The sequence below is a fragment of the Castanea sativa genome, chromosome 12 (genome assembly GCF_040712315.1).
Source record: "Castanea sativa cultivar Marrone di Chiusa Pesio chromosome 12, ASM4071231v1".
In the NCBI taxonomy this organism is placed as follows: domain Eukaryota; kingdom Viridiplantae; phylum Streptophyta; class Magnoliopsida; order Fagales; family Fagaceae; genus Castanea; species Castanea sativa.
Window position 1 is genome coordinate 25,926,322 of NC_134024.1, and position 144,179 is coordinate 26,070,500.

The window sequence follows — 144,179 nt, forward strand, 5'->3', positions numbered from 1 at the left end:
ATAATAAACACATGATGCATGCTCTAATGCAGTGAGAATAGTCCAATTATACTTGAAAAACTAACAATTGACTTGAACATAGAGTTTTAGGACCAAAAAAAAAAATTGAAAACCCACGTTCAACAATTTAACCAAATGGAGTAATTAATCATTACACTAGATAGAAATCATCATATAATGATATAATCAATCAATCTCACAAGTCAATTTCATCAAATTTAGTTCAATTGAACAAAATCCTCAATTTCTTAAACTTTCAAGCCCTAGAATTTCAAATTATTCCAAAATCACAAAATTAATCAAGTTAATGCATGGGAATCATGTTAATAAGATGCAAGGACAAAAACCCATCAAACAAACTTGATTAAAAACAACTAATTTGAACAAAAAATCCAAAATCCTTAGGTTCGAAATTTCCAACTAAAATGCATGTAATATGTGATTTGAATAAAAAACAAAGGTTAAAAGAGACTTACAATCACTAGAAGACAAAAACCCTTGAAGATTTGAGGCAGAAAACGACAAAAATTGCTTTAGGTTGGATCGTTCGAGACAAACAGAGTGAGGAGTGTTTGAAAAATTTGAATAGGTGAAGAACATGTGAGAAACAATCCCCTTTTAAAAAAAACTCAAACCGATTTTCGATCAGTCGAAAAATACCTTCAATCGATCGATCTAGCATTAATCGAACAACGATCGAGACAGGCAGATTCAAACCTAATTTTTTATCGCATTTTCAATCGGTCAACCAACATGTTCAATTAATCGAAAATCTCAAAAATTCATTTTTTAAAAAAAAAAAAACAGAGCATTTTAATGCAGAACCACCTCAAAGCACATTGTTTTATGAATGAAATGCATGAGTATTAGCTGCAAAGTTTTTCAAAAACCCTTGAATTTAACCCAAATCTTCCAAAAACAAGATTTTCAATCAATTTATCCAAAAACACAAACTTTAAACACATTTTGCATCAAAATCAAGGTTCTTTCAATCTCGGATGGCCACAACAAGATCACACACAACATGTACCAAATTTAGCAAAGAGTAACTTGTGAAGTGTATGCAACTAGCAAGAGCTTGAGATACATGTGAGGTGATAAGTAGATAGTAATCAATCACAATTTTTAAAAAATTCATCACATAAATTTGAAAGAGACTATCACTTGAAGAGTTACATCATATAACTCCCACATCTCCTAAAATAAAAGTTTGCAATCATGTAAGTTTCTTGAATTTTCCTCATAATGTACACGCCAATTTTTAATGTTTTGAAACTTATTAAAATAGCCAAGATAATGTACACTTTAATTTTATCTGATTGTGAAGTTATTATAGCCCAATAATGTACACACCAATTTTATTATTCAAATCGAGGCTACACCTTATATTCTTTTTGTGCATGTGCTACACTTTCTCGAGCACAAAATCTTATGATATACACTAAGGTGTTCATGATTGGCTAGTAAATAGTGGTGAGATGGTTATTTATGCCTTTCTTATTAAATTCAAGTCCAACAATCAAAGACATATGACTTCAATATCAAGATCATGTGATCAAAAACTATAAACAATTCCCACACAACATGCACTACACAGTTCAAACTAGTAAAGTGCAATAAAATAAGCTCATCTAAGCTAAACAAGGTACATAAACATGTTATCTAAAGATAATTTGGCCAACCTTAATTTCAAATCCAAAAACAATGATGCAAAACACTTTTTCTTTTTCTTTTTCTTTTTCTTTTTCTTTTTCTTTTTTTTTTTAAATTTAAAAAGAAACAAAAACAACCTAGCATGAAATGCATGAATGATATGCAATGCAAATCCTAAAAACAAAAACAAACCAAAACAGCCAAAAAGGAATGGTCACAGAGGATAGAAAACACAAGGACCATGTCAGAAAGACTCAAATAGATTGAGCCTTTTACATCCAAAACTTTTTAGATGCAACTCTAGCATTGGAGTTTTTATTCTGATTAGAATGATGAGCAACTCCAAGATTGGAATAAAAGTTTAAAACATTTTCAATTCACCAATAAGTATCATAGGATCTTGTGCTTGAGGCATAGATAATTTTGGCTTATTTGCTCGCTTAACAGCTTGCAACTTGAAACAGTTTGGGCGAATGTGCCCAACCTTTCCACAAAAATGACAACCTTAAGTAGGTCTATCATGCAACTTATCCTTAGGAGGGTTAGGAGTCTTAGGTTTAGACTTTTTGAGATCAACCCTAATCTTCCAAGGAGGTATAACTTCCACTAGTTTGACAATCTCACTCACGAGTGGGTCAGAAGAAAGAACAAAATTTGTGGAATAAGTTTCAGACACAGAGATGCTTTCGACAAAACCTAGATCAGTTTTGTCTAAAGGAGACTTTTGAACATTTAACATGTGATCAAGTTTAGAACTAGCAGAACTATTTATTTGTTCTCTAGCAACAGATAATTCTAGTTCTGAGTTCTTAACTTTATCAAGCAACAACATGTTCTCAGTCTTCACCTTATCAAGCAATTCATTAGCATCAAATAATTTCAAGAGTAAATTCTTCTTATCAAGTTCAAGAGAAGCAATTTTCTGTAAGCCTAAATCAACATTCATAGCATCCTTTGCAGCAACATTGCAAAGTTTATTATAGGCTTCTTGCAAATCAAAATTCTCAAAGAGTTCCCCATCAGAAGGGTTCTCATCAACCATAACACTTTCATTAACTATAGCAGTAGCTATGAAAGTAATGGAGTTTCTATCTTCATCACTACTAGACTCATTATCAGAAACTTCATTATCACTAAGGGTTACAGCCATAGCCTTACCCTTTGATCTCAAGTATGTAGGACATTCTCATTTTACATGACCATACCCTTAACAACCAAAACATTGTTGACCCATAGAATTAATAGAGGTTTGATCTACTTTTTCTTTAAATTTTTCAGTATTGTTCACTTTAGTGGGATCATTCCTCCTAAAATTTCTAGGTTCAGCATTGTTTTACCTCTTGCCCTTCTGTTATTATTCCTAAGAAAATTTCTAAAGTTCTTGGCAAGGTAAACAATCTCTATAGCAGAGAGCTCATCATCAAATCCATTCCCTTCAACATCATCAACTGACTTAAGAGCCATTGATTTGGATTTGCTTGTCTTGGGTAGGTCCAATCCATAGGACTAAAGAGATCCTACAAGTTCATTAACAAGGATGGAGTCCACATCTTTGCTTTCAGTAATGGCAGTCACTTTGGGTCTAAAGTCTTCAGTCAAAGATCTAAGAATTTTCCTAACAATCTTAAATTGATCATAGATTTCACCCAAATTATAAGCAGAATTAACAATGTCATTAAGCTCAGCATAAAATTCATCAAAACTCTCATCATCAAACATCCTAATGCTTTCAAATCTAGATGTTAACTGTTGCAACTTATTAATCTTGACTGCCTTTGTGCCTTCATGCACAATTTGGAGAATATTCCATGCAGTATAAGCAACCTCAACATTAGAAATGCTCTTGAATTCCTCCATAGAAACAGCATTAAAAATAGCACTCATGGCTTTGCTATTAAAAGCAGCTGCTTCTTTCTGAGAAGTTTGCCACTCATTGATTGGAGTAGTGGGGTTCTCCTATCCGTACTCAACGGAATTCCAGACTCTCTCATCAATGGATTTCAGGAAAGCTTTCATCCTTACTTTCCAGTAAGTATAGTTATTCACATCAAAGTGAGGTGGGATCACAAGAGAGTGACCATGTTTCATGACAACAGAGGTCAATGATCAACTCTTAAATCAAAGGATCTAAACACTAGAGATAACCTACTCTGATACCATTTGTACGTTTTTAGACCCCTTAAAACACAAGTTGTTTAACTTAGTTATTTAGCCAAGTGATTAACTTAGGTAAATTATTCAGATCTATGTTAAAACAATAACAATTATATCATGTAAAGTAGTGCGGAAAAATAAAGAACACATGATATGATAACCTAGGAAACCAAACCGGTAAAAAACTTGAGGATGATTTAACATAACTATCCTCAAGGTAAAACAAGATCCACTATGAAAGAATTGAAGTTTTACAATAGCGACTTAAACCACTAATATTCTATTGCTACCTCGAGTAGAAAACTTACTACCACGACCACGTGACAGCTCTGAGTCCATGGATTACTTATTTCTCAGATCCACCGCATCCACAAGTACACCACTTGTATTTCTTGAAGTTCTTTATGCAGCAACTGAAACGATCACCAAGCTCTCGACATCAATCTCGATCTTGATAACCCTAAGTATATATGAAGGCAAACACCTTTAGATCTCACAAGAGATTCACACACATAGCATAAACAACAACACTAAAATGTGGCTAGAGTTTTTCCTTTTATGCTTAAGCCAAAACATAAAACCCTACACATCAAATAGGCTTAGACTGAGTTGGAAGATTCTGCAGAAAAACAATCTGCACAAGCTTCAATTGATAGAATCTAATTTTTGATCGATCGAGCCTTGCAGATTTACATAATAAATCCTGCAATACACTCAATTTCAACTAAAAAAATAAATACACTTTGAGTAGCCTAATTCTAGATTTTAAGTTTTGATCATGGTTTGTCAACATTACACAATTGAAGTTCTAATACATTTAGATCTTAAATCCTTAGAACCCAACATTTTTGAAAAAATGTAACACATTTTTTTTTTCTATATAAAACTAATTTGGTTTGGTTAGTATTAATTTATCAAGTTATGTTTTGAATTCATCTTTGTCCAAATAGATTAAGGCTATTGAGTGATTCTATTGTTAAGTGAAGTTGCAACAATGCTCTTGATAAGTTAGATTCTTTTGTTCAGTACATACTGTAATTTTATTTTGTAGATAGTGTTTATTTTATTTGTAAATGTTTTTTAATTTTAATTTTTGTTATAAAATATCATTTTGGATATGAAAATTCTTTTCGAAAATAATAATAGTATAAAAATTAAACGAATACTAATTAGGATCTTTTTATCAATTTGTTAATAGCAATAGAAAAAATCACAAATTAATAAATAAAACATGTTAGAATATAGTGAAATAATACAATAGGAAGTTAACAATGAAAGCAACTCTAATAATATTTAAATATATAATATAACAATTCTCAATTACAATTGATTTTTTTTTTTTTCTAAATGCATGCATAGATCGCACATAGTTTTATTGGTAAGAGTTGTTATATTTGTTTTTGCAAAAAATGATTTTTTATTTTTTCAAAAATAAAATTAATATATTATGACTTTAGTTCAATTGGATTTCCATATTTAGATACAAAGTCACCATCATCTTCACCATTACAGTCTTTAGAAAAAAAGTTTCATGGTCATGTGAAAAAAATTTCAAAAATAAAATAAATAAATTATGACTTTAGTTCAATTGGATTTCCATATTTAGATACAAAGCCACCATCATCTTCACCATTACAGTCTTTAGAAAAAAAGTTTCATGGTCATGTGAAAAAAATTTAAAAAACTTATCCATTACAACATTGGTCAAGGATTGCACTCAAGAAATTAATTCAATTAGAGTGTATTTATGTTCTAATACCAATTGTTTGGTTTTAAGATCTCAGTTGTGTTTATGCATTAAATCAATTAGTTATTCCAATTTTTCAATTATTTGTTAAACAATTATAGTCACATAATCAAATGGCATATGTTGTCACCAATTGCAATTCAATTTCAATTGATGTAGATAATAGACAATGATATGATGACAAAGTCAAACACCCAAGGAAAACTATCCAAGGGAAACTAATACGGGGTAAATTATGTTAGAGTGATAAGCACCATAAAGAGATTCTTTGAGTAATTAATATAATATATAGAGACACACTTTGACCCAAAAGGCCTAAACTCAATGTGTATATGCTCAATTATGTTATATTACCTACTCTTTATTCTAATCTTTATTCAAGGGACTTCACTCACACTTGCACACCTAACAATCTCCCCCTTACGTGTGAGTCTTTACTTCTTTGCGGGCTTCAAGACCTCTCTATAGGCCATGAACAAGTCATACTCGCTCCCCCTTGCCTAATGAGCATTTTCCTTCACTAGTGCATCATCCATGAGCCTTCACATGTCAACCCTGCCTGTCTTTTTATCCTCCATGGGAATCTCACATTTCATCGTTGTATAGCACCATTGGCAATAATACTTCTTTGTTGGGCATTTTCTAAGATCGTTTGTGTGGACTTTATGGGCTTGCTTTGTGCAATATACCATCCCCGCTCCAACTACGAAAGGGACCTGCCCTGCTCCATTTGTGAAAGGGCTTCAAGTACACACACCTCATTCCCGCTCTACTGCGAAAAGAACCTCGATAACCTTGCCACCTTTGCCTCACACCACTATGGGCTCTAATACCACTTGTTAGGGAGATAAACACTTTGAAGAGATTCCTTGAGTAATTAATATAACATATAAAGACACACTTTAACCCAAAAGACCTAAACCCAATGGGTGTGTGCTCAATTATGTTATATTAACTACTCATTTTTCTAATCTTTATTCAATGTGGGACTTTACTCACACGTGCACACCCAACAAATTATTCCCAAATGAACAATCCACTATAGTAAGAGAACTTTACAAATCAAGTACAAAACCTTTATCTTGTTGAGGCAGTTAGATCTACCAAATTTCTTCCTACTCACTCGTAATAGACAAACCAAAATGCAGAATTCCTAGTAGACAAACTTACTGCAGAAATATTTTATGACTATAGAACCTCTGAACTCTTCAACTATATGAACTTGCCACGGATGAAGCACTCATGATCAAACCAAAATGGATTCTAAGTTTACTGTATTGTTCTTAGCATTTTTTTTTCCAAGTGCTGACAATTTATTGCAATCCAACTTGATTTTAGGTCACTATGTTGGATGCCTCATATTTGTGTTTGACATTGTCATAAATGTTTTGTTCTCGTTATCACTGTAGTGACCATATTTCTCTAGATCAAGCAGATACCTCTAGAGTTTGACAGTGAGATGAGAAATATTCCCATGTATTTCATTAAATCTCAATCATTGCTTATTGAGGTAGTTAGGTCTACCAAATTTCTTCCTACTCACTCGTAATGAACCTCCTAAACTTGTTTGTAATGGAATGAATTAAGAGTATGAAAGGGCTATGGGATTTAACTAAATCAAGAGAGAGGAAAGAATGACTGTTTCAAGGGAGTCACCCTCCAAGAATTAGGGAGAATGACAGAGAATCAGAAAAGGGAATGACAGAATGAGAATAGAGAGAATTTGCAATATTATACATCAGTGCCAATCAATAGCTCGAGTTCAGTGACGTATAGCTTGTTACAATAGCACTAGCCAATAGAAATCAATACAACATTAGCCAATCAGATCACTGATGGTTATTAACCAGCTGAACAACCTGACTTCTATCAATAGCCACTAACAGTCCTGTCACTAACACCTTATCATATCGTACAACTGTTTATTACAGCCCACTGATCACATTACTTTTTTTTGATAAACCACTGATCACATTACTTACTACATCACATTTCTCACTTGGTCATCACACTGCTCTGCTTGCTGCGTACTCGGGCATCCCTTGCCATGCAATCAGCTATTGTGCTACTCTGGTGTGTTGGGCTGTGCTGTAGTTCCTGCTGTCTTCTAAGTCAGTCAGCTTCATGTAATCATCCCATGAGTTGGCTGGTAATTAAGCTTTTTATGTAAATATGTTCACCATGCTCAGAAATCTACTATGATTTCTTCATTTCTCTTTTTTACCTCATTGGTTGATGTTTAATTAATTTAACTAATCAACTTTTTTCTGGACATGGATTTATGGTTCTTGGTTGAATAACGATTTAATTAACCATTTTATAACAACTTAAACATTTGGGACTAGCGATACTTTATTATAATATCGGATCAAGTGGTTTTGAGTTCAAACCTCATCTCCACCCTCCCTCTCATTTAAAAATTAAAGAGTACAGTATACATCCACCTCCTATCTCTACTCTTCCTCCTAATTAAAAAGTTAAAGACTACATCCAACTCAACAATTTAAAGATAAATTGGTAGAAAATGAATGAAATCTTGATTTCAAATAAGTAGGGAAATTAATTAAAAAATTTCCTAGTCGTAGATGGAAAGCACATAAAGATATTTGTTTGCAATTTACAATATTCCATGATTGAACATTCTAAATCCGATTGTCAAGTGCTAACTACAAAGAATGTTTTTATTTATTTATTATTATTATTTTTTATCAATATGAAAATGCACTCTGACCTGATTTTTCTTGTTCATAGTTGCGCGCAAAATCCAGTGAGGATCTATGCCCTTGTGATCTGTATGAAGATGAAGGCACCAAGTTGCTCTTATGCAAAACGGAGTTATCCTGAGAACTTATTAATAAAGGGTAGCTACTGTAAGAGATAACTGACTGTTCGACGTCTTCACTATCTTGATAATCTGATGATAAGGAGGACCTGCATGAGAAGTGATCTGGACTATTTGACAATAGAACAGACTTGGACATGGAATAGCTCAGCCTGGGACGTTCAATGTCATATGTAGCAAACGTAGCATGATATCTCAAAACTTCTACAGACAAGATATCGTTTATTAACGCAACCTTGGAAGATATCCGTTTAAGGTAAAACTTTAAATCCCGTCTAAGATGCCTGTTAAGGATTGTATGTTACCATTAAATAGCAAATGGACATGCACCAAATAAATAAAACAAGTACTAATACTACTCGTCAATTATGATTGATTCCCATGTTGTTTAGGATTGATCATGAGCAGGGCACATTATTATGCAATGAATGAAAGAAAATGGAAAGTTTTAAAATTTACTTTCAGTTGTATGTACTTGTACCAATTAGTTGTTATTTGATACTTTGTTTTGCTGAGTTATGTTAAGGACTTAAAAAAAGTGTCAAAAAGTTATGCATACTCTTATTTAATATACCTTGAATATAATGCTAATTACTACACTGTGTGTTAAATTATTTGATTTATATCAATAATCAAGAATTGGTGCTCTAGCCAATGACCTTTAAGTCAAATGTCATCTTATGGTGTTTTCAACCGAAATATCAAGAGTTTGAATCCATAACCTACCTATTTAAAGCTTATCCAAAAGATATATGATAAAAATAAATAAATAAAAGAATTGGAGCTCTAAAATTGAAGTTTCCTTACAATTTCTCTCTATGCGATCTAAATTATCAAGATTCAAGTGAAAACTCAACTAGTTTGAAAATTAACAATGGAGCAGCGAATTGAGGGGAAGGATTAAAGAATTATTATATATCTAGGTATATAGAAGTGTAGTAGGTTGTCATAGAAATGATTGATCTTACATTTGAAGTAACAAAAAGAAGAAGAAAAATCAAATAAAATAGAAGGTTTTAGGGCTTGCTCAGGCCCATCAAGCAGAGGCTAGTGCAACATGAGTATAATTGGGAAACCAAATGGATAGATCATAAAATGCTAAGTGCCGATCGACATGTGGTTGAACATGCTTGACTGAGGAGAAACAGGAGTAAAAGTGGGGATCAAGCTGGTATGAGAGAGCTCAACTGCTCAAGTAAGGGCTCACTTGACAGCCACTCAAGCGAGTTCATTACGTTCTCAAACGAGATAGTTATAATCAGTGTAGAATTTTGAAGAAAAGAAAAGAAAAAAAAAAAAAAAAAAAAGAAGATAATATGAAACTATGTTTTGTCTTTATTAACTAGTAATAACTACGAAACGATTTTTAGGGCTTGTACCAACCAAAGTGACTTTCGAATGTGCCTTTCAAAGGCTACTCTCTTTCTCTCTCTTTCTCTCTCTTTATATATATCTCTATATTCAATATTTTACAATATTTTTACACCATTAAAGAGAAATTTGAAGGATTATCCAAGTGTGCTACTTAAAGAGTTTTGACTTAGTTGTATCTTGGACACAATTTTTCTTGTAACTCTTTTGTAAACGCTTTAAATGAGGGAAAATATTGCCTTAAAGATAGCAAAATTCATTAATTAGTTCCTCCAAGCCATTAAAGATTCTAGTGTTTTTTTTTTTTTCAACTGCATAATCCCAATTTAAAAGAAAAAAATTAGAAAAGGAACAGTGCATAGCAGTGATAACATAAAAACTAACTGTTAAGGTTATCTAACCTAAATGATAATTTACAAATGAAGAGTGAGCTACCTATCAAGTACAACCCAACTTGCTTTATAGGCTGCTATCTTTTGTAAAATAAACTTCCTAATGGGAAAACTAGCAGTAATTTTGACTTCAATGTTGACCTGCACATCAAAGGAGAATAACAATATTTTTACTCGATAAAACTCGCTAGCGAAGTTTTAAGTTCGCATACTTTCTAACAAAGTTTACTTTATATATCAACATTCTCTCCAAAAAAAAAAACTTTATATATCAACAGTAATAAACCAGGCCTTAAATGCTTACAAATATTTTCCTTAGTTTCCTCCTAGAGATTGAATCTCTTGATTTGTGATAATTCTAAGAGATTAACTTGTAGTAAAACTCCCCTCAAAAAAAAAAAAAAAAAAAACTTGTAGTAAAACTATCATAGTGGGGATTTCAAGCAATATAAGTCTAGAATCAATAGGATTTTGAGTCTTTCTTTAATATTAATTTTAGAGAAATACAAAGTCTACAATATTTTCATAATTCTTTCACAAAAAATTCAATGTGATAAATTGTTACCGGTTTAAATTTAAAATTAACCACTTAAAATTTATTATAAAAGTGCTGTGAAAATGTCACGGATATAGAATTTCCCTTAATTTTGAGGGCTACTTATACATTTCCACTCAGATCATTCAACTTGGTTTTTCATCTTTCTTTTTATCTTTTTGTTTTGTCCTTGTTGCCAACATAATGTTTTTTTTTTTTTTTTTTGAGTTATTTGTGAAGTTGTGCTTTTACTACATTCAAGTATGGTTGTGGACTCTGTATTTTCTGTAATTAGCATGTTTGAAGCTTTAACATAGATGAGGTTTTAATATATATATATATATATATATATATATATATATATATATATATATATATATATATATATATAAAGTATAGACTCTATGTAGGAGAGTTTGAGTTTGTGACATGTGGCACATTTCTTGAATTTTTATTATTATTTAGGTTTCTATTTTAATAAAGTTTGCATTTATATAAAAATATTATTTTATTGAAATAAATGTATATATTAATTATCTATAGTTTTTAAACCTCTACATATACTTTTTAAACCTTTACATATACTTTTTAAAACTTTACCTATACTTTTTTTTTTTACATGAATCTTTACATATACCTTAAACTCTATACATTTCACTTCCTTAAATACATCTATTCCATAATGATAGTGGCTAATCAGTTTTGTCATTTTTTTTTCAAAATGGTGTTATTTTGAAAAAAAAATTGTAATTTAAGAGAATATAAATCTATTTATTATTAAGAGAGTCTTGGCCAAACAAGCATAAATCAAATGTCCACTAGCTATTGAGTTAAACAAAAATTAAATTTTTACCTCACAGTTCGCTAGCTCACCCACGGACAGACCATGGATCTTCGTCGTTTGGAAAATACAAAAGTAGTAGAGTCAGTGGTTCTTGTATTATTAAAAAAAAAAAAGGGTAAACTACGTATTTGGTCCCTATCCTATACACCATATTTCAATGTGATCCCTAACCTTTTAATTGTATCAATTTGGTCTCTAACATTTCTTTACCATGTCAATTTAATCCTTACAGTTATCTTTTGGATGAAAATTAATGACATGTCTAATGGCCAAAATAAAAAATTAGTTTCTGTTGATGTGATAATAAACTAAAATTTTATTTTGGCTATTTGCTATGTAAACAATTTTCATCTAATATATAATGACAAAGACTAAATTGACACGACATTAAAAGGTTAAGAACCAAATTGACACAATTGAAAGGTTAATGATCAAATTGAAATATGATGTAAAAGTTAGGGACTAAATATGTAATTTACCAAAAAAAAAAAAAAAAAGAAGAAGAAGATGGCGGCAGCTAAGGCTAGGCAAAAGCTTAATTGTGGAGCTGAATGAGGGAGAGAAAAGACGGGTAGACTAGGGTATCCATAAGGGGGGACTAATAAAGAAGTCTAAATGGGCTCCATGAGCTAATTTTAAACAAACTAAAGATCAAGTGGCCAGATTGGGGAAGAGCCCTATTTGGGCTTGAAGGAGAACTATGTTGAGACCACGGTAATACATGAGTCATTTAATTTAATCAAAAGGCCAGGCTTATCTAAAGGCCCAATTCAAAACTACAACGTGCCGACTTTAATTTTTACTGTTTAAACAACATACAAAAGTAACAAAACAAAATCTATATGCAACAGGGAAGCCCTTTGAGCCTTCTTAAAAAGGACAATTTTTTTTTTGAATTTTATCAATATGATATGAGCTTGGCACTTGACCTAGAGCAGCAAATCTATTAACATTCCATTTAGCTTGAAAAATCCAAGATTTACACTAGCCTCTAGGTATTAATCCCAAGTTGCCCTTTTCGGAATTTTTTTTTTTTTTTAACTTTTTATTGAAAATGTACTATGAAATTTTTTTTTTTTTAAAGTAAAATTTTTAAAAAACTGTACATAAAAGCTAAAAAGTAAAAATCTAGTTTATAAGCTCTACTCAAACACACACTTATCATAAATGCATATATATATATATATATATATATATATATATAATTGCATTATAGTAAAGTATCATGCTTGCCATGTTCATAGTTATGCATCTTCTTTCCATACAGCCAATATTATGATTATTTAAACTTATAGATACATTACCCCTTGATCTTCATACTTCTCAGCAATTTGCTCGAGTATCTTTACATAGAAATCAACTTTCTTTGAAACTGCTTCCTCCATTGCACCAATATTCGTTCCAGCAATAAAAGAATCAGGACATGCTATGACTTGGAAACCCACTGTGCCAAGCCGAAAAAGAAAAAGACTTATAGTTTTTTTTTTTTTTTTTTGATAATCGAAAATGACTTACAGTCAGTCGAGAACCAACATAATAAGAAAATATTTAGTTATTGAGTTTTGCTCATGACGATTTCATTTATGCATTTATTTACCAACTAATCGCAGTATATATATATATATATATATATATATATATATATATATATATATATATACACACAAAAAAAATATTAATGAGTTAGTGTTAAACCCAAAGGGTACCATATCTCAACCTAATCACAAGTATGCAAATGAAGCATTACCATAATTTTATGAGGGGAAAGAAGCTTACCCTTCTGAATTTTTGTGTATGAATTGTAAAAGCATTTAAGTGTACCTCAACCATGGGTTGCACACCATTGTATGATTTGCCAAGCAAGGACTTCACCAAGACTTGAGCAAAAAAAATGATTGACGTGTACCAGGAAATCTCATTACTCAAGAAAGGACAAATGAACTTAAGAGTATGAGATTGCGGCAATAACTATGGAAAGTGGTGTGAATCAACTATATATTTTCCCAAAATTGTAATGAAGAACTTTGAATGTGCATTTCGTAATGGTTCAGTATATCACTGTGAGGAAACAACATCACTAAATTTCAGATTTCTTGGTATATATATAAAAAGCTAATTTTCAAATCAAAATCACACGTCATTCTACCCAAAAGATCTCAAGAGTGCACACACTAATTCTGCTTCACACAAATTTACACCGAAGATTATGACTATTACTGCTTCTATTCGGTTGCTAATTCTTCCACTGTGCTTTCCTGCCTGTTCTTGGCTGACATGAAAACAAAGCTAGAAACCTAGAGAGGAACCATGCAGCATGCCAAAATAGATATATTTCAAAGCTTCAAGCAACAAGAACCATGATAACTATTGATTTAATTTGTACCATGCAAACATAAGCTGCACTTAAGCATGGAATTCTCTTCTTCATTTTAGTAGCCATTGAAGGCTTACTACATAGTATTTGGTATAATGAGGCCTCAAGAAAGATTTTGGTAAATCTCCATGCCTTCAATAAAAAATAAAAAACACAAGGAAAATTATGAGGTGAGCCTATGAAGAAAATTCATTGAATACTTACTGGGGTGCATGATCCTTTGAAGGATACCAAGCAAGACAAGTGTGTCACCTCCACGGAGAATGCCATCAGCCATTTGTATGCCTTTAATGGTGAGCTTAAGCTCTTCTTCAGTACAATCCTTAGTGGCATCGAATGCGAAAACAACATGAGACGACGAGATAGGGCTCATGTTCTCCATGGACACACAATAATATTAGTCTAGCAAAACCCACAAATGGGTGTTGGATAATGGATATAATATGCAGCTAGCTATCAAGCTGTAGCTCATTGTGTGAAAAGTGGAAACTATATAATGGAAACGGAAATGGGTTTGTGTGAGGAAGTTAAGAAGTATATGGTAAAAAGATTGGGACAGGTAATCCAATCACATTTAGCAATGATAGAGAATTTTATACGATATGCATCAACCTCCAACAGTAAAAGCATCAGATTCGAATGATACCAAACGACATGCTCGAGGATATGTTGTCGTCTTGATCATTGCTATGTGATTCCATCGCACTAGATGACCAGGGATCAAACTTGGTTTATGCTTCGATTTCTAACTGTTTTTCGGACATGGGAGTTTAGGGACACATAAACTGTATTATATATAACTATATTCTGACGAAGTTTTCCAGTGATTTTGAACCACGTGGCCAATATAGATTTGACGAAGTCTACTAGTGATTTTGAACCACGTGGCGATTTTCGATCAATCGAGCTTTACAATTCGATCGATCGAGCTTCACAGAAAACGTTTAGGGTTTTAGTCCAACACTCCTACATATAAAAGGAAAACCCTACCTACGTTTTGAAAACTCTTGAAAGACTTGTAAATTTCTCCTGTGAGATTTGAGAGGTTCTACACCTTCTAACTCTACAAGCATCTACCAAAACAAGATCTACAATAAAGTGCTGGTGGAATCTAGTTGCTGCAAAGATCAACAAGCCGTGATTTGAAACCTTTGAGTGAGATCTCAAAGTTACAAGCGTGGGTGCTAATGTGGTGCAAATCCAAGAGAGAAGGAATCCGTGGATTTAGAGCTTGCACATGGTCGTGTCAGTAAGTTACTACTGGAGGTAGGAATAGATTTAGGGTTAAATTTGATTCTAAAAACTTCGATTCTCTATTGTGGATTTGTTTTACCTTGAGGATAGTTAGGTCAAATCCTCCCTAGGTTTATACTTTGAAACTGTTGGTTTCATTGGTTTTCGTGGATCATCATATCGTTGTGTTCTTTATTTTTCGCTGCTGTGCAGGATATGATCTGTCCTTATTTAACCTAGATCTCATAATTAAACTAAGTAATCACTTGGCTAATTTATTAGGTTAAACAATATGTTTTAAGGGGTCTAAACAAACAAATAAGTGGTATTATAGCGGGTTAGCTCTTGTTTGGGCAGTTTACCTTGAGTTGATCCTTAACCCTTACTATCATGGAACACGGCCACTCTCTTGTGATCCCTCCCTATTTTGATGGGAATAACTATGCTTACTGAAAGGTTAGGATGGAAGCCTTTTTGAAATCCTTAGATGAGAGAGTTTGGCTTTCTATTAAGACTAGTTGGGAGAGACCAACCACTCTTGTCTGTGAATGGAACACAACACAAAAGGAAGCAGCGAGCTGTAAGAACAAGGCTATGAATGTTATATTCAATGATGTTTCTATGGAAGAATTTAAAAGGATCTCTAATGTAGAGGTTGTTCATACTGCCTGGAATATTTTGCAAACTATGCATAAAGCAGCAGTTGGCCTCTAGGTTTGAAAGCATCAGGATGTATGATGATGAGAATTTTGATGAGTTCAATGCCAAACTGAATGACATAGTGAACTTTGCTTTAATTTGGGTGAAGTATATGATCAATCTAAAGTGGTTGGAAAGATTCTTAGATCCTTAACTGAGAATTTTAGACCCAAAGTCACTGCTACAACAGAAAGTAAGGATGTTGACACCATCCTTGTTGATAAACTTGTAAGATCTCTTCAATCCTATGAATCTAACCTACCCAAAACCAACAAATCCAAATCTATGGCCTTAAAATCTGTTGATGATGTAGATGATAGTGGATTTGATGATGAAATCTCTTCTACAGAGATAGCTTCTCTTGCCAAGAACTTTAGAAACTTTTTGAGAAACAATAACAGAAGGGCAAGAAATCGAAACAATGCTGACACTAAGATTGTGAAGACGAATGAAACAACCAAAAATAACAATTCTGAAAAATCAAAAGATAAGGTTGTTCAATCCTCTAACAATTCTTTAGGTTAACAGTGTTTTGATTGTCAGGGTTATGGTCAGCTTAGGTTAGAATATCCTACTTACTTGAGATCTAAGGAAAATGCTATGGTTGTTACTCTTAGTGATGATAAGTTTCTGATCATAAGTCTAAAAGTGATCAAGAAGGAAATTCCATGGCTTTCACTGCTACTGCTGAAGTAAGTGAGCATGAAATTGTTGAGGAGAACCCTTCTGATAGGGAATTCTCTGAAAATGTTGACTTGCAAGAGGCTTACAACAAACTTTGCAAGATTGCAGCAAAGGATGCTATGAATGTTAACATAGGTTTGAAGAAGATAAAAACTCTTGAATAAGAAAAGAAAAATCCATTGGTTAAACTGTTTGATGCTAATGAACTCATAACCACTGTTAAGATTAAGAACATGTCTTTGATTGAGAAGGTTAAAAGTTTAGAATCTGAATTATCTATTGCTAGAGAACAACTTGATAGGGCTTCTACTTCTAAACTGGATAATATATTAAATGTTCAAAAATCTTTTTTTGATAAGACAGGGTTAGGGTTTGTAGAGAGTGTTTCTACATCTATTATTCATCCTCCCCTAAGTTTGTACTTGCTACATCTATTTCCACTCCTGAAGTTAAGGTACCTAAGGAAGAAACTCTAGCTACTAGGAGAATTAGGGTAGATCTAAGTGAATCAAAACCCAAGAAACTCAATCATCTTGGAAGTAAGAAACAACTCAAACCTCAATGGTTTTGTCATTTTTGTAGTGGAGCTGGGCATACATGCCCAAATTGTTTTAAGTTGAAAGTTTCAAAGCAAGCAACCAAACAAAAAGTGTCTATGCCAAAAGCACAAGATCCTATGACACTTATTCATGAATTGACAAAGGTTCTTAATATTTATGCCAATACAGGAGCTGGGTTCAAGTCTAATTCATCTAGAAACTCCAATTCCAAGTTTGTATCTAAGAGAGTGTGGATGCAAAAGACTCAGTCTCAGTGAGTCTGTCTGACATGGCTCTTATGCTAATTCTTTCAATCTCTTGTGACCAAAATATTTTTCATTAAGATTTTTTTTTTTTTTTGCATTACATTCATGCATTTCATTCTAGGCTTGTTTATGATGTTTTTAAGTTCTTTTTTAAATAAATAAAAAAAAGTTGTGTTTTACACATCTTCAAGTGTGTAATTAAGGTTGAACTATGAAATTTACATTTCATGACTATGTACTTTGTTTAGCTTAGATAAGCCTTTTTTTGCACTTTGTTAGTTTGTGTTATGTAGTGCTTATATTGTGTGGGTTGTTTATGATTTTTAAACACATGTTCTTGATTTTGAAGTCACATTCTTTTGATTGTAAGGACTAAAATTTTTTAAAAGAAATGCATAAATAACCATCTCGATAAAAGTCGCGCTCGATAAGGTGTAGCACTTGTACAGCAAGATTAAGTGAGGTATTAATTGTGAAAAGAATACGAAAATTCAAAAGAAAAAGAAAAATAAAAGCAAACAAAAAGGTATAAAAAAAAAAAAAGAATAAAAAAAAGCTTTTACACGATTGCAAGCGTGTTTTCTAGGAGATATGGGAGTTATATAATATAACTCTTTAAGTGATAGTCACTTTCAAACTTATGTGATTGATAATGTAGAAATTGTGTTTAATTTCTATTCACATATTACCTTTTATGTATCTCGTACACTTACTAGTTGTACACACCACAAGTAAATCTTTGTTAAACTCTGTAGATATGATTGAGTGTTAATTTTTGTGACCATCCAAAATTGGGCTTCTTGAAATGTTTAATACTTTTTGGGGTTTGGGGTAAAAATTGTTAAGGAAAATTTTGAATTTTGATAAAAAAAAAAAAAAGAGAAATGATTTGATTGAAGAGAAAGTGCTTTTGAAAATATTTGGAATTATTGACATGCATTTCATATCATAAAAACTGGTTTAAAAGTCTTTTTGAAAAAAATTTCCAAGTTTTCAAAACTTCCTGATTTTTCATGATTCGATCGATCGAACCTGTTTTTCGACCGATCGAAAAAATTCAGTTTTTAAGGCTAAAACTCTCGGCTTGACTCGATTCCTCCTTCGATTCTTTCCAATTAGTCAAACCTGTTTTTAAAACATTTTAGATTCCTAGCTCAATTCCTCCCAAGCGATCGAAAATTGTTTTTGCTTAAAAATAAAAAAAAAAATTAGATCACATGTTTTTCAAAACTTTGTCTTCTTCCTTCGATTCCTCTCAATTCTTGTTAGTCAAAAAAAAAATTGTTCTTTTCTGAGTCAAAGCTTCATGGATTTTCTACCCCCATACTTGGGAAGACTCTTTTGCCCTTCCTTTTTGTTTATATTACATGCATTCATGCATTTTCATCAAAATTTTCAAACTAAAGAAATTTGGGGGTTTTTAATGATTCTAGGTGTTTTGAACAAATCTGTTGAATGGGTTTTTGTTCATGCATTGTATAAACATGTTCCCTCTATTTTAATTTCAAAATTTTCATGATTTGTGCAAAATTTCTAATTTAGGGTTTATGTGTTCTTGAGGAATTTGGGGATTTTGTTCAATTGAATGAAATTGAGTAAAATTGACTTATGATATTGTTTAATTGAGTAATTATAACATGTTTTATACCTGTTGTGTTGTTCAATTGATCAAAATTGATGAAAATGCATGAATGCATGTAATATTCTTTGGAAAATTAGGGTTTCAAAATTGGGGTTTTTGCTAAATTTCTAATTTTCTTGGTCAATTTTCAAAATTAAGATAAAATTGAATTGTTTTTGTGCATTAGATCATGCATCATTTGTGTCCTTGCATCATGCATCATGCTCGACCGATCGAATTGTGAAGCTCGATTGATCGAAAATTGCATAAAAAGAATTTCTGTAGAATTTTAAACAGGCTCAAGCTTGCGAAAACGTTTAGAGTTTCAGTCTAATACTCCTACGTATAAAAGGAAAACCCTAATTACGTTTTGAAGACTCTTAGAAGATTTGTGAGTTACTCTTGTGAGATCTAAGAGGTTCTGTACCTTCTAACTCTACAAGTATCTACCGAAATAAGATCTACAATCAAGTGCTAGTGGAATCTAGTTGCTACAAAGATCAACAAGCCGTGATTTGAAACTTTTGAGTGGGATCTCAAAGTCACAAGCGTGGGTGCTTGTGGTGCAAATCCAAGAGATAAGGAGTCCGTAGATTCGGAGCTTGCATGTGATCATGTCAGTAAGTTACTATTGGAGGTAGCAATAGATTTAGGATTAAATCTGATTATAAAAACTTCAATTCTCTATAGTGGGTTTGTTTTACCTTGAGGATAATTAGGTCAAACCCTCCCCAGATTTTACCTTAAAACTGTTGGTTTCATTGGTTTTCCTAAGTCATCATATTATTGTGTTCTTTATTTTCCACTGCTGTGCATGATATGATCTGTCCTTATTTAACCTAGATCTCACAATTAACCTAAGTAATCACTTCGCTAATTTATTAGGTTAAACAATCTGCTTTAAGGGATCTAAACAAACAAACATATGTATTTATATATATATATATATATATATATATATATATATATATATATATATATATATATATATATATATTATGGCATTAGGTATCTATTATAATTAATTATGTTTATATATAGAACTATATATTTTAAAATATGATTTGCTAAAATTTTAATGAGGGTTTACCAGTTTAAACATATAAAATTCTAGGATCTTAATGTGACATAATATTATGAGGTTAACTAAAAGTTAAACGTTTTCAGTTTTATATATACATAGATACATTAAAAGTTGGCACCCAAGCAACAAATCCTAGTTCTGCCCCTCCAAACTATTCAAATTTTATGACATTCTAATCTTATTAAATTTTTACAATCCCATTAAACAAATAAAATGAACATTGAAGAATCATTGCGAGTACATAAGAACAATCTATCGACTACTTACTGCAGTTCTTGATCTTATGGAGGACACCTAGCAAGACAAGTGTGTCGCCTCCACGGAGAATGCCACCTCCCATTTTCACGCCTTCAATGGTTATCTTAAGTTCATCTTCAGCAAGATCCTTAGTGGCATCGAATGTGATAACAACATGAGATGGTGAGATAGGGCGCCTTAGGTTCGCCATGGACACAATTATATTAGTCTAGCAAAAACCACAAATGGATGTTGGATAAAGGATGTAATATGCAGCTAACTATCTAGCTGTAGCTCGTTGTGTGGGGACTATATAATAGAAACGGAATGGGTTTAAGTGTGAGAGAGTTAAGAAGGATATGGTAAAAAGATTGGGACAGGTAATCCAATCACATTTTGATTTAGACAGTTTCATATGATGCAACGATCTCCGACAGTAAGAGCATCAGATTCGAATGATACCAAACAATACTAGCAGCTAAGTGTGAGGCAGAAATGCTCGAGGAAATGTTGTCGTCTTAATCTTTGCCTTGTGATGATTCCAAGGAACTAAATGACCAGGGAATTTGGTTTATTTAGTTTATGCTTTTAACTGTTGGCTGGTGTTTGGACATGGGAGTTAGGGACAAAGAAAATGAGACATAAGGTTTTTACTCAAAATTCAGCAAATTCTATAGTTCCATACTCCTTATTGGGAAGATATTAGTGCACACTGGCTGTTACACACAACTGTACACACATTTTGAAATAAAGTCGTGAGGTTTGTGAAGATCAAGGTCATCCAAAAGATATTTCAGCCATTGGAGTTCTGAAGTGGCACGGTATTCTGCTTTAGCAGTGGAGCGGGAGACAATAGTTTGCTTCTTTGTTTTACATGAAATGGGATTAGTACCGAGTAAAACTGACACAAAATATATAGATGCTATTACAATGAACCTAGACAAATTATTGACAGCCTAATCCCATAATTGCAGCTAGTCAAAATATTAACATCTACCAAATCCCACAATTACAGTTGATTGGAAATCTCTTAGTAGAGCTGGTTTGGGAATCCCTCAATTTTCTCTAATATGGGTCCTATCCCAATCTCTGACTGGCCTCTCTGCTCAATTGGTAGATGCCATAGTTATGGTTGCTGACAACTCCCTCTTGGTATTGCTTTTGTTAAAGTTTAGTAAAATCTTTGTTCAAATGAAGAAGAAGAGCTCTTGCATTATGGTGCAAAAGTTATTTTTTATTTTATTCACTTCAGACATTATGATGCGAAGGTTACATCCAAAAAAATGGAGGAATGCTTGTTTTATATTTCTTTGAACTATTTTGAAACTTTACACATTGTCATTTGAGTTTTCATGAAGTCACATCTGTTGCTTCATATTTAGCTAATATTTTCTAAACAGGAACATCAGATGGGTAGTCTTTCGGATGTCTTCTGATGGTTTCTCTAAGTTGTTCCTCTTGCTCTTGAAGGTTTGATGGCAGATGATCATAGACATCGGAGAATAAGCCTTCAATTGAAGGTTTTTCTGTCTTCTCTGCAATTTGAATTGCTTGCAGTAGCTGTATTGTATCAGAAGAGAAAGGTAAGATAGCTTTAATATGTGGAGATCGAACAAAAGTCATATTAACATGTATTCACCTGCTTTTTAACGCTGCTTCTGTGCTCAGTTTCATCCTTGTCACTCCACCAACCATTCCTTTCTATCCATTTTCTAAATCTATTTACAGGGTTTCTAGCTGTTTTCCAGTATTCAATTTCATTCACAGATCGATACTTTGTGGAATCATCAGAGGTCGAATGGTGTCCTACTCTATATGCAAGGGCCTGAAAGTTAAAATAAACAGAGAAAATTAATCACAATCTGGAATACACAACTAGACGTGCATTGCTTTTCACTGAAAAGAAAGGTTGTGGTCATATGCTAAGAGGGACACACTTGTTTTCTTCTACAAATAAAATAGCCTGGCAAAGAATAAGGATTGTGTCAATGTACCAGCTACGGGAAAAACTTTTAACAAAAAGAAGTTTAGTCCTACCTCAACTAAAAGTGGTCTTTGTTCACTTATAGCCATTTCACGAGCAGTGCGAATTGCACTTAATACAGCAAGAGCATCACTCCCATCCACCCGGATGCTTCGAATTCCATAAGCCCGACCCCTAACAACAATTCCATCACCTACAAAACATGGATAATTAAGAAAAGAAAAAAACTAAAATATCCATGAATGAATAAAGGGCTTCAGGCTTGCCCTTTCTTCACTGGGGGAACCCAATGAACAGTAATTTAATAATTTACTGATTGTTCTAAAAGCTTAAGTCATGAGGAAATGGGAATGCAACCACCTTCTCTAATACCATGACAAATAACCATTTGTTACAAAAGCTTAAGATATTAAGAGATAATGAATTTAACCATTTTATAATAATTTTGACATAAATTTGATATGATACTAATGAGTAATGATTATCCCAATCCTTCATATAAGAGTGTAAGCTAAAAATGGAACTTATAGATTGGTGATGAAGAGTACTTCGAAATTGTTCTTCTATAGGAGTACTAATGGCCCATCCATTGTTACGACAAATAAAAATGACGGGGGCTTCCAGAACTGCTGCGAAATTCATAGCAGCATGGAAATCTCCCTGAAACATCAGTTAAGATACTAATGAGGATGTGAACATTGATAATCTGATTTTTCAGAGGGAGAGGTGGAAGGGATTATTGTGCAGTCACCTCACTAGTGCCACCATCTCCAATATAAGTAGCTACACATGCATCCTTTCCCTCCATTTTAAGAGAATAAGCAGCACCCACGGCTTGTGGAAGTTGTGTGCTGACAAGCATAAAGCGTATGCAGACATTTAGTGTTGACTATATACAAGAAGGTTAATAAATAATAAGAAATCTTTATCTGAAAAAAGACTAATAAGTAAAAATGAGGGGTAGATATCTCACGCAATAGGTGATGACACAGCGAAGTAGTTGTGTTTCTTAGAGGCATAATGGATTGGCATCTGCCTGGCTTTTCCTATGTCTTCCTTGTTTCCTAAGCACTGGTTTGCAAATTCTTGCAGTGTAAATCCACGCCACAAGAGAGCTCCAGGCTCCCGGTACTGGTATTACAAATCAGACATGCACTTGCATCAGTTTCCCATGCATAATTGTTGGGATTTCAAAAAGGTCAATTGGTAATAGATGTCAATTAACAAAACCCCTATCAACTGGATATGAGTTCTCCATTTGTATATTCCAATGTAGATCCAAGGAAAACCAAAACTAAACTAATTAAGGTGGCATGACCATTCAAGATTGACAAATCATGGATGTTACTCCTTGGTGGAAATGTTTCTATCCTTCAGCACATAAAAAATGGGACTATACATTTCAGTTAGAATTAAAGATGTTGAAAATATTGTACAAGGGAGAAGAAAAATGTAATGCTCCGGTTGGTGATAAAATAGAGGAATCCCAAGTTTGGGCATGCTTAAATGAAACCAACAGTGATGCTTGGTGAGAACTACTTAGTTAACTGAAACCTGTAGATGCTTCAATGGGAATATGAAGGCCAAAAAGTTATATTATTAGTGTGATCGATAGAAACAATTCAAAAATCATACAGGCTAAATTCCTAATGAGTTTGGATGGTTAAGCAGCCTTCACATGTCTGTTATACATATCATGCAGTCCTAGAGCAGTGATTTTTATGTACATATGAACATAGCTTATATGGATGTAATAAGTATACCTGAGGCAACACAAGATCATCTGCACTAAGTGCAGCAGCTGAGCCAATGTTAATTGCTTCTTCCCCTAATGTGGTCAAATAAAAAGAGATTCTTCCCTGCCTTTGTGCTTCATAGAATATGTTGTCCATCATTTGAAGGGTGACCATATCAATATACATCTTTACAGCCACTTCCTTGCTTACCTGTTGAATGTGACATAACCAAGGCAATTGAACAGTTAGTGATGTTAAAACTAAACCTTTAGACTCTGATGAATCTTGAAATTTTGCATATCCTTTTGGATTAATAAGTATTTCAGACCATTTTACATATCATAAATTTTGGGTTTTTGTTAATGTTTGACCTGCAAGTTCAAGATTGAATGAAAAGCTTTGTTTGACATGGCTAGAGAAGGCCAAAAACAGAACATTCAGTACTCTGCTTTATCTATAAGCTTGCCACATTGAGAACCTTATTGTCCTATTGGATTACTTGAACCAATTTGAGAGATACCTGTACGAAGTTCTTGGACACCATCAGCTCCCCATCATCATCGAGAACTCGATAACAAGGTACTCTTTTATCAGCAGACTCGGATATGAAATTCATGTCTGAAGTAAATTCAACCTTTCCTCCAGGAAAATTTAAGGCCTGCCCGTACAACAAACTCAAAGTGTGACTATTGAAATTCATATGGACTGGAAATTCAAAATCAAAGCAATTCTCAAAATAAATAAAGAACATGTAACATCCTAAAACAGGTACCGTTGTGAAACACATAACATAAAGAAAAGTATGAAGCCATCCTTAACATGATTTGAAATGAAAATGATAATGATAGGCAACAACATCTAATAATTATCGTTTTTTTTTTCCCATTTTATTTGGTATAACTTCATATATTAAAAATAAAAATAAAACTATCATTTCATACTTTATTCAAATCATTTAAATTAAAAAATGAAATTCAAATCTTTATCTTTACTTTTGTTTATCCAAACCAATCATTTGCTTTTTTTTTTTTTTTATGGGATAATAATATTTATGATAGGATCAACCACTTATATAACTTTCTTTTTTTTTTATAGGAACCACTTATATAACTGATATAGTGATATGAGTGAAAATAGTACCTCAATGTTGGTCTTTTCACACATCACACATAATAATAAATCTTATTAATTATATTTATGAATAGAAACGACTATTCATATGAATGATATGAGCGGAAAATAGTACGGCATTAGTGTCTAATTTTCCTCACATCACACATCGAGGATTTAAATTTCCAATCTCAACCACTGTTACATACTAATGGGATAACATTAACATTTCACACAAAGATCATTGGCATCGTCATTTCTAATTCACATTATAGCGAGTGGGACTAGACCCCACTCCCTAGACAGGATAATGCAGTAACGCCCAATGATAGAGCAATTAGGAATTATAAGTAAAATAATATTTTGTGGGAATTTTGGCGTTTCAAAGAATCACAAATTGTTGCCTTTTGGAGATCCAAAATGGAACGCCACTCTTGAGTGAAAAACTGTCATACCTCATATCCTTATCTTTTTTGATAATATCTCATATCCTTATCAATTAGATGGCATTTGGAGGTAGAAATTTTTGGGTTTCGAGATGCGTCATTTCCAACAGGAACATTCATTTGTTTATTCTATTTTTAATTTTTTTTCTCCCAGCAAGCGTTGTCCAAAGCTAGAGAGTAGTGTACATCCAACTCATCAACCCAATACAATTAACCCAACTCAATTGATGCTTCGAATTGATTTTTGTGGATTGATGGGTTAGAATTCTTTTTGAGTCTTGTATTAAATTGAGTTAAATTTGATAGTTTTTACAACTCATCTAACTTAACCGAACTTACTTTCATGAAAAATTAATACTTTTATAATAAAGAAATTTGTCAAAAATACGAGTTATATCCACAAAAAAAAAAATTGTCAAAGATAATAACAAAGTGAGATGCATTTTGCTTGATGCTTTAATTTGTAAACTAAACTACCTTATTGTAGATCTTTTTTTAGAAAAAACTTAATCAAATCCAATTTACTTTTATTTCATGAAGCGATCTTTAATTGCTAGTATAGTATACAACCTCTCAAGTTTCAAATCCTAGGTATACCCACAATGTCAAGAAAGTATTTTATACATTCAATATATACATCATCTTTTTCATAATATGTAGATTTCATACCGTTGTGAGATTCACATGTTATCAAAGAGATGATGTATAAATTATATATATAAAATAATTATTACTCCACATGAGATAACCATGTTTGGGTTCCTCGAGTTCCTCTTAGACATTCACCAATTTTGGATTTTCATTTTTCAAAGTTTAGCTATTTTCTTTTCTTTTATTTTTTCTATTTATTTTTTTCTTAGAAAATGAGTGAAATGGCAAAGAATATTGAAGAAGAAGAGAGAGAGAGAGAGGGAATGGCCCCATCTCTGTAATATATTGGCATGCAACATGTGCGCCCGTACACGTAACCCGAATTTGGCTTCCATTATTGTCCTATATTTTTTTATTGTCCTATATTATTTGGCATGATAGACACTGATCTAAAAGAACATGGGGAATTCATCAAAAAAACAAAAGAACATGGGGAAAAAGGTTTGGATCAATTGCTTTCTTTTTTTTAGTGAGTTTTTAGCCCCAAGGGAGAGGATAAGATAAGATAATTAACACCAAATAATTCTAAATTGTTAAAAGCCATTGATATTTCAAATGATAAAAGAGGGAAGGTCACCACTTCATGACTCATGAGGTATGCTCTGCGATCAGTTATGCTGCTTCTAAGTTTAATCGTTCAGCATATTACGTGATCCACTTTTCTTATGAAAATTCACTAAAAAAAATTATTTCTATCCCAAAAAGATTAAAGAAACATGAATAAAATGATTATCACATGTGTGTGTATTTTTTTAATGAAGTTATACTCTCTTGATGTATAATTTTAGCACTAAAAAAGGAAAAAGAGCAAGAACAGATATATATATATATATATATATATATAATCCTATATAAGAATCCTAATCATAATTAATTTAGAGTTAAACAACCTTCCCGAGAATCCTTATTCCTTAAATCAATAGCTGAAAATTTTTGGGAAAAAAAAAAAAAAAATTTTACTAAACGTGTATGATATTTTCAATGCATATAGTGTCTCTAGTCTAGAACCAACATCAAAAACATGAAAAACAAAAACAGCATTAAAAATCTAGGAAAGCAAAAATAGTAGTACCTGATCACCTCCATCCTGGTTAATGTAGTTCGTATCGAACTCTCTTTCAGCTTCGGTGGATTCGAAACGCCGAACGGAGAAATGGGTAGCTGAATCACCAAAAATTGCATGTGGTCTTCCATGGTTGTCACCAAGTGGCATTGAATGAAAGGAATTAGAAGTGCTACTCCAAGAACTAAGATTGAGAATTCCCAACAAACCCATCTTTTTGTTGAGATGATGAGCAATGGTTCTTGACCTTATCACCCAATTTGCCATTGAATAATAACAATGGAGATTTTATGAAGGCTGTGTTTCTTAAATATTGAACCTTGATGGAAGAAATGAGAAACCGAATATTCAATTTGTAGTAGAAGGATTGATGATGGGTTATGCCTGATGTTAAAGAAGGACAAAAAAACGTGGCTTGCATAGTATATAGTATGTACTTTAATAAGTTATATTTTACACAAAATTTTAAAATGAAAAAGGTGATCATTTAGCAATCCGGCCACAAAAATTAATGACATGTTCGTAGATGGTGGTGGAGAAGTTCTATTCTCACACGCCTTTTTGTCCGTAGATTCTTTGTCCATGCATGTCCAAGGATAAGGGTAGATTTAGCTATGGAGCTTTGCTGGCTGTGACTTTTAATGTCATCCTAATCCTAGTCCTAGGTGGGGCCACCTGGTCAACTAGATTGATCCCTAAAGCAATTTTGTGCCGCAAGACTTTGTTGCTTAAAATTTAGGCAACTTTGATTGCAATTCATTATGTCATAAGCTGTGTGAGTGGTAGAAGTAGCGTGAATTTATATAGCACTACCACTGCACCTCTATCACTTAATACAATTCATCACATAATAAGTTGCGTTGAAAAATAAACTTAATTTTTGTTTGGTGTGTGAAAGCTGACTGCATATGATGTATACTCATATTTATTTCTTTACTATTAAGATGGAAAAATTGCGACCGTAGAGGAAAATAAATTATTGGTGTGGGGACTGGGAAAAGATCAGAAAATGACTACTCTAGTCATTTTCTATCTTTCTTGACAATATGAGGCGGAAGATTTAAGATTCTTTGAATATATGTAATTTTGTAATTATAAATGATGCTGAATGTAAGCCACAAAAATGTAAAATGCAAAACATGTCTACTACAAGAAGATAGTCTCAAATCCATGAGAAATTTTTTAAATCTACAAGCTGATAAGGTTTAGAATCCACAAGAAAAGAGAGAAAAAAAATCTACAATTTTTTAAATGGAATCTAAATTGTCTTCAAGTCTACAATCTCATTTAAATAGTAAAAGAAATCCTAGAGCAGCTAGAAAAACGCCCTAAAAACCTTAATTTGTACTAATCACAAAATAAAGAATCAAAATCGTGATTTTTACCCCCTCCGCCACCCCCACCCAAAAAAAAAAGATAAAATTAAGATAATTGCAAAAATAAAACCAATGTCTGTAAGAGATGCCCTAAAATAGACGAAACTTTATTTGAACTTTTAAATTAAATGTTATAAAGGAAACAAAAATTACTATAATAAAAAAATAAAAAGGTAAAAAGGAGAATTTTGGAGCATAAATGGAGGAATTTGGCCAAAAAGTGAAGTTGGTCATGGCTAGAAGGCATGAGTTGTTCCCAATGTCATTTCCTTTCACGTCACCAAATTTCACACAATTCCATTATTGTCACTTTGATGATTACTCTCATTTCTCTCACAAATTTTTTTACTTATTCACTTTTTTAAAACCTATTTTTTAAGGGTTAGGATTGAAAGTCTTCTTTTTTATTTTTCAATATCAATCATTGATGGCATTTGATCTTAATCCAAAACTAAATTATTGGTGTATGTATAAGGAAATGACTACTCTATAGTAAAATGACTTTTCAAAAGCCTCTATCATCAAGAAAACTATAAATTTAACAATAAAATTTCTATCTTTTTTGTCAATATGAGGTGGTAAATTTAAGATTCATTGAATTTATGTAATTTTATAATTTTAATGTTAAAATTAATACTCTACATATTGAAATATAACATGACATACTTAAATACAATATGTATGACTTTTCCATATATGAATCAATTAAAATTTAGGGGAAATTACACTTTACCCACTTATGGTTTGCTCAAAAAACACCCTACCTACCTATGGTTTAAAAATTGGCACTTTACCTACCTCTGTTAAAAACATGGGTAAATTTGTATTTTTGTTACCATTTTATGTTTCTTTCCTCTCAAAACATCAAAAAAAAAAAAAAAACTAAAAAAATCAAGGGAAAAGAAGATCTAAAAGCTAGGTTTTGTAAAAATTAAAACCTAACTTTGTCTTCTGTTCATATATCAACTTTTATATCTTCTATTTTAAAATCTTCCCATCTTTCTATAGAACACATAAATAAACAAAGTCATTAGCAACTTTGTCTTAATCCTAGAATGAGTAAAGATCCAATGAACCAAACATAGAGGCAACATCAACCATGAGTCTAAAAAGACATAACAAACCAAAGCATTTGGCCTTGATAACAACTACCAATGGTTATAAACTCAGGTTTCCCAGCATCAAGTAAAGTCTTTGCAAACTTGGGTTTCCTAGCATCAAATAAAGGGTAACAAAATATAAATTTACCTATGTTTTTAATAGAGATGTGTAACGGGAGACAAACGAGGCTAACCTTAGATGGGTAAAGGGTAAATTTTCAAACCACAGATAGGCAAATTTTTTTTTTGGCAAACCACAATTGGGTAAAGTGTAATTTAAAACATAGGGAAATTTTCATAAATATATTCAAAGTTGAATAATAAAATAATTAATATAAACAAAAGAAAATTACATTAAGTTATATAATAGAAACCTATCGTGTAAAAAAAATTATTTAAAACTAAATATTATGGTAGATATTAATTACATTAATTTAGAAAAAATAATAACAAATTTTAAAATTATTTCAAGAACTTATATATAAATAGAATTTTAATCAAAATAGTAATTTAAACTTCTTGTAATTTAGTAAGAGAGTTACACCTAGAGTTAAATTAACTTAATAATTTCGATACTTATATTGCAGTGAGAAGTCTTTTGTTTTTTTTTTTGTTTTTTTTTTTTTTTTTGAGAATGAAGTTGAAACTTTATTGAAATGGGTTGGCCAAATTGGCTAAATCATGTTGAACAACAGAGAGTGATGGATTGGGGATTTCCTCCATCCAAACTACTTAGTCAGAGACATTTATAGTATATCTAGCGAAACTGTATGCTAATTTATTGCTTTCTCCTTTACAATAAGAGTATAGTAATTTTGAATAAAAACTGGAAAAAACAATGGCATCCTAAATTAGTGGCTCCACTAAAGCGATGGCATTGCCACCTGCCTTCAAGGACTCAATAATCAACTCGGAATCGCCTTCAAGAACCGCTACACTTATACCTATTTCATGTCCAAACCCCAAAGCCCGTGCTGCTGCAATTGCTTCGATTTTAGCTCGTTGAAGTGCTGGAGAGATTAGCTAAGCTAGTGATACGATGATGGAGCCAGTGTGGTCTCAAATAACAACTCCTATGCCGCTTCTAATTTATTTCCTGAAAATTGCTCCGTTGAAATTTATTTTGAACCAACTTGCATCAGGTGGCTTCCATTTCACCTTTGTTCTCAGCATTGTTGGTGCCTTAAGTGGGAGTGTAGCAAGAAATTCATCTAGCCTCTCTTTTGCCTGCATTGCAATCTGGTCTGAGCTATAGCAAGGTTTATGGAGGCAAACCTGGTTTCTCTGGTGCCATATTCCCCACATTATCATCGCAAATAGCTTCGGGCTGGCCTGATTTTTTAGTATCCATGATAGGAGCTCTTTGAAGTTTGTGGGGCTTGTATTTTGACGAAAGCTCCGCTCTAATGACAACCATACCAAACTAAGTCCACTGCATGACCACAATGTGTGTAATGGGCTTTCCTCGTCACTCAAGCATCATTCTCACAACGGGTTGTCCGTGATATGTCACCTCCTCAAGTTTGCTTTTGTTGGGATAGAGTCATGACAAGCTCGCCACATGAAATTTTTAATTTTGTTTGGGACTCGCAAATCCCAAATGTTGTGCCAGAAGTTTTTGTCCTCAACTTGCGTTGCCTCAGACCCTTCCCCTCAACCTCATGCTTCAATAACCGATATTCATATTTGCAGGAATATTGCCCACTTTGTGTCCACGACCAAAATAAAATATCTTCAATGGGGTGTATTGACAATGGGATTTTCTTAATGAGTTTAGCCTCCTCTAGAACAAATAGGCCATTAATTATATCTTCATTCCATGTCCGTGTGTCTCCATTAATCAGTACTTCAACTGCGGCTTCCTCCCACCCCTCCAAAATAGGTGAGGATACACGGTAGGATGCTTGATAGGCAGCCTCATATGTTGCCAGATCTGAACTTCCTACCTTCTACCTATTCTCCAACAAGCTTCATGTCTAATGACATCACGACCATGGAGTATGCTTTTCCAAGCATATGAGTCACGCCTTGATTCATTAGTCTCCATGATTGTGCAATTTGGGAAGAAGCAGGGTTTTAAGACCTTGTATAATAGTGAGTTTTTATCCTGCAGTAAACGCCAAACTTGCTTGGCTAAGAGAGAGTCATTGTGCAAAGCTAAGTCATGGAAGCCCATACTACCTTCACTTTTGGACTTTGTCATCTCACCCCATTTTAGCCAATGAATCTTCCACTTTTCCCCACGTAGTCCCCACCAAAACTTCCTTATCAGCACCCACATTTCATTGCACTACCCCAAAGGTAATTTAAAGCACCCCATTGCATATGTTGGAATGGCTTGGATAATCGCCTTAATAAGCACCGCTCTTCCGAATTAAAAAGGGAGTTTTCATTCCCAGCCCTGCAATTTCCTCCAAACTCTCTTCTTAATATAAGTAAAGCTTGCTTTTTTCCCATTCCTGTCAAAGATGGAAATCCCAAGTATTTTTCATAGTGATGGATTTCACAAACCCTAGAATCCCTTTAATGATCTGTCTGTTTGTTTCAGTAACTGATTTGCTAAAGAATAAAGTTGTCTTCCCCCTATATATTTTTGGCCAGAAACTTCTTCATAAAAGAATAGAAGATCCATCACCTTGCTGCATTCTGCGTAATTGGCTCTACAAAAAAGAAGGCTATCATTTGCCACAAAAAAAAAGGGTTAGTTTGAGTCATCTTTTGCACAATCTAAAACCATTTATATCGCCATTGCTTGCTGTCTTTTTAATTAGGCCATGTAGGCTCTCAGTGCACAAGAGGAATAGAAAAAGAGAGAGAGGGTCTCCTTGTCTAAGGCCCCTTGAGGGGTGGATCAAGCCTTTCAGTTCCCCATTCACTAGTATTAAGTAGGTGACTGTTTTCACTCACCTCAAAATAAGTCCAATCCATTGTTTGCAAAACCCCATTTTTCTCATCAAATTTTCAAAAAACACCTATTCAACCCTATCATAGGTTTTACTCATGTTGAGCTTCAAAGCCATAAAACCATTTAAGGCAGAATTATAGTTTTTCATGCAACGTAGTGTTTCAAAGGCTATAAGGATATTATCAGTTATGAGGCAACCTTTGGCAAAAGCTGATTGGTGCTCAGTAATGACAAAATTGAGGAATCTTTTGAGCTTATTAGCAAAGATTTTAGAGAAAATTTTGTAAAGAAAATTGCATAAACTAATAGGGCTATATTCCGAAACAAATTTTGGATTTTTCTTTTTTGGGAAAAGAGTTATAAAGGTATGATTCACTGGGTGTTGGAGTGTACCTGAGTTCAACCAAGATAGCACCGAGTGTGTAACATCACCCTCAATCATAGGCCAAAAATGTTGGAAGAACAAAGGGGGCATTCCACCATGTCCCATATCTTTCATTGGTGCCATTTGTTTCAAAGCTTGTGCTACTTCCCATTCCTCAAATTTGCACGTCAACTCTAACTCTTGGTTCATGTCATTCGAGATCACTTGAGGAATTCGGCCTAGGACTTCTTGGTGTAGGATTGGGTTTGAGGTGGTGAAAAGTTCATGATAAAACATGATGAGAACTCCTGCTATATCATTCGGCTCCCCTTTCCAAACTCCCTGTTGATCATTTATTCCCAAAATCACATTTTTCTTAAACCAATGAGAGGCCCAACTATGAAAAAACTTTGTGTTACCATCTCCATTTTTTAGCCAAAGAATACAAAAGTATTGATTCCACATTCTAGTTTCTCGGTCCAACAAAACATTGATCTCACATTTCAACTCTTTGATGCGAATATTGCTACTAGTCCTCAATGCCATGGCTTCCTCTTCAATTAGCATGTCCCGCTTTTTTTTTTTTAATTCTCTTCAGACATTACCAAAAAAATTATAATTCCACCATGACAAATCTTTGCCACACTTGTCTATTTTTCCAAGGATTTCCTTATCTAAATTCGTTGAAGCACATGACCTCCAACCTGATTCGACCACCTATCCACACCGACTATCTGATAGCCACATCTCCTCAAACTGGAAAAGTTTTTTATAGGATGGAGTTTCAATACTTGTTGGGTTGATAAGCAAAGGGTAATGATCCAAGGAAAGGCAAGGTAGATGGTGAACCCGAGTGCCTGGGTGCCTCAAGAACCAAGAATTTGTAGATAATCTACGATCGAGTCTCTCCAAAATTGAGTGTCCATCGATATAATGCTTACTCCATTTGAATTTCGGTCCAATGAAGCCCAAGTCCATTAATTCGCATTCATCAAGAACATCCCAGAAGGCTGGCATTTGACTGTGTGCACGAATAGCTCCTCCCACCTTCTCTTCTTGTCTTGTGATCTCGTTGAAATCCCCAGCACATAGCCAAGGAATGTGTGGTTTATCATTAAGAGTTCGAAGCTTGGTCCATGCCTAATGCCTTCTAGTTGTAACCGGTTCGCCATAGAAACCTGTGAAGCGCCACTCCTGAGGGGTATTCTTCTCAACAAGTACATCAATGCAATACTTCGATGAGTCTTCCACTGTGATTTGAATATCTTCTTTCCACAACAAAACCAAACCACCACCTCTATTACCACTGGGAACAAACCATTTATTGTTAAAATCAAAATTACGTAACATTTGATCTAGTCTTGCATCATCTGTCCATGTCTCAGCTAAAAACACGATAGAGGGATCTTTTGCCCAAATGTAATCTCCAAGCTTCCTCACCGTACATGGGTTCCCAAGCCCATGATAGTTCCAGACTAAGATACTCATTGTGATGAGCGGGGCTAATCATCAGCCTCTGCTAATGTGACCAATGCGATAGGATTAATCTCAACGGAAATGTTTTTTGCTTGGTAAACCATTGGGATAAGAAAGCTTCTCATGAACTCGTATGGTTGATAGCACTGAATCTACTGTGCTTGAAATTCTATCATTGCTTCTTGTTAAATCTGGATTGTTCAATCGTTTCCATGTTCCTTGTTTCTGTGAAAATTGTGTTTTTTGTTTCCTAGTTGCGTTTGCACATAGGGTTGCATGAATTTTGGACCCCTGAACTTGGCAGACCCTAGCCGTTTTCTTAGAATCCTCATTAATTATGTGGTTTGATTGCACGTTCGTTGAAAACTCAAAGTTGAATGAGCCCTTGATTGTGGTTGACACGACTTTTAATTTTGATAGGCCCTCGTCAATTTTGCCAAGCTTAAAAAGGAAAGAATTTTTGTGAAATGGCTGCTTTGCTTTGTTGGAGTAATAATAGGATTGGATACCTTTTAAGGAGGACTTAAAATCGAAATTACTGCTGGTGGAGGGTCAAATCGTGCCTCATTAATTGGCAAATCAGTTCTCTTTAACTCACGATCCAATTCCTCAAGTTGGTTCATCAACGGCTCCTTATGATTATGTTGCTACGCAAAATCAGGAGAGGAATTATTTTGGCCAGCTGTAACAAATCCCGATAGTGAAGTAGTTTTTTCGTTCATTTAATTTTCCTCTCGATACTTTTCCACGTCAGGCAATGCCATCGGTGGTGGTGGAGCCACCGTGGCATCCACCTGAACTCACCTCGAAGGTATCGGAGCCCTGTGCATGGAAGAGCTTCCTTTCATCTTCTTGTAGAAACCTAGTACGGAAACTACATTTTTAAGTGCTCGACTAGCAGGTGCAGCACGTAGCCAAGTCCCGAATTGTTGGTCTTCAACTTTAAGAAAGCCTTCACTGTCAAACCAAACTTCACAGTCCCTATCATCATGATTGAGACAACTGCACCAGTAGCAAATATTTGGTAGGCACTCGTATTTAAACGAGACCCATTGTTCTTTGTCTTGTCCCAAAGACACCATTCTTCCTTGACTTAGTGGACAAGTGATATCCAAACTAACACGGACTCTCATAAAACTTCCACCATCAACCTTCGTATCTGGTTTCCAAATGACCATGCCAATGGTACTACAAATCCCTTCCTCCACCTTTTCGTTCATGAATCTCACTAGTATGTCATGTAATTGCACCCAATAAGATGTTAGACTGAAAGTCCATTCCTCAATTGGCGTATCCTTGTCATAGCGTTGCAACACCATGAGGTGTTTGTCAGAGCTCCAAGGTTCATTCAAAATAATGGTGTCCACTTCAAGTTTGTTATCGAACGTGAAGGAGACTATGTGATTGCCCATACTTTAACTTTAAAACCATTTTTTGATCTCCATAATGAATTAAAGGTCGAAGCAATAGCTTCCATATTCAGAGCTCATCTTGTGAAGAATTTGCCAACAATGATGAATTCTGGCATAGCCATCTCCTCCTCAAGATCAAAGGTTGGCCCTTCTCTGTTAGAAATCGACAAACCATTGCAATGGTTTGTAAGTTCGTCCATGACTACAAGTGTTTCCAGAACCCCTGAAAGAAATAACCACAAACCTTAAGGATAAACTTGTTATCCTAAGGAACAAAGGCACCTACAAGTAGGGACAAAATATTCTACAGCCTAAGAGAAATTCAAAGGGAGAAACTTTGACTAGCGACAAAGAAACGACATACAATAACTTCCCTCTAATTGAAATCTATCTCTTTATAATTTGTGACACACTGACACATTAGTTTGTAAGTTGAGCTCAATGTAAGATTTGCAGTACACATAGTACTACTCTCTTACAAGAAGTCTTTTGTTAGTTGGATAAAAATCTTGTAGTGCATAAAATAAATGGACAAAATGATTCTTTTTTAATATAAAAACCGATCAACTGTCCTACATAAGTGAATATCATCTACTAAAAATGTGTCCTATTGTCCTCAAAAGTGCAAACTGAGGATCTATGATATAACAAAACCCTAATCATTGGGCATAATTATGGGTAGAAAATTCAATAATAATCCTCTAATATTAATTTTTTGTGTGTTTTTCTTTTTCTTTTCTTTTTTTTCGTTTTGATGAGATTTTTCTTTTCATCAATGCAAAAATTTTGATTTTTTTGGGTAAGATTTTCATGCATTATCAAAATGAATGTTGGGATGTTAGTTTTTTACACATTCATTAATGTACTTTTACCATTATTATTATTGTTGTTGTTACACATTCATTAATGTACTTTTACCATTATTATTATTGTTGTTGTTGTTGTTGTTGTTGTTATTGTTATCTTGTTGTTGTTGTTGTTATTGTTATCTTGTTGTTGTTGTTGTTATTATTGTTATTGTTGTTGTTGTTGTTGTTGTTGTTGTTGTTATCTTGTTGTTGTTGTTGTTGCTGTTGTTGTCATTCTCATCATTATTCTCATCATTATCATCATCATTATCATCATCATTATTGTCATTATTATTATTATTATTATTATTATTATTATTATTATTATTATTATTATTATTATTATTATTATTATATAACTGAGTCGCAACCTAGTTATGTACTCTAGGAATCATAAATATAGCATTCTTACGAGGAAGGACCTTTAATTTTACTACTAGAGTTTAGGTTCGGAGTTTAGATACACTCCAGGGAAGGTGTTAGACACCTAAGATTGCCCAACCCTAAGGTTGGCCTCCCTTTATTGTATCCTATATTTTAACCCTATTAAAAACTATCTATACACTTGTATTCTAGACTCACACACATATACTAACATGCATCTAACAAACAACATGGCATCTTTAACCCTAAACACATATTTATCCATCTATTCAAACAAAAGAGAGCCAAACATATTTAAGAAACCCTAATCACACATCTAACATATGAAAATACCCTATCTAAAACAAAATATGGTAGCAAGCATATCATCAAACAAAACATATCAAACACAAAACATTAACATATTAGAAACCCTTGCCTAATCATACATCTAAAAAAAAAAAACCTAACACAAATGCGTGAACATTGCTAATGCATGGCTTACCCTTTACTTACCTTTCAGAAGCACAACACCTATGACATCAATGCATGAACATGTGAATGAATGGCATTAAAACAAAGAAGCCCTAGACTAAACCCTACTTTAGACATGTGATAACAAACAAGCATGTTAAAAAGGTCAGCAGACATTTTATGAGGCTTGAAAACATGTGAAAAAGAGGCTATATAAATGAACATGTGAAGACAAAATCAAAACAAGCAAAAATTAGGGTTTTCTGGAAAACGGCATCACGCATGCTAGAACAAGTCTGCGTACGCATGAGTTCAGCCTGCGTGCATAGGCTAGATCATGCGCACGCAAATCCTTACCTAGAAACCCTAATCAACACAAAAAAAGAGCAGAAACTTAAAACGTAAAATCTAGCAACCTATCATACTTAAAGACATGAAGAAAACCTAAAATTAACCTAAAAAAATAAGTAAACATAAACTAAGCAAAAGAAATAGATTAAAATGAGGATTAAAGACAGAGAAGAGAGAGAGAAAAGTTTAAAAGAATACCTTAAAGCAAAAGCTCCTAGGCTTGATTTTTTATCATTCTCTTCAGTCAAATCTATCACAATTTAATAATTAGGTGATTAGTAATCTTAAACTTAGAGGATTAGGCTATAAAAAGTCCCAATCAAATAAAAAAAAGACTTTATGGTGTTTTGTGAAAAAGTCACTTTCGATTCACTATTTTCTAGTGAATCTTAGGTTTTTCCATGGGATATTTGTGTGTTTTGAAAATGTACCATATAAGGCTTTTTATAGTGGAACAAATGAGGTTTGGAACAGCTCCCAAACAATATGGAATTCACTCCAAACCTCAATCATTATTGAAAAAAACTTATCTTTCTTATGCTTCTGAAACCGTAGCTGCGTATGCAAGAATGTGCCTGCGTACGCATGTTTTAGCACGCGTACACAAGCCGCGACCCACATACACAGGACGAGGGCTACTTTGGTCATTTTATTTTCAAAAATAGATTTTTGCTCATTTAAAAGGTTATTTTTTCCATTTTAACACTCCTCAAGTCAATTTAACATTTGATTGAGCTCTAAATTGGCCTTGAGCCTTAGAATTCGAGCATCATTGGGAAACGGGGGCCCGAGTTATAAGGGGTACAAAATATTGTGTCTACACTAATAACAGCAAGAAGAAGTACACAATTTAATCATATAAACATGACCATAAAATTAACTCCTCATAAAATATTAACCCACAAAGGTACAAACACTAGATCCTAGTGTGAGAGACCTCGCCTGAGCAGTGCCCCTCAAAAAAGAAAGAGAGTGATTTTTGTGGTGTGCTTTTTAGGGCACCTCTCTTTTTGGATAAATGGTCTGGAGTCACCATTTATTTTTTATGTACAAAAAAATAAGAAAAACTAAATAAAAATACATGACTGAATTGTTTTGTTTCATTAATTGAATAAAAAAGATACAAATTTGAACTTTACATGGCTTTGGGTTCTAGTTACAATCTACCAAAAATACATGGCTTTTTGTCCTAGTTACAATCAACCCAAAATGAAAACAAAGATAAAGCTAGATCACTTAACTAAAAAATCTAAATTCGAAAGCTAGGTTACATAATGGAAAGGTGTTAGACACCCATTCCACCCAAACAAAATCTGGTCTTTTAGACTCTTGTGACCAATGTACCATTTTATGCATGTCATGAATGATATGTTGAACATAAGAAATAAACTAAACAACACCAAACCATTTATAAATGTATCCTTTCTTGTTTAAGAATTCAGATCTGTTTTAATGGTTAGGAAAAAATTGATTTTGATTTATTAAAAAAAAAATAGATTTGTGGCTTGTATGTGTAAAAAGAATGATTTTTGAAGAAAAAACTCAAATCTGCTTTTTATTTAATAAAAGACAAAGTTTTTTGGTTTGTTAAAAAATTCAGATCTGTTTTTTAGAGATAAAAGAAATGATTTTGAGTTTTGTAAAAAATCATATCTGTTTTTATATTTCAAAAAGATATGTTTTTTGTATAGAGGATCTCATTCACAAAATAATTTCATGCTACATGACTCAAACAAAACAAACAAAACAAACAACAAACAACAATTCATGATCTCTTTCTTTATTTCAAAAATCTGCATGCATTAAAAAAAATTAAATCTATATCTAAAAAAGATACAAAATCCACTTTTATCCTAAGAAAAATTCAAATCTACATCTAACATAGATGTAGATCCATTTTATTTTAAAGAAAAATTTCAGATCTACATCTAAGAAGATGTAGATCTAGATTATTTTAAAGAAAAAAAGTTAAGTACATGCAGATCTTTAAGACTAAGAAACAGATTATAGTGACAATAAAAGAATCAAGAACGTGTTTTGATCATCTAAATTAATAAATAAGATTATGAATATTTGAAACAAGAAAGCATGCACCATCATGTTTAGAGAAACATTAAAAAAAAAAAAAAAAAAAAAGGTTAGAAAGCAACTTCTTGCATGAGCAACCTTTTTACTTGAGATGATCCTTTAGGGTTTAAAGAAACTTATTCAATTCTCTTTGAAACCTAAAAACCCTAATTCTTATAGCAAATCTCAAAGAGGCTCAAAGAATATAAGCAACTTATAAGTCTCAAAACGTATGTCTCTCCGAGCATAAAAAAAAGTGTTGAATTATGAGACCTAAACTTTATTTATAGAGGCCAAAAATTTCTAAAAAATAGGCATGGACAATTAGGTTGTGAATCCAAACTTATCTTTTTGCGAAAAGGTCGAAAAGGGTGTGCCTTATCGGCACCCGAAGGCCGTTGGGCCAAAGCCCATATGATGGCAATTCGGCACTCCAAAAATGTCGAATCGGCTCTTGGATGCCAACCGCACTTTCGTGTTCAGGTGCCATATGGACTCTCTTTCTAGGGTTTTTTGACCGATCCTTGTATCTAGACGTGTTCTCATCCTCCGTCCATGATTTTTTTTTTTTTAATCTCTTTTCTAGATAATTCAGGCTTTTTAAGAACAATTATCTTGTAGATAAATCCCTTAAAATAAATCTTGATAAAGTTCAGATTATCCACAATTTTATTGTTATCCAATCATTCCTTTTATTCCTATGCATGCATCCCTATCTTAAACACTAATTATCAACCAATCACACAATTATTTAATTAATTTTAATTGTTCAACCAATCAGAATTAATTTAAATTAATCGTGTGTGGTCGAATCTACCTAGACACAATGCATATAGACCGTGCGAACTTGATCATGCGATATCTTTAGATCCGATGGTTCGATTTAGAAACCGAACACACTGTTACGATCGTTAGAATCTCAAGATCATTGTTATGATATGCAATGAATGAATTGATGCATGCAATGCAAGAACAAATTAATGCATGTGATGCAAAAGACAAACAATGCATGTAATGCAAGAATGATTTTTGGTACATGGATGGTCACTCCAGTCATCTTCCTTGATTAAATCATAGCTGCAAAATCAAGTGTCTTCAAAATGGCCCTCATTACCAGAGCTTGGAAAGCAAATGTCAATGTAAAACAAAGACACTGATTTTAGCGACCATGATTTAATTGAGGTTGAATTTTCAAAGATTACCTAGCCCTTGGACCTAAAACTTTGGAACATAGAACTAGTGCCTTATCTTTTTGACAAAACAATGAAAATACTCGACTTAACTGGTAATTGATGAACTTTGAAATGATTCTTGACAATTGATATGACTGAGAGACTTTTTTCATTCTGATCTTAATAATGGAATTGTCTGCGACCAATTGGCTTGATCTTGACGAAGGTAATGTCTACAACCAACAGGCTTAATCTTGACAAAAAGAGTGTCTGCGATCAACTGACTTGATCTTGACTGAAGGTAATGTCTGTGATCAACTGGCTTGATCTTAACAAAAAGGGGTGTCTGCGATCAACTAGCTTGATCTTGACAAAGAGGGGCGTTTGCGATCAATTGGCTTGATCTTGACAAAAATGAGTCTATGATCAACTGGCTTGATCTTGACGAAAAGGGTGATTATGACCAACTGGTTTGGTCTTGACGAAGGTAATGTCTGCGACCAACTAGCATGGTCATGACAAAAGGGGTCTGCAATCAACTGGCTTGATCTTGACATAAAGGATTCTGCGATCAACTGGCTTGATCTTGACTGAAGGAGCGTCTACGATCAACTGGCTTGATCATGACGAAAAGGGTGTCTACGACCAACTGTCTTATTCTTGACAAAGGTAATGTCTACGACCAACTAGCTTGGTCTTGACAAAAAGGGTTTGCGATCAACTAGCTTGATCTTTACTGAAGGAGTTTCTGCGATCAATTGGCTTGATCTTGACAAAAAGGGGTGTCTGCGATCAACTAGCTTGATCTTGACAAAGAGGGGCGTTTGCGATCAATTGGCTTGATCTTGACAAAAATGAGTCTGTGATCAACTGGCTTGATCTTGACGAAAAGGGTGATTATGACCAACTGGTTTGGTCTTGACGAAGGTAATGTTTGCGACCAACTAGCATGGTCATGACAAAAGGGGTCTGCAATCAACTGGCTTGATCTTGACATAAAGGATTCTGCGATCAACTGGCTTGATCTTGACTGAAGGAGCGTCTACGATCAACTGGCTTGATCATGACGAAAAGGGTGTCTACGACCAACTGTCTTATTCTTGACAAAGGTAATGTCTACGACCAACTAGCTTGGTCTTGACAAAAAGGGTTTGCGATCAACTAGCTTGATCTTTACTGAAGGAGTTTCTGCGATCAATTGGCTTGATCTTGACAAAAAGGGTGTTTGCAACCAACTGGCTTGGTCTTGACAAAAGGAGTGTCTGTGACCAACTACCTTGATCTTGACAAAAGGGGCGTTTGCAATCAACTGGCTTGATCTTGATGAAGGTAATGTCTACGACAAACTGGATTGGTCTTGACAAAAAGGAGTCAGTGATCAATTGGCTTGATCTTGACTAAGGGTGTCTGCGACCAACTAGTTTGGTCTTGACAAAAGGGGCATCTGCAATCAACTGGCTTGATCTTGACTAAAAGGGGTGTCTATGACTAGCTGACTTGACCTTGACTAAAAGGGGCCAAGGGCTTCTGATCCTTGAAACCAAGTTATTGCTTGCAAATATCAAAATTTGGAATTAGTCTTTAACTGATTAGGGCTTTGTGTTCCCACTACTTTTTGAGATGTGATCCCTTTATTGATTTGAACTTTATCAAGAAAAGCTTTAATTGAAAAAGATTTTATTTTTGGAAATGATTTGATTTCAAAAAAGCTTTGATTGAAAAAGATTTTATTTTTGGAAAGGATTTGATTTCTAAAACTTGAAAGTTTTGAAATTGACATTTAAAATTTTGAGATTTTGATTTAAAATTTGGAAATTGAAATCTGAAATTTTGAGATTTGGAATTTTGAAAATTAAGACTTGAGATTTTCATCATGAAATCTGGGGTTTGAATTTTTTTTTTTTTTTTTTTCTTTGAAAACTGGAGGTTTAGATTTAGAAAAAGATTTGGTATTGAAAAATGTGAGTGTTTTTTTTCTTCTCTCTTTTCTTTTCATAATTTGGAGATGAAAATTTTGAGAATTTGGAGTTCCAAAAGATATTTAAAAAACTTTGAAGAAAAATTTTTTTTTTCTAGGTTGACTGAGTCAACTTAGTTTAGCTGAGTTGACTCAGCTTTGGCTAAGTTCAAAGTGTGGGGGCCAAATTTTGGCCCCCCACTTCCCTTTGTCTCTCTCTTTTCCTTTTTTGTTTCATCCTTTTCCACCTCTCTTCCTCCATTGTCACTATTCACTCTCTCCTTCCCCTTGAATTTTCTTCTTCATCTCACCATTTCTTCTCACAAAAAACACTTTTCTAAGCACTATAATCTCATATATTTCACTTTAAGATTCAAAACTGTAATAATTTTTGAAAAAAAAATTACAAAATCAAGGAAACTCACAAGTCAAATATATGAGATTATAGTGCATAATATATGAAATTCTAGGAAAGAACGAAACAACCAAGGCAAGCAAACTATGATTAATTTTGAGGTACCTAACTTTTACAAAGTTGTGACTGCGTTTCAAGCTAAACAATTCCTTCAATCGATTCAATTTCCTCCATTGAGCTCAGAGATTAGAGTTGCAAGTTTTTATCATTTAATGGAGTCGAACCAATGCTGTGGTTTTTTTCCCCCCTTTAATAATAAGATTTAATGCCTAAATCACTAACTTCTAGGGAGTAATAATGACATTACTATGAGTGTTTTTTTACCCTTAGATCTAATAATAATCAATGGTTTATAAAAGGTGTAACTTGAACACCTCTCATATTACATATCACTGAAAGTGGTTAGAAAATTTTAAAGGTTAAGATTAATTTTAGAGAATTTACAAATATTTAATTTTTATGGTTTTTGTGTCAATTGTTGTTAAAGAAACTAAACACGAGGAAGAATATCATATTCTAAATTTATTATTATTATTCTGACTAAAATTTTATTTCTTATATAGAGTATATAAAAATAATGATATAAATTCATTTAATGTAAGTAATTAATGCACATATTTATTCTATTAGTAATCTTTCTATTTACATAGAATAAACACTACAATGTTAGTTCTCTTCCCCCCCCCCCCCTCCATGCACATAAACACATGTATTTATATATTACATATTACTAAAAGGGGTTAGGATATTTAAAAGGTTAAGATTAATTTTAGTGAATTTAAAAATATTTAATTTTTATGGATATTGTGTCAATTGTTGTTATAGATACTTTTTCGCTCCTGATGATAGCTCTTTATCATCAAACCAAGATACCAATTAGGTTTTGGTGTATGCAAGAATTGAATCTCAGATCTCTTATTCAACCATCAGAGATTTTACCAGTTAAGCTAACTAGAACTCACTGTTGTTAAAGAAGCTAAACATGAGGAAGATTGTCATATTCTAAATTTTTTATTATTATTATAAGGGCCCGAGGACCAAGGAAGAGACCTTGGAGCTGTTAGTATTGTTATTGAGGCATCATAAGCTTGAAGAGGGAATTCACCCAAGGAGAGGAGCAGAAGAGACAAAAGACTCTTGGGAGCTCCAGTTGGGAAGGATAGGGTGAGGAGAGAGAACCATGGAGGGTAGGGTTAGTTTCCAAAGAGAAGTAGCATGTTGCCTCCACATTAAATGGTTGGCAATAGCTTTATCAACTGCATTGATGAGGAAGTGACCTGAACAGTGTAGTTCATAACTAAGTAGCTTTTTCTACCACCTTCAACAGATGTTTAAGGGAACAAGTGTCATGATGAAAATTTAGTTAGGTAAAAATGGGGGGCTGAGATGTGAAGTGAAAAGGAGTATATAGTGGAAAAGAAATTTCCAAAGAAAAGGATCCAAGCACAAGTACCAAAAAGATAAGAGTTAGAGCAAGAACATTGAGAGAAGAGTGTGAGCAGTGTTTTATTCTGTGTACTATTTGCCTCCTTAAGCAAGCTTGAAATAAGCCAATTACAATAATCCATGATCCTTAGTCTTTCTTCCCTGTTTTTACCCTTGGGCTAAGCCCTCCCTTTTTGTTTGATCCACTCTCTTACAAATATATTGATTTATGCCTAGTTGAACTGTACAAACCTCACTGTTCTAAGTGGGCTTCGGCTGTTTGATTTTTGAGTCCTTACAATTACTATTATTGTTATTGTTATTTTTATTGTTATTGTTATTGTTATAAAATTAATGATATAAATTCATTTAATGTAAATAATTAATGCACAACTATATCTAATTAACTAGTAAAAGACCCGTGCGTTGCACGGTTTTATTCATAAACAAATTGCAAAGCTTTTCACACACCACGTAATTTTCTCACTATTTTTTCTAATAAGGAGAGAATAAAACCATTTTGTCAACCCATAAGGCTAAAAGAAAGAATAAGGAAGAGGATGAAGATAACAGAAAATCCATTGAACCTTAATCAAAATATACAATGGGATGAATGTAAAATCCTTTATATGTAACCAAACTCTTTGTTTATACTTTATATGAAAAGAATTCTTAGTAGAAATTTGAATTCTATTTTATTCTCTTATTCCCATTTGCTTGCAATTTTTTTTTTTTAAATTGTCAATAGTTTTCTATTCTATTTTTGGATGGCTATACTTCTACCACCTATTCATTTGTGGATTTTTTTTTTTTTTTAAATTCTGCATAGTATATTTTTGAAAATAAATTTCATATCCAAGCCACTACAAAGGAAAAATGAGTTTTGTCTACTAATAACTTTTCAATGATAATATATTAGGAAGGCCAAAAGTTTTGATCAAATACACTAAAATGAAGAGATAAATGTAGGTCTTAAAGGATTTTTTACCATCCAAATTGAAGTCTCTTTCAGTCTTGCTTGAGTTGCTAAATTTTGATTCGGTAAGAGATTTGTACCAAACGAAATTCAAGAAAATTTCAATCCTTCCAGCAATCATCCTATTGAAAGAACAATGCTAATCTTACTTTGATACTTAGTATATTTCTGCACTACAGTTTATAAAAATATTGTAAAATAATTTATGACCCTAACATTACTCATGAAACAATTCTTCTCACGTAAAAGTGAATGTGAAACAACTTAAATAATGTCATTAGGCATAACAGAAAAGTAATCGTTGTTCATGATTATCCAAAAAAAAAATCATTGTTCAGTATGTGAACATAAAAAGAGCGGCAGGAAAATATCAATTTAGTCAGAATCATTGAAGGGTGCATGTAGGAACCCCATCTTGGCAAGAGCAGACCCTTACATCAGATCTTCTTTGGCTACAGCAATAGGGGATGACCATTCACTCCATTTTTGTTCCTAGAATAATGATCTCACGTGTAAGAGCATCCATAGCAATGGAGCTAAAAATTTAGTTTTTTAGCTCTACAAAAAGTTACTTTATCTATTTTACCTACTCACTTTACAAAACATACTACAACAATAAATCTATTTTAGCTTTCAATATAATAAAATAATATAAACATCACAATAAAATAATATATCTACTACAATAAATAACAATCACAACCACCAGCAACTACTACTACTGCCACTATCGTCGCCACCATTGTCGCCACTACCGACTCTTCCACCACCCCCACCACTGCAATGATATTTTTTTACCACTTCAATTTTTTTTTTTTGGAGAAAATTAACCACTTCAATTAAATATCCTTTCTATATTATATTTTTTTATCTCTTCCTCTCTATCTCTTTCTCTTTCTCTAAACCAAGATGAACCAACAAACTTCTCAACTCAGCAAACCCAATGCCACCTAAACCCCCACATCACAACCCTGCCATAGCCACCTCCAAATACCCACCTCCAAATCGTCAAGACCCACATCTCGGCCAAGTCGCACTGCGCGGTCTACAAGGAACAGTTCCAACTCAGATTTGAGGCTCACGAAATGCCTTGCTCGGTTTGCCAGCATGAGTTGCTAAGCAAGCGAGAGCAAAGCGGAAACGAGAGCAAGGCTGAGATTGCGATTGAGGCGGAGGAGACGGGGGGATTGACGATTTGGAGGTTACCGGGAGGTGGGTTTGTGGGTTGTGCCATGGGTTTGTAATCTTTCTCTCTACTCTAACTGATCTGCCATGGGTTTGTGTTTTGTGGTGGTTGTATGGAATTTGGACCAGCGTTGCTTTGATCTTTCTCTCTACTCTATCTTTGTGGGTTTGTGTTTTGTGTTTTGTGGTGTTTTGTGATGTGGGTTTGGTGGATCGGCATTGCTGGTGGTCCGATCTGGTGTTTTTCTGGTGGCTGAGTGTCTAATTTGGTGGATTTTATATGGATTTTATAAGCACCACCGCCGGCAAGCTAGCCGGCGAAGCCGAAAGGAGATGAGGGATGCCAGAGAGAGAGAAAGAAAGAAAAAGAGAAAATATTATTTTAATGAGAGAAGAGAGAAAATATATATATATATATATATATTTTTTTTTTTAATGGATGTGTACTGTAGCAAAAAGCTAAAAAATTTTACCTTTAGCTCCACTACTGTAGTGTGAATTTTTGTGTTTTTGTGGAGCTAAAATAGCTATATAACTATTTAGCTCCGCTACTATGAGTGCTCTAATTGAGCTAGCAACTATAACTACTAGTCTACTAGTTTCCCTGTTCATTTCTGTAGACTAATCCCGAACCCATCTTAGGCCAGCTGGCCCCTTTTGTACTAATTCTTTATCTTAATATATGTTTCTATTTGGTATCAAAAAAAGAAAAAAGAAAAATAAAGAAGGGTACATATAAATTGCAAAATTAAATGTTATTTTTTGTGCGAAATTAAATGCTTGACACATGAGTTATATATAAGCGATAAATTTAACACATGTCAAGCATATATAAGGTGGACCAATTATGGTTTGCCATGTAGCATTGTTAGTCCTAATTGTCTTGAAAAATCTAGTACTGTCAAGTATTTAAAGACTCAACCATGACATGGGTCATTGTTGTGTGCATTGTTTAGTTTGTGGATCCAACTTTTATAGTATACTAGCTAAGTTCCTGCACGATGTACGGAACAACTTATTATTAATTTTTTCTAATATTTTAATAAGATTTAATTTAGCTGGTTGGCACCTCAATTTCTAATAGAGACATTCATGATTCAGATCGCTCACCCTCAACTATCAATGTATAAAAAAATTTCAATAATTTTTCTTGTAAAAAAAGGTAATCTTTAGTTATTTTATATACAAAAGAAAGACACTAAGAATAGTGTAGTAATTTGATCATGCTGTGTGTGTGTGTGTGTGTGTGTGTGTGTTTTTTTAATTGACAATTGCATGATATAGTGGCTCATATAGATAGGCATGTTTCATGCCTACTAAAAAATGCAAATATCCTTCAATTATTTTTTTTTACATTTTGGATTTTGTGTTAGTAAAGTTTTTTTCCCATTTTTGTTGGACATTGTTTCAATTATTGCAAAAACAACTAAAATTTTAGTAAAAATACCATATTAATAATATGCTATTTTTACTATTAAAAAAAAATCAATTGTTTCTCATATAAATCTTAGAAAAATAATATTAAAATTTCATTATGCTTAAAATAATTAATATAAAAAATATACATATTCATTCTATTAGTTTTCTTTCTAATTACATAGAATAAATACTATAATGTTAGTTCCACATACATACATACATACATACATACATATATGTGTGTGTGTGTGTGTGTGTGTGTGTGTGGACCGAAGAACTACTAGACCGAGGATTGACTTGCCTAATCCAGACCTAGAAGGGTAAGCAAGCTCCAAGGATGCCGCTCGCCCACTCGAGGATAGTAAGAGAATCAGGACACTAAATATCCTGTGAAGACCCGAGGGGAGGAGAAAAGATAACAATGGGAGCAAGGATGGTAGGAGGAAGTTTCCTGAAGAATATACCTCCCACCTTCGCATTCAAAGCTCTACACCAACCTTATGAGCTGCATTAATATGGAAATGACCCCTAAACAGTTATTTCACAGCTAGCAGCTTTTTCTACCACCTTCAATAGAGTTTTGATGGGACAAGTATCTTGAGAAATGCCCTGAAACATACAGGTGGAGGGCTGGGATGCATGGAAAATTGATATAAAGGGAAGAGAATCCCCTAGAAATTGGGGATGAACATTTTTAGGACCATTAGAACAAGAAAAAGAACAACGAATAACCTGGTGTAAAGCTTGAACTATACTTGTATACAAGAAAGTTGATCCTCGAACTTGCCCGAGGAGTTTATTATCCCTAATTGTTGTTTAAATCACGCCTATCTGTTTCTTTGGCTCTTCGGCCTTAAACTTGAACTTAGTTTAGAATTGCACTTGGATTAGTTTCTCATTCACTTTAAAAATTCTATTGTTTAGGCCTGATTTAAAAGACAAGGTACCGCTGATCTTAGTGGGTTTGGACCTTTATTTTTTGAGTACTTACAATATATATACATATATATATATATATATGTTAAAAATACATTAATAATTTGTGAGTCACACGATAAAAACAAATTAATTTTGCAACATGTATACATAAATATATTGAGTCACTTTGTGCACACATGGTGTGTAGTATATACATTTTATTTATTAGAACATAAAATTATGATATATAATCAAAATAAATATTTAATTTATTTTAAATTACTTGAAACATTTGGTAATATAATTTGAGGTGAGTGAAATCTTAAAATTTGAGATTAACATATCATTATGAATACTTTTATATACATACATAAAATTATATATTCAAAACAATAGTGAGAAATCTATCAAAGTTTGATAGAATTAATTAAGTAAATAAATAACATATTTCTATCATTCTAACCTCTTCTTCCATATTAGAAAGTTGCGTAGCAAGTACTTCTCTCTCTCTCTCTCTCTCTCTCTCTCTCTCTCTCTCTCTCTCTCTCTCTCTCTCTCTATTTTTATGCCTTGCATTTGATTCTTTGGCATATTTGTATGCTTATTTAGATTTGCATATTTGCAAGTTCTGCTGTGTCTCCAACTTGCATGTCCAGCAAGTATCTGAAATTTTTTTTTTCCCATTTATATCAGTTAGTATTTATACATATTCAAAGTTAACCAATACTAAATATATATTCAAAGTTAACCAATGGTAATATTAGCATTCTAACATAAATCTCAATATTAACAATTTTTTTTTCAAAACTATTCTTTTTCAATCTTTATAAAGGTCAAAATTAACAAAATGTAATGACTCAATCCTTTTCTCTTCCTCATCAAGGTTGAATTCAGGTTCTTCAAAGCTGTATTGAAATACAACATATAAAAATAGTACAAAAAGGGAACTTGTAGCTTTCGTCGCAGGCATCCTTAAAGTATTGTTTAGCTACAAAAAGTACAGTCTCCTTATCATATTTTAGAATTAATAATAATAGGGGGAAAAAAAACAAAGCTGCAAACAATGTATTTTTTTAGCTAAGAGAAAGGGTATTACTGAACGAATATTTTGGCTGAGAGCCTAAGACTAAAATTGATAAAGATTGCACTACCAATAGAGAAAAACGTACCACATCCCCATCAGGAAAAAAAAAAAAAAAAAAAACTGTACCACATCCATAATCTATTAGCACAAAAACAGTAACATAACAATAAAATCCATTAGCACAAAAACGTACTGTATTTAGGATTTAATCTCTGCCTACACCAAAAATCTATTAGTATCTTGGTTTAATGATAAAAAACATAATCATCAAAAACGGACTCAATAAGTTAAAACTCTATAAAATAATCCCAAAAACTAAAAAATTCTAGAAAATTCTAAGGAATGATTGCATATTTATGTGGGAGTTGGGGTTGTGGAACCTTGAATAAAAATTTCACAGGGATAAACAATGCTATCTTGATTACGTGACTTTTTGATCAGTTGGTATAATATCATTGATATGTCCACCTGCCATCGCAAGCATAAACTTAATACAAACATCCTCTTAGACATTGTTTTTTAAGTGTAACATAATAGAATTAATTTAATTTAAAAAATAACATATTTCTATCATTTTTACCTCTTCGTCCATATTGATAGTTGTGTAGCTAGAACTTGTAAATATGTAAATTCAAAGTTAACCAATAGTAAATATATAGAATTACGGCCTAATTTTTGGACATTTATATTTGTATGCTTATCGGTGAAGTATTTAGTTCACAAAATACTAATTTAAAAAATACAGATTGAACTATCATAAATTAGGAGTTCTAAAATTGTACTAATCCTTTTCTTTTTGTTAGCAATAATCTAACACCAAATTAATGTCAAGATTAATATATATATATATATATATAATGTGTATGTAAAAGAACATAATAATTAATAAATTATAGCAAATACATGCTTAATAATAAGCCAAAAAGGAGATTGTCCTTGAAATCAAAATTGAGGAGATGGAAACAACATATCATCATTGAAACCATTGTCATAAACGTGTAATTATTCATATATGACATACAAAATAATAGACCTTCCAAAAGGAGAATAAGAAACTTGTAAAAATTAATATATCAATTCTCGTGGAAGATACACCACTATGAAAGCATGTCTAACAATATTTAATAATTGATTCTCAAACCATAAGCATAAAAAATATATCAAAATTAAGGAAATTAGCTAAAACAAAAGCAACAAATACATCAGACCTATTCAATTTGATTATAATAAAAAAAATTAGTGTAAAAAAATACATACTTGTAAGGTTGTAAGTGCTTTAGATAGGAGAAGGAAAGATTAAATAAATAAATAAAAAACCATACAATTGGTTGGAGAATGAAAAAAATACACCAAATCAATTACTGTGTGTGAGTATAAATATACTCCACCTAAAAAGAGTCCACTTACAAATTAAATACCCTAAACTTCTTGGAGAGGATATAAAAAAATAAAAATAAAAACCATGAGGTGTATATAAATAAAAAAGGGGACGTTCTCAAGAAGTTTTTTTTTTTTTTTTAAAGGAAAAAAAAAAGTCCATGAGGTGTATGTAAAATAAAAAAGGAGACGTTCTCAAGAAAGAGTTTTATTTTATTTTAAGAAGGACGTTTTGATCGAAGTTGTTATGTACAAAATAAAAAATAAAAATAAAAATAAAAGAAAAGAGTCCATGGTCGTCGGATTATATAGTATATGTTACTGATTATAATTTATAAATTGATTGATTTGGGCTGAGGCTAATTATATTAGCATGGTCGTCGGATTATATAATTGAGCAATCATAAATTCATAATGCTACGCAAAAATGAAAGTGAAAAAAAAAAAAAAGGTTATGAAAAAATTGCGATCGGAAATCATAATTGGTGATAGCAACCTATATCACCCTGAAGGACTTATGATCTCTACTACATTCCAAAATCGAAATAGTAATATTTACACAAATATTAGGAAACATTAAACAAACGCTCTGTCAAAGTATACACATAACACAGGCTCCACCCCCATTCGATCTGCACCGGCCGCCACATATCTTGACAGACTTTTTAAATAATTCTCTAGTATATATAGCTTTATTCTAAAGGAGTGAAGTTCCATATTGAATAAAGATAAAAAGAATTAATAGTTTATATAACATAATTGGGCAAATACCCATTGAACTTAGGCATTTTGGGTTAAAATGTGCATCCCCAAAAGGCCTAAGCCTTTTGAGCTTAATTATCTTTATCTAAAACTTCTTCTTTTTTTTTTTTTTTTTTTTTTACTCGTTAAATTCTAATATCCTGATTGTGTCTTTCTTGGTGGCGCTCTCTCATCGACTATGTTGTATTCTTTCCTTACCGCATACAGGGGATGGGCCACATACTGCCATGTTTCTCATGTAGATAGTTATTCATTTATTGATAATATTTGGAACCTAGCTTGTTGATAACTTGGTTTTCTTTTTATCCATTTTAGCTGTTGTTTGGACATTTCATTACCCTAATACATACAAATTTGTGCCTCTAATTATGATTGTTTCTTCATGCTGGTGATAAATGATCACCTCATTTGTTGTGAGATTTCTTGTATTCAAAAATGATTTAGGGCCTACTATGAAATTTTAATCCTTTTGCATCAAGAACCACTCTATCCATATTTTTAGTTAAGTATCACATGAGTTTGCCACACATGTATAGTTTATCCAAAAAAATGATACCACATCATTTTTGTAGCCTAAATAAATAGAAATAATTAAAATGACACATTGCATAATAAAAATGATATGCCATTATTTTATTGGATTAATTAAACACATGCGACAAGCTTATGTGTCACTTAACGGAAAATATGGATAGAAGAGCTGTTGATGCAAATGGAACTTCAGAGGATAAAATTATATTATAAAATTTCAATATTTAAAATCCAAAAACCTCCAGAACTTTAACTAGGAGAGTAATTTGCAGTTTAGCCAAAAAAAAAAATTGATAACTTCAATTAACACTCTATGAGCTGGAAGTGTGAGGAAATGCTTTGTTTAATTTGATTTTTGTTTTCATTTCAATCTCATTACCCCGCCGGCAAGCTCTATTTAAGTCCATTGTTATAGAACAAAAAAAAAAAAAATGCACGCATACACACAATCAAACAATTAGAATAAGCAGCCTAGTTGTTTGAATTGGTTTTCGTTATGGCAACATTAAGCATTGAAGTAATCTTTAAAAAGAGATCATTAACCTTCTTCTCCAACACCTGACCACCTTAACCACTACAAACTCTCCTTTAATGATCAACTATCTCCTCCAGTCTATAATCTTGTGGTCCTCTTCTATGCTCCAGATCATTCTGACATCGAATTCAACATCGATGATACATCCAATTGCCTTAAGAACTCTCTCTCGGGGGTCTTAACCAAATAGTACTACCCACTAGCTGGACGCTTGAAAGAGAACCGTTTCATACATTGCAACGATGAAGGGATTGCTTACGTGAAAGCACAAGTTAAGTGCAAACCTTCTGATGTTATCAACTGTCCAATTCCTGGTGAACTCAACAAGTTAGTCCCTTTTCAACTCGATGCTCTCACTGATGTAACTCAACGTGTTTGAGTGCGGTGCAATTGTTATTGGAGCTTGCATGTCCCATAAGATTGCAGGCGCGTTATCATTCTTCTGTTCCTCAAGATTTGGGCAGCTACAACCTTTGGAGATGACAACATTGAGTCTCCGTGGTTTGAAGCGGCTACACTCATCCTACCAAAGGACTTATCCGGATATGTTCCTGGTTTTGGTTTCACAATGGAGAATATAATAACAAAGAGGTATGTGTTTGATGCTTCCATGATAGAAACTCTTAAGAGAAAAATATGCTGACAATGAAGGCCTTGAGAATCAGAAACAACCTTCAAGCGTTGAAACCTTATCAACCTTCATACGGACACGCTTTGTTGCTGTAACGAAGGATGAATCAGGACCAGAAAAAGCTATACACAGTGAATCTGCATCCAAGAACCAACCCACCACAACCACAAACATCTTTCAGAAATCTTTTTTCCATTGCCATAACAATACCGATTTTGAAAGATGGGGACAAAGGTCAAGGTTTCGTGCACCTGGTTCAAGAGGGAATAAGTAAAATCAACAAAGATTCCGTGAAGAAACTCAAAGAAGGAAGCCAACACTTGAGTAATTCAATAGAGTAATGCTACACTTGGCTTCTTTACATATGAGAAAGAAGTTCCACATTGGATAATAATGAAAATAATTAATAGTTTATATAACATAATTTAATACATACTAATTGAGCTTAGGCCTTTTGGGAATTGGGTTACCCAAAAGGCCTAAGCCTTTTTGGGCTTAGCTTTTAATTATTTAAAACTTTTTTTTTTAATATCGTATACATACATCTTGGTTAAACAATATATTATTAAGTCTAGATAGATTTAGTGAAATTCAAGTTTTACCAGAGCTGCAAATAAAACAAAGAAAACTAATCAATGATTATTATTTCTTCAGGTAACAAAATTATTATGAAAAAGACAGGTTCCTAACTTCTAGGCTATTGCTACCAATTTTTCAACTTCTTTACTCCCACCCCCAATAAGTGCCTTCTTTACTTCTTTACTTCTTTACTTGAAATCCTTTGCTAGCATAGAGCTGGTTTTTTATTTTTTTTATTTTTGAGAAAAGCATAGAGCTTAATAAGTATATTTTGGTTTAACTGTTAAATAACATAAATAGTTTTTTATGTCCACCGTGAAGAAGTCAAGCCATTCAGAACTCACTATCCTCTTAATTTTAAGCGAATGCTAAAACATTTCAAGTTTAAAATTTTAATATTTCCTTTGTTAAAAAAAACTTAATGCATATATAATAAGATTTCAAAACCAGAAGTAAACTACTTCACATATTAAAATGCGGACAAAATGAAATTATAACAATAAATCCACCAGCACCCGTCTCAATTAGGGTTTCATAATGCCAAAAATTATCCTAGTTGTATTGAGTGCTTCAGGAATCAAATTTAAAACTTTGATCATGCAAGTACTACTTGAAGTATTATTTGATAGAGCAAGTTAATCTTAGATGGATCAAATAATCCATCTATCTAACTTAATTCTTATGTTAAAATTGCCTTCTCTACACGATATACAAGGCCGTTCAATACTTACATTCTAGATATTCTCATATCAAAAACTCTTCTTCTTTTTTTGATAAGTAATAAAAATATATTATTAAAAGAAGGAAAGAGTCACTAGCATTTACAGGAAGTATACATTAGGGAAAACGTACAAATCAGGAGCATAAAGAGCAAAAGTCCAAAAACCCATGAACAGAAAATAAATCACGAACTGAAGTGAAAGAATGACATCCTAACAATGCAGCCCAATCCAGAAGAGTCTTGAAGAAGAAAATTTTGAAATCTGAAACTGTTTTCTCCAAGTCGTCAAAATGCAAGTTATTCCACTCCTGCCAAATGCACCACATCAAACAATGAGGGACAAAAACTCTAATTCATGATACTTAGATCATCTGTACAAAGAATATTTGTGAGATTGAATATCATATTATGTCATTTGCTAAAATTCAGAATATCAAATAATCTTATTGATAATGGTGACAAAAACTTTTATGGCAAGACCCAAATGGGAGAAATTATGAAAGAATGAAAGCTTCAAAATCTATAACAACAAATGACAAGTATAATACAGGAAAATTTGGCGATAGCTAATGAAGCACTAACCCATATTGTTTGTTCCATTTTTTTTGGGGGTAAGACAAACTGCAACATGAAAGACAAAGCTACAAATTCCGTAGATAACTTATCATGACCGGAGTTTAACAGATTCATAAGGAACCGAATCTTCACATCAATAGCAATTACTAGAATGGTTCATACCCACCAGACTGATAACAAAATCTGTGGTAAATTGGTTTTACATGTTTATTGTTTGAAGTAGAACACTTGATATTTTCCTTGAGAATACTAGCTCTTATCATGCTTAGCATAAATGAATTAGGGGCTTCAGTAGAAAGTATCCATCAACCCGAAGCTATCATCTGATAGAGCAAGAAAATCAAATGGAAGATACCATATGCAGTAAATTCAAATGTAAGTACCTCATCTGTTGTGAGATTTCTTGTATTCAAGAATGATTTATGGCCTACTATGAAGGCCAGAATCAGCTGGATTTATACAAAAAGTATCAAATCATTTAAAGTCCAATGTTCATTGCCTTTCTTGCCTCTATGGAATGATTACCAACTTCCAAATATTGCAAGTCCTGTCCCAACTGGGCAAAGGAGCCCAGAACATGAACATTTTATGGATCTTCGGTTAATAATCCACAAGAAGGAATTTCAATGATGTTTAGAAGATTGACCTAGGCATCAGTCCGAAACTTTAGTGCCCCACCTTGAAGTGAATTGATTCTTTCAAGTTTCAACTATAAATCCATCCGTCTCTTCATTCCTTTTCTGACTACTGTTGTTACTATTCATTCAAGGCATAGACTCGCTTGCAACTTCTTTGTATCCTGAGAAACATAAGAACTTAAGATAGGTCTAGACCAGAGTCATGCCTCCTTTAGAATTTTTTTCATTTCAGGTGAGTACTTTCAAACTATAGCTTGATTTCAAGCATTTTAGAAATCAATTACCAGAAGTTCAAGGCATGATGCCAAAAATGACTTTTTTTCTTATATTTTATCTCTATCAACCAAAGTCATTTGGATGACAAAATAAGATGTTAATGTATTAGTGTATACAGAAACAGAAGCAATTTCAACTGCTAAGACAATTTTAAAAACTGAACGTTTGGTTAGTTTATATGATGCCAGAAAAACAATTCCACAATGATTGCTGTACACATTGATCTTCTAAAACCTAGCATTCAACAAATATGGCAACATTAAGGTAAAATGAACTCAAACAGGATTATATCAATAACTATATCAGTTAATGTATACATGAAGATCAGAATAATCTTTATCCTCCATCTCCCCAATCAATAATCTCAACACCAAATAAATGTCTTCACCTCCATGATGCAGTACTTGGTCTGCGTTAAACATATATATATGGTTTTTTATCCCAATCCAACTGCAGCCAGTGACCTTCTTGACAAGTTTATGTTTCATGGAATTTCTTACTCGAACTATACTCTCCCATCTGCCCCTCATCTCATATGCCAGAGACAATACCAAGTAAGGTAGAGATGACTGTGGCTCCAACTCCATCATCCTCTCTGCAACTCTTTCAGTGAGTTTCAAGTCTCCATGAATCAAGCTAGTGTGAAGAATTGATCCCCATATGACAAAACTAGGTTCATAAGGCATTGCATCTATAACATCTATTGCTTCTTTAATTTTACCAGCTCGACTCAATAACTCCACTATGCAAGCATAATGCTCATCCCCAGGTACAACTCCATATTCCTTCTCCATTGAAGAAAAAATAATCATTCCTTCATCAACAAAACTCCCATAATTGCAAGCCATAAGCACTCCAGCCAGAGTTGTTCGATCTGGTTTAGGACCTCCCTGAACTAGTTCCTTAAAAATTTCTAGTGCCTCATACACTCTACCATTGTTAGTCAAACCCAAAATCATAGTGTTCCAAGATATCAGGTCTCGTACGCCCATATTGGTAAAAATTTTCATAGCATAATCAATCAAGCCAACCTTAGAATAGTTTTCCACAAGTGCATTAGCAACAACTGCATCTGACTCAAAACCCAATTTAACAACCAAAGCATGAATTTGACTCCCCTGCTCTGTTGGTAACAAAGTGGAAACAGTACTTAGAACACTGCTTAGTGTGAACTCAGTTGGCCTGAGGTTCTCCCTCATTGTCAGCAGAAAGAGTTGCATGGCATCCTCCACAAAACTGTGTGCTGCATGGCTTGAAATTATGGAATTGCTAAGGGCTGAATCCCATTGATCTAGTTCTTTAAAGGGCTGGATTAAATCCTCCAATCTGTTGCATTTAGAAAACAGATCAATAACAGCACTTAATACAATGCTATTAGAAATAAATCCCATCTTGACGCAGAGAGCGAAAATTTGCTTACCCTTTTCCAAATTTTGCAACTTCGAACAGACACTAATGACTGTCGACATAGTAAACTGATCGGGCGAATGCCCTGTGGTTCTCATCAAACAGAACTGGTCTAGTGCCAATTCTCTGTACCCAGACCTATGACAACTCAAAATCAAAGTGTTCCAAGAGATTAAATCCAACTCCTCCATGGTAGAAAACACACCAAAAGCATAATCAAGAAGTTTAAGCTTCCCATACATATCAATTAATGAATTCCCAAGCACCACATTTGATAAATTCAGACCACTACGAACTATGTAACCATGGATCTGCTTACCATGATGAGCACACGACACAAGCAACATTACAATCGACAACGTGAACCCACTTGGTCTAACACCAGCCTTTTGCATCTCCATAAAAATTCCCAACGCATAATCAACAAACCCGCGCGAAACATAACCCGAAATCATGGTGTTCCAGCTAACGACGTCTCTCACAGGCATTTCATCAAACAAACAACCTGCCCTTTCAACGTGGCCATATCTAAACAAACCCTTAAGACAAATATTCCAAGATATACAATTCTTGTCAGAAATACCATCAAACACTTTCAAGGCATCATTGACTGTGCCATGCTGAGAGTATAAGTCAAGACAGCGATTACCCAGAAAAGTATGGCTATCAAACCCAACTTTTATCAACTGGGCATGAATGGTTTTGGCAAAAGTTAAAGACTTTAGTGAAAAACAGTGGTCTATGAGGTTAGAGTAATAGGAGAGCGAAGTTCTGTGAGGACCTTGAACTTGCTTTAGAAATGGGTACATGCAAATGCTGTTTGTTGGTACTAAAAACCATTGAATGAAAAGAATAAACCATACCCATGAACTAAGCGTATAAACGTACACATAATATAAGATTTTGGCTTTGGTTCTTCTTCTTCTTCTTCTTCTTCTAGTACCATATGGCACAGAAACAAATTTTAACTGTCAATATATAAACAGTGGTTTTATGTGAACTCCTTCTTCAACGGTAATTCCCCCCACCGCAAGCAAATGGATTGGTACCTCCAGTTGCTTATTATCAGTATGGTCAAGTGACCAATACATAGTCACCACGTCAGCACAAATATTGTTTTTCTTTTCTTTTCCTTTTGCCCTTTTGCTTTAAATTTCTTCTTTCACACACACACACATATATATCTTTTCTGTTTTTTTTTTCTTCCCCAAACCATCCATGTCAATCTCTTCTCTATGTAATTGAAATAGAATATTTTTTATTTCAAATTTTCACTTTTTGTCTTTAAATGCTTCTTTTAGATGTTTGATCTTTTTTCTTGAAAATGTTATGGAAAACATTATGAAAATTTTGGGTAAGATGGAAAACTTTAATGACAATAGATTTGGTTTCAATTTTCCTATGTATTATTGTAAGAGTTAGCTAATATATTATGGTCATTTTTGTTAAATAATACTTTATAAAAACATTTGAAAAAATAGTAATTGAAAGAGCACAAAATTAGGCGGTCCAAGCCCACTAAAAATAGTGATATTGGAATTCCTAAACCCGACCTAAAACAATAGAGATTTGTATAGAGAGTGGGATGAACAAGCATGAGCTTTGCCTAGAGGACACAAGTAGAAAAAGAAAGATTAAAGGCTCAAGGTTTTAATAGATAAAGGGTTCTTTCCATTATTGCCCAATGTCAATGTTCTTAATAGTTACAAGTATTGTTCACTCTTTCTCTCAGTTACAATGCTCTTTGTGAGTTCTTTTCTTTAATTCTTGTTGCCCCACCCCCCCCCCCCACCTTTATCTAGGAGCCTTTTTCATTTATATATTCCATGGCTTCTTGAATCCCAACCCTCCATCTGTAATTTTCCCAAACCTTCTTAAGGCACCTGTCCCTTTATACTTCTTGTAAAGGTGGTGGCAGGAGCTGTTGAGTTATGGATCCACTATTCAGGTCATTTCTTCATTAATGCAGCTGATAAAGTTATTGCCCATTATTTAATGTGGAGGATCAGGTGAGACATTTACAAGAAACTTCCTACAAAAACTCCATTCAACCCCTGAAACACCCTTCTCCACCCCTTATATCTCCTAAGGATGCTCTGTCACTTCCCATTCCATTTTTGGACCACCTCACTCCTCAGACCACGGACGCTCCTTCCCTATGAACAACTAAAAGCTACAACTGTGCTTCACATCTTCGGTGTTTAGATCCCCACAGTATTGTTTTGAAAATTATTTTGAGAAATCACCTATTTTAAATCTCTTTTGATTCCTGCATTTAACTCATCTTTTGAAGAGATGAGTTTCAGAGTCTCAAAAGATGAGTCTCATGTTGAAAGAGTTTTAAAAAAAAATGATTATATTTCCAAATAATTTTAAAGCAGGCATAATTAATATTTAAAAAAAAAAATTGAAATAGTATTATTTAATAGAAATGGCCGATATGTTATTATACCATTTTTGCATGACAAAAATTATGTCAAATTATCATTTTATTTGTCAAATCTTTTTAGTGATTTATAAGATTCATTTATAAGATTTCATGCAATGAACTTCTCAACCAAAAGAATTAAGAGATCTTTAGGCTTGCCTTGATGAAGTGAAAATGTCTCTTAAGGCTCGCCTTGATGAAGTGAAGATGAAACTCCAATCGGCTCCAGTGCCTACCTAAAATGCTATTTGATTATACCCCTTAAGTGTTATTTACATTCTAAGGACAAGGTTGGACTACACTACAACATTTCAATTCATACCATTGTCCAATCTCCAATGTATGAGCATGAAGCCTTTGGAAAGTGGCATGGTCCTTTTTGTGTACATGTATGGATGGAACATGGAAAAAGAAATTGAGGAATCAATACGGCATAATTGGGTCTAAACCAAAATTCTTAAACTTTTGAATAAAGTGGTGTTTCTGTATATTATATTACAGCCTCAATTGGAGTCTCTCCAATATCTATTATCTCCCTAACACTGTTCTCTTAAAGCAGAACAAATGCTTATCTTTGTGATGAATTACCTTCCATGGTCAACAATAAAAATTATGCTTCTTGATTAATATCTAAAAATTTGATGTGGTGTTGTGAACTGAGAAATAAAAGATAGTGTAGTCAATTCGAGATGACTAATCTCCTGAACTTGAGAGAGGAAATAGACATTTTTTTATTAATTTTCTGCTTGCTTCATTCATAATTCCTACGTACATAAATACTAGTGAGTAAATAAGCTTCATCACAACCAAGTCCTAAAACATAGGATCCAACTCCTACTTAAATTTAAATACAAATTGAAATTAAATCTTAATCCTCATCCTAATCTACTGCATAATTTTATTAGAATTCTATTCAAATTCAAACTACTTCAACTACTTCAAAATTATTTGCCATTTGGCCTTGGGACACAACATTCCCTTCCCCTTCAGATGAATCTTGTCCTCACATTGATTAACACTGGCTCACATTGATTGGAGAATACTCGGCCTCGGATTTTGAAGTGTTGAAGGAAAATTATGACCATGGAGACTTGCACCAATTCTTTAACCATTTCTGTGAGCACTAGAAACAAGCATATCTTGCTTTTCATACCCTTGAACTTATCAGGAATGACAAATTCAATGTGTGGGATTGAGATCGGCTCATTTGAATTCATGAAAAGATCCCTTTGAACAATCTTTTCCACTTCATTGAACCTTTGATCTTCAAACTCAATTTTTGTAGAAAGTGCACCCTCCAACATATTACTTTCTTGAATTGTTGGTGGTTCTTTGATCACCAACACTTGAATTGTTGGTTCTTGAATATTTGATTCTTGAACGGGTTGGACAAGATTTTCAAATGGTTTTTCCATAGGAACCTCCATTAATACTTCATTGATTGGTATTCGAAATCGATCTTGCAGGGCACATATGAACTCCACCCAATCTGTACATAATCTCATTGCCTCTAAGGTTTGAAACCAATAATGTGCCTCTCCTTCCATGTAATATGAGGCAATGGAAACCATATCATTTGATGGTGTGTTGTTAAAAGCGAAGAATTTGTAGACCTTACAAAGCCATGAAAAAGGGTCTCCACCTTTGAATTTTGGTATCTCCATCAATTTCCTTTGAGTCAACATGATGGCTTGATAAGGTTTTTTTTTTTTTTTTTTTTTTGTGTGTGCTGCACGTGGAAACTTGTTTGAATGGCTTGATGAGTACTCTGTGAGTTGAGTTTTGGATTATGGTGGGCACAAGGATTTTTTTTTTTTGGCTTATGGTATTTAGTGGATGGCTATAGGTTGATGTACTGTGGGTTTGAAAATAATATTTTGTGTGTTGATATTGGTGTTGGCTGGATGTGGGTTTTTGTGTTGAGAAGGGTGAGTTTGGTTGCTTGTTGAGATGCGGTGATATTTCAAATGGATCAAAATGCTCTGATACCACATGTTATGAACTGGAAAATTAAAAAGATAACTTAGTCGATTCGAGGTGACTAGCCTCCTGAACTTGAGATGGATAATAGAGTTTTTGGTTTAATTTCTACTTGCTTCATTCATAATTCCTACGTACATAAATATTAGTGAGTAGATAAGCTTCACCACAACCAAGTCCTAAAACATAGGATCCAACTCCTACTTAAATTTAAATACAAATTGAAATTAAATCTTAATCCTCATCCTAATCTACTGCATAATTTTATTAGAATTCTATTCAAATTCAAACTACTTCAACTACTTCAGAATTATTTGTCATTTGGCTTGGGGACACAACATGTGGCCTATTAGCAACCCTCTCTTTGTAAGAACAAAGTGGAGTTACTGGAGGATTATGTTTGACAAAAGCTTTTGGAGCGTAGGCATTCCCATGAAAAAGCTAATAGGTGAAATTTAATCTTTATTTCTTCTTTTTTTCCCCTATGAAATGGCTAATTGGTTTGAGAGCAAGGATGGAACCTGGCTCTCCGCTTAATAACGCATCTAGCTGAGTAATGCATATAATGAAGTGCCTAAAATACATGGAAGAGCACTTTGTCAAAGTTTACATTAACAAGTTTATTCAACACGATAGTTACATATTTGGGTCTTGTTCTTCTCAAGACATGATTTTTCATAAAGTTTATGGGTCTGGTCAGAATGATTTCTATGAAAGTCAAGTTTCTAACAAAGTTTTTGTTCTTTCCTTGAATTTGGTTGGTCAGTGTCGCCATCTATATTGTGTCCTTAACAGTTTCCTCGCCTTTCTAATTGCCTCCACGGAATATCTCTCTGCCTTCATAGGATAAGACACATGAATTCTGCACCAAATCCTTGGATTCTAACCTGGACAACGCAAACATAAAATGCCTTCAGACATTCAAGTTCTACTATATCAGAATTATGGAAAAACTTCCTTCACAAAAGTATATTAAAACGCATAAAATCATCTAAAATGTACATGTTAAACAAAGGGAGCTACGAACAATAAATGTACATAAACAGAAAATTATCAATTACACCTTTTAACCTTCAAACAGGAGTAACTTTCCTACTTTTCTTTAAGATGTGGATTTATCACCATCTATAATAACAGTAAAAAAATATTAGAAGGGCACTGCCTAACCACATCCAATAAACATGTCATGTTCTCTAATCCAATTGCTTACACTGCAGGGATATTCTACATGACTATACAATCATGGTCACTGGACATAGAGGAAAACTGCTTGGGTAATTTAAGAACTAAAATAAGCCATGCACACATCCTCTTTGTAACAGATTCAATGCATCCACTGCATATACCAAACAAAAACCAGTGTAATAAGGATTTATATGTATTTCTACAACGGTTGCTGTGAACACAAGTAATGTATAGACAATGGCAATGACAATAATCATCTATTATGTGGCAGCTAAAATTAGTAAAACCACATGGTAGTTAAATATTTTATTGAGACTTTGAACAAACTTGTTATATATATATATAACAACTACAACAACAACGACAACAACAGAGTTTTAGTCATAAATATTTTGGGGTCAGCTGCATGTATTATTTCCTCCATTCTATTCTATTCTATTCTATCTGGAGCCATATTCTCTATTACTTTCCTAATTGACATGCCTTTTTTATACCTATAAAGGAAAAAAAAAAGGATAATTGGATGAAACTTATAACATTTTAAACTCCACCTCAAAAAGAATATTACCAATTTATCATACATAAGAGATATAGTTTGTAATAGGCAACTGCTCAAACCATTGTGTACACACTAAAATAAATAGCCAAGTATCTAGTGTTTTGATATAAACTCAAATTCCCACTTCCAAAACAACTAAATATTAACCCAAACTAAATCAAGCTGAAGTTGTCAAAGAGAGAGAGGACCTGTGATGGGAATTAAAACACCAAAACACATAAGCCAGAATGGATAAGTCAAAAACAGCAAAATGCATCAGCCTAAAACAGAGTTGCGACTTGCAAGAAAGAATCAGAAATCCACTGTAGACATTGCAAAAAGAATTTAAAAATCCAAGAAAAGAAGATAATTTAAGAAATAGAGAGAGTAATCACCTTTTTGAACGGGAAGGAGACATGCAATGGGAGTAATAGCTTTATGAAAAAGAAGATGAAAGAGGAAGAAGAATTAGAGCAAGAGTAATGGTAGGGTGAGCAATGATGAGGAAGGGGAAGAAGTCAAAAAAGGGAGAGGAAAGGTTGCAATGGTAAGCTGGGGAATGGAATAACCACGAATTGAAGAAGGCAAAATTTTATTTGCTAGTGGTTAGAGGCTTGGGATGAACTGTAGACCCAGACATCCTGAGTTTGAACCCCACTAGGAGTTCCCCTAGAGTGATACACAGTTCTAGTAGGCGGAGTTAAGTATCTGTAGTTTACTCCCCAAGGATGGGTCCAAAGGGCCCTGCTTTGGTGAGGTTCCACGTCATCAAAAAAAAATTTATTAGTAGTGACGTGGCACCACAAGAGCTTAGCAAATCAATTGTTAATCCTCTATAATATATTGTATAGATGTCACAATCAACTTATGCCTACATTAGAAGGAAATCACCTCTTCTAGCCTACTGGTGACCAAGTTGCTTAAAGCAAGACACACTCCAAGAGTAGCACATTTTCTCCCCTATGAAACCATGTGTCCCTTGATTCAAGGGTTATGCTGCCATTAAAGTTTCTTGTTCAACAATCAGCCCAACTGCAACCAGGATTCTTTTGTATTTGCTTGTCTCTCATCAAATTTCTAATTTGTGCTGATCTTTCCCAGTCTCCAGAGTTGGCAAATACGCTCGATAACTGCACATAAGCACCTGAGTTCTCAGGATCAAGCTTTATAATTCTCTCTGCCACCTTCTTCCCAAGAGTCTTATCCCCATGAGCCACACAGCCTCTCAACACTGATGACCACATGCTTGCATCAGCCTCAAAAGGCATATGTTCTATAAGATTCATTGCTTCCTCAAGGCGACCAGCACGAGCAAAAAGATCAACCACGCAAGAGTAATGTTCAATCCCTGGATCAATATGATAGTATGATTTCATTGCATAAAACCATTTATGTCCCTCCTCAACTAGCCCACAATGATCACAAGCAGATAGAACTGCCATAAATGTAATATCAGTGGGTCTAACACCAACTTGCCTCATCTCAGCGAACAGATTCAATGCTTCAATTCCATAACCATTTGTAGCATAACCCATCAACATTGCATTCCAAGAAATTTCATCAAATTTTATCATTCCATCAAAAAGTTTTCGCCCATCGTCAATAAAACCACACTTGCAGTAAAGATCAACAAGAGAGGTACAAATGATCTGATCAGACTCAAGCCCGATGACAGTAGCTCTAGCAAAAAGCTGTTTGCCAAGTTCAAGTGAAGAGATGCTGGCACACGCACTGATTGCACTGGCCAAGCTAAACTTGTCCATTCTCAATTTCAACCTACTCATGTCAGACAGTAGATCTAATGCTTCAATTGCACACCCATTTTGACTAAGAGCTACTATCATTGAATTCCATGATATCAGGCTTTTGTTTGGCATCATTTTGAAAATGCATTTTGCATCTTCAATTTTTCCACAATTAGAATACACTGTTATCATAGAATTAAGCAAGATTGTGTCCCAGTATTTGAGCTCACTAAATAATTTGCATGCATCATAAGGGCTTCCACACTTGGAGTATGCATCAACTAGAGCACTAGCAACTATGACATCATCAATTAACCCAACTTTATAGCCATAAGTATGCATTTGTTTACTATGTCCAAGGGTACCTAAGTTACTGCTGGCACTCAAAACACTTGCAAGTGTGGAGGAGTCTTCCTGGACTCCATTTCCCCGCATCAGATTGAAGAAAATCAACGCTTCAATTTCCTCATTATTATAAACATATCCAGAAATTATTGAATTCCATAACACAACACACGGATCACTTTTGCTATCAAATATTCTTCTTGCATCATTCATTCTACCACAATTTGCATACCCTGAAATCAATGCCGATAGAGAGAAGTCATCCGGTTCCTTCAACATATTCAGAGCATGATTTGCACTATCTGGATCACCACACTTCCCATACATATGAATTAGAGAACTACTCAAGACCGAATCACATTCCACCTCATCAATGAAAATGTGAGCATGTATTTGCTTGCCACAATCAAGAGCTTCCAAATCACTACAAGCGCCAATAACTGTTGCCAAAACAAATGTATCGCGATATGATACTTCAGAAGGGTCTGAACTCAAATCCATAAAGAGCTTCATGGCTTCTCTTGCATACCCATTTTGAGCATAACAATGAATCATCGAATTCCATGCAACCGCATTCCTCTTTGGCATATCATTAAACAAACTCCGAGCAATTTGTAGCTCACCAGCTTTTGCAAACCCTGAAACCACAACATTCCATGAGTATTCATTCTTGTGGGGCATGGAATCAAACAACTGCAGTGACCTCTTCTTGTTCCCTGATTTCATGTATCCCTCTATTATAGTATTCCAAGAGAAACAATTTCTCTCAGGCATATCCTTGAACACTTTCCACGCGTCGCTCAAGCTGCCGCAGCGCACGTACATCTGTATAAGGCGGTTTCCAAATGTGAGAGCAGAGTTTATGAGGCCCTTTTTGAGAAAGAGGAGGTGGACCTGTCTTCCCTGATGAATCCAACGGTGGGTGTTACAGGATTGGAGTAGGCTGGCCAGGGAATGCAAATCAAGATCCATTTTGTAATGAAGACTGGTTCACATACAGTGGACAGTATCCAGAACAGGGTCACATCACATTCACCCTTGAATATGCATTTCCACATCTGCAACATAGGAAATTAAAAAATCAACAAGGCAACCAAGTAAGGTTTGCAAATCCAAACACTCCACTCAGGCCACCATCATATCAGATAGAGCAATCAACAATTCTTTCAGAAAATCACCCCAATCCAAACATAGAACTTCTCCTTTGACCATCATTCCATGATCTTTTAATCCATCCTTTATATCTACCACCCAATTCCTTTTTTTCCCCCAATTAAGGGTTCAGTGGCGACGCCACTCAGTAGCCAGGGTGTTCCTAGGAACACCCTGGCTTGAATTTTTTTTTTTTATATATAATAATTTATTTATTTTTTATTTATTTACCCTTAAAAAAAAAAAAAAAAAAACACCCTCAAGCAATATTAGGAACACCCTCAAAATTTTTATGCCAAACAAATTTTGAACTAAAAGGCATGCAGAGGCAGGGGTGTGTGCACACATGAGGTGTAAGTTTACGCACAGTGGAGTGTGTGCTAGACTCCTAATAGTTAGTAAAAAAAAATGAATGAAGCAACTAAACACCAATAATTAATAATTTAATTAACTAATACATTATAAAAGACAAACAAATTAAATTATGTTAAACTAAACAAAAATTAATAATTTTATAATTTAATAATTAATGAAACAACAATACAACAAATTATAGTTTATAAAAGACAAACAAATTTATGAAACAACTAAACAACAATAATTAATAATTTGATTAATATTTCAAATGAACTTATAGTTTATTGTACCAGTACCTTTGTTCATTAATTTCTTTTCTTTTTTTTTTCTTTTTATATTTTTTTTCTTTTGAGGTTTTTCGGTGTGCAAAATGCAAATTTGTTTTGGTTTTAAGATTTTTTTTTTTAAGTATAAACTTCATGCTTGCCAAATTTTGAATTGCGGCCAATATTTACCGAAATGTCCCGAAACACCCGAAATAGACCGAAATGACCCAAAATTTTTTCAAAGTGAAATAGGATCACCCTGAACAAAATTCCTAGAGTCGCCACTGTAAGGGTTTCAAGAATTAAGAGAGCTTCTGACCCAACCTTCATATTTTCAAAATTCTCTGTTCCCAATTCTGAAGCAGTCATTTTCCAACGGACTTAAATTGTAAAATTTGTGAAAAGCACTTAAAGCTCCCAAATAACTTTAATGCGATATAACAATTATTCATCAAATGGTGATGCTTAAAAAGTTCAGCAACAGGAAGAAGAAACATATTTTGAGCTTATTAAACATACTTTCATTTCTTTAATTAATTTTCAAATTCAGTACCAAAATATTAGTTCAAGAGGACTTGACCCACTCAAGCTATTCTTCATGCTCATAACACCCACTGTGAGAAAGTGTAGGCAAACTGTTATTCCAAATTCATTAGAACTTCAAGACACCACAATGCTCATAATAAAGGAGCACATATACAAACAAGTAATCCACATGACACAATTTTCGCTATAGTATATAAACCAATGGACAAGCTTTCTTTTTCTTTTCTTTTTTTGGCATTTGAGCATGTACTTATAACTCAAATTAGTTTGTATGAAAATTATAATGCTCTTCGAAAACAAAGTTAGAACTTCATTAGATAAGATAATGCATCATATCAATCAGAGCATTTTACCAACTATAGTAGCAGAGCAGTATGATAGTTGCAACCTTTGAAATAGAAAGCACAGGGTCCTTATAAGCAACTGAATAAATAGAATTTATATGGTGAAAGTCAAACATAAGGAAAATTATGAGTCATATATATCACATGTATGCATGCATGCATCAACACAAACATGCACACACTCAAGAGTAAGACATGGTTATATAAGCTTGGATCAATGATTGCCCTATAGTTACAATGAGGTTCCACTGCCTTTCTAACTTCAATATAAGAGTCCCAAAAGTTGACTATAAAATGATTACAGATTGCATTAGCACTTAAATCTAATAAAACCTGCCATTTCACGAAGGAGAGGAGGGGAAGTAGACATCTTATCACGAAAAGAGCACTTCAGAATGGAAGCTACTAGCTTGCTATTGGACTTTCATGAACATTCATATATCAAAACTATGTCCAAAGAACAACAAATCAAAATCCAACTTATTTTCGTGTAATTTCACTATGTACGCATCATCAATGCTATAGCACTTACCTTAGATCCAATTCAAGCAAAACTGATATTACCATGACAAACTGGCTCCAGATTCTTAATACATAATTCGTCCGAGAAATATAAATTTTCATAACCCCCCAAGGCCCCAACTAACCCAATACCAAAATCAAGCAAAATTAGCATCACCATTCAAAAAAATCCAATGCCAAAGTCCATCAAAATTAACATTTTCACAACAAAGGGCACAAAACGTTAAGCCAAATTCTCAAAAATAAGCTTAGCATACATTATTACAGCAAAAAGCTCAAAATTCCAATTATTGCAAGCACCAAAAGGAGCAAAAATTAACATCACAAGAACTAAAAGGAAAAAGTTGCTAATTCCCAAAGCTCCAATTAGACACATTAACCAGAGTCAAGCAGTCGCAGAATCAACATTACTACAAAAAAAAAAAAAAAAAAAAAAAAAAACACTCAGAAATCTGGATAGTCCCAATCAACACTATACCAAAATACAAACAGAATTAATTTAAACCAAAACTAAAAGAATCTAATTTCAATGAATCAAACGAAAACCCAGTACAAAATTACTTTTTTTTTTTTTTAATAAGAAGATGGGACGAATTTATGGTAAACAGAAAGGCAAAAAAAAAAAGGTTCTACCTTCCAATCGGCGGCAAAGAACTTTGTGGAGAGCAGTTGTTGAACATAACTCGACGCTGTTTCGCGGCGCAATACTTTGGGAGCTGAGAGTGGAAGAAGGGTGTAAGACGTGAGATGGAATTGTGAACCAAAAAAGTTTGCACCAGCCGGGAATCGAACCCGGGTCTGTACCGTGGCAGGGTACTATTCTACCACTAGACCACTGGTGCTTTATTTTATGCGGTTTTGAGGTTTCTGCCGCCGATTGGAAAGTAGCACTTTTTTTTTTTTTTTTAATTTATACTCCAGTATTTCAGAAACCAAACACAGCCAGGCCAACATGAATGAATATAATGTAGGCCTAAATACACTTTTAGTCTTTATATTTTGACCGAATTTTTATTTTGGTCTTTACATTTTATTTTTATCATTTTTAGTCCCTAAACCAATTAACGCGTGATGTTTAAGTCCTTACCGTCACCCAACTAACAGAAAATGCTGACGTGGTTAACGGAAGCACTGTTTGCACAGTAAATACTGACGTGTTCATTAAAATAATATTAAAAATGCTGACGTGGCACTGACGTACTAACATGGTAATTAAAATATTATTAAAATTTAAAAAAAAAACCTTAAATCTAATTTAATTTTAAAAATAAAATTACTTATCATTAATAATTTTAATAAGAACATTACATCCTGTTCTTCTTGTTCTTCCCAATCAAACCCAGCAACAAGAACTCAAACTCAGATTACAAGAACACAAACCCAGCAATGACTCAAACCCAGATTACAACAACACAAACCAAAAAAGAAAGAAAAAAAAACAGAGATTAAACACAAACACAGACCCAAATCACAACAATACAAATGAAAAAAAAAAAATAGAGATCAAAAAATTTATTCACGTTCTTCAACTTGTTCTTCATTTAATAGCATGACCCACAAGACAAACCCCAGCAAGACCCAAACAGAATGACCGATCTGACTGATCTGAAGAAGAGCGCCGCCGCTTCGGTGGTGGAGGTGGACTCATTGGGATCTGAAGAAGAGCGCCGCCGCAAGATCCATCCCTGTCCACCAAAACCCCAAGCCGCCACTCCAAAATCACCCTAAGCCGCCATCCTTATCTTCTTTGCCTTCGCCTACTACTGTTCACCAACGCCGCCACCCTAGGCAGTAGCTCCCAAACCCACACATCCCTCTCTAATTCTCTTGCCTTCGTCCACTCTTTCTCTTTTCTGTCTAATCTAAAGGGCCAGTAAGAGAGGAAAAGAAAGCCCACTCTCTCTCTTCACGATCTAATATGAAGGGTCAATAAGAGAGGTAAAGAGAGAGGGTGAGTTAAAGAGAGAGTCTGAACTTAAACCAGTTTGGAGAGAAAGGGCTTAAGACAGTGGGTTGGGATTTTGATCTAGGTTTGTGGGGTTTCAAAAGTTTTTTTTTTTTTTTTTTTAATTTTGTGTCTAAAAACTGGTATATTTAATTTTGTGAAAAGAGAGAAGAAGGAATTGACAAAGTCGCAAAGTGGGAAGAAGAAGAAAAATAAAGAAGAAAAAGAAACTAGGGACGAACATAACATAACAGATCTAAGTTCCCCATTTTTTTTGTTTTTAATTATGTTTTTTTGTTTTTTATAATTTTTAAAATTGGTAAATTTATTTTTTAAGGTTAGATACTGATGTGGAAGCTGACGTAGATGGACACGTCAGCATTTTTAATATTATTTTAATGAACACGTCAGTATTTGCTGTGCAAATAGTGCTTCTGTTAGCCACGTCAGCATTTTCTGTTAGTTGGGTGACGGTAAGGACTTAAACGTCACGCGTTAATTGGTTTAGGAACTAAAAGTGGTAAAAATAAAATGTAGGGACCAAAATAGAAATCGGGTCAAAATGTATGGATTAAAAGTGCATTTACGCCTATAATGTAAGTAAGTATTAACATAAAGGATCTAGACTAGCTGGAAAAACCAGATTTTTTCAGGGTTTGAACCTACCACTTAAGAATCCAATCAAAACTCATGAAAATACCAAAAAAACAGCAAAATCCATGCCAAATCAACCAAACCTATACTAATATGAACAGATTGATATCCAAAAAAATTATCCCAAACTCATCAAAATCACGAAATCCAAAAATTGGAGAAATAGCAAATCATAAAAGAACAAACCTTGAGTTCGGTGCGGCGGCGCCAACTCCAGAGACCACGTGTGGAGCTCCGGTGCTAACTACTAAAAGGAGAGGAGGAATCTGATTTGGGGTTTGTTTGAGACTATCGTGTAGTTTGAGGATTGAAGGTTTATGTGAGCTGTGATTGTGTGTATTAAAATGTATTGGCTTTTCATTAAAAGGCTTATGCGGCGCTTTATTATTGGTGGCATAATAGAACAAACCATTCTATTCACAGAAAACTATTAGTCAAATGTTAACATGTTAAAGCTTGCTCAGAAACTCTGCTATTTTTTTATATATATAAAAATTAATAATTTGAATTTGTTATAAATTTGGATTACTATATTTTTCAATTACAAAATTATTTAGCAGTATGATGAGTATTATGCGAGGGAGAAAGGTTAATAATTTTAATATTTGATACAAGCACATAACATTTATCACACCCCTAACTATTTTTGTGATTAAAAAATGTAGTAATTCAAATTTTTAACATATTCAAATTATTAACTTTGTAAACAATGTCTTCTATAATGGTAAACAGTGGCATTAATTTAAAACGAATAAAACATGAAAAAAAAACCTATATATCATAATTCTTATTGAAGCTACAATGTCTTCTTTTATATTAAAAAAAATTAATGGTATAAATTATAATAAAAAAAACATTATATGATCATTTTTTTGGAGTTATTAAAAAGAAGCAAACAATGACATAATTTTTTTTTTTTTAAAGACTTAAAATTTTAGGTTGGCATACCTTCTTCATATGAATGATCATGCCAGCTTTAAGAAACTCCTTCTGTTAAAAAACTTGTAAACATGTGAGTCTCTTTACTAAAAGACGGTGTTGTTATATATATTGGAAAACAAATCTAAAAAAAAAAAAGTAATGGTATAAATTTAAAAAAAAAAAAAAAACACGTTATATGATTTTTTTAGAGTTATTAAAAAGAAGTAAACAATAACATAATTTCTTTAAAAAAAAGCTTTAAATTTTTAGGTTGACACACCTTCTTTATATGAATGATCATGCTGCTTTATAAGAAAATCCTTCTACCAAAAACTTGTAAACTTGTGAGTTTGTTTATCAAAAGACAGTGTTGTTATATATATCGGAAAAAAAATCCAAAGGAAGAAGCAAAAAAAAAAAATTCCAAAGGTGAAAAAGGACAGAGAAGTTTATTGATATCAAATGAGGATGTTAGAAAATTTTCAGATTGACATACCTAAAAATTTTAGGTTGACATACCTTTTCCTAGATGAATGGTTGTGTTGTTTCTGTCATAAAATTCTTTGATAAGGTGGTTGCTAATGGTTTTGAATTTGGATGATAACTAATGACACGGTTTAATAACTTGAGAGATAGAGTTTATAATTTTATTTTATTTTTAAAAACAACAACAACGTGAGAGGGGGAGGAAGAGAAATTAAACGTGGAGAGAAAAAAAAAAAAAAAAAAAAAAAAAAAAAAAAAAAAAAAAAACATGAGAGAGTGGGAGAAAAAAAAAATTGTAGCTAAAATTGAGGAGTTTTTAATTTGGGTGATAACTTAGAAACTTGAGATATATGTTTAACAAAAAAAAAAAAAAAGAAAAAAAAAAAAAAAGGCAACGTGATATATCATATATGTTAGAGATAGACTTTATAAAAAAAAAATTTTAAAATGAAAAAATATGAGAGGGGGAGGGAGAAAAAAAAAAGAAGAAGAAGAAGCTATTAGAGTATATTTTTTTAAACGTGGATAGGAAAAAAAAACAACTTGAGAGAGTGGAAGAAAAGAAAAAGTTGTAGCTGAAATTGAGAAGTTTTTAATTTGGATGATAACTACTTTAGAAACTGGAGATATATGTTTAACAAAAAAAAAAGGTGATAATGGGGAAATTTAAAATTGTTGGGTAGAAGTTTGGAGTTGTATGAGAGTAAAATGTGGGTGTATGTTTTTTTTTTTTTTTTTTTGTAATTATGGTAGATGTGTTTGGTTTTTTGATCGGTACATAGTATGTGTTTTTACAAAGAAATGTATGTTTTAATTTTTTTTTTTTAAATGGATAAAGTAATTTGAAAACCACAAAGAGAGTGCTCTTATTTTGTAGGCAATGTTTACGTAAGAGTTAAAGAAATATTTTTACTAAATTTTTCTCCTACTTAAACATAGGTTGTAGGGGTATTTTGGAATAAAAAAAATTCGGTCCAAATAGGAAAAGTTCCTTAAATAGTAGTATAGAAGATTTCAACTGTTTAGAAGCTGAAAATTGTAGTTTGAATATTTCTTCCTATATTATGAAGCAATTTATTATGGTAATCATATCTCAAAAGTTTAGGCTACATGAATGCAATTCATATTTAGTTAAATCCGTTACTATAAAACTACTTTAACATATATTTTGATAAATACTAATAATTTTAGAAGACAGAATAACTCTCATTCTTAATCTCCTCTTTCAAAGGCTTGTTCTAGCTACTTTATTCTTCTGGTAATGTATGCAAGATTATGTGCTCTCCTAACGAAGGGAACGATGTGGATCTCTTGTAAAATTAATAATAATAATAATAAATTAATTTTTTGATAGGTAATAATGATAATAAATTAATAATAATAATAATAATTATTATTATTATTATTATTATTATTATTATTATTTATTATAAGTAGATGGGGTGCCCCATGGATGTGTTAGATTACTAATTATTCCAAAAGTTTAAACTATTGGAATATAGTAAATTTAATAATTTAACCAATACAATTTTAACACTCCCCCTCACATGTGAGGATACGTGAGGCTCAACAATTGGGATTTTAAATGGGAGGTAAAGTGGAGGAGACATGGATCAAACTCAAAACCTCCTACTATGATACCATGTCAAATTACAAATTGTCCCAAAAGTTTAAGTTATTAGGATATGGTAAATTTGATCATTTAGCCAATACAATTTTAACCACATGTCACTGAGACCAACTACCTATTTTCCAAACAATATGAATTTTTCCTAAGCCTATGATATCTACCTAACCAATTGTGACTCCAAAAGTTCTTACATGTTGGCACATTAAGCAGTCCATTTTACGTGATTAGTGAAAAAGTTCAACCCATCATCATTATGTTTAAGAATACAGTGGTAATGATACAGAAGACATTAAGTCCTCATACCACAATAAGCAAACTAAGAGTATGATAATTGGTGAATGACAAATGAATGTCGTCGCACTCGGAAAACTAATTTATAGGTTGAAAGTTTCAGGTCTCAGATTTTCAAATAGGAGGCCATATTAAAGTCGAAAATTGCATAAGAAATTTTAAAGCAAACCTTATTTTAGGTTCTTGCACCTATTGGAACTGGTTCTCAAAACTTTTTTTTCTACACAACAGTGCTATTTAGATTCTAGAGAAGAAGATCTGTACCCCCATTTAAGATAGAGAATTGTAAGCTTAAAAAAGGTAAAGGGAAAAACAAAGTGAATATAAATAATCTTCTTAGCTAATGGCACAAAAATGAGGGAGATTATAGTATCATACTCATGAAAAAAAAAAAAACAGAGAGACACACCCCAAGAACTAATATTTCCATTTTTAAGTTTAGAGAAAAAATGATAGCAAAGCTATAGTTCATTGCTTTGTTAAATCTCTCTCTAAAACAATTATCTACCAAAACGTACAAAGTAATCCACAATTGCAAACTGAATTTATACTAAGGGTCTGTTTGGATAGAACTTATTGCTGAAAACTGAAAATACTGTAGCAAAATAATTTTAAAATGTGTGAATAGTACCATGGAACCTATTTTTAATGAAAAAGTTACTGAAAAGTGAAATTTGTAGGTCCATGAACAGTGCACGAATGCACTGTTCACGAAAGACTTGGTCAACAACTGCGGCTGAAAAAAAAAAAAAAAAGGCTGAAAACGCTGAAACGCAAAACGCAGCCCTTTTCAGTTGAATCCAAACGCCCTCTAAGAAAGAAGCTGTAAACTTAAACTAAGTATTGAAATGTTTTCTAAATTTACACAATCTTGTTGTACTCTATAAAAATTAGTAATTTTGATCAATGTTCTCCAAAAAATGAACAAACACAAAAGGCCTGATTGCACATGTTAAAGTTCAAAACCTTCAAACCTTCCATAACTAATGAAACACTCAAAGCTCCAGACTTTCAATTTTCTCAATGCCACACTCTTCACCCATGAACACCAACAACCTCAAAACCTTCAAACCTTCCAAATCCACAATTTTGCATAATAAAAAAAAAAAGCGAGGAAAAGATGGGAAAAACATGATCAAAGCACCTCACCTGTGTGAACTAGGAATGAAGCTCGATGATTGGAGCGGAGTTGTAGAGCCGCTAATAGTGTGGCTTAGTCATGGGTAGGAAAGAGAGGACGAAGTTCTAATTTCTAGGTTTTGGTTTTGGCCCTTTTAGCGAAGGGTTTAGCGTATCACATATGGCCCGAGTTTAAGAGGTAATTTTCAGGCTAGCATGCATTTGGGAGACAATAGTTTTAGTTAGCATGCATTAGAAACGATTCAGTCTAGTAACATCTCGAGTTTTATTGGCTTGAGTTCAATATGAAACTCGAATCTCAAATACTTGAGTTCCACTTGTTGATCTGGAGGTTTTTTGCCACATAGATCTCGAGTCTTATAGACTCGAGTTTTTAAAAAGTAAACCCGAGTCTATAGGACTCGATTTCTATAGATGAAGATCAAGGAGATAAAAGAAGAAGAATAAAGGAATAGAGGACCAAATTAGATCCAGAATAGAGGACCAGAAGAAGAAGAAGAAGAAGAACTGAGGACTAGATCGGGTAAGAAGATGAAGAATTAGATCTGGAAGGAAGAAGAAAAGAACTGAGGAAGAAGAAGAAGAGGTATGTTCAGGTCTATTTGTGGAATGTGGAGAATGGGGAACTTGAGTTTTAAATACTCGATTTTCAAGTGGATTTTTTTTTCCACATTAGACAACCATCACATGCAACTCAAGTCTTAAAAACTTGAGTTCAACCTTTGAACTCAAATTTTAGAGTCTCGAGATGCAAGTTTGCTACATAGTTTTGCAAACATTACAACTAATTAAAATATTTCAAAAATAATGTTAAATGCAAAAAAAATTCCTAGGTTTAAATAAAACAATTAAATAAAAATAAATAAATGTTAGGATTTGTGCCTTTAAATCCTATTGTATGATGCTATGTATGATATTATGTATAACATTATGTATGACATGATGTATGACTTAATATTGTGTTTGATAAAGTTATTTTAGGATTTGTGCCCTTAAATCCTATTGTATGATGCTATGTATGATATTATGTATGACATGATGTATGACTTAATATTGTGATTGATAAAGTTATTTTATTATTATCTAAAATAATGGTAACATGAATATGGGACATTATCATATAGTCCATAAGATGCATTGTATGTGATTTATGTGAAAAGTCACAGAAGATGTAAATCACAAGTTCTTTGTAAACTCAGAATTTATAGTTTGTAGTCGGTGATGAAATTGGGCATTTCATCTGCGAAAACTATAACGTGTCAACTAAGATGATTTGTCTTGATCATGGAAGTTGTGACTTCTAGTTGATATGTTGATATGTTTTAAGAGTTAAGACATATTGAACAGGACCGCTGTGAGATTTATTATTCTCATAATGACTGTCAAATGAATAATAAATCTCACGACTTCTATTTGCATGAACTCTTAATCCTGAGAGAATAATAGACCTGATCATGAGGTGTGGGTTGCTTTGATATATTAGGAGTGAGATCTAAAGTGACGGTCAAAACCTCAGTATGTTGGGCAGCCACATTTAGTGTTGATGAAACATATATTCTCAAGATAGAATTCATAGTCTCTTGATGGAGATATAAAATATTCCATTGAGATAAGTTTAATGGGTTCAATTATTCAGAGAGTTAGGCCTAACCACTTTAGTCAGAAATTGCTAAAGTATATATTTATGAAATTGGATTTCATAAATATATAATGAATAACTTTAAAGAATTAAACCGGGTACTCAAGGATAAGATGTAGTAATTTACAAAGTGACAGTCTATATTTATGACTTTGTGTTACTACGAATATTTTATGAAAGGGTTACGTGTATAATAAAGTCTTGGGATATAATTTATTAATAAGGCTTAGAGTGCAATTATATTTATATAATGGTATTAAATATAATTAATGGTAACTTTGGACTTGTCAAGAATTGACGGAAAAGCCTAAGGCCCATTGGAGCTAGTGTCTTATTGGTCCATTTTGGTCTCACTCCAAGCCACACACTAAAACCCAATTGGAAAGGTCCAATAGGCCAGCCCAATTAGATAATCAGTTAGTTATAAAGGGAGAAACATACAGAATTTTTTTTAAGAGATTAGAAAAGAAAAAGAAACGGTGTGTGAGAGAGTGTGAGACACATTTTCATTCTCCCTTTGAAAAACTGATTGAGAGACCACACGTCTTGGGCGTAAAGTGGAATTGGAGTGAAGATTAAAAGTGTTCCCAAGTGCTTCTAATCTTTGTTTTGAATTTCTCCACACCAAGGTACGCTATCTTGTTCTTAAATTCTGAAATTTACTTTGTGCATGTTATCAATCATGAATGAAATAGATCCTACTTCGTTGCTTCCGCTGTGGGTTTTGCATGAGATACAAAACCAGAATTTTTCCTTCAATTGGTATTAGAGGAAAAATTCTGGTTTTGTATCTCATACAAAACACACAGCGGAAGCAACAAATAAGGATCTATTTCATTCATAATTGATAACGTGCACAAAGTAAATTTCAGAATTTAAGAACAAGATAGCGTACCTTGGTGTGGAGAAATTCAAAACAAAGATTAGAAGCACTTGGGAACACTTTTAATCTTCACTCCAATTCCACTTTACGCCTAAGACGTGTGGTCTCTCAATCAGTTTTTCAAAGGGAGAATGAAAATATGTCTCACACTCTCTCACATACCGTTTCTTTTTCTTTTCTAATCTCTTAAAAAAAATTCTGTATGTTTCTCCCTTTATAACTAACTGATTATCTAATTGAGCTGGTCTATTGGGCCTTTCCAATTGGGCTTTAGTGCGTGGCTTGGAGTGGGACCAAAAGGGACCAATAAGACACTAGCTCCAATGGGCCTTGCGCTTTTCCGTTAACTCTTGACAAATCCAAAGTTACCATTAATTATATTTAATACCACTATATAAATATAATTGCACTCTAGGCCTTATTAATAAATTATATCCCAAGACTTTATTATACACGTAACCCCTTCATAAAATATTCGTAGTAACACAAAGTCATAAATGTAGACTGCCACTTTGTAAATTACTACATCTTATCCTTGAGTACCCGGTTTAATTCTTTAAAGTTATTCATTATATATATTTATGAAATCCAATTTCATAAATATATACTTTAGTAATTTCTCACTAAAGTGGTTAGGCCTAACTCTCTGAATAACTGAACTCATTAAACTTATCTCAAGGGAATATTTTATATCTCCATCAAGAGACTATGAATTCCATCTTGAGAATATATGTTCCATCAACACTAAATGTGACTGCCCAACATACTGAGGTTTTGACCGTCACTTCAGATCTCACTCCTGATATATCAAAGCAACCTACACTTCATGATCAGGTCCATTATTCTCTCAGGATTAGGAGTTCATGCAAATAGAAGTCGTAAGATTTATTATTCATTTGACAGTCGTTAGGAAAATAATAAATCTCACAGCGGTCCTGTTCAATATGTCTTAACTCTTAAAACATATCAACATATCAACTAGAAGTTTCCACTTCCATGATCAAGACAAATCATCTTAGTTGACACGTTATAGTCTTCGCAGATGAAATGCCCAATTTCATCACCGACTACGAACTATAAATTCTAAGTTTACAAAGAACTTGTGATTTACATCTTCTGTGACTTTTCACATAAATCACATACAATACATCTCATGGATTATATGATAATGTCTCATATTCATGTTACCATTATTTTAGATAATAATAAAATAACTTTATCAAACACAATATTAAGTCATACATAATGTCATGCATAATATCATACATAACATCATACAATAGGATTTAAGGGCACAAATCCTAACAATAAATAGGGCTAAAGTTTCGAATTTGAATTTTATTTTCTAAAGTTCTTTTATGTTTGCATCAATAATAATATTCCCTCCGTTCATATTTCCTGTTAAGTAAACTTGTCACGCGTGTTTGATTCATTCAATAAAATAATGAATTGTTATTTTTATTATGCCATGTTATTTTTAATTGTTTAATCATTTAATTTTTTTTAGATTACAAGAATGATATGACATTATTTTATTGGATAAACTAAATAAGTGTAACAAATGTATGGGACACTTAAAGGAAAATATGGACGAAATGGGCTACTAATGCAGATAGAATAAAACTGCAAGAGTAAAATCCAAATTATGAAATTTTAGGATGTAAAATTTAAATACTCCCAAACTTTAGGTTTACAGTTTGCAATTTTGCAAATTAATAAATGAGATGTAAAATTGTGGAAGTTTCAAAGCTTATGTGACACAATATAAGAAAGTCAATTACTGGTCAGACGTCTTCAGTTTTATATATAATTTTTTTTTTTTGGTTGTAAAAGGGATATTCATTAAACGAAAGTAAAACATGAGCATACAAGAAGTGGAACAATTATACAAAGTTCCAGTCGAGTCTAGACTAATTAACAAAGCAACATCAGCAAGGAGTTCAGGAAAGACTACAAAATCTTGTGAAAGAAGAGCTCTCCTTCTAGCAAGTGCATCAGCACACTTGTTTGCCTCCTTGTAGCAATGCTGGATTTTAGCCAGCGGAATTTTATTTAAACCTTCCCTACAATCAACTACAATAACATCATTCCCATTTGGATTCCCCCCTTCCCTCTTTAGCAAGTCTACAATCAGTTTAGCATCTAGCTCTATCTCCATAGCATAAAGATCCAAAGACAAACACAAATTTATACCATCTCTTAATGCCCACAATTCAGCTGCCACGCTAATTGTGTTCCTTATCGCTCTAGCATATCCACTCGCCCAGTCTCCATCTGCATTTTTAATAATTCTGCCTCTCCAGCACTCCCAGGATTTCCTAAAGAGGATCTATCAAAGTTCAGCTTGTACTAGCTTGCTAAGGGCTGATTCCATTTCACCTGGATGATGTGCTTTGTAGCTCCCAGCTTTCCTTCAAAGCCAAGGAATGTAAATTTTACAGCTTTAGACATAACTTCAGGCATTAGATTTCTCTTTGGATTTTCATCTCTAAACACCACTCTATTGTAGTGTAACCAGAGGCTCCACACCCCAAAGGAAAAAAAATAGTAGTTATATATAAGTATAGTTTTAAGAGAGTTACTCCTGAATCATTGTGACGTAATGGTTCATTTTCTCACATTCATAATGGGTTTTGTCAATTGAATTTATGGTAGGAGTCTACCATGAATTTGAGAGAATAGAACACCATGCCACCATACTTTGGAAGTATTTAATAATTTTCCATTTTAAGAGCATTCACATTTGATTATGCATGAAAATTCCATTTTAAACCACTAATAAGACATTTTACTGTTTCTCCAACTAAAAAAGAAAAATAAATCATTTTATCTATTTTATATAACCACTTTAACTATATATTCCATATCCCATTCTCTATATGGGTGGAGTAAAATATGCTTTTTTTTTTTAAACATATTATTGTAGTAATTATTAATGCATAATTGAATGTGGATGTGTTTTTTTTTTTTTTTTTTTACTAGAGTATAAATGCCTTTTGCATCCCTAAATGCGAATGCTCTAAAATTTTCATTAAATATATATATATATATATATATATATATATATATATATATTATAAAATGAATATATTATATTGTCTTTATTTCAAGTGAAATGGAAAGTTTCCATTTGAAAGCCATAATTTAGAGTGCAATAAATTTAGAGTCTAAATTGTGCCAAGAAAATTATGTAATCTTAGTAAAAGGGGAAAGGGTTAAAAATTAAACTGGTGTGAGATATCATATTGTTTGAGGAACCCTAAATATTGTCAAAGTAGAGGATCGTCACCAAGGCATAATTCTTAGGTATTTTCGAAGCATAAAGAATAATGCTTATTTCTTTCACATTTATGATAGAGTCTACTCATTTAATTTATAGTGAGTTCCATTAAAAAAGGTGTTCCAGTGTTTTATAGATTCTTATCCATGACACATCATTTGATGATACCCACTCTTTTAAAATAATTAAATAACTAAACATTACAAAGAGCAAAGTATAGCAAACCCTAAAGGATTCAGATCCTCTAGAGTTCCTAGGTACTCTACCAAGTAGAGTTCATTAAATCCTAACCACTCTTTAATGATTTAATGGTTTAGATTCTGTCATGTCAGCATTTCATTAATAATATTCTTAAAATAATAAAATAATGTTGCAAACAAAACAATTAAGATGATTGTTAATGAAATGCTGACATGGCAAAATCTAGACCATTAAATCATTAAAGAGTGGTTAGGATTTAATGAACTCTACTTGGTAGAGTACCCTAGGAATTCTAGAGGATCTGAATCCAACCCTAAACGGGTACCCGTCAACCTGATCATAGTCCCAATATATAATGACTTAAATATTTGAATATTTGAATTTCCAGCCAATTCTTCTTTCTTCTTCTTCATCTGTTACATGGGTGTGAGTCCCTCTTCTATACTCAACCACATTCTCTACAGCCGAACCCATAAGCCCCAAACTTAAGCCACTAGTGCTAAAGCCTTAACTAACACCATCTTCACTGACCTCAAAGTTGGTTGTCTCTAAAAAGCTGTTTCAATTCTCTTTGCTGCTCAGTACTTTTTCGTTATTCCCTCTACGCCCATCTCTTCCAAATTTTTTCTTCCAATCACGCCATTGTTGAAGCCCGGAAGGTCGAGTCTCATCTGCTCACCTTCTCCCCTACACCACCCGTCTTTCTACTGAATCGGGCGATAGAGACATATGGTAAATGTGGATGTTTAGTTGATGCAAGGGAGCTGTTTGAGGAAATGCCTCAAAGATGGGAGGGACTTGGAATGCGATGATTACAGCTTCTATGCAAGGTGGGTGTCCTGAGAAGGCCTTGTCATTGTTTTCAGACATGAATAGATCAGGAGTTTATGTGAGTGAGGTCACGTTCACCAGTGTTCTTGGGTCTTGTGGTGCAGTGTTGGCACTTTGTCTTTCGAGACTTGTTCATGGGCTTATTGTGAAATATGGGTTTGTTGCGAATGTAATTTTGGAGAGTTCAATTGTTGATGTATTTGAGAAATGCCAGGTCATTAAAGATGGGCGAAGAATGTTTGATGAGATTAAAAATCCAATTACTGTTTCTTGGAATGTGATTGTGAGGTGGTATCTGATGATGGATGCAGTCTTTATGTTTTTCCAGATTTTCCAGACTGCTGTTTGGCCCTTCAACTTTACATTCTGTAATGCACTTAATGCTTGCTCAAGTATATTTGCACTAAAGGAGGGGAAGCAAATTCATGGAGTTGCAATTAAAATGGGTCTTGAAGATGATGAAGTTGTTTCAAGTCCTCTCATGGATGTGTATATCAAGCGTGGGAAATTAGAGAATTCTGTGTTTGAACAGCTAGGTTCAAAAGATTTAATTTCTTGGACTTCAATTGTGTCAAGGTATGCAACTAGTGGGAAAACTAGGGAGGCAAAGGAGCTTTTTGATGAGAAGCTTGATGTAATGTGATCTCTTGGAATGCAATGATGGGAAGGTATACCTGTTCCCTCCAATGGAAAAAGGCTCTGGACTTCGTATTTTTATGCGCAATACAACTAAGGACATTGACTATGTCACAATTGGGTTAATTCTAAATGTGTGTGCTGGTCTTTCAGATGTTGAAGTGGGGAAACAGGTCCATGGTTTTATCTACTGAAATGGTTTCCCTTCCAATCTCGTTGTTGGCAATGCCCCTCTTGACATGTATGGTCAATGTGGGAACTTGAGAAGTGCCGGAGTTTGGTTTTAGCTAATAATAAGTCAATGGAGGGATAGTGTTTCTTGGAATGTTTTATTGACTAGCTATGCTCGTCATGGCCTTAGTGAACAAGCAATGGCAATTTTCTCAAAGATGCAATGGGAGACAAGACGAAGTAAGTTTACAATTGGAACCCTTTTGGCTGCTTGTGAAAAATACTTTTTCTCTTGAGCATGGCAAACAGATTCATGGATTTATGATTAGAAATGGTTATGAGATGGATATTGTGATCAGAGGAGCTTTAGTAGATATGTACTCAAAATGTTGTTGTCTTGAGTATGCTTTCACAGTTTTTGAAGAGGCAGCGTCACAGGATGTGATTCTTTGGAACTCCATACTTTTTGGATGTTCTCACAATCAAAGAGGTAGGGTGATACTTGAATTGTTTAGGTTGATGGAGGAGGAAGGTGTAAAAGCAGATCATGTCACCTTTTAAGGTATTTTGCTTGCTTGTATGTATGAAGGACTAGTTGAGTTGGGAACACAATATTTTAATTCAATGAGCAATAAGTACTGTGTCATGCCTCGGTTGGAGCACTATGGGTGTATGATTGAACTCTATAGTCGGTATGGGCACATAAATGAGCTGGAGGAATTCATTAAGATGCCTTTTGAACCCACTGTTCCAATGTTGACAAAAGTCTTTGATACTTGTAGAAAATATGGATGCTTGAGGTTGGGAGAGTGGGCTGCTGAACGACTTAATGAATTGAATCCTTCAATGGAACTAAAATTTCAAATCATGGTCAAGGAGAGGAAGTAATCACCATAAATGAAGATTGAAAGGAGCTATATTCCCGCATTTTGAGTTCTAAGGACACGGAGAGGCAGTAATCACCATAAATGCAGATTGAAAGGATCTATATTCCTGCATTCTGGTTTCTAAGCCCTACTTGCAATTTTCAGATGGAGATAAAAGTCATTTGATCTCCTTGAAACATAAGGATAGTATTTAAATGATTAAGCTGCACCACAATTTTTACAACCAACCTCCTCCTTACATTTGTTTGCAAATGTTAAAACCCTTTTGCAACCTCTCTTGTAATATATGTAATTGGAGTAACTTCCATTGATTTAAGGTTGTGCTTTACAGAATCCAATGTCTGGCTAAAACTGGGATGGATATTAACACTTAGAATTGGTTGGATATTAAACAGAACCTATTAAGTTCCTGATGATTCTCTTTGTCCCAGACCTTGTTGCTGTGCTTTGATAAGAGAGCATATGCATGGAATAAGAAAATGGTTAATCTATTTTTCCAGAACAGGAATATTTGCAAATTCTCTCCATGCCTCAATCAAGGTATCGAATTCTAGATCAGTGTGTGGCACTAACTTGGCTCAGTATACTGTTAAATCTTGGTACTTTCTGCATTTGGACATGAAGTTGGAAAAAAAGGGAGAATTGAGATTTTGTCACTAGAATTCAAGAACATGCAAGTTACTTGGAGATGGCCTTTTCCATAAAGCTTAATTTTTTATTTTGAAAATTGCATCCAGAATTTTCTTCTGGTCAGTAAGCAATTGGGTAGAATGCACCTCTTGCCAGTTTCACTCTCTGATTTTCTGTTGAATTGATCAGCACCGTCTAATATTCTTTTCAACATGATTCTGATATATGCTTAACCAGTCAGAAGGATGCAGCTAGCTTCATGTCAGACGATTACTTGCTATTTTTCTTCTTTGGGCCATTTGGGTTACATAGCCAGAATTTTCTTTTAGAATTAGCTCCCTCTTTCAAATTTAAGTTTCTGAAAGGCCAATAAATTATGTTGGTAGATTTTGAGTAGAAATTTTCTGCAAATCTATTAACGTTTGGTTGCTGGATGCTGCTATTACTGGAGAAAGCAGCACATGATGCTCTGCCTATTAAAGATTCTTTGGTGCAACTATGGACTTACCTTGACAAAGTTCTCCAGGCAACTGCTTTCCTGAACTATTGGTAGTTTCAATTTGACTATCAAACTTCTGGTAGAGTTTCTACTTCAATTTAAACATTAAATACTTATGACATTTTCAGATGGAATTTCCAACTAGTTGTCTTAATGCAGTTTAGTAGTAGCAAACTTAAAATTAGTGACTTCATGTAAGTCAAGATGAAAACTTGTGCTTAAAATTAATCAACTACATTCTTTTTGTTGCTTGTTAACTTTTTGTGTTATAACTTTTATAGATATCTCTCGTTGCTTAGATGGCTGATTACTTGGTACTTACAGTTTTTGTTCTTGCAACTCTTAGTACTTGTGAAGTTCCTAGGGATTTAGTACACTTGCTAATCCTATTTGGTTCTCTTTGGTGGATTTTTCTAGTTTTTTTTTTTTTTGGAGGGTTGGGGGAATTTACTTTTAATTTTTTATGATGCTTGAATTGTATTTAGATGTTAAAATAATGGGTCTCTATTGGTGTCTGCTAGGGCATTGAAACCCTAACCACCAGTGGAAAGTGGTAAATCTCTTGGATTGGCCAAGTGTTTTTTAGTCCCTTCTCTGATAAAGGCCAGTGGAGTGTGATAGTGGTAGGGGTGATAAGGAGTTGGAAGACAACCTAGTGGATATGTGGAGAAATTTTAGAGTATCAGAGGTGGAAGGGGACTGGGCAGCTATACTAGTGGAGGAGACAAAGCTTTTCACCGATAAGAGATTTAATAGGAAATCCATGAAAACAACCCTATGGAACCTGTGGAACCCTAATAGAGATGCAAAATGCAAGAAGTTAAGTGACAACCTCTTAATCTTTGCTTTCAACGATAGATATGATATGGTGAGAGTCGTAAGAATCAGCCCTTGGTAACATAGTCTGTAGTTTGTAAGTAAGTTTTTTGTTCTATTCTTATTCCTTTAATTTGGTTGTGGAATATGTTAGTAACATAGTCCATTGTCTCTCAGCTTTTAAGTGAAGTGGCATTTGATTTCTTGAGGGGTGAGATGACTCAACAAAAGATCAAAGATCTTAAACAATCATTGAACGGGTAATTGCTGGATGGCTATGTTAGGAAGTGGCACTCTAGGTTGTTGTTTCTCTGGGTTTCTATCCATGCTGCATCTACCACTTTATAAGTTGTGAGAAGGACCAATGTCTCTTGTACATGACAAGTTTTGCATATTTGGGGATGTTCTTAGAATATTTTGTAATTGAATTTTGTCAGAAATAAGTTGTTCTTATATCAGCCTGTTCTTGAATTGCCTATTGCTTCAAGTTGAGCTTTCAAAGAACTATCAATATCTCATCAAAAGACAGTATCCATTTAACAGTGTGTTATATAATAAAAAAACCCATTACATGTCAAGTTCTTGATTTCGTTGAGCCTAGCTGTTTTGTTTTTTGATATATTACCCTCGGATCTACAACTCACTTTATATGTCTATCCATCTCTTTTTGACAAATGTGATTTTGGTTGCTTACAGTGAATTTCAACTCATTCATGATTTTTGCTTACATGTTCTATCCACATCTCAAGGAACTGAGCTTATACGTGCTACATTGCCCACATTGCATGCCCTCCTTTCATGGATTCACTTGGATTATATTTTTGAGACACCATTGTTATCAATGGTATGTACCATCTTCTTGCCTAGTTGACCTTTTCCCTATGTAAGAAATTATACTGGAACTCACCTCCCATGTTGTGTCTGTGTGTCTTAGATTGAGACACCTAAAATCTCTTCCCTGTGACATCATCGTATCGAAACCTTACCCTTCATTGCTGAACCGAGGTATGTTGCTCTTCGATTCTACTCAATTAATTATAGTTTTTTATCAGGAAGTGCTGATTGATAACTGTTTATTTTGGATTCTGCAGGTTGCGGCCCTTAATTTTGGGGACTTCTACAATGTGCAGTATGTTAAGATGTATAATATCTTCATGATGCAGTTACAGGTGTGTCTGAGCATAATTACTTCTACAATTTTATCTGCAAATGAATGTCTGACGAATAAGTTTTGTAGATATATTGTTAAATTTATTTATATTCATTTTATTGTCTAGTTTTTAATTTTTAACTTCAATTCATCTTCTGTTTTCTATTTTTATTTGCTTGAATTCTTTGCTTCTTGATTACTAGATAGCCAGGAAATAAGTAGTCAAATACACAAGTAAGTTACAGATTGCAACATGCAACAATCTCTCACACATTACATCGAGCAGAACAAAAACACAAAGAACACTTCCAAATTCAGTGATGTTCATTAAAATACATTGTGTCCATTAGTAAGGGGGAAAAAAAAAAAAAACCCAATCCAATGGCCAAAACACAATGCTCCTAAACACCACGGAGGAAAAAAAAAATTTCTTTTTTGATTTTGTCATGCTAGTCAATAATTATGTTGAAAACATATTAGATTGTCTAAAATCAATTAATTTGGATGAATTACCAATTATCCCAAAACCTTAAACTATTATGAATTGGTGAATTTAATCATTAATCATGACTCTAACACTCCTCATGTGTGAGTTTAAACTCCCCCTTAATAAGTGGAGCCTAATACATAAGATTTTTAACATTTTAATGGGAGGTAGAGTAGAGATAGGGATCATACTCGGAATCTCTTACTCTAATACCATGATGAATTACCAAATGTTTCAAAACTTAAAGCTGTTAAAAAATTATGAATTTAATCATAATTCTAACAAATTTCATAAAAATACATAGTGAAACAAAGATAGAAAACACAAATAAACTAAAAGATTTGTAGCTGGGAGTTGGGTCAATAAAGATCTGGAGCTAAACTGTCATAAAACAAGATGGTTTTGTATATATATGCTAAATCACTCACAAATGGTGAAATTTGGAAAAGGGAGAAGAAGTAGACTACCCACATAGATATACTCAATCACACACAAGTTCATCTCTAGGGCTCTCTTTTCTCTCTATGTGGAGTGCACAGAATGAGAGAAAAGAAAAAGTAATACTAGAATGAGAAAAAAAAAAAAAAAAAGGTGATAGTTGTTTGTAGAGAATGAGAAGAAATAGCGTATTTTGTCTTACATGGTGTTTGAACCAAATTGCAGGTTCATTTGATCATTGTTTTCAAATTTGTTTTCTACGTGTTTCAAATTTGAAACCAAAAACAACCTTTTCATTGTTTTCACTTTTCAGTTTCTTTTATATATTGAGATTTAAAAACCGTTTTTTTTTTTTTTAAATTTTAGTTGCCAAACAAGTTTTCCAGAAAACTGTTTTAAAACCAAAAAAATAGAGAGAAAAAAACGATTACCAAACATACTAGTTATAACAGACTTTTTTTTGGAGAATCAAATTTATACCAGACTTGATGTAGCTATCTCTTGGGTAGGCTAGTGATTGCCTAAAATCATAGATTCAGGACAATACTATTGTAAAAGATGAAAAAATTTGAGCGCCTATATTAGCAAGTCGATCAAGACGTCTATATGCTTCTTGATTACGTTTGATGATAACCTAGCATTTCCTAGTGAGAAGGTTCTTGCAATTAAAAACCAAAATATTATAGTTAGGTGAAATTGGAGAGTGAGTATTGAGAAATTTATAAACCATGAGAGAATCAATTCCAAGTAATGTGTAAATCCCATATGCTGAGTTAAATATAAGCCTTCCCAACTTGCCCAAAATTCGGCCATAGTACTTAAAGTCTGTTTGGATATCGCTTATTGCAAAAAATTGAAAACACTGTAGCAAAATAATTTTTAAATATGTAAATAGTACTGTAAAACCCAGTTTTAAAATTTATTTTGTTAAAATCTATACTTGCGGGTCTCGTGAACAGTGCACATAATCCACACAAAAAAACGCAAATGCGCTGTTTGCCGCCATCCAAACCTAGCCTTGGTATTGTTTGAGAATTTGCTTATTTCCGATAACTTATTTATATAGTGTTTATTTATAAGATATAATTTTTGGTAACTTTTATGTTAAATATGTTACAAAAATTTAAAAGCTAGATTATTTTTAAAAAAAGAAAAAAGAAGCTAAAAACTAGATTATTTGCAAAAAAGCAAAGACAATAAGCATAAAGTAAAACTTTTTTCAACAATTTCTAAACACAAACTAAGAGAGTAACTAACTATTCATTTTTTAGTAACAGTAACAGTAAAGTCTCTAAAGAGACTTCTCGGATCAAGAACATTGTAACTCAATTGATTAACACCTCTTGGTGTTTCTAACAAAGACATTCAGAGTTTAAATTTTCATCTCCCAACTATCGAAAAGGGAAAACAAAATTTAAAATAAAAAAAACCTTCTCACACCTAAAAGACCAAGATTACCCCTCCAACTACCATCGGATATCAATATTTAGAGAGAGTTTAGATAGCGTTTATCACTAGCGTTTGTGCATTTTGCTGAAATAATGTGGGTCTCACGGCACTGTTTACAGACCCACAAAAGTCATCCAAACACAAATTTCAATATAAATTTGGGTCCCACAACACTATTTACATATTTAAAAATTATTTTGTTACAGTGTTTTCAGTTTTCAGCAAATAAACGGTATCCAAATACACATTTAGTTTCATAATGCCAAATGGAGATGGGGACCAAAATAGTGAAAAGTAGCAGTTGTGGGTTCGATTTTGTTGTGATTTAGTTGTGTGACATGCACAATACATAGAATTCAATAGCTTGGTGTATGCTAGTGTGAACTGCTTTTGAGATTAATTTGATGTTGATGGGTAGTGATATGTTGGAAAATAAGCTGATTGCATACTAATTAACCATAGATTCCAAGTTGTGAAAACGAAAAGTAAAAGCCATGGAAGACCTTGAGAAGACTCAATAAATGTCACGTTGTGTTGACACCAATGAAAAATGGATCGCACTTGGAAAAAATTGTGCGGGACTAGGTGGTTGTATACGCTGCCATACTTGACCTGCCCAATGACAATCTCTTGTCACTAGAATAGGTGTTTCTTTCCAATGTACAATGCATGCAAGATTTATTTGGGAATAAATGATTTTTTTTTGGAGGAGTTTGGATTTTCTAGATCCAAGTCCAGGAGATTTGGCTTATAGGTGTGAGAGCATGAGATGAGCTTGTTATTTAAAAATATATAAAAATAAAAGCATATATTTTCAATTAATTTTTCCATGAGAAAGAGAGAATATAATAGAAGTGAAAGATATTATAAAGATATTATAAAAAATTTCGTAAAGGTAAAAAATACAAATATAGATGAAAAAGAAAATTAAGGGTGCGTACTAGAATGATGATTAAGCATATTGGTCAAAATAAACTAAAATTTGAATGGTGGAACAAAGAATTAAGTGTATATTTGGATCGTTTATTTTGCTGAAAACTGAAAATAATAAAAAAAAATTTCTCATGACTGTTTATTACTGTTTAGAATTGTTCATCTGTCTATTTGCACAGTTAATGAGATACTGTTCATGTTTCATGAACAGTGCAAGAAGCACTGAGCTAAAAAAAAAGAAAAAAAAGAAGACGAATACGTGAGACGTGGACTTACAAACCAAACGTACCTTAAGTATATTGATTTAACGTTTAGAATAAAATATGTGGGCTGAATGGAACGTTGCATTTTTTATAAATATGATTTTTCTACTTTAATAATGAAAGATGATGTTGACTAGAAAGAGAACTTCTAGATTATTTCTCAAGACCAAAATCCTAGTTTTTATAATGGTAATTTTCTTTTAGGACGTTATTTTATCAAATAAAACTATAGGTTCTAACTCCCGTGTGGCAACAATATTGACACTTCTGTACCAACTACTTACACCTAAAACATATTTATCTTGACTTTCTTAGCCTCATTGTTCTTGCTGAAGCTGACACTTAATAGACTAATAAAAAATGTATTTTTGTTTTTTATTTTTTCTGGATAACAACAAAAGTAGGAGGTCGTAGACTTTAAGGACAGTGTTGCAACGCATGTTGTTTGTTGTGAAGTAGGAAATAGATATATTAATTATTATGAACTGGCATGATTTACAAGTTAAGCCCAATAAGTAAGAGAGAACTCTCTGATAATTATTTTTTTTAGAAGTTAGGAGTATTCATTTAAAATAAGCCTAACGGACGTTAGTTCCATATACTACTTGGCTTCTTACAAAGCCTTACTAAACAACTCTATAAACTCTTTTTTTTTTTAGGAAATCATATTCTCTTATTTGATGACAAAATATTTCACCAGTTGAACTAATTGAAACTCACATTTTTAATAATAATAATTATTATATGATACGTGTGAAATATGTGTTGAGAGACCAATGTTTTGTGGGGTTTGAAAGATACCCGAGTGGTTTTAGTACCTCTTATAATTTTGATTTTTTCAATAGTCACATCAATGAGAAAGACAGAACTTGAACCCTCATTCTGATCATAAATAAGAACATATAATGCCAGTTAAAATTTAACATTGATGAAATCTTAAGAATCTATAAAAGGAGAATGATAAATGAGGGGAAAAAAAATCCAAGAGAACATGATTGATCAATTTTTGTACTTGTTAACTTAGTATGGTTTAACCTTAACATTAGGAGTAATATAGTACTTAGATCGACTATTGTATTGAAAGATCGAGCGACTGTCGACTTTGTATTGTTGGAGTTAAATTGATATGGGTAATTTTTATTCCTTTGAGCGTGGATTTCCTTGCTACTTTATTGAATTCATGTGTCTTAATTTGCTCTGGAAATTGGGCTAAGTGAAGGTGACTTTTGAGGGGATGTTGAAACTATAACTCAGCTGCTGCAGCGGAATCAAGTTGCATTTAATCCCTAAGGTCATGTTCTTAATGGCCTGTTTGGGAGTTTAAAAAAAGAGGGAGAGTAGAGTAAAGAGAGAGAGTAATTCAATTAACTTGTTTGGAAGTTTTTCAATGAAGGAGGGAGAGAGATTTGAAGGAGTTTGGAGGGGATTCAACTACCTCTAACCCCTCATTTTTAATTCCTCCAAATTGGAGAGATTTGGAGAGAGAGTAAAGTAGATAAATTATTAACCAAATGAATTTCCCAATTTATCATTTTTAAATTAACAAAACTACAAACCAATTATATAAATAATCATTGCTTGTTTCCTGGAAAAATTTAAGCTGAATGAAAAAAAGAAAAGAAAAAAAGAATCTCACTATTTCCTCAGCCCTGATGAAAAAAAAAAAAAATTTTGCTATTTACCTTTGTTACTAACGAAAACTAATAACAGTGATATCTTTGCTGCTTCTCTGAATTTATAAAAGGAAAAGCTAGAAATCATGGAGGCCGAAAACAGAGAGGCTAGGTTGGCAAGCAAAGGACGTGTGATGCTGAGGATCGAAATGCAGAGGAAGTCGGCGGCGGAGACGGCAATGGTGTGCCACGATGACAGTGCGCCGCCGGTGAGAGCTCAGACAATCGATGAGCTTCATTGTCTTCAGAAGAAGAAATCGGCGCCCAACAGAACTCCCGGTCAGGGTCAGGGAACAACTTTTGTTGATATTCTGTTTGGTTCTTGAGAAAATTAGCTGAGAAAGAGAGGGAAAATGAAATTAACGTTTATTCACGTTTCTATTAATGTTAATTCTGAAATTTTCACTTTCTCAGCCTAGCTAATTAATCAGAATGCTTATTATAATTTTTTTTTGAGGTAATAAAAATTATTTTATAATAGTTAATAGTAGTTTTATATTTTTATGTGTGATATTTAATGTAATGAGAATGTTAATTAAATAATTATTTAATTTAATAAATTAATAATAGATCAATGTTCCAAGTCCATTTTCAAATAGGGGTAAATTTGTCTATTTAAATCATTTTCTCTCATTTTTATCTTAATTTTTAAAATATCCAAACAAAAAGAAGAGCTAATTACTCCCTTCCCCTTACTAATTTTAAGAACATCCAAACAAGGTGGAGGATAACCATTCCCCCCTACTCTCCTCTCCACTACTCTCCTCCCATCTACTCCCCTCTACTCTCCTCTCCACTACTCTCCTCTCCACTACTCCCCTCTACTCTCCTCTCCACTACTCTCTTCCCATCTACTCCCCTCTACTCTCCCCCTTCTCTAAACTTCCAAACAGGCCATAAAGTTATTTTAATTGAAGAAGAAGAAGAAGAAGTTATTTTAATTGAGGCAATTTCAAGCAAAAACATAATTAAAAAAATTTGGTAAACATGTTGCGAGAGAGAGTAGCTCATATTCAGAATTTCAAGTAGCACTTGTCACTAGTCTGAAGGTCTCATAGTAGGAGCGCAGCAGAGCGAGCGAATTGAAGATAAATTGGAAAATTCAATGTACCAGTTGAAGGTTTCTTTGGAGGTATTACATATATTGGGTTTATGAGTCTATGCAATACCCCAAGAGACCCAAATATATTGTAGGCTCAGCTATGGTTAACATTAGTCCCTATATACATATCCACTTAGTATAGTATAAATGTAGTCACTAAAAAAAGTAGGCCGTCAAGCTAAACCACGTAATTTCTTGTATTCTCTCTTTTGCTTCTATACAATTTCAACATGGTATCAAAGTCACCCGATCCATGCCTCTCAACCTTTGCCTACAAATTTTTTACAGCCGAAGTAAAACTTAGTCCAAACCTTAAGGTTCTTCAACCTCAACTCTGGTACAGCAGTGTGGGCATGACCATAGTCCATCTCCAAATCTTTACAAGCCATCAGACCTACACCAGCTACACCTTTTATGTCAACTTCAACCCATTGTGACAGCCTTTTCACTTTAAAGACACCACTACCAAGCTGCCGTCCTTGCAAATCTCCATCAGATTTAAAAGTAGTGAGATTGGCCTTCATAGAACCAACATATATGTTTTCCTTGGTCCTCATTTGATGTCACAAACTACTACTTTCACAAAGCCCAAGAACAAATCTACATAGCATTTCAAAAATCAATCAGAAACAAGGCTCCGTGCACTGTCAAGTTCAGCACGCGCCATCTGTGTGTCTCCTGTGCCACATGTGTTTACAAATCTTGTTGCATGTGCCTCTATTCATCCAACGTGCTTCATGCGCCAAGCGGCCTCTACTGTGTGCCATGGGTCAAGTTTGAGGTTAACCCTGTCAGCCCTACCAATGTTAGTAGTAATGCCAATATTGTGCCACGCTAGCAACCACATTAGAAGATTATGCCACATCATCGCCATGACAGCAGTCTCTACCACGTCCATAGCTTTGATTAAGCCTAACGTTAGTACTCCTCAATTGACATACCTAACTCGACCGAGACCCCACTTAATCTAAACCTCAAGTTAGATCTCTATTGAACCGCAAATTTGAATTAGTGTGTTTATGTAATAGCCTAAGCATGCCCAAATATATTATAGGCCTAGTTAGGGTTTACCCTAACCCATATATACCCTACTTAGAGTACATTATAAAAACATTTGAGCATAGTAAAAATATAGCCACTGAAGGTTTTATCTGTAGAAGTAAGTTGTCAAGTCAAACTATGGAATCTCTACGATTTTAATTGGAGGCACTATACATTAATTGTAAACCCTTTATTTATTTATTTTTTTTTTATAATGACATTTCATCACTTGCTCCACCAAATCATGTAAATCTTTTTGTTGATTTTCTCTTTTTTCTCCTTATTTTTTGTTAATATTCTAACATGATTTTTGACACATTTACTTGGGAATGGAAATAGTGCAACACATTAATTTCATAACTTTAGAGTGTCTCATATTCGTAGAAGAGAGAATTTTGTAACTCATAATCTTGCTAGACATGCAAGACATGTTAGTGATTTAGTTGTATGGATGGAGGATGTTTCTCCATACCTCAATTGTGTATTAGTAGCCTATTATGGCTGAATTTTTAATGAAAGTTGCTAGTCTTTCTTTTATAAAAAAAAAAAAAAGAATGTTTTATGCCAAAATAATTGGAGAGTAAATCGGATTGTTTAGAATCTTTCTTCTAATGGAGAAACTGAATAAACATATCTAAACAACTTGAAGCTTTCGGAATCCACTCGCCTATTCTCTTCTCCTAATGAAACAATCATGGCTACCACTTTGTTAGGTTCCAAATAACATATCAATTACAATTCATTCTGGTGCTATTCTTCGACCATTCAATGTTAGCTATATTCAGCGACCATGTCAAAGGTATAACAGTATCTTCAAAGTAGTTGACTCACATATTGTTAAGGTTTTTCTGTTCGGAAGATGGGTGTGTCATTGTCATCATTTTTGCTGCTAAAGTTGTGAACTTTGAATGGTAGTTGGAAATTTTTCCTACAATCTTGACATGTGTAATTATGAATTGTAGAAAAAAGATGATTGGTCTATGTCAAAATGATAATTCACTAATCACAATTACATAGAATCAAGTTGTAGCAAAGTCTACTGTTAGTAAAAGAACTATAGTATACAGCAAGCAGGATAAATAATAATTAGGAAATTATGTATATATATATATATATATATATATATATAAATAAATGGGCAATTGGAAAATGATATTTTAACATCATAATTGATGTGTGAAAATAGAACCACCCGAGATTAATTTTTATTTTTATTGTTTATTTTTAGAATCCACCCTAGATAATATTGGCACTCTTACCACTGGTTATTTGGTTAGTGAAATAATGGTAGATTCTTTGGTTAAGGTGAAAGCAAGTCATCAAGATTAATTGAATATGGATTTAATAGGATATGACCAGGCAGGTGTTGGGGACAAATAATATAATAAACATTGGCTCCATGCTTTTAAAAAGCTTAGCCTGAGTCAATCTGATGGGAAAGATAAAAGAAATATTGTTTGGTAGAACAAACTTTACCTGTTCATATAAAAAATTAAAATAATAAGAACAGACTTTACCCCACAACCCAACATATTATTTGAAAAAAGATTCCACTTTACAAATGCCAGTAATTGATCAATTATTAAATCACAGTTTCTAAATGAATTATAAGGATGGGAAACGCTGCCTATGATTTAGGCTTGGTATTTGTCTTTGTAAACACAATAATAATGAAAATAATACAAAGAAAAACTGAATAATACTTCTGAATATTATTTATTTAAAGAGAGAAATTACACAATACTATTTAGACTGAGGCGCGACACTCGTTTTCTCTAAGAAGATTCAAGCATTTAGTTAGTAATTATTTTGAATGGGCTATTAAGTAGGAGGACCCAAAAGGTTGATTCATTTCCATTTTTGATACCTTCACTCTTCATCTCCCCCTGCGCACGTATCTAGCCTAATATCTGAGACAATTTATGTTAGCCCATTAATCACCATAATTAAAAAGAATAAAATAATCTCTCTCATTTTCAATATAGGATTAAACATTTTCACTGACTCATCATCTTCCATATTTACTCCCACATCTTTACATTTATGTTGTAACATTTATTCATTTTAAATATTTAATATTAAAACGCTCTAACAACCCCCACTTATTTGAATATTAAATTTTAGTTCAAAAGAGATTACTAGGCAAAGATGGGTCACTATGCATCATGAAGGTTCTGCATTAAACTTTCACTTAGTAAAACAACGATCTCAACTCCAAAGTCGTAATAGTTTTCGACTTGAACTAGGATTGCTTAAGGGAAATTAAGCGTCACTGCTTACACATAACAACCCAGGTGTTGACATGAGCTTTTATAACTAGCACTTTACGATCGTGTGTTGATCCCAGTTTCATGAGTGTATTTGAGATTAAGTCAAAATCTCATAGGAAGTGGTCCCACCCCTACGCTCACATAGGTGAAATTTTGTCAAGAGTGCTCCTGTAATTCTGACACCCCACTCATACGAGCTACAAATTTCACTAAGAGTTTTTTACTCAATCTCTCCACATTACAGGATAAATGCACTTACATCATAGATATGAACAATTTAAAAATTATTTATAAAATAAATAAATAGTACATTTCTTACGACTATCGTATGTTTCATTTTTCCCATTGAACCCAATTCTCAGGATCTCTAGGCCTTGAGTTGGGTATCCTCATACATGGCTCATGATTCTATGAACTTTAGTCTCATCCCCTCAATGTATTCCAAACGCCATCTTTTGCCAAGGCCTTAGTAAATGGATTTGCAAGATTATCATTATATTTAATATAATCCACAGTTATGATACCACTACTCAAATAAGATCGCACAGTATTGTGATTTCTTATTATAGGTCCGGATTTACCATTGTAATAACAGTTTTTAACTCTACCAATTGTGGTAGTGCTATCACAATGAATTAATATAGGTGGAATTGGTTTTTCCCAAAGTAAAATTTCATATAACAAATCTCTAAGTCAATCTGCCTCTTCACTAGCTAAAGCTAATGCTATTAATTCAGCTTCCATTGTTGAATTAGCAATTATTGTTTACTTTTTACATTTCCAACAAATAGTACCATTACTTAAGGTAAAAATATAACAAGTGATAGAAAGAGAATCACCTGACAAAGTATTCCAATCGTTATCATTAAAAGCTTCAATCACAACAGGATATTTTTTTTAAAAATAAACCATAGCTTCGGTACCAATTAAATATCTCATGACTCGCTTAATAGCTAGTCAATGATCTTTACTATGCTTGCTAGTAAATCTGCTAAGCACTCCTACTGCATATGCAATGTCAGGTCTAGTACAATCAGTAGCATAACGCAAACTACCAATGATGCTAGCATAATCCTTTTGATTAAAAATCTCATCATCATTATTCACAAGAAATAAATAAATACTAGAATCAAAAGGAGTAGCTATACTTTTGTAATCATGAAAATTATATTTTCTCAACATAATGTGATTGATCAAGAAATATTCCATCACATATTTTTGTAATTTTTATGCCCAAAATAAAAGTAGCCTCACCAAGATCTTTCATATCAAAATGGCCTTTAAGCATATTTTTTGTTTCATTTATAACATGCATATTAGAACCAAAAATCAACATATCATCAACATAGAGGTTAATAATAACATGTAAATTATTCCATGATTTAGAATAAATACATGTATCACATTCATTTGATTTATAACCATTCTCAATCATGCAAGAATCAAATTTTTCATACCACTATTTTGGTGCTTGTTTTAAGCCATATAGGGATTTATTTAGCTTACATACCTTGCTTTCTTGTCCAGGCTCTACAAAGCCTTCGGGTTGATCCATATAAATCTCTTTCTCTAGGTTCTCATTTAGAAAAACTGTTTTTACATCCATTTGATGAATTTGCAGCAATAGCAATTAACAATATAATAGATGTAATTCTTGTTACCAGAGAAAAGTATCAAATAAATCAAGATCAATTTTTTGTTTAAAGCCTTTTACAACAAGTCTAGCTTTAAACTTATCTATTGATCCATCCAGTTTCAATTTTTTTCTAAGGACCCATTTACAACCTATGGTCTTACAACCCGGTGGAAGATCTACTAATTTTCAAGTTCTGTTAGAAATTAGAAATTCCATCTCACCACTAACAACCTATTTCCAAAACATAGCATCAGGTGATGTTAAAGTTTCTTTTAAATTTAGGGGATTTTCCTCAATGTTAAAAACATAATAATCAGGACCAAAATCCTTTTCAACTCTAGCTCTTTTACTCCTTCTAGGTTCCATTTCAAAATTTTCTTGATTTTGTAAATGTGAAGTTGAACTAAGTTGTGATAAAATATTTTCTTCACCCCCACTACTTTTCAATTTAAATGAAAATTTTTCTTCATGAAAAATTGCATCACCAGATTCAAAAATTATTTTGTTTTCAAGATCAAAAAATTTATAGGTTGCACTATTAATCGCATAACTAAGAAAAGCACAGGTAGTAGCTCTTATACCTAATTTAGGTATTTTAGGGTTAGTAAGCCTTATATAAGCAAGACAACCCCATACTCTCAAATATTCCAAATTTGACTTATGTCATTTCTACATCTCAAAAGGTGTGGTATGTGATTTTTTATGTGGCATCCTATTCAAAACATGACATGCAGTTAAAATAGCTTCACCCCAAAAATGTAAAGGTGCACTAGATTCAATTAACATAGCATTTGTTAACCCAATTAGAGTTCTATTTTTTCTTTCAGCCACACCATTAGAAGCAGGTGAATATGGTGCAGTAGTTTCATGGATAATTCCCAAAGACTGAACAAATGAGTTGAATGCACTTGATTCATACTCATGACCTCTATCACTTCTTATTCTTTTTATTTTTCTACCGAATTGATTTTCAACTTCTTTTAAAAAATCTTGAAATTTTTCAAAAGTATCACTTTTATTTTTCAACAAATACATAGTTGTATATTTTGAGAAATCATTAATAAAATTGATAATATATTTATTTCCCCCACGAGTTAAAATTCCCTCAAATTCACATAAATCGGAGTGAATTAACTCAAGTAATTCGATATTTCTTACAACACTTTTATGAGGACTTTTTGTAATCTTAGCTTGACTACAAGTTTCACATTTTTTAAAATCTTTTGACAGTCTTGGAATTAATCCTAAACTACTCATAATTCCCACATATCTACTACTTATACGATACAAACGAGCATGCCAAAAATTAATAGAAGAAAGCATATAAACTGAATTGGTAGATGCTTTATTATTCTCAACATTCAATTTAAACATTCCATCACAAGCATAACTCTTGCCCACAAATAATCCATTTTTAATGATTGCATAATTATCAAATTCTATAGTTTGCTTGAAGCAAGCCTTATTAAGCAAAAAACTTGACATCAAATTCTTCCTCAGTTTTTTCTTCTTCAAAATGAGTGTACAACTTGAACAAATTTTTGTCATAGCAAACGTGCCTATTAGCACCCGAATTTGCCCACCACCCTTCAACATATTGCGCCATATTGATGCTTGTAATAATAGCCACTAAAGGCTCTTCGATTACGTTAACCTGCGAGACAAATTTACGTTTCTGAAATTTGCAAAATCGAGCAATATGCCCACTCTTGCCACAGACAAAACAAGATTTATTAAATTGATCTTGTAAAGGGGATCATTGGATCTTATTGTAATTTTTATTTGGGTTTCCCCTTCCTTGAGGTCTATTAAAGGCTCTCTTTTTAGGCTTCAATTGACTATTTCTAAGAAAATGATTTTTGGGCATATTATTATTGGCTGAAATAAGGTTTACCTTTGTGGTGGTATTACCATTACTCTCTTGTGTCATGAGTGCATCCTGTCCTCTAGCCTCCTCCTCCACACGGATGCGTGTGATCAAAGTCTCCAAGGATGTCTCCTATTGTTTGTACCGCAAAGTCTTTTGGAACTCCCTCCAAGATTGTGGTAGTTTATCAATTATGCCAGCTACCACCAAATTGTCTCAAATCTTTATGCCTTCAGATCTCAATTTTGCCACAGTCATTTGGAAGTCTTATGCTTGATTCACCATCGATTTTCCATCCATCATTTGGTAACAGAAAAATCTACTAGTAGCATATTTCTTTGCATCAGTCTCCTCGGTATTATACTTGCTTTGTAAAGTTTTTTAAATTTTCTTAGCAAAATTATAAGTTGTATCTAATAATTATAGAAATGATCGGCAAGACAATTCAAAAAATAAGAGGCTCTCTTTAACGGGCCATTTACTCACCAATAGATATGCTAATTATTCTAAATGAGTTGTAAAGTAGGAGGATCCAAGAGGCTGATTCATTTCCATTTTTGATACTTCCACCATTCACCTCCCCATTGTGTACATATCTAGCCCAATATCTGAGACAATTCATGTTAGCACATTAATCATTACAATTAAAAAGAATAAAATAGTCTCTCTTCTTTTCAATGTGGGATTAAGTATTTTCACTAACTCCTCATCTTCTATATTCACTCTCACTTTTTTATATTTATGTTGTAATATTTATTCATTTTAATTATTTAATATTAAAATGCTCCAACAGTATTGAATAATGCTAATTTTGTTAGTTATAGTGTCATCCGTGAGATCAAATTTGAATTAAAAGGTTTGTAAACAACTATACATGAGCAGAACTACTTACCAAAACCAATTGTTGGAGCTACACTTCAAGGGCATGAGGAGTCTTCAGGTCACATTTGTGGATTTAGGGTTTTGCTAAATTGAAATTACATATTTATATTTTGAGAGTTTTTGAATTTTACACTACGAAATTTTAAAATTTGGGGTTGTAAAATTCAAATACTCTCATACTTTATAGGTAAAATCTAAATTTTGTAATGTTAGAGTGTAAAATTAAAACCTTCAAACTTTAAAGAGTTAAAATTTAAATTCTAAAATTTCAAAATGTAAAATTCAAACAATCTAAAGTCTAGGATGTAATCTAAGACTTACCTTTGAAAAAAGAAAAACTATAGTTTGCAAGAGAAATTGAGTCGGTAATACTGTAAACTCAATCAAAAAAATCAATCAACTCCACCTCATAAGCCATGTGGACCTCAGCTGCCTTCACTTTCACTTCAACAATGGACTTCACTTTTACTTCAGCCAAGTACAAATCAATTACCACACATTATTAGGCTTTTAGCTTTATAGGACAATTTGCTTTTCCAAAATTGGCTTTTAAAAGTATTTGTCATTATCTTCTTAAACATTATTGACACGCAACCATGATACGTAAGCCAAAGCCAACGTGTCAGTCACGGTGAATTATATTTTGTGACTTTTACGGTATAATAATTGCATTCTAATGCTTATCCCAAAAAACAAAATTAGCATTCTAATAAATCAAGATTTATATCTGATTATGCTTTTTGGATAAGTCATATTATGATTATTTTGTTTTTTCTTTTTGATAAGTCATATTATTATGGTTATGCTTATAAAACCCCACTCTATTTAATTATTTTGTTTGAGATACGCACCTAAATCTATGAAGTAATAAAGTTATTTATCTTCTCCCCCATTTGCAATAAATCTATTCTTATTCACGAAAAAAGTACTTTATTAAAAATTAACAAAAAAAATCTCTGATTCAGAAAAAAATAACAATAAAAATGAAAACTATGACCAAAGAAATACTACTTGACTATAAAAGGTCTAGAAGACAAAGAAAAGTATATATATAGAAGGAGAAAAACAAAGTGCCTTGCCTAGAAAGAAAGTCGAAACCGGTACTCAAGGCTTAATCAGACAATATAATTACTAATCAACGATCATATATTCCACAATCACATAAACTATTTTTCTGTTGTGTACGTGTGTTTGGATGGGACGATTTTCATTCTTTTAAAAAATGACCAGATATTTAAGAAATCAATTAATTAATTAAATCCTTCTCGACCGACCTTGGGGACACGTTATCAGATATTAAGCCAAAAAGTCAGCAATGTGGAGGGGTCATAGGATATGCATATCAGCATATGCTAGCCTTTTCCATCCACAAAAAAAAAGAGAGATGAAGATGAAAAGAAAGACAAAACCCAAAGCTCCTCAAAAGACACAAAAGCCTAAAAACAAAGAAAAAAAAAAAAAATTATATGGCCCTCCATCTAGAACAGCTTGACTTTACAAATCCATCCCTCCCTTTCCATCTTAATCAGCAATGACCTAAAAAGTCTAGATGCAGTAAACTGTGACAAATAATTTGAGGACCAATAAGGTAACAAGTTTTTACCTTGGTAAGTAAAAAAAGTACTATTAGTGTCGATTGAGATAAGAACTGGTAAAAGTTTTTATTAATAAGTAATGACTCTTGGCGTATGTAGGATTGCTCTTTGCTAATAAGTAATAATCCCTCAATTAAAACTTAGTTGCCAAGAAATTGACAGGAAGACTAAAGGGTCTGTGACGTTGATAATGTAATGTCCCTACACCACCAACCATCACCATTCTTTCAAACAAACCAAAATCAAACACCCTTGTAATATCTCTCTCTCTCTCTCAGTTTTCCCGGGAGAAAAATATGCTTGATCCTGGCACAAAACTACTCCAAAACCGTACACAATCCACGGATCGTATTGGAAAAGTATGTGCTGATAGTTATGACAGTTCTGAACCCCGGAACTATGGTCCCAGGGCTAGAAAAACTGCTCAAAACTACACAAAATATAATAGTTGGAATGGCATGGAAGTGAAATTTGAACCAGAAATGAAGGTGGTCGATGAGTCTGGCATTTGTTCACCGCCTTTGTGGAAAACAAGCCCACCCAGAAGTCCCCAACACAGAGCAAATCACTACAGAAGCTTATCTCCAACATCAAGAACCCAAGCCATTGCCAGAGGCCAGAGAGAGCTCATGGAAATGGTCAAGAACATGCCTGAGGCTTGCTATGAGCTTTCCTTGAAAGATATTGTGGAGCAACCAAAAGTACTTGAAGCTAGAGAACGAGAAAGTAGTGTGTCTGAAGAGAGGGATTTGAGCACTGAGGTTTTGTATAAGAGGGAGAATAGTAAGAAGAGGAATGATAAGAGGGCACAATCGCAAGTAGTGAAAAGAAGTGCAAGCATAAATAATGGAGGGTTTTATCTTAAGATGGTGTTTCCTGTATCTTTAGGGTCTAAGAAGAACATTAATAAAAAGAAGAAGAATGATCAGTCTTCTGTGACAAATACAAGTGCAAAAGTTTCTCCTAAGCCTATAGTACAAGATGGATCTTCAAAGGGTGTAGATAAGGAGTGGTGGAAGAAGAGAATTTCAGTATCTGGTGAGAGTGAAAGTGGCAGGTCGAGTACTAATAGCATGAAAAGCACTGGAAGCAGCAGCAGCAGCAGCAGTAGAAGCAGCAGAAGCGGAAGCAGAAGCAGCAACAACAGGTATGTATGTTAGAAGTTAGAACTCATATTTCGATTACTGGTTTATGTTTCATTAATATCTATTAGACATAAATCTATAGAATTCATCTGGGTTTTGAATGGATAATTGGAAAATTTGTTATGAATAAAGGTTATGAATTTGGAGATAAGTGAAAAGCAGTATGGTGTTACATGTTTGGACTTCAATGGTTTGTTTTTCATACAATTGTCTATTCAAAATTCATTTTTTTGGGAATCAAAGAATCTGTTTTCTTGTCTGTTAGGAAAGTATAGCTGGGTTTCTATGCATTTATTTTATAAATTAACCCAATTATTTTCTTGACATTTTAGAAGCTGCTCTGGTCTGAAACAGAGGAACCCTGTTTTTGATGGATCCATTGTTTAAAAAAAAAAAATATATATATATATATATATATATATATATTTTGCGTCTGTAATAAATTAATAATTATAAATCAATTGGTTATTCTTGTTCAAAAATCAGGTTTTTGTGAAAATTCAATCTAGACTCTAGAGTATTCTGATGAATGTTGAAAGGAAAATATGGCTTCAATATCCATCCTATAACAGTATTGAAGTCCAAACTTTCTGCACGTACAACTTAGCTGTCCATGTAGCTAGATCCTTCTGCTTTGGCCAAACCTCTAATTCAGGCCAAGTACAAATTAATGATGTGGATTTGCAGTTGGGAATAGTTCATTGCATAGGTTTGTTTTCATTCAATGTTCAATAAATTTGTAGGGTTGGGTGTTCTGCCAAACATATTTAATTACTATCAAAACTCAAAAGCCGTTAAAGGGATAAACAGATATTTAAGAATCAAAAAATGTTAACTAATGTTGGTTAATAATCTATTTAAATAAAATTTTTATGAAAAAAATTAATATTTTGACAATTTTTTTTATTTTCTATAAAAGTGATTTTGCTTAAGATAGATTATCAACTATTGCTTTAAAGGGCATCCGCTTCTTTACAAATATTGGCCTGCAAAATTAAGTAGTTGGTATTAAATTAATTGGAAAATTTTATTACGAAATTTGAGCAACTTTTTCAGCAATTCCTGTCATTTTATTTATTTATTTATTTATTATTAATTAGTATTTGGTAGAGATATTTAAATGTTGGAACTAATGTAATGCAGGAAAAAGAGTGGTGGTTGCTGGTCCTTCATCCGCAACAAGAAAAGGCAAATGCGGAGTGAATGAGGTCCCTAGCTCTAATAAAAATAGGAGAGAGCACAGCATAAAGCATGTAATTATTCTCCCAATAATGCTTAGGTACAGAGGCGTATAGATTATCTGAGTTTGCAAATTAGTGTGTTTATTATTATATTCTTTACAGATTTTGTAAGTTTGTTTCCTTTTTCTCCTTTTTCAATTTCCCTAAAAATTCTACTACCTTGTTTGCCAAATAGATGAGATGAGTGATTGTTTTGGTTTTACTGATCCTTTGTTCTTGTAATTTTCTTTAATAATGAGTAATTTTAAATGGTTAAAAGGGTTTATCAGGAAGAGAAAATGACTTATCTATGAGGCAGAAGACTTTAATTCAACCCAACGCAATCTTCACATTTTTTTGGGCTGGTCCTGTCACTTGTCAATGGAATGAGCCAAAAGTATTTGAATCAACTTTCTCCAGATTCTTACGCAGGCCCTCTTCTTTTTCTCCATTTCTTTTAAGTTAAAAAAATGAAGGTTAGATTTTCATAATGCCGGTGCAAAAGATTTGATCAAATGAATGACGTATATTATCTTTAGTTTCAACCCCCCTTTTTTAATACACTCTGTTTTCAATCTAATGCTTTGATGGACAAAGTTATTATACAAACCAATCTAGACTCCAGAGGTAAACTGTTTTCCGTTTTGACTTAACTAAAACCGTTCCCATAGTTGATAATGATTACCCTTTTAAATCCTCCATAACAAATACACATCCGTCGCCTTTGATTCTTGATTTTGCTTTCCATCTCAAACAAATGAAAATAGATCCAGTCCATGTAATGATCAAATAACATGAAATTAAAACTTTATAGAAAGGTTAAAGATACGTGGAACATGAATGAGGAGGTTTGGAGTGGGATATCAAAAGGAGTATTCGATGAATAGGTATTGTTAGGGTCAAATTTGGAATGACAAGTTTAAGTGAACTTGGGTCTTATCATTATCATGATCACAATGTAGCATAATGAGGAGAGAGAGAGAGAGAGAGAGAGAGTTATTTTCACTATCACTCAAACAAAAAAAACCTCTGGAGAGTTAGGTGAAGCCTAATAATGCATGACTTCAGTTTTGTTCTTATTTGGAGATTAAAATAATATGGTTTTGTACCAATTTTGAGCAATATGTTGACTTAACCAACTTTGTTATGCCCTTTCAGGACAAATGTCCTTTAAAGAATCTGCTAAATGTAGCCAAAATTGGTTGATCAAGTGCTTTTGCTTGCGTTTGTGGCCAGGACATGGGCTTGCTCATGTGTTTAGAAATTTCACAAGTGTTCTAAACTCATTTAGCTAAATCTATCTTTTGAGCCCATAGATAAGCTCAATATAAACCCACTTTTTACTCCCTACACCACACTCAGAACTTGGGTCATATCCCAAAATTTAAAGAAAAATCATAAAAATAGTGGGCCCCAAAAGATTAGACTTGTTTTGTATGGACCTTTATAAAAAAATAGGCATCAACAGGAATTTAATAAACCACTATTTTTACCCTCTCCTTAATAATGAAAGCCATCTACTCTTATTATTCTTCAATTTATTTAGTTAAAAAATACTATAAATAAATAAATAAATAAAGACCTTATCATGTACGTTTACATGTCACTATTATACCAACATTGTTGGTACGATCGATATTACTAATGCTGTGGTGACATGCTATTGTGAATGAATGTTGCTCCTGTAAATGAGGCTGCTATTGATGTTGCAATATGCTTGCCGCAGCTATGCCTGCGGTGTTTAGTGTGTTTACTGGTGGTGTGCTAATGCTAAGTATGTTGAATTTGTTGAGCTACTATAAGCTGCTATTCAGTTCCAGCATGTGATTAAATCATAGGAGTTTGCTAGAAGGATGCTATTGTTTTAGTAGTTAATTGTTAGTTAGTTCGCCAACTGTTAGGATGTTTTGGCTAGGAACTCGAGTAGCTTAGGTAATATGTTGTAGTGTGTAATATACTGATATGGAAGGCAATTAATGAAATAAAGAATTCTAGTTCTTACTTTCTTTGTACTAAATCTCACATTCTCAATCCATCTTCTCAAGGAGGCCTAGTTCCCTAATCATTACACAAACTTTAGCAGGTTTCTATCAAGGGAAAATGTTGTTATACACACTATGTTGTTGTAACTTGAAATTGAAAACATGATTTCGAGTTACGTTTTCAATTATAAAACATTGAATATAACAAACATAGCTCTTTTAAAACAAAGAGCAGGACATGTCATAATTGATAAGAATGTCAAACTCTTATATAACTTATTTTGAATAGTTATTTTCATTTTTTCTAAAACAAATATTCTTATTTATTTATTTTGGTGAGAATCTTCATTGTGGACTTAAATGTAACTTTAATACCTAGGGACAGGCTCCCCTCCTGTTTATAACTCTTCCGTTTTCTCCCATTTTAACTCTCTCGTTTTCTGCCATTTTAATTTAGATGATTGACACGTAGCACACATAAAATTCAAGGGTTAAAAAACGTCCATGACATATTAAGTTTTTTCTCTCCCTTTGTTCTCTCTCTCTCTCTCTCTCTCTCTCTCTCTCTCTCTTTGATCAACAACATCGCCCTTATCCTTCGGTGGACAACGGCAGTTTGGACTGAAGCAGTGGTGAGATTTATGGCTGAGAGCATCAAGACTCGGTTTGGTGGTGGTGTGAAACTAAACAGGGAGGTCCTCCAGCTGGGTAGATGGGTATGAGTTGGTTTCTTTGGGATTTGCAGATATTGATTGAATGAATATGGGTTGGGCACTGTGTGTGATTAATGGCTTACGAGTGACTTTTTTTTTTCTTCAACCAGTGCCAGTGGTTGTGGAAAATTAGATCGGATGTGATATGGATTTTTGGAGTGGGATTTTCGATGGGTTGTGAGTTTGGTATGAGCTGGGGTTAGGCCATTGCTAATTTGCCATTGTTGTGGCGCAGTGATACAAAGAGAGACACTGTGTTGAGATTGTGAGTTAGAGTCTTATAAGTGATTTGCTCTGATGTAGATGCAAGTGTCAGTAATAATGATGGTCGGAGAAAGAGGCATATTTGGATTTGTCTGTTAACCATTTTTTCCTTCATTGCAAACATTATTGATAGGCCAAGAATGTATTAATCCCTTGTGATAAATTAATTGATTAATTATCCAGGTGAATAACTTAATCCAATTAACATGCAAAGCGCGTGGTAGCATAAACAAATCACCAACTAAGTTAATATGCAGTGAAAAATAAAGTTGACACACGATTTGTTTACGAATAGGGAAAACCTCCAAGGCAAAAACCCCATCGAGTGAATTTAAGATCATCACTCTCGAGAATCCATTATTATCACAACAAGCGGTTACAAGTAAAGGAATCCCAGTACCTTATACCAATTTACAGTTGAACCCTTACCCCAATACACAATTGGACTTGTTCTGTAGTGACAATTTCTTTTTTTCAATGCATGGCTCCTAGTATATGACTAACCAATTGATGCGTGGATCTTAGTATGCAACTTAATCACCAATTTAAGAAAAACGTTGGCTGCAAAGTTCTTCAGTTCATCAAAATGATGAAGATCACGAAACTCCTTGGTCACAAAATCCAACGGCGTACAAACGTAGTAGCTCCTTCAAGAGAAAGATGAATTAGGGAAAATTTTGTTTTTGGTCACAATTTGCATGAATAAGACTTTGCTCTACACTTATGCAACCTTTGACGACCCTTAAAATAATCCTTATATATGTTTAGGGTTGTGAGAAAAGAAAGCCTAAACTTGTACACACGGATTAGAGTGAAATCAGATCTGAAAAACTGATTTTCATAATTCTTGATAGATAGGCTATCTATTGAGCAGTTGTCGAGCATCGGGCTAAAGCAGCCTTTTAAATCTTGAAAGATGCTATTTGTTGAGTTTTAAAATCCAGTACTTCTTCACTTGTTTCTTGGACAGATTTTCATGGTTTAAATACTTGGACTTGAACTCTTGTTCCTTGAAGTATTAAACACATCTTAGATCTACCCAATTACAAGTAAAGTGAGTTTTGTCAAAGGATTAGCCAATTCTAAATGACATATGTTCCTAACATGATTCACATATGTCCTAACAATTGTCATAGGCTAATTGATTTTTTTATTTCCTGGGAAGAAGTCATAATAATAGGAACTCAAGACATCGAAAATTGATGAGATAAAATATAAAATTCACATTCTATTTTTTTAGGGAAGGAAGTGAATCCTGCCTCAGTCCAAATTGCCATCGTCCAGAAGTCCACCAAATGTTGAGGATGGTGATCTCTGAGAACTCTCTTTCTGATAATAAGAGGTTTGGAAAATGAGAGAGCGAGCAAAAGATGTTGAGGATGATGATCTTGGTCAGAGAAAGAGGCAACGAAGAGAAAAAAAGTGAGAGAAAAAGCATAATACAAGGTGGATTTTTTTAAACCCTTGGATTTTTTGTGTGCTACGTGTCAGTCATCTAAATTAAAATAGGAGAAAACGGGAGAGTTATAAACGGAAGGGGAGCTTGTCCCTAATACCTATATTATGAAATGAATAACGAAATGGAGGTTTATGAATTGAAATTTGTGAAATTGCAACACTAAACTTTTTTTTTTTTATAATGATTCTAACCTAATATATAATTTATAAATGTGGATCGTATCATAAAAAACTTTTATATAAAATTTATATGAAAGTGATATAATAGGTTATAAATATATTCGGGCCCATTTGGTGTTACGTAACCAGACTCTTTAAAAGAGTTTAAATACCTTTAAATCTCTTTCACGTGAGAAACATAGGTGTTTGGAAATGAAAGCTCAATTAGTGTGTAAAACATTAATGAATGTTTAGACCCCCAATTTCAAATAAAACCAACACAAGCTTATACCCAAACAATAGATGTGCGGAATAATAGGTACAAGCAAAACCCAAAAAAATAAAAAACTCTACACCATAATTAATCACAACACAACAGCAATTAAAAGGTAAGAGTAAGGGTTAGAGAGATGCAAACACAAAGATAACATCGGCACGTGTTATCGAAGAGGAAACTGAAGAACCCGGCGAAAAACTTCTTTGTCGCCCTCCAAGCGGTAAAATGATCCACTAGAGAAAAAAGTTGAGTACACGAATAATAAAAGACCCTCTAAGTCTAGTCTACCCAGTGTACTGGAGCCCTTTACCAACTAGTTAAGCCTAACCGTGTCTTCTTTAGCTTTCTGGATCCCGCAATAAGCCTATTGCATCAACCAAATGAATTGGTCCTTTCAGAATTGCTTCCCAAGCACCAAATTACCTCCTCACTGATATGGATATGGTGAGATAAAGATTTTGCTAATAAACCTTTCAAGGGTATGTCAATGGAGAGGGTAAGAGTAGAGGAATTTGGAGAGTCAAAAGTCTAAGATTGTGGATGAGTCAATCTTGGTTTTCTCTAGGGTTTCTCTCTCAAAATTCTCTCTGGAAGCCCTCTACATTTTGTAGGTATAAAAGTATTTATAGTAGGGTATGTGAGGAATGTGAAAAGTCATTTTTTTGCAAAACAAGTCATTTTGGCGACTCATTCTCGTGACTGGAACGAGTCGCGAGATAACTGCCAGGTCAAATTGTACTTTTTGTCCTGTAGTGTTCTAGCTGTCGTGACCCTTCAATTTCCTGCATGCTTCACACGTGTGACATTTTGGCGAGTTGCTAGTCGTGAGTCACTCGCGAGATCCAGTCGAGAGAATACTTTAAATGCAGACACACTTGAATTTCTTCACACTCACACACACACAACCCTTACATTAATCCCACCTAAATATCAGGTATCTAATTGTTGAAATTACAAGCAAATTTGGCATGGAATAAAGCCAACAAATGGTTGAATAGATTTAACCTTACAATTTCCCATTTTGGCTATTTTGTGACAAAACCCTAAAACAGACTCTAGTCTTAAAATGTGAGTTGGGAACAGTTACCAAAACTCACTCACACCTAACTCTAGATCTAAGAAGCTTTTGAACCATACCGACAAGTTATCCTGAAAACAATAATATAAAAAGTTCATTGTAAGCAGAAATCTTGGAATGTAAATGGAGCAAGCACAATGAGATCAAGCAAATATGAATGTAACAATAAAGCATAGCTTGATCATACAAGAACAATCACTATAAATAGTGACCACAATGAACATTCATATGATGAATGAACATCCAAACATGCAAGCTAATAAGCTCAATGCAAAGTATCATTTGCATGTCTAACACTCAACCGATGCAGTACCACTAAAGCAATTGCATCAAGGATAGAAGATCTAACAAGGGCGCAAGAGTGGAGTACTAAAGAAAATGCATAACATTAAACTAAAAGTACTTAGCTATATAAGCAAAGGTACAAAACTAAATATTTTCAAATACACAACATAATCCATGAAATATGAACATAAACTAGATATAGCAGCAAAAAGTAAATAGACTAGAAAATGTTGGTTGCTTCTCTTGCTCTCTTCATTTCATTGCTCCCCCTTTGATTTAGCTCCTTCTCCACCTATCATTGCTCTCTCTCTATAACATGAACCATCTCCCCCTTTTTGTTACGGAATAGCTAGTTGTCTTCTTCTTCTAGCTTCCTTTGGATTTGATCCAATTGCGTTTGGAGAGAGGTGAACTTTATATCAAACCGGGTATGTTGAGAGTGTATGATAGATGCGAGGCTTGACACTTTGGTGCTGAGTTCTTGCATAGATGTAAATATGTAATCCAACTTCTCATAATTGGAGTGTGAGCTAAAGCTTGTATCATCTTGAGGAGCAGGACTCTCTTGCTTGACATTCTTTCGGCTATGGCCAATAATAGCATTGAGAGTGCAAATGTTGATTGGACTTTGCATTGGATGAGGGTACTCATCGTCCAATATGTGTACTCCTTTGAGTTTCAAAATATTTGAAATGAGGTACCAAAAACGAAGGCAGTTCCTTAAAGCCGTCCTCTCAGCAGTCTTGCACAAAATGTGGAAGATATGTGAACATATATCAATTTCTTCATCAGTGATCAAGTCATGAAGAAATAAAGTCCGTCCAAGATTCATGTACTCGATGCTTGAGTAAAGATAGAGATTATGAAACATTATAGTAGTGAGAAACCTCAATTTAGGAGAGGGTGATGACACACTGATTGATTTCCGATTAGGAGAGATCTCCAAGTTTTCTCTAAGAGCATCTCGAAGCATGTCAATTTCAGATCCAAATCATCATACACCGGTGGTGTGACAAACACAGGTCAGTTGATGTTTAGAATAATAGCAAGATTAGAAGGTGTGATTGTGAAGTCCTTCCCCTTACCCAATGTCTTAGCTCATTCCCATCGAAGATGGCATTTGCATAGAATTCCTTTACCAGCTCTTCATAAGCATTGTCAAGATTGGACAGAAGGTAGTTCCAATCTTTGGAGGCGAACCATCTTGGAAAGTTCGTATCAAGAAGAGAGCCTTGTTCAACAATCCTTTCAATTAACATGGGGGCATCCTTGAAGCAGTTCACATATGCTTGATATGCGACATATGATCTGAACTTATTGGCATCATAAAATTCTATCGTTGATCGAGTCTTCTTCGACTTAGGGGAGAAGCTGTTGAGATCAATTACCGTTTCTTTGCCCTTGCTACTTCCTCCTGTCACAGATGATTTCTTGAAGGGAGACATCTTCAAGCAAATATCATGTAATAACAAAGAGTAAGATGGAACACAAATAAGAACAAACTTGATTAGCAACACGTTAGGGCCAAAACAATTTTTTTTTTGAATTAAAACTCTAAAAGCTGAAATTTAAAGAGAAATTTAGAAAATGGACATGTGTAGATGCTAAACATCAGATAATGATAAATTCATTGGTATTATCCATTCAACATGTCAAAGTGTGTGTGTGTGTGTGTGTGTGTGTGCAACATATGCAAAAGTGTGCAAATTAGGGCAAAGTGTGAAAACACATAATCATTTGATGTTTGAAAATCAAAGAAACATGATTATCCCCACAATTTTTGTACTCAATGGAGTCCAAAAATACACACAAAAACATCTAAAAGACATTTTATCATAAACATGGTATTCACAACATAACACAAATCATAGTACAATGTATAAAAATGAAGAACAAACATGTAAACATGTATAAAAAGCATTATACTAGCAAAACCAACAAAACCCTAATATCATACTCAACAAAACATCAACAAAAACCATATTCAACAACCATATCTCAAAATCTCAACATATACACAGAATCCAAGAAATCTAGGGCTAGAAACTTGAAATACAGTGAAAATAAGAGAAAACCTATACATTTTCTTCAAGATTGATGAAGGATTAAAAATGAAAATGGAGGTTTTGTGAGTAAAAATGACAGTTTTGGGAGAGGAGGGGCGGAGAAGACAGAGAGTGCACATGATGCGAGGGAAAACTGAAAAGTTTTTGAAAACTGTCTTGGATTTAACCCTATTTGTGTAAAACACAATTTTTGCGACTGGAATGACTCGTGAGCAAGTTGCTAAGTCTTTTTCGCGACTAGGAGATCCACCCACGAATGAGTCTTGAGACCTTTTGTGTAAGCTCGCGACTAGAGTTTCCACTCACGACATAGTCGCAAAAATGAGTCGCTAAAGAGACCAAAACCCAGAAATTTTGAAAAATTTTCAAAGTGTTTTTCGCAACTGGGGGACTTACTCGCCAGAGAGTCGCGAAAGCTTTTGAGTAAGCTCGCGACTGGGGCCTCGTGACTGGCATGACCCGTGAGTAAATTACCAAAACAGAGTTGTAAAAATTTTTGGATTTTCTGAAATTTTTCAAAACAAAAAAACTTTCCAAAAAAAACCAAAAAAATACTCAAAAATCTTTTTGATGGTTGATCAACATATGATTGAGCATGTACAACACATTTAATCAAGTACGATCACACAAATGAATAAGGCATTCATTGAATATAGACATGTATAATGTGTGTGGGTACCAAATGTGAGATAGTTCTTAGTCTAATGTGAAGTTTCAATGATCAATTTAACCAAGACATACACAATTAGCACTAGGAAGAGTGACCAATCTCAATTATAGACATATGCATATATGACCTCTCACAAAACTTGATTACATAACATTGAAGCATTTCATTTGGCTTCTTACAATTCATAACATTTGATCATTATAGAACAATACATTTCATTTGAGATTGATGCCTGAAATTTTTGATATTTTGAAATGATGAATAAGCCTTTGGCTTTTTGGGCACCATACATTTTAATATAAGTCGCTTTCCCTTTTTTCTAGTCAAATACTAGTATGTGCGATGGCTTTTATCTATCTCTTTTCAAGATTTAATATTTGTTGAGCTATAGAGCAAAAACATAAAAGAGTGGGAAGATGCATAGGCACAAGTCTATGCATGTCTCAAGATCAACAAAACCATTGGCTAATCATCATGATAAGTTTGAAGATCTTTTTACAACAATCACATAGATGTCAAGATTTTTCCCACAATGATACGAGTGCATAAAGAACAAGCTATGCTCGTAAATGCACAAAGCTATTTGTACAGAGGTACAAGGCAAAACATGTGTGACACAAAACACGACAGTGCCGATCAAACTTTTTGGATTTTTGACACAAAGCGAGTAAAGATTGATAAAAAAGAAACAAATATTCAAAGCTTTAAAAATAGCAAAAACAGTAAAAACATGCTAAAATGACAAACATAAGCAAACAAACAACAATGTCACTACATATTGAAAGAATTGATGCATGGACATGTTCTAATGCTTATGCATGAGTACCCTTCTTCACCCACGTAGTATGTGCATTTGGTGTGATATCCTTAGAGGATTGGGTACTTGAATTGCGATTCTCAAACCTGAGGGTGAAGTTAAACACGAAGTGATGATGTCTATCATCTTCATCACCTCACCAACATCGGGATCCACATCTTGCCCTTCAGATTGCCTAGGGTTCCAATTCCCCTTCCCATGCCTTCTTTGCCTTTGAGGACTGGCATTCTTCAAAGCTTGAAGTTTATGGCAATTTGGCCTAGTATGTCTTCAGATTCCACAGTGGTGGCAAAAATGTTGAGTTTGAGGACCTCTTTGTGCCTTCAGAAGAGACTTTCCTTTTGGCTTTGGTTTGGCCATAAATGGATTTAAAGGCTTTGTCAACACCTTTTGAGCAATCACATTTGGCTTCTTGACTATATTAGGCTTCTTCTCAATCTTCACTTTCTCAATAGGTGGAGTTGTTACCATTGGTTCCTTGGCTTTCACAAACTTCATCTCCTTAGACACATTAGCGCTTGAGCTACTTTCACCGGTATATCCTAAGCTGCTTTTGTTAGAAAAGGGCTTTTGATGTGTAAGCACTTTGTCAAGTTTCTTGGAGGCAACACGCTCCACTTTGGCATTAGCTTGACTCACTTCAAGCTTAAGAAACTTGATCTTGGAATAGGCTTCGGTTAGATCTTCATTCAGGACCTCAACTTCGCATTTCGTCTCCTTATATCGCACTAGAAGAGTTTTGTAATCTTGCTCAGCTCTTTTCATTTTTCTTATGGCTGCTTTAGCCACTCTAGCATACTCTCTGGACTTCTCAAGAAGAGAATTATAAGTTTCTTATAATCCCTTTACTTCTTCATCTTCATCATCGGATTCCTCCCCAATCCCCATAGACTCCACTTCGGTGTGCTCACCGAGCTCTTCCACTAGAGTGCTCAAATCATCCGAAAAGTCCATGAGAGCAATGATCATAAAAGCATTGTAGTTTCCATCTCTGTCACAACTATCTTCCGAATCTGAGTTGGAGTTGTCCGAGTCACTAAGGGTAGTAGCAAATACTTTACCCTTTGCTTTCAAGTAAGTGGGGCATTCTTTCTTCACATGCCTATGCCCTTTGCACTCATAACACGTGACCTCTTGAGATGGAGAAGAATCTTAGAATCCTTCTTCTTGAAATCCTTTTTATCCTTCTTAAAATTTAAGAATTTTCCCTTCTCAAAAAACTTCCCATCCTTCTTAAATTTTAAGAACTTACGAAAGTTCTTAGCAAGGTACGCCCCTTCTTTTTCTACCTCATCCTCATCTGAGAAGTCTTGAGCTTCCACTCTCTCATTAATCATCTTGAGAGCAAGAGATTTGCTCTTCCTTTGTGATGGTAGAGATAACTCATAAGTTTGAAGGAAACCAATGAGTTCTTGAATTTTGATTTCATCAAGGTCTTACTCTCTTCAATTGCAGTAACCTTAGCACGGAAGTTCTCCGACAACAATCGTAGGATCTTCCTCAAAATCTTGGAGACCTTCGTCTTTTCTCCCAAGTTGAATTTGCTAATCACCTCTTCATTTAGCTTTCCATAAAAGGAGTTGAACGACTCATCTTCGCTAATCTTTAGTTCCTCGAAGCGAGTGGTGAGTATTTGTAACTTGGTGTCCTTAACCTTTTTGGTGCCTTCATATGTGGTCTCCAAGATTTTTCACGCCTCCTTGGCAGTTGTAACATGTGAGATCTTGTGGAATTCATTGGGTGAGACACCATAAAATATAGCATTTAAAGCTTTACTATTAGCATTGGCCGCTGCAAGGGCTGCCTTATTCCAAGTGGATTTGGCTGCCTCTAGTCTAGTCCATCTAGTCTCAACAGCGTCCCATACGCTCTCATCAATAGAGCACAAGAATACAAGCATACACACTTTCCAAAAGGCGTAGTTACTCCCATCAAATAAGGGAGGTGCATTTAGGGATTGGAACCTATCCATCTAAGGGTCAAGGATCACACTTAGGATATAGAAATCTAACAAAGTGTATCCGCTCTGATACCAATTAAACGCTCAATTAGTGTGTAAAATACTAATGAATGTTTAGACGCCCAATTTCAAATAAAACCAACACAAGCTTATACCCAAACAAAAGATGTGCGGAATAATAGGTACAAGCAAAAACCCAAACAAATAAACAACTCTACACCATAATTAATCACAACACAACAACAATTAAAAGGTAAGAGTAAAGGTTAGAGAGATGCAAACACAAAGATAACACCAACACGTGTTATTGAAGAGGAAACTGAAGAACTCGGCGAAAAACCTCTCCGCCGCCGTCCAAGCGGAAAAATGATTCACTAGAAAATAAAGTTGGAGTACACAAATAACAAAAGACCCTCCAAGCCTAGTCTACCCAATGTATTTGAGCCTTCCAAGTTCCTGCTACCAACTGGTTAAGCCTAACCGTGTCTTCTCTAGCATTCCGGATCCCGCAATAAGCCCATTGCATCAATCAAATGAATTGATCCTCTTAGAACTGCTTCCTAAGCACCAAAATACCTCCTCATTGATATGGGTATGGTAATATAAGGATTTGGTTAATGAACCTCTCAAGGGTATGTCAATGGAGAGGGTGAAAGTAGAGGAATTTGGAGAGTCAAAAGTCTAAAATTGTGGATGAGTCAATCTTGGTTTTCTCTAGGGTTTATCTCTCAAAATTCTCTCTGGAAGCCCTCTACATTTCATGGGTATAAAGGGTATTTATAGTAAGGTACATGAGAAATGTCAAAATCATTTTTCTGCAAAACAGGGCATTCTAGCGACTTACTCTTGCGACTAAAACAAGTCACGAGTTTGAGTCGCGATAACTGCCAGGCCAGACTATACTTTTTGTCCTATAGTGCTCCAGCTATCGTGACTCTTCAGCTTCCTGCTTACCAATTGAACTCTCAATTAGTGTGTAAAACACAAATGAATGTTTAGACCCTTAGTTCCAAATAAAACCAACACAAGCTTATACCCAAATAATAGATGTGTGGAATAATAGGTAAAAGTAAAAACCCAAACAAATAAACAATTCTACACCATTATTAATCACAACACAGTAGAAATTAAAAGTTTAGAGTAAGGGTTAAAGAGATGCAAACATAAAGATAACACTGACACATGTTATTGAAGAGGAAATGGTAGAACTCGATGAAAAATCCCTCCGCCGCCCTCCAAGCGGTAAAATGATCCACTAGAGAATAAAGTTGGAGTACAAGAATAACAAAAGACCCTTCAAGCCTAGTCAACCCAATGTACTTGAGCCCTCCAAGCTCCTGCTACCAATTGGTTAAGCCTAACTGTGTCTTCTTTAGTTTTTCGGATCCAGCAATAAGCCCATTGCATCTACCAAATGAATTGATCTTCTCAGAATTGCTTCCCTAGCACCAAAATACCTCCTCATTGATATGGGTATGGTAAGATAAAGATTTGGCTAATGAACCTCTCAAGGGTATGTCAATGGAGAGGGTGAGAGTAGAGGAATTCGGAGAGCCAAAAGTTTAAGATTGTGGATGAGTCAATCTTGGTTTTCTTTAGGGTTCCTCTCTCAAAATTCTCTCTAGAAGCCCTCTACATTTCGTGGGTATAAGGGTATTTATAGTAGGGTATGTGAGGAATGTCAATAGTCATTTTTCTGCAAAACAGAGCATTCTGGCAACTCACTCTCGCGACTGGAACGAGTCGGGAGTTTGAGTCGCGCAATAACTGCCAGGCCAGACTGTACTTTTTGCCCAATGGTGCTCCAGTTGTAATGACCTTTCAACTTCCTGCATGTTTCACATGTGTGGCATTTTGGCGAGTTGCCAGTTGCGAGTCACTCTCAAGATCCAATCACAAGAATCCTCTAAATGCACACACACTTGAATTTCTTCACACTCTCTCACACACAACCTTTACATAATCCCACCTAAATACAAGGTATCTAATTGCTGAAATTACAAGTAAATTTGGTACGGAATAAAGCCAACAAATGGTTGAATAGATTCAACCTTACAAATTTTATTTTTAAACATCCTTAAGAAATCCCCAAATACCTCAAAGAATGCATTGAGTTAAAGCTCAAATTTGGGGCTTTTCCCTTAAAATTCCTTTTAGCACTGTAGAGCTTTTAAGACTAATTAGTTAAAAATAACTTTTATATATATATAAAACCTTTGTTGTAATATCCTGTTAGAGATATATTGGACATATTAGCCCAATGTAATAGGCCCAAGACCACTCCTACTTATACTAGTACACATGTTATTGTACTACATTCTTATACAATAATAATGTAGACCTTAAGGGATTCCTTCGTGGATGTAGGCTAATAAAGCTGAACCATATAACCCTCGTGTTCTCGGTGTTCCTATTCTATGCTTCCTCTTCTGCATCCATTCTAGCATATACAACATGGTATAATACAGACTATTCGCGTTGCAAATTTATTTAACATGATATTAGAGCCAAACTTTGTTCTTGGCATAAAAAAAATGTCTCTAGCAAGTGAAGAAGATTATCATGTGCACACCACCATCTGAAGTCACACATGCTTGCCTGCTGTATCTAGACTCCACGGCATTTTGCAGCCACCATGGCTCTGTGCTGTGTCAAAATCCAACAACCAAGCAAGCCATGACTTAACTTATTAGATCTGTGCAAAACCAAGCTTCGTTTGATGAAACCAACACCACAGACCTGCTCCACGATCTCCTATGACCAAAACCAAGGAACTCGGCCCCCAACGGTAGCCTTACGCGCCACCACGTGCTGCCAACGACTTTGGCACCTCCCCACGTGCTGTTGAAATTCTCGACTCCCAGGTAGGTTTAAGGTTACAAGCAACGCTCGTCGGCCTTGCAGCCTACTGATTTGCAAAACCCGAGAAGTCCAGCCACCTACCTCGCCAACACACTCCCACACGCGCCACCTGGGTTTCTGGATTCTCCTCTATTCGCTGGTGGACATCGCACGTTCCAGCCACACATCAAAAAATCTATGATGATGTCATCCTTACGTCATTTGACGACATCATTTAGTCACTTCAGCGCCAAGCAAGCCCTAGCCACGTCAGCGCCACGTTATCAGGATGACATCATCGTCATTGTAACCCAATCCGTGACCAGACTTGGAAACTTGGAACCGACTTAAACCATGTGGCCGTTGACTGACCATTGACTTTGACCCAGATATGTTGACTTTGACCTTCGTTGAATTTGACTTTTGTGTTAATTTTTTGACCAAAAGTTAAAATTTTTGAAAGGGCCTATCTTACTCAATTTTTCGCTTAGATTTAGATTTTGGACTCTATTTCTTCATTTGAAGCTCCAAAATTGGTCAATTGGCATATTCTTCATTGTGGTTTCTTCAAAGGCTTTCTTCATGGCATCTCTAAGTGATCTTCTCATGCTTATCCAACCTCAAGCCTTCATCGAGCTTCCGCCTTGAGTTGGAGGGAGGGTGTTAGAGATATACTAAACATATTATCCTAATGTAATAGGTGCAAGACTACTCCTACTTGTATTAGTAGTCTAGGGTTTAGTCGCCTATATATGTTCATATTAGGGTTCATTGTAACACAGGTTATTGTACTACACTCTTATAAAATAAAGATGTAGTCCTTAAGGGATTCCTTCATGAATGTAGGTCGACAAGACTGAACCACATAACCCTCGTGTTTTTGATGTTCCTATTCTATGCTTCCCCTTTCGCATCTACTCTAACATATTCAACATGGTATAACACATAATATACAGACTATTCGCATTGCGAATATATTTAACATACCCAATGCCCAATTATTTGTTCCCTTCACTCTCCCCTCAATCTAAAAAGAATTAGCTTGCCCATTAGAGAGTGTTGCTATGGAATTGCAAATTCGGACAACCTAGAGGCAATGGAGAAGAATTTTATGTCCTAGGAATGAGATTCTACTGCCACAAAGAGTTTCGCAATTTTTGCACAACTTACTACATGACAAGTTGTAAGTGATGGAGAAATATTAGGATTATTTCTCCATCACACCTCCAAACCAAAAAATTTTCTTATTTGAAATATTGAGGATTATTTCGTTACTTCTTGGTTTTCTATTTATTTTAAAACTTTTAGAAAAAATTCAAAAAACTATTAAAACCCATTTAGGATATTCGAAGTTTGTTTTTTTTTTTTTTGTTTTTTGTTTTTATATAAAATATTTTAATGAATACATCAAGAAAGGCTAAACAAGACCATATTTACTACCATGTGATAAATGGGTGTCTTAATTTGATGACCATCTCTTGACAAGAACATGGAGCATATGCCACTAGGTATATGCTATTTGGGTAAGGCATGAGCGTCTATCAAGTGATCGGGGCCATTGGGCACGTGAGTGTCCATTAAGCGAATGGGCACCTTTTTATCAATTTGAGTAGGGTTTGTGCATCAAGTATTTAAGGTCACGTGTTTAAGCTTTTGAATCTTATGGTTTGGAGGTGGATTCTATCAATTTGAGGCATGTTGCCTTTTGGTGTGGGCGATTTATATTCCATTATCATTAGTAATTGACCAAGAGTTCATTCGTTGTATGCAAATTATTTCTTGGCCAACCAGCCCAAGGACTTTATACGCCTAGCTAAGTGGAGAGAGAGAGAGAGAAAGAGGGTAATTTTTATGAATTTTCTATTATTATTATTATTATTATTACTATTATTATTATTATTATTATTGTAGGGGTACAAGGTTCAGAAATGTGTATTGGGCTGTGGGTCTTATCCGAGGACGCTTAGTAGTTCGAGGACAAGTAGATGTTAGTGAAGGGGTAAGAATCAGTGGGTTACGAAAAGGTTATGACTATAAGAATTTGGGAATGTAGTTTGAGAAGGAATGCCTCCTAGGCTAATCAAAGCAGAGGTCAGAAGGTGTGGTCTGCCATCAAGAGCAACACTCCGAAGGATTCCATGGATAAGGATAAACATCAGGAAAGTATAGGACAAAGGGAAGCTAAGAAATATCTAAGAGAAAGCTGCTACCACCGCATTGAATGCTCTGTAGCTAACTCTCTGGCCATATTAATGTGGAGGTGATATCTGAACAGTGATATTTAGCCTTATAGCTACTCTCAGAGACTTCAAGAAGGTGCTGATGGGATAAGGATCAAAGCCAGCAACTTGACCTACACGTGGAGGGTGGAGATGAAGAAAGGAATATAATTTAAGAGAGAAAGAAGCCTTTTACAAGAGGATCTATCTGAGAATCTGTAGGAAAAAACACTATAGCAACAAGAGTTGAAATTGTAATCGAGTCTAAAAAAAAATATATTCAAGAACCGTTTGTCTCGGACTTTGCCGAGGAAGGATTCTTTTGCAAAAAGCTTACTTTTCTTTGTTTTCATATCATCTTTAGTCCATGTTGAACACTATTCATTTCATTAGAGCCTAGTTTTTAGCCCATTCTCTACAAATTCATTGTATTGGCTCTTTAGGTCTTAATCCTATTACCCTTTGGGCTTAGGACTCTAATCTTGTCCTTATTATTATTATTATTATTATTATTATTATTATGTGCATAGAAGGAATTTTTGTTTTTAGAAATAGATTAATTTTTAGAATTATTATGTTCATTAAAAAATAACTGTTATAGCGACTTTTTAGAGGAATAACTATTTCTCACTTTAGAGGATAACTATTTGTAACAAATACTTAAGTAAGGGAGGAGTATTCCATTCAAATATCCATTCACACGTATCAAACATGTCCTTATAATTAAGTCATAGTAAATTCCTCGTTATTGAATGGAGAAATGTTTTATTCATACTTTATTCCTCTCCAAAATTATGAATCCTTGATTCCATCCTTGGTTAGATACACATAAGTTCAAAACGAACTTCCCCAAGCTCCATTGAGCTCCACCTTAGTCCTTAGCCATACTTACGCATACTACATGTGCACCACCACCGTACTCATTACCACCACCAAGTGTTCCTAATTAACCATCATGTCCTTGGAAAAACATTGAAAACAAAATGACACCTGAGCATAACCCTTGAAAACTTGCATGGTAAAAATTATTATTTTAAAAATTGGATTGGATTTGCTAGTCAATCGGGAAACAAACCATAAGTTGGTCTGGTGAAAATCGAGAACCAAACCTAATTTCGGTTCTTTGATCATTCTAATTTTTTAAATCATGGTAAAAGTTGTACACACTCAAACCATTAAAACAACAAAATTCATACCCTTATGCCCTTTCCCATGCTTCTTAATGCACCCACCATTATTATGAGTCCTTATTGACACAACAAATTCTCCTCACAAAACCTTGAGTAAATTTTCAGTGGTAGGTTCAAATTAGAATCAATAACAACTAACCATCCATGATTTGTTGTGAAAATGTTGTGGACATGGTACCTTTCTTTTTTGTTAGAAATGATTTTTTTTCCTTGGATCCAAATTTATTATTCCAATGATTACAAACGGGGTATTATTTTAATATTTATTATGACCTCAAAGTTTTTAAGACAAGATACATAAAAAAAGGACAAAACTTATGTACAGTACCTTAGGTGCTGTGTGTTAGGTTCTTCTCTTAAGATTCTGCCATGTGGCTACTTAACTTAAAAAATACACTTCCATTAATGAGAAAAAAGCCATGTAGCAAAATCTTAAGAGAGGAACTTAAGGAATAGCACCTAAGTACTGTACCTAAGTCTTGTTCTTTATAAAAATCCTTATTTATATCATAAGATGATCATGCTCACTGTAGATATAATAGCATTGACACAAAACACCAAACACAATTTGCCTGCAAATACTACTTGCATGGCTTATTGCGCAAATAGATAATCTCTGAGGATGTACTTGATTCAGGAACCAACACCTACCTGGTCTATCAAAGTCGAACATTTTTCATGCATGACATTCCATCAATTACTTGGTACGGATTTGTTTCCAATAACTCTTTATAGGTCTTCACAAGGTGTGGTAAGCTTATCCTCCTTACTTTTTTGTTAAGAACCACTCGATGCAAGAGACTCTTATACTTCCCATTGGTTAGAATCTGTGCAACAATAAAAATAGGCAAAATTTCTCAATTTTGAGTTGCAATAAAATATAAATTTAGTTTTATAAATGACAAAAAGTAAAAATGAGGTAAATGTCGGGGGAATAACACCTTGGGGAGCTTCTTTGAGTAATTAATATTACACATAGAGACACACTTTAACCCAAAAGGCCTAAGCCCAGTAGGTATATGCTCAAATATGTTATATTAACCACTCATTCTTCTCATCTTTACTCAATGTGAGACTTCACTGACACATATAACCCAACAATCTCCCCCTCACGTGTGAGTCTGCCTCTTTATGGGCTTTAGAACCTCTCTACGGGCCATGAACAAGTCCTACTCACTCCCCCTTGCCTAATAGGCTTTTCACTTCATTAATGCGTCATCCATGAGTCTCTCGTATGCCATCCATGGGAACCACGTGTCGACCCCACATGCACATCCATGGGAACTCTACATGTCCATGTCCATGGGAACCTCGCATCACACCATTATTTAGCACCATTAGCAATATTCCTCCTTCTTTTTTTTTTTTTTTTTCCGGATCTTTGTGTGTGGGCCGTTTAGGTTTTCTTTGTCCCCGCTGAGTAGGGACCATGCACACCTCACCACCTTCGCTGCACACCACCATGGGCTCTAATACCACTTGTCGGGGGAATAACACCTTAGGGAGCTTCCTTAAGTAATTAATATTACACATAGAGACACACTTTGACCCAAAAGGCCTAAGCCCAATGGGTATGTGCTTAAATATGTTATATTAACCACTCATTCTTCTCATCTTTATTCAATATGGGACTTCACTCACACATGTAACCCAACAGTAAATAGGAAAATATATATGGCATAATTGTGCATTGAGAAGAGAGTGATTCTGAACTTATAAAATGTACCTCAATATGGTCAGCAATGATGACAACAATAGAATTAGGTTGAGGATTTACATTAATCCATTTCCCATGATGCTCTAGTTGAAGACCATTACTTTCAACAGGTAAGAGGAGGACTAGGAGTCCAGTGTCGTAATGAGGAGGCTGACCTAGTTGATTTTCATAATTCAAACGGACTAGATAATCATTTGCTGAAATAAAGTCATGGCCTGATTCTAGCTTCATTCTTTTCTTTATGTAGCATTCTTCAAATCCCAAGGTTTTTTTATATCGCTCTAAGCAATTGCATTTCAAGTTCCCTCATTCTTTTGATGCATTCTTGTAAAATCTCACTGTAGACAAGAACAAAAAGACTCATGTGGGTCAATGAGTCATAGCTAATGAAAGTGTTAGGGTTTTAGACCCCAATTGTCTCATATTTAATCAATGTTTAGCCAAATAATTAATTAAATTACTTATGAATTAGATTTGAATAAAATAAATATCAAACAAGCATAGAACATATAAACACCAAGAATGATGACTCAGGAAAACTTTTAAAATTGTGGTTTCAAAGTAAAAAATCTAGGGAGGATTTAACCTAAATAATCCTCAAGGAAATATTTCACTAATAAAATCGAAATTTATACAATAGACTTAATCCTAAATCTACTACTACCTCATGTAGTACTAATTGGCATGACATGTAACTCCGAATCCACAGACTCTTCTATTATGAAATTGTTACACACAAACACTCCTGTTTGTGACTTTGAGATCTCCACTCAAAGATTTAGATTAGCTACACAAACTCTCCAGTTTGTAACTTTGAAATGTTCACTTGAAGATTTAGATCAACAACTATAGTTGATTTAATTACATTAGTTTTGCTTTATAACTAAATATGTTGTTTGCACAAGGTCTCCAGCTGTAGCTCCAAAATGGTATGGAAAATCTCTAGATTTGTGTACATAACACTCCCCTCTTGAATGTGTAAAAATGTGTTCTAGGGTTTGTATTTATATATACTTAAGATCCATCAAAACCCTAGATCCAATGGCTGAGAAAAAAGCAAGATCTGAAATCTAGCACAAATCTCGATCGGTCGAGATAAGTAACACTTATCATGCACAAGCTTTTATGATTTCTTCGAGTCTTCATCTGTGCTGAACTTCATTTGTCTTGTTTAACTGAATATTTCTGGACTAAACAACTGCACAAACTAAGTTCTAAGGTTACAATTTTTTCATGGCTACCAACCTAAAAATATGAACTTAATAGAAAGTAATCATGTAATTGAATCATGTACTAAGTCATATTATGATTGAAAACAAAAAACAAAAAAGAAATGAAAAATAAAAAAAGAAAACACAATCACTAAATCACATGTGATTGAATCATATAATAAGAGTGAATTATTAATATATATATATATATATATATATATATATATATATATATATTTGTTACTAAAAAATTAGTCTATATTTAAACAAAGACTAATTTTTTGTGCAGTTTTACCATAGAGTGGACAAGAAACCGTATGTCAAAATGGAGCCAAATGCCACTGAGGAAACTCTTGAGGCCTCACAACATGTTGTCATTCTAAGCATGTTGTAAAGTTTTTTGTGAATAGACATGAACAAACGTTTGTATATATATTTTTGTTAACAGCCGGTTTGTGATGTTGCTGGCTGTGGCTGTGGCTTTTTGTAATGTTGGGAACTTGTTTATTTTGGCAATTTTGTGTTGGGAACTTGTGATGTAATTGGGATAAGTTGTGTTTAGTTGGGAAGTTGTGATGTTGGGATAAGTTGTGTTGTGTTGGGAACTTGTGATAGTAGGGAACAATTCTTAAGTTGTGATAGCAGGGAAAAGAAAGAAAAAAAAGAGAGAAGGGAAAAAAGAAGAAGAAGAAGCTATAGCCGCGTTTTTAACACGCGGCTATAGTTTCTAGGCTTTGGTTGGCAAACATAGCTAAAAGAGGGTCTATAGTTGCGTTTTTTATAAACGCAGGTATAGGTCTAGGTTTATAGCCCGTTTTTAAAAACGCAGCTATAGTTCGCACCCTATAACCACGGTTATAAACGCAGCTCAAAGCGGGTCTGTAGCCGTGTTTTTTAAAAACTCGGCTATAGGTCTCTAACTATAGCCGCATTTTTAAAAAACGCGGCTATAGACCCGAAGCATATAGCTGTGGTTAAAAAACGCGGCTTTAGGTTTGATCTTTAGCCGCGGTTATAAAAACGCGGCTACAGACCCGCAGGGGGCTGTTACTGCGCAGCATAGGCCTGGTTTGTAAATGCGGCTCTAGAAAACGCGGCTATACCTTATAGCCGCGTTTTTGGGGTCTATAGCCGTGTTTTTGAAACGCGGCTATAGACCCCGTTTTTTGTAGTGAGATATGAGCATTGAGAAGTCAATGATGGGAATGGGATCATCTACTACTGATAAGGAATCATCCGTGTTAGTGGAAGAGCTATTTGAGTGAACCTGTGGCATGTAACAATCGTCAATTTTCTTCTGATTAACTGCTGCATTTGTTTCAGCCATTGAGAGAGAGAGAGAGAGAGAGAGAGAGAGAGAGAGAGAGATGGCGCAAATAGGAGCTTTAGAAGTAAAGAGCTAAGAGTAAGTGAGGCAGTGCATAAAGAGAGCCATATGAGACAGAAAATTTAGGCACTTATCGTGTTCGGTAGCTTTAGCCTTGTTGCTTGGAACGCTAATAAAAACAAAATTTGTAAACGAGAAAGAGAAGTCCATACATCAGAACGTACAATATTGGCATTTCTTCTTGATGTGAAAAACTGAGGGCTTGTTTGGTAAGGGTGTTTGAGTAATGTTGTTTGTAGTTTTTTGAAATACGTGTAGGTGAAAAAGTGTGTGAAAATGTGTGTAAAGTTGTTTAAAAGCTAAAATGGTTGTTTTAATCACTCTACCAAACAAGGCCTGAATGTGTTCCACTAAAAACAAGAAACTTATGACTCCCAACCCGGTTTGACTGTTTGGTTAGGGTTATTCTCGAGAGATGAAAAATGGAGAGAAAAATAAGATAATATTGAGGGATATGAGTACAGTGGTGGCTCTAAGAATTTTTTTCAAAGTGATTATTAAAACACTTAAATTATAAAAAAATATAATAAAAGGAAAACTTCATATATTGACCCAAAAAAAAAAAAAACACGCGCACACACACATACAAACACATAAAGTTTTACAATTTTCTTCTCCAAGTTTTTTTTTTTTTTTTTTTTGTTTTGTTGAAATTGTTAGTTATATGATAGTTTCATTATCAATGCCGCAAATTATTAAGGGGACTAAAGTTTAAGGACAAAATTCGGCTATAAACTTAGCTGTAAGCTAATCTTCAACTCTTACGAAACAAATTAGCATGACTACATATTTTAAAAATCTAACCGTTGAATTGCATATTCTTTATATTCTTAAAAAACATATCAAATTTTATGTCAATCTGATGTTATTTACTATTCAATCAAAATAAAAACAATCCCCAACTTTAAGTACCAAAAGTGTACTTTAACCTTATATATTCAGAAAAATTAAAGTCAATGCCACCACATGGTTGTATTTAGTTGGACAACCTAAATAATAGCAACTTGAAGATCTATAACTAAGTTTTAAATTTTTCAATAATAGCAACTGAGGAAGTTTAAAGTTTAAACCCACTAATCACATTCATTGCCACATCAACTTGTAAACTTCATATAGGAAAACTTGTAATACCTTTATCATTTTTACTATCGGAAAGTATAGTGTTGATGTATGGTTTGAATTTACTGTATGCCAAGTGCGTGCACATGACTTGCACGTGGTATCATACTCATTTAAAATGCTGGTTAAATTGTAGCCAATTTTGAGTGGCATCAATTAATTCTTCATTTTCGTGAACGGCTTCCCCACCGATTGGCATTTTTTTTTTGTGGTTCTTTAAGAGATAGACTTACCTAAAACTTGGGCAACATTGCAACATGATTACATGGTTTCGTTTTTTGAAAAAAAGACACATGTTCATATAGAAAAACTTGCTATACCTTTATCATTTTTCTTTAAATAAACTATCCAAAAGTATAGTGTTGATGTGTGGTTTGAATTTACTATATACCAAGTGCACGCACATGACTTGCACACGGTATCATACTCATTTAAAATGTTGGTTAAATTGTAGTCAATTTTGAGTGACATCAATTGCTTCTCCATTTCCGTGAACGGCTTCCCCACCAATTGACCTTTTTTGTGGTTCTTCTTTAATAGCCTGTTTGGATGTTTAAAAAAAGAGGGGGAGTAGAGTAGAGGGAAGGGGAGTAATTCAATTACCTTGTTTGGGAGTTTTTTAAGGAAGGAGGGGGAGGGGTTTGGAGGGGTTTGAAGGGGTTTCAACTACCTCCAACCCCCTCATTTTTAATTCCCCCAAATTGGAGAGATTTGGAGGGAGAGTAGAACACATAAAATTATTGATAAAGTAAATTACCTAATTTACCCTTATTATATTTATAAAATTACAATGTTAAAAACAAGGGAAATGACTAATTACTCCCTTCCCCCTTACTAATTATAAAAACATCCAAACAAGGTGGAGGGTAATCATTCTCCTCTACTCTCCTCCCCACTACTCCCCTCTACTCTCCTCCCTCTCTAAACTCCCAAACAAGCCATAAGAGATAGACCTACCTAAAACTTGGGCAACATTGCAACACGATTACATGGTTTCGTTTTTTGAAAAAAAGACATGTTCATATGGGAAAACTTGTAATACCTTTAGCATTATTTCCTTAAATAAACTATCAGATAGTATAGTGTTGATGTGTGGTTTGATTTTAATATAGGCTCACTCTTTACTCTCCACAGCACACTCCAAATTTCGCATTAATATTACGTAGGCTTGGGCCATGTGCAATAATTAAAGGAAAAATCATAAAAATAGGAGGCCCCAAAATATAAGACTTGCTTTGTATGGACATTTAGAAAAAATAGGCATCGGTTCTCAAAAAAAGAAAAGAAAAAATAGGCATCAACGGGTATTTAATAAACCGCTATTTTTACCCTCTCCTTAATAATGCAAGTCATCTTCTATTATTCTTCTTCAATTTACTTAGTTAAAAAAAATACTAAAAATAAATATATAAAGACCTTATCATATAGGTTTATATGTCACTATTATGCCAATATTGTTGGTACGATCTTACTAATGCTGTGTTGATATGCTATTGTGAATGAATGTTGATCCTGTAAATGAGGCTGCTATATATTGATGTTGCAATATGCTTGGCGCAGCTATGCTGTGGTGTTTAGTGTGTGTACTGGTGGTGTGCTAATGCTAAATATGTTGAGTTTGTTGATCTACTATAAGCTGCTATTTAATTACTTTAATTACATAGAGTGCTAAACTAGAAGGCGTGCAGGGTTGCAGTGTATTAGGTAATACAAAATGTGCGCATATAGTTTTGGTGAAATGGGAAGTAGTATAAGCATTGAACCTGAATTTACAGGCTATAACTACTTGGCTAATTGCCATGTGCAAATTCAGTTCCAGCATGTGATTAAATCATAGGAGTTTGCTAGAAGGATGTTATTGTCTTAGTAGTTAATTATTAGTTAGTTCGCCAACTGTTAGGATGTTTTGGTTAGGAACTCGAGTAGCTTAGAGATATATAATAGGTTGTAGAGTGTAATATAGCAATATGGGAGGCAATTAATGAAATAAAGAATTCTAGTTCTTACTTTCTTAGTAATAAATCTCACCTTCTCTGATTCTCATTCCATCTTCTCAAGGAGGCCTAGTTCCCTAACCATTACACAAACTTTAGCAGGTTTCTATCAAGGGAAAATGTTGTTAGACACACGCTATGTTGTTGTAACTTGAAATCGGAAACATGATATTAAGTTACGTTTTCAATTATAAAACAATGAATATAACAAACATAGCTCTTTTAAGCCAAAGAGCTGGACATGTCATAATTGATAAGAATGACAAACTCTTATATAACTTATTTTTGAAAAGTTATTTTCATTTTTTCTATAAAAAAATCTTCTTATTTATTTATATATTGGTGAGAATCTTCATAGTGGACTTTTTTTTTTTTTTTTGAGAGAGAATTCAACCTATGGCTCTCGCTCTTGATGATAGCTCTTTATCATCAGACCAAAACACAAATCAGTTTTTGGTGTAGGCGGGGATTGAACCTCAGATCTTTTATTCAACCATCAGAGATTTTACCAGTTGAGCTAGCTGGAACCCACCATTGTGGACTTAAATGTAACTTATACCTATATTATGAAATGAATAACGAAACAGAGGTTTATGAATTGAAATTTGTGAAATTGCAACACTAAATTATTTTTTTTAATGCTTTCTAACCTAATATATAATTTACAAATGTGGATCGTATCATAAAAAAAATTATATAAAATTTATATGAAAGTGATATAATAGGTTATAAATATATTCGGGCCCATCTGGTGTTATTTAACCAGACTCCTTAAAGAGTTTTAATAGCTTTAAATCTCTTTCACGTGGGAAACATGGGTGTTTGGAAAATTTTTAAAAGATCCTTAAGACAACGCCAAATACCTCAAAAAGTGCATTGAGTTGAAGCTCAAATTTGGGGCTTTTTCCTTAAAATTCCTTTTAGCACTGTAGAGCATTTAAGAAATAATTAGTTAAAAATAACTATAAAAAAAAACCTTTGTTATAACACCCAATGCCCAATTATTTGTTCCCTTCACTCTCCCTCTTTCTAAAAAGAATTAGCTTGCCCATTAGAGAGTGGTGCTGTGGAATTACGAATTCGGACAACCTAGAGGCAACGGAGAAGAATTTTATGTCTTAGGAAAGAGATTCTATTGCCACAAAAAGTTTCACAACTTTTATTATAACTTGCCACTAATATTTCTCTATCACTTACAATTTGCCATGTGGCGAGTTATGATAAAAATTGTGAAATTTTTTGCAGCATTAGAATTATCACATGCATTATTATGTTTGAGTTGTTTCTATATTTGTGGAGTGCTTTTGTGAGGAGAGATTGTTCTCCTCCTTTTTGTCTTCTGGATTTCGTCGAATTATGGAGGTGTAACCACAATTTGAAGGAACTAGAAAATTGCCCCAGTATCGTAGTTATGACTATGTTCGATTTTCACCTTATAGGCTACGCTTGAGTGAGGTTTGTGTATGGCACCGTGTTTGGTCTTTTCCTTGGCATTCTCTGTTTAGGATATTCTTGGTTGGTTTGAATTGCGCTTGGGGTAGAGCCGTAGAGGCGCTTTGTGGCTTTTTACATTATTCAAGCTAATAACCAATCTTATATTGGAATTTTTGTTTTTTGGTTATTTTCTAGGGGTTAGCAGTGATCAAAGGATGAAAAGTCTTGCTTAGTAGGTTGTTGCAAACTTGAAAACTCATTCTTGAAATCCATTGAATTTGAATCACCTCAAAAATTTCAGGAATATTCAAAATGTTTGGAGAACCAAAAAATTTTCTTATTTGAAATATTGAGGATTATTTCATTCCTTCTTGGTTCTCTATTTATTTTAAAACTTTTAGAAAAAGCTCAAAAAACTATAAAAACCCATTTAGGATGTTGAATTTTTTTTTTAATAAATACATTAAGAAAGGCTGAACAAGATCATGTTTACTACTATGTGATTAATGGTAGATAAATATTACGGAGTGAATGAGAAATTGACTCCTAATGTGTTCACTTGAACATGATATTGAAGTAGTGAGAATCCTTGAGTCCCACATAGGAAATGATAGAGAATATGAGTTTTGGGTTGGACAGAAGGTTAGACTTTAGGCATTTGTGGACTATGCCCTCTTGTCCAATTAATAATAATATTTTATTATTTTATTTTCTGAGGTAGTAAGTTTGTATACAACAGGTATTCCTGAAACAGTGTATCCATTTAGTAATGTATATTTTCATAGTCCCTCATTCATGAAAAATAACTTTGGAGAAACTCTCCCAGAAAGAAAATATTTTTGTGCATTCATTTGAGTCAAAAAGAGAGAAAGAGATATAGTGTAGTTCGTAGAGCACGGACCTTGTGTGCTTCTTCTTCGTGCTGTAGATCATATTATCCTAGGAGGCAAATGTCCGTGAGTTTCAAAGCAGCACAAATTATGTGAGGGGCGAAATCTGCTTTAAGGAGATTGTGTCAAACACAAGACTTAATCTGAATCATTCATCCTTCATGCATTTGGTTTGTGAGTTTTTAATTATTTGCAGATTTCTTTTTGTATATATACAGTATTTATTTTTGCTTTTGCCTAGCTATCACATCTATTTGTGTTATTGCTTATATTTAGATCTGTATTTTGTTCCTTTTTGTTTAATTACAAAAGTAAATTGTTGAAATATATCCAACAATCTTAAAGCAGATCTTTATTTTCTTAATTTATTTTTGTGATTCTAGGAAAACTATGCATATAATGTGTCAAATTTCATTGCCATCTTTAACTTGTTTTTGGTGGTTTGTTGTATTGCCTATTACGGTTTGTGTTAACCGATGTTAAGTGCTAATATTGATGATGGTTATGGCCAATGCATCGGTAAGATTCCTATTATTTTGTAGTGTTGTGATTGGGTTTCGGTGTAACAACGTATTAAGTTTAAAGTTTTTAGTGTGTAAAATTCTTTGATTGCTAGATACGTGTACCGTAGTAACAATATTGCAGAAGTACAGTTACAACTGTGCGAATACTTTTAGCAAAGGTGGCTTATATATGTTTGTAGATAACTGTTATATTTGGAGTGTAGCCCGATTGAACTATAATTATTTAACTATTATAGTTGCTTTTGGTTGATTGTAATATTACACAAACTTGATTCGTTCTACCGTGTAAGATTTATTTACTATGTTTGCAATGGCCTATAGGAGGAAATGTTAAATTCTGGGCAGATTGTAACCAAGTTAATGTTTGACCATTGATTGCTGTGCAAGATTGTAATAGCACTGGTTAATGACATGTAATCTATGAGTAATACATATATATGGTCAAATGGACACAATGGTTGAAATCATTTATTGATATATTAGTTGCGTATTTGGGTATACAATATACAATGCATATGTTATGAAAGTTTGCATTGTAATGTGAACTTTAATGTTGACAGTAGTACACTAATATCTAATAATATGGTATTTATTTAATATCAAGGGTAGATGTAAATGGCAATTAAACATGTTTTTAATGCTAATAACATGTCCTCAAGTGAACTGAATTTTGGGTGTGGCTACCATCTTTTAGTTTTTGGTTAGCCTTTACTAATTCATCAAGTGATCCTCTAATTGATAATTAAAATAGCATTATGAGAGCTATTATTAATAATTTCAAAAGGGGGTATAAGCCTTTTATTTGGTTGTGTCATTTGTGAAGGTGGAAAAAAATGAGACGATATGCACACTAGTGGAGCTTGTTGTATTTGAGCATGTATAGCCTTATTTTAACATGATAGCATATTAATGTGTTTATATGTTTTGTAATATTTCTTTGTATGAAATATATGTTACATGCCTTAGTTGACATACTTGAATTGTCAAAAATTTGGAATGCACAAGAGTTTGTTATGAGTGCTTATTAAGTAAGTAAGGGTGAGACATTAGAGATGTTCATTCATTATAAGAATGAAGTTGAGAAAAAACTCAATGAATGCAATAAGTTCTTGATTATCATAGAACTTGTAGGGGGAAGCTTTTATTTCCACTATTTATTATTATTATTTTTCATTGAGATGCCTTAAAAGAAAACCACCAAGACACCTTGTGATTTATGGAAAGAGTGATTGCCTTTCTATAAATTCTTTAAATGTTGGGGTGTTTGATGAAGGTCGTGGTTCCTATTCCTTAATGATAAAGAACCATTGATTGTGTTTTATTTGGTTATGATAATAATAGTAGTGCATGGTGCTTTCTAATTTATGAATCTATTATTCTTATATGCATGAAAATTAATTAGAATATATTTCAAGTGCTAAACTTTCTTAAAAGAAAGCATAAGTCTACGTTTAGTATCTCTCATGATCAAGAGTTGATGGAAGAGAGGTTAAGCCTAAGCGTAGTAGAAGGATAAACATCATATTCGTTTGGTCCAGATTTTCTAATTTATATGTTAGAAGATGAACATAAAGCTTCAAATAAGAAATATCCTAAAGTGCCTTCTTGGAAAAGAAATTTTTAATAGTGCAATAAATTCATCTTAGAAATCTATGCATTGTAGTTGGTAGATCTACCACCTAGGAATTTAAGAGTTGATGGAATTATTGACTATTACAAGGCGAGACTTGTTGTAGAAGGCTACAAACAAAATGAAGATGTGAGTTTTCTTGATACATAATAAACCAAAGGGATTAATGATTCCTATACAAGGAAACAAAGTGTGTAGGCTTGTTAAATCTTTGTATAGATTAAAGCAAGTTCAATGCAATGACAAGATAAATTTGACAAAGAGATGATGTCAAATGAATTTAGATTTAATGCGACTAGTGTGTGGTGTGAAATATATCACATGAGGCTATGTTCTTGTGGGATATGCTTGTGTGTGTAGCAATATTAAAAGCTATGAAGATGATGTCAACTAATAAGTTCAACTCAAAAGATATAGGTGTTGTAGATGTGCTACAAGAAATGAAAATTTCTAATACATTTGATGGATTTGTCTTGTCTCAATAATTAATAATAATATGTTATTATTTTATTTTCTAAGTTAGTAAGTCTGTATACAACAGTTATTCTTGAAACAGTGTGTTTGTTTAGTAACGTATATTTTTATAGTCTCTCATTCATGAAAAATAACTTTGGAGAAACTCTCCCAGAGAGAAAATATTTTCTTACATTCATTTGAGTCAAAGAGAGAGAAAGAGATATAGTGTAGTTTGCAGAGCACGGACCTTGTATGCTTCTTTTCCGTGTTGTAGATCATTTTATCCTAAGAGGCAGACGTCCGTGAGTCTCAAAGCACCACAGATTGTGTGAGGGGTGAAATCTGCTTTAAGGAGATTGTGTCAAACATAAGACTTGATTTGAATTATTCATCCTTTACGCATTTGATCTATAAGTTTTTAATTATTTTCATATTTCTTCTTATATATATATACAGTATTTATTTTTTTGTTTTTGCCTATCACATCTATTTATGTTGTTATGTTTAGATTTGTATGTTGTTCCTTTTTTGTTGAAATATATCCAACAATTAATGGGTGTCCTCATTTGATGACCATCTCTTGTCAAGAACTTGGAGCATGCCACTAGGTATATACTATTTGGGTAAGGCATGAGCATCTATCAAGTGATTGGGGCCATTGGGCACATGAGTGTCCATTAAGGGAATGAGCACCTTTTTATCGATTTGCGTAGGGTTTGTGCATCGGGTATTTAAGGTCACGTGTTTAAGTTTTAGAATCTTATGGTTTGGAGGTGGATTCTATCATTTTGAGGCATGTTGCCTTTGGTTTGGGCGATTTATATTCCATTATCATCAATAATTAACCAAGATTTCATTCGTTATATGCAAATATGAGGTCTTGGGTTGTTAGATGTTGGAGTTGGCTCATAATTATTATTATTACTAGTTGCTAACCATGATGCACGGGAATAACTAATGAATGAGTTTCAAAAAAAAAAAAAAACTATTATTTTTGAGTTGGAGAAGTAAGCAAAAATGCATGAGATTTAAAAAAAGAAAAAAAAAAAAAAAGAAGAGAATTTATTAGTTAGGCCGAAGAAATCAATGTTGTTTTCTTTATTATTTTTTAATGAGAAAGAATAAGAGACAAAATACGTCTCTACTTTAGTTTGTGCTTTATATAAAAGTATATACATGATATGTTGTAATATATATACTTAAAGGTGCCTATTGAAAAATCATAACTCTTCAAATTAGTTATACCAAAAGTTTTCTATTGAAAGGTCATAACCCTTCATATTGGATATACTAAAAGGTGCTTATTGAAAAATCATAACTCTTCATATTAGATATATATATTAAAGATGCCTATTGAACGAAACGGTGTTTATTGACTGAAAATGTACATGTTGAATAAAAATGTATCTATTGAAGGGTCATAATCCTTTGGGTATAAATAGTGGTTCATATTCATTTGGTAACTTTTTTTTATTTTTTTTTAACTTCTCTTTCATCTTTTTTAGAAACACAAGAAACATATCTATGATTAAGTAGTGCCAAAGTCGTTGATAAGACCATCGAGAAAAAGCTTCAAGATCAAATCTGGGGTTAGAGGAAAATACTTGACATAATTTTAGGCATATGTCAACACACGGTTAAGTGTGTCTATATATATATGTGTGTGTGTGTGTGTGTGGGTGTGGGAGTGATGGGATTTTCTAACATAGAGAAATTGGTGTTGGTGAAGCATGAAGGCCTTGAAAAATCCAAGAAATGCTTTGTGCAAAACCTCTATTATGGCTTCATCTGATATTTTCCATGCCTATGGTGACAAGTTCCTCAACTCCTTCCCATCCAATGCATTTGACCAATTGGTTTGGACCCAATTATTTATATTTTAGTTTATTTTTAAAATATTTGGTGTGGGACTCTCATTGGTGTGTGTGAAACTTTAACAGATTGTACATAAGGTGACAATTGTTTTCCTTGCTTGAAGTCTGCTATTTGAAGTTTTAAACAAATTACTAATGTCACTCACTTGAAAGATAGTGAGTTGTTAAAACATTTAGAGTAAACTATTGGTAATATTGGGTAGTATAAGGATGATGTTATTGACCAATACTGATCAATGTGGGACCATATAAATGAGAGTTAGTACGTAGCCTAATTGGTACCAATATTTTGTATAGGCTATAATTTATCACCAATTGATGTAGTGTTTACTGACTGAAAATTTGTCTATTGAAAAATGAAAAGACATAACTATTCAGCATTTTTAAATGCATATATGACGTAAATTTGACCAATTGGTATGGACCCAATTATTTATATTTTAGTTTATTTTTAAATTTTTTTTGTGATGGGACTTGCATTGGTGTGTGTGAAACTTTAACAGATTACATGTAAGGTGTCGATTGTTTTCCTTGCTTGAAGCCTGCTATTTGAAGTTTTAAACAAATTACTAATGTCACTCACTTGAAAGAGAATGAATCGTTAAAAAATTTAGAGTAAACTATTGGTAATATTGGGTAGTATAAAGATGATGTTATTGACCAATATTGATCTATGTGGAACCATAGATGAGAGTTAGCATGTAGCCTAATTGGTACCAATATATTATATGGGCTATAGTTTATCACCAATCGATGTAGAGTGTTTATTGATTGAAAATGTGTCTATTGAAAAATGAAAAGACACAACTGTTCAACATTTTTAAATGTATACATGACATAAATTTATGTAACCACGTGGTGTAATAATGAGTAGTCAACAAAAAGTTAAACGTTTTGACTATTAGTTATTATATAGATATAGATTATTATTATGTGCGTAGAAGGAATTTTGTTTTAGAAATATATTAATTTTTAAAATTATTATGTTCATTAAAGAATAACTATTATAGCGAATTTTTAGAGGAATAACTATTTCTCTCTTTAGGGGATAACTATTTGTAACAAATACTTATTACTCGTAATGAAAATTCAATTAAACAACCAAATTGTTATTCTACAAGAATAGCCATTTCATTAAAATATCTATTTGTAGATATCAAACATGCCTTTATAATTAAGTAATGGAGGAATATTCCATTCAAATTCGCACATATTGAACATGTCCTTATTATTAAGTCAGAGTATATTCCTCGTTATTGAATGGGGAAATGTTTTATTCATACTTTATTCCTCTCCTAAATTATGAAACCTTGATTCCATCCTTGGTTAGATACACATAAGTTCAAAATCAACTTCCTCAAGCCCTATTGAGCTCCACCTTAGTCCTTACCGATGCTTACGCATAATACATGTACACCATCACCATACTCATTACCACCACCAAGCGTTCCAAATTAACCTTCATGCCCATGGAAAAACATTGAAAAAAAAATGACACCTGAGCATAACCCTTGAAAACTTGCATGGTAAAAACTATTATTTTAAAAATTGGACTAGATCCGCTAGTCAATCGCAAAACAAACCTTAAGTTGGTTTGGTAAAAATCAAGAACCAAACCTAATTCTGGTTCTTTGATTGTTCCGATTTTTTAAATCATGGTAAAAGTTGTACACCCCAAACCATTAAAACAACAAAATTCATACCCTTATGCTCTTTCCCACACTCTCAATCCACCCACCATTATTATGAGTCTTTATTGACACAATTTGTTAGGACATATGTGTTTTACCTGTTTAGAACATATGTCATTCATTATTTATGTAATTGGCTAATCCTTTGTCAAAACGCACTTTACTTGTAATTGGGTAGATTTAGGATGAAGTTAATGCTTCAAGAAACAAGGTTTCAAGATCAAGTGTTAAAGCCTTGCAAGTTTGTCCAAGAAACAAGTTGAGAAGTGCTCTTCATTAAAGCTCAACAGTTGCATCTATCGAGCTTTAAGAAGCTGTTCTAGCCCCGAGGCTCGACAGCTGTTCGACAACACCTCGACACCTGTAGTTGTTGAGATTTAAGAAAAACAGATTCCTAGTTCTGTTTTGAGTCTAATCCGTGGATGTGTCTTTGGGCCTTCTTTTCTCCTAACCCTAGACATATAAAAAGATTATTTTAAGGGCCGTCGAAGGGTGGCAAGTTGCACAAGCATTGAGAAATCCTTGTTCATGTAAATTGTAACTTGAGACGAAGTTCTTGCCCTAGTTCATCTCTTTTGTGAAGAAGTTGCTGTGTCTTTACACCGTAGGGTTTTGTAACCAAGCATCTTCTTGATCTTCATCGTGTGGATGAACTGAAGAACTTTGCAGACAACAATCTTCTCTAGTTGGTGATTGATGTCACGTACTAGGATCCACGCAATTGGTTAGTCATGTACTTGGGAGCCGTGCATCGAAAGAAGAAACTGTCACTACAGAACAAGTCCAAAAGGGTATTGGGGTAAAGGTTCAACTGTAGGTTGGTAAGGTACTTAGGATTCCTTTACTTGTAACCGCTTGTTGTGATAATAGTGGAGTTTCAAGAGTGGTGACCTTAAAATCACCCGGTGGGGTTTTTGCCGTGTAGGTTTTCCCCATTCGTAAACAAATCACCGTGTCATTTAATTTCCGCTGCATACTTAGTTTAATTGGTGATTTGTTTGTGCTACCACACGTTTGCATGATAATTTGATTAATTAATAAACTTGGCTGATTAATCAATTAATCCATCGCAAGGGGTCAATTCGTTTTTGGCCTATCAAGTGGTATCAAAGCAGGCACACTTTGATTAGGGTTTAATCTTTGTTGTGTGATCCATTGACCCCTGTTGTCATGGAAACTCTTGATTGTTTTGATTTGCATAATCTTGTGTTGAATGATGATGATATTCAAGATGCCTATTGCAAGCTTTGTAATTTTTGTATGAAATCTTTTGAATGTTCTGCAAAATTAAAAGCTAAATTTAAAAAGGTCAAACTTGAAAAAGATGAATTGATTGCAAAATTAGATGAAGCCAATAATTTGAATGAGAATTTTAAAAATCAAATTTCATCTCATGTGGACAAAATTAAGAGTTTGGAAGAGCAACTAGTTGAATATAAAACTGAAGTTGAAAATTTAACTACTGCCAAACTTGTTGTTGAGCCTAACTCAAAAGAAAAAGCTTTTTATATTCCCCCATTTAAAAGGAATAATGAAGAGTTGAAGGCTAATATTGCTAGGATAGACAAAGGTAAACAATCTGATGTTAACACTGAAGTTTCTAAACCTATGTCTAAAACTCCTCCTAGGTTGAATAAAAATTCTGAATTTGTCCCCACTTGTCATCATTGTCACATTGTTGGTCATATTGGGCCAAATTGTCCGAAGTTGAGGTCTCTGTCAACCTCTAATGTTAGACCTCATTCTAGGAAGCCGAGTAGCTCTAAAACTACTCATGTTTGTCACCATTGTAGTGCTTCCGGTCACACTCGGCCTAATTTTTTTAAGTTGTTTCCTCATAAGCGAGTGTCCAATAGGTCTCATCCTTTGTCTAAATGCTCTGTACCTATTCTTGGTGAGTTATTAAAAGCTTTGAGCTTTTTAACTCAATTTCAGGGGAATTCTAATTCCTCTATGTCTTTTAGTAGTCATATTAGGACACGTGCCTTTTCATCTTCACGGCCAAAGACTCGTGCTATGTGGGTGAGGAAGGATCCTAAGACTTAATTGTCTTTTCTGTTTGTCCTCTGCTTTAATTCTTTCTATCTACAGAAAGATTTCTTTGCTTAATTTCTTTTTTGCTTTTGGAATCATTTTTTCATGCATCTGCATTTTTTTCTTTTCTTACTTTCATGCATATGCATCTTTCTTTTATGCATTGCTTTGCTTTGTGTTAACATGTTTTTGTTTGTTTATTTTCAGTTTTATTTTGTTTTGTTTTCAAAATAAAAATTTGAGAAAAATTGAAAAATACAAAAACAGTGTGTGTATGTGTACATCGGTTCTTGTGAACCTTAAAATGACCATTGAAACAAAGTTTTCTAAACTTTGTATCTCTTGTAACTTAGATGAGCATTCTTATGCACAACTAAGTAAGTGAGCTTTGTAGCTCTTTGTTTGTGATGAGTAAGGTTAAGTGATCTCTTGTACTTAACACTCGTATCACTCTTTTTGACGGGTAGGACTAGAAAATCCTAAGAGAAAGGCATAAATAACTATCTCATCACTGTTACTCGCCAATCATGATATGACATCTATATGCTTTGGTATAGCAAAAGTGCAATGTCAATGACATCTGTATGCTTCGGCATAACAAAAGTGCAATGTCAAAAGCTTAACATAATTGGGTATTTCTTTTCTCTCCTTTATATACCCATGCATGGTTTGCTAAATAAAAAGAAAATATGCAATGAAAATAAAAGCAAAAAGAACAAAATGCTTTAAATATGATTGCAAGCATGTTTTCTAAGAGATGTGGGAGTTATAGGATGTACCTCAAAGGTGATAGTCCCCATCAAACAGTTATGATTGTGTGTGAGTTAAAGTGATTTTCTCATATCTCAAATCGTCATAACTTTGAGACACTTATGCAATCTTGCGATGTTTTCACACACAACACGCAATATTCTTTGCTACTCTTGATACATGTGCAGGTACAATGTGATTTGGCCATCACAAGATTTACATGTGTTGATGTATGCTCACTAAACTGTCTTGACTTGTTTTTAAAATATAAAATCAGTTAGACTTGTTTAGTGTGTGAGTGTGTATTTTGAGATCCCTGTGCTTAAAATTGTTGTTGAGAGATGATTTTGAGAATCTAATATGTTGATTGAATCATTGGTTGAGTTGCATGCGTGATTGCATTCATGTTTGTGTTTTTCCTTCTCAAAAAACAGTTTAGAAAAGTTGGCTCAACACCTCCTCGATACCTCCTCGACACCTGGCTGTCTGTCGAGCTTCTCAGCTTTTTCTTATCATAATCTTGATAGCTTCTTGACACCTTCTGGATCGATCGAGAAACCTCCTGTCCTCTCGATAGCTTCTCGACACATTCTGGATCGATTGAGAAACCTTCTGTCTCCTCGATAGTTTCTCGACACCTGGTGAATTGATCGAGCATCTGTTCTCGTGTCATGTCTTGTTCCTTGACACCTTCTAGATGGCTAGATCTGTCGACGTGTATTTCTCGACACATACCTCGACAGATGTCTCGACACCTCTCGATACTTGCAGCTGTCGGGATTTACTGAGGTTCTATATAAAGGAT

At 33.8% G+C, this 144,179-nt stretch overlaps 4 protein-coding genes, 1 long non-coding RNA gene, 1 other non-coding gene and 3 pseudogenes across 7 annotated transcripts; 4 read left to right on the top strand and 5 right to left on the bottom strand.

Annotated features, from left to right (window-relative positions):
- Positions 1 to 21,544: 21,544 nt before the first annotated feature.
- LOC142621139 (2-oxoisovalerate dehydrogenase subunit alpha 2, mitochondrial-like) lies at positions 21,545 to 27,677 on the bottom strand. Its single transcript, XM_075794450.1, has 9 exons — positions 27,275 to 27,677; positions 24,516 to 24,653; positions 24,023 to 24,205; positions 23,233 to 23,390; positions 23,011 to 23,110; positions 22,808 to 22,919; positions 22,313 to 22,452; positions 21,915 to 22,100; positions 21,545 to 21,835 (listed from the first exon to the last, which is right to left on the bottom strand). Exons 1-9 carry the CDS (start codon positions 27,530 to 27,532, stop codon positions 21,668 to 21,670), a joined length of 1,443 nt encoding a protein of 480 aa, XP_075650565.1. The 5' UTR covers positions 27,533 to 27,677; the 3' UTR covers positions 21,545 to 21,667.
- A 26,041-nt stretch (positions 27,678 to 53,718) lies between these two features.
- LOC142620437 (stemmadenine O-acetyltransferase-like) lies at positions 53,719 to 54,729 on the top strand (annotated as a pseudogene).
- Positions 54,730 to 57,406: 2,677 nt separating this feature from the next.
- On the bottom strand, positions 57,407 to 59,604 carry LOC142619147 (pentatricopeptide repeat-containing protein At1g43980, mitochondrial). Its single transcript, XM_075792221.1, has one exon. The coding sequence runs from the start codon at positions 59,392 to 59,394 to the stop codon at positions 57,481 to 57,483; it is 1,914 nt and encodes a 637-aa protein (XP_075648336.1). The 5' UTR covers positions 59,395 to 59,604; the 3' UTR covers positions 57,407 to 57,480.
- A 3,971-nt stretch (positions 59,605 to 63,575) lies between these two features.
- LOC142621349 (putative pentatricopeptide repeat-containing protein At1g77010, mitochondrial) lies at positions 63,576 to 70,808 on the bottom strand. Of its 2 annotated transcripts, none has more exons than XM_075794669.1 (3): positions 70,627 to 70,808; positions 65,112 to 67,864; positions 63,576 to 63,880 (listed from the first exon to the last, which is right to left on the bottom strand). In XM_075794669.1, exon 2 carries the CDS (start codon positions 67,776 to 67,778, stop codon positions 65,733 to 65,735), a length of 2,046 nt encoding a protein of 681 aa, XP_075650784.1. In that variant the 5' UTR covers positions 67,779 to 67,864; positions 70,627 to 70,808; the 3' UTR covers positions 63,576 to 63,880; positions 65,112 to 65,732. The 2 variants fall into 2 exon arrangements, with proteins under 2 accessions (XP_075650784.1, XP_075650785.1); XM_075794670.1 differs by having other exon boundaries at positions 65,608 to 67,864; positions 70,627 to 70,766.
- TRNAG-GCC (transfer RNA glycine (anticodon GCC)) lies at positions 70,765 to 70,835 on the bottom strand. Its single transcript has one exon. It is a non-coding gene; the product is annotated as a tRNA-Gly (tRNA).
- A 12,648-nt stretch (positions 70,836 to 83,483) lies between these two features.
- On the top strand, positions 83,484 to 86,399 carry LOC142619024 (pentatricopeptide repeat-containing protein At3g26540-like; annotated as a pseudogene).
- Positions 86,400 to 86,842: 443 nt separating this feature from the next.
- On the top strand, positions 86,843 to 94,286 carry LOC142619025 (uncharacterized). Its single transcript, XR_012841413.1, has 4 exons — positions 86,843 to 88,377; positions 88,468 to 88,538; positions 88,625 to 88,702; positions 93,998 to 94,286. It is a non-coding gene; the product is annotated as an uncharacterized LOC142619025 (long non-coding RNA).
- Positions 94,287 to 104,418: 10,132 nt separating this feature from the next.
- LOC142621083 (uncharacterized) lies at positions 104,419 to 106,984 on the top strand. The gene is made up of 2 exons (XM_075794398.1): positions 104,419 to 105,466; positions 106,608 to 106,984. Exons 1-2 carry the CDS (start codon positions 104,616 to 104,618, stop codon positions 106,669 to 106,671), a joined length of 915 nt encoding a protein of 304 aa, XP_075650513.1. The 5' UTR covers positions 104,419 to 104,615; the 3' UTR covers positions 106,672 to 106,984.
- Positions 106,985 to 125,322: 18,338 nt separating this feature from the next.
- Positions 125,323 to 126,744, bottom strand: LOC142620438 (2'-deoxymugineic-acid 2'-dioxygenase-like; annotated as a pseudogene).
- Positions 126,745 to 144,179: the final 17,435 nt, after the last annotated feature.

What these genes read in the sequence shown, in the direction of transcription:
- LOC142621139 (XM_075794450.1), bottom strand. Translation starts at nt 27,532, where the DNA reads ATGGCAAATTGGGTGATAAGGTCAAGAACCATTGCTCATCATCTCAAC. An exon ending in TGTCCAAGAACTTCGTACAG is followed by an intron (nt 24,206 to 24,515) that starts GTATCTCTCAAA and finishes CACATTCAACAG; the next exon opens with GTAAGCAAGGAAGTGGCTGT. An exon ending in GAAGCAGCGTTAAAAAGCAG is followed by an intron (nt 21,836 to 21,914) that starts GTGAATACATGT and finishes GATACAATACAG; the next exon opens with CTACTGCAAGCAATTCAAAT.
- LOC142619147 (XM_075792221.1), bottom strand. Translation starts at nt 59,394, where the DNA reads ATGTACCCATTTCTAAAGCAAGTTCAAGGTCCTCACAGAACTTCGCTC.
- LOC142621349 (XM_075794669.1), bottom strand. Translation starts at nt 67,778, where the DNA reads ATGGATCTTGATTTGCATTCCCTGGCCAGCCTACTCCAATCCTGTAAC.
- LOC142621083 (XM_075794398.1), top strand. Translation starts at nt 104,616, where the DNA reads ATGCTTGATCCTGGCACAAAACTACTCCAAAACCGTACACAATCCACG. An exon ending in AGCAGAAGCAGCAACAACAG is followed by an intron (nt 105,467 to 106,607) that starts GTATGTATGTTA and finishes AATGTAATGCAG; the next exon opens with GAAAAAGAGTGGTGGTTGCT.